The sequence below is a fragment of the Pygocentrus nattereri genome, chromosome 16 (assembly GCF_015220715.1).
Source record: "Pygocentrus nattereri isolate fPygNat1 chromosome 16, fPygNat1.pri, whole genome shotgun sequence".
Taxonomy (NCBI): domain Eukaryota; kingdom Metazoa; phylum Chordata; class Actinopteri; order Characiformes; family Serrasalmidae; genus Pygocentrus; species Pygocentrus nattereri.
In genome coordinates, this window is record NC_051226.1 from 28,433,004 (window position 1) to 28,553,917 (window position 120,914).

Below are 120,914 nucleotides of genomic sequence, written 5' to 3' on the forward strand. Positions count from 1 at the left end.
GTGAAGCGAATACTTAACCAACATTTCCTCCTCTTCTAGCGGTTGGGGTTTTCTCAACAGAGTCGGTTGATACCGCGTCGCCTTCTCACCGAGCGATCTCATTAAAGATGGAACATAAAAACGTTGTTATTGGAGCGCAGCGTTTCGCTCAGGCTTCGCACAAACACCACTGATTTCAAAAGCGTGTTGTTGAATGACGTGAGTCTCGGCTCTTCGGCTCTCACTGGGCTCAGAGCGCCTTGTGCAATTTTTACTATCGCGAGAGGATCGCAGGGGACTTTCCCGTATGTAGGGCTGCAGAGTGTGTGTGTGTGTGTGTGGTGTGTGTGTGTGTGTGTGTGATGGAAAAAAGGCCCTATGCAAATGAGAGAAGGGCCCTGCTATATAGGCTAGGCTAGGCCATGTGAGAGGGCCACGGTGCTGCTGAGGACAGTAGGCGGCAGGACAGCTTATCAAGGCCGTGTGTCTCAGTTATGATTCAGCATCCTCACGGAATGAGTCACCCCTCACCGACTGGAAACCGAAGGTAAGCGTAATTGGGGAGAGCCAAAGAGCTAAATGACACTCTTTTGGACTATCTTTGATCACACTTTGTAGTCTCCAGGAATATCCTTGCAGATAGACTCGGCACATACGAGAGCAAAGAGAAACCTCTCAGTACCGAGACTTGTGTCTTAAGGTTCCAGCATGGCCTTAGCACGTACTAAACAGTAGAGTTAGACCTGTTAATGCTGTTTACTTAATGAATCATGAGGATACTTGGTAGTTTTTCTCTGTGCTCTTTTGCTCTGTTTGTTTTGAATGTAGCTTTACAGTATGAAGGAACTTGAATTTTAACTGGAACTATTTTTTTGACCTGTTTTCTTACATAAATTTAATTTGGGCAATTTCTTCTACACAGAGAGAGAGAGAGAGAGAGAGAGAGAGAGGGGGGTGGCAAATAGTGTGTTTCACTTGTACCTTGTACAAGCCCCTAAGACTCACCACAGTATAGCCTTACTTTATACAGTACTGTAGTTGTTTTTCTTCTAAATCTTTTTGCTGTAATTCTTAATACTGTGTTGTCGCCCCCCCTTGTTCTTTTGCTCTGCGATAGGAAGAGACCTTTAACCTTTATTTAAGTGGAAGTCATTTTTTTTGCTCTTACGCAAATACAGTTTAGGCTATTTTTCTAACTTTTCCAGGCCTAGCATAGAAGGTGGGGTAGTCTAAAGTGTTTGTTTTATATATTCTGAAGTACTGTAAAGCATTTCTTACTAAAATATTACATACAATGATAACTTGGCTCCCTTTTGGGCCAGCAGCCTTTTCTCACTCACACCAAAAAGTGCAGACGGTGTTCTTTGTTCTCATATAACATTTATGAACAACATCTATCAAAACGAAGCAGTTCTGACATTTTTCCCCTGGTAACCGTTTTCACACAGTTGTTACTCATTGTTGGAAATAAAACATTTAGACATGCAGGAAGTGGACGGTACATTTATGTGCAGTTATAAATGAGGAACAAGGAAATAAAGAGAAATTCCCAAAGTCACCAGACACAAATAGTGACCGTTTCATCACATGCCAGTAAGACGCAAATGAATAAACATGCGTTTTAATTTGACATTTATTTACACATGTTTTAACTCCAGCTTTCATTTCCCTTTTCTAGCTTTAGGACAAAGGTCCTGTTCTGTGCTGTATGTTTTAAACTGCTGTCTACTGAGGTCTTGGCTTTGAGAACTGAATTCCAAGGGTGTTCGGTTCACATTCAGCCCACGGAGTTCAGTTCTTAAGCTTGGATGCTCCAGACGTCTGCCACACTGATAGAAAATGGCTGCCAAGAAACTGTCAGGGTCATGCAACTGATAACTGAACAGCAGGTATTGATTTCATTGATTCTGTGCGATCCGTGGCTTTGTTTTGTGTCTGTATAAGAAACAAACGCGTATTAATTACTCTACGTACTGTAGATGTACAGTTGTATGCAAAGGTTTGATTACCCCTGGTCAAATGATAGGTTTTGTTGGTTTTGTTGGTTTTTTAAGTAAAAATAAGCTACATATCCTCCACAGAGAACAAACTTAAATATGCCGATTTTTATCAAATTTTGAAGTGCGACTTCTGTTTGCTGAATTTAGCATATTAGGAAAATAAAAATAAAACATATTAAATGTGCCTACACAACATAAAATGCCCAATCGTTTCCCTATGACTGTATACAATCTAATTAGTTTTTTTTTGTGTAAATGTGTTTTATGTGGCCAGTGCTGTAGGACTGTGCAGGACACACACGCTTTAGTAGTTTGTGAATTTATTCTATGCGCCCTTACAAATATGTTCTGAAGTAGTGAAAAACTCAACTGCTACATTTGCTTTCTCACTGTTAGTTAATCATTTAGGCAATGTACTTTGATGAACCACAGCTTATATTTATATTTAGGTTACATTTCAAGATGTTACATAAAAAAACAGAGGTAAAATAACACATTATTTATTTATTTTTTTATTTGCATTATTGCAGACCTGTTTTAATGCTGTTACCAAAAAAGGTCACATATCAATGATGTATTCCAAACAAAGCATTTAACAAGCTGTGTATGGAAATGGTGGCCCAAGCCCACTAAAGCCATGAGTAAGCCTTGATATAAACCCATCATAACTGGTATGCAAGTCATTTTTTTATTATTGAATGTGATATTTTTTTCCATTATACATATTTACTGTTGTACTACTTTTGATACATTTTATTTTGTTTTTTCAATTGTGCTAGCTGACTTCGCATATTTACTTGTGCTTTATTTCCATTACAATTATTCCCTTACCATACTGGATAATAATGTTGTCAAAAACTATTTTAAGCATGTTGTTTAGCGTATGGAGCACCAAATCTCGGAATTTGGCAAAACTTCAAAATCAGGTGTGATTGGCATTTAAAAAACAACAACAGCAAAAAAGTTTTATTTATTCATTTAAATTTTATTTCATTCATTATTTCACTCTATGACATGTTTGTCGAGATGTAGCAGCAGAATTTAAATACAGCATGACTGCACTTTTATAAAATAATTGGTATGGAGCAAAGATCTGCCATTTCCTTGAATCTTGGCCAATTCTGATCCTGCATCAACTGAAAATCAAATTTATTTTAAAGTTCATCAAAACAGGACACAGAGTTTTTCAAATTGTAGAAAAGGGGACTAAATGCTTGGATTAGCATTTCAAAGAAAAGAAAAGAAAATATAACATTTAGTTCTATAAGGTTACAAGTGCAGTAAAATAAATAAAATGCAGATATTTTAACACAACCCAGCATCACCTAAACTGTCTGCTCTTCTGGAGTAAAATATGACATCAAATATTAGTTTTAAATATCGGATAAACCTAAACATCTGTTCAGTTTTGAAATGCAATTATCTGCCAACATTGTTATGCTTTAGATAGCATCATTCTAGATCTTTAGTAACTCAAATTGTAAGGCAAACTAATTAGTTGCTCTGTTTGATTATCCTCAAAAGTGAATGCTTACATGTTAAGTCCTTTAGCATGATAAATGATAATAACATTATAATTATAACATCTTTCTATTGAACATGGTAATTTTCCATTATAAACATGTTTGCTGTTACTTCTAAGAAATTTTAGATGCTAACTAACTTCAGCATCTTTGCTGTTTTATTACCTTTTCTATCCCATTACTGTTATAAAATACTAACAATAAAACTGCATATACTAAATATTTCTAGTTCATACAGTCCTAACTATTTAGTGAATCTGACATAAAAACAAAGAACAATCTGTAAAAGCAATTATGAAAACACAATCAATTACGTTGTATATCCAGCCACACTAACCTAAAATACGCGCATAAAACTAGGTTAAAATAGCGTAGCGCAATGTACCAAGTGCAATATCTTGCTTTATCAGAAAGAGGTGTAAAAAAGGAGGGGGAGTCAGGTGTTGAGAGTAGTTTGGTGGAGTGATTTTCTAATATATATGGCCATCCAAACTCATTAGTATTCTTTCTTATTCTATCGGGTATACAGTGGTATGCAAAAATTTTAACACTCCTGGTCAAATGACATGTTTTGTTGATTTTCTAAGTGTAAAAAAGTTAACACATGCTCTACTGGGAACAAACTTAAATATGACATTTTTCTGCCAATTTTAGTGCACAGGTTGTATTTTTTTGGTGAATTTAGCACAACATAAAGCCTTTTGCACCGGCCAGATTTTATGTTTTATTTTTCCCCAATATGTTAAATTCAGCAAATAAACAGTAATCATGCATTAAAATGCACAGAAATGTTTTCTGTAGAGAATGTGTTTTTTTCACTTAGAAAATCTACCAACATGTCATTTGACCAGTGGTCAATCTTTTACATAAGACTGTATACAATGTAATTTGTGTTTTGTGTTGCCGGTGCTGTAGAACTCTGGTGGACAAGCCAAGTTTTAATAGCTTGTGAATGTGTTTTGTTATTTATTATTTTTAGAATTATTGCTATTGTTATTAAAAAAATCAACAAAAGTATATGATATATGAACATTTGGTATATGACTGTATATGGTTTGGAATAATAAACACAAGTTGTGTATTATCTCATAATTTATTACTGTAACTGTACATTTTTTACTGAGAATGTGGCACTGAACTACAGAAATATTCAAACACAAGCAGTGAAATATTGTATTCTGTCTTCATTACAATATAGCATATAACATATTTTGGAAATTGACAGCATGGGACACAATATATTTAGAAGTTGGATGGGGGGTGGGGGGTGGGGGGGTGGCACCCAAGTAGAGCATGTGTGAGTTTAAGTTTGTTTAAAGTGGTTTTATTTATACATTTTGTGTGTACACAAGAGCTATTGAATACGTTTTGGACAATATTTTTTTGAGGTGGGGGTAGGGGTACAACTTTTAATTGAATACATTTTGTTAAGGTCATGGAGGAAGTATTGTGACACACACATTCTCGCAAATAGATTTACATACGATACTGCTACTTATTTACACTACAGCTGAGTATGTGAATAAAAAATTCCATCTATGATACATATGTGTCTGAATATGTAGAGCAGGTAAGGTAAATGGAGTGGGCTCCAACGACACTGTAAGCACAATGTCTGCCCCCAGATTGGTAAACTGTGACCTAGACACAATCACCCACACACACCCACATGCCACAAACCATTGAATCAATCAGGCTGTAATCACAACACTGTTACTAATATGCTGTGTTTCTGTGCCCCCCCCATAAGAAATAATGTGAAAATTATGTAATAAATGCAACTGTGCTGTTCCTCCTATGCATTTTGTTGGGTGGACTGTAACTAGTGGTATAAATATGCATGTGTGAGTGATTTATATGCATCATTTCATTTACGGCATTTGGCTGACACTCTTATCCAGAGCGACTTACAATTTGATCATTTTTACACAATCGGCCTGACCGCCGATTGGACTGTGGGAGGAAACCGGAGAACCCTGAGGAAACCCAAGCAGACACGGGGAGAACATGCAAACTCCACACAGAGAGGACCCCGGTCGCCCGGCTGGGGAATCGAACCCAGGCCCTCCTTGCTGTGAGGCGACAGCGCTACCCACCACGCCACCGTGCCGCCATTTCTATGTCTTAAAGGAACTGTGTGGCTATAAATCCAATTTACACATTTACAATTATGCTTCTTTAGTTTAGAATTGTAGCTACAAGCTATATTGTAGCTACTGTTGCTACCGAACACTAAAACTCAGTATTCACCAAAATACCTCAAAAATACATCATCAAAGTCTCTCTCAAGCTGCTCAAACCGCATCCAGGTCTTAAATGGTCGCACAGACTTCTCAGATTGGTTTAGGACGCATTATGAATTACTGTGAACTATAAAAATGAACAGAACATTGTTATGTAGTTGAAACAGCCACTTTTCAACAAGGTGTGTGTTCAAAACCACCTCAGGAGCAGGAGTGCTGATCTACAAACCGTTTTTGTGACAGTGTGACAAGATCAGTCCTGTCATTTGTGACTGTCTTGTGAGTATAAGCCCCGGCACTGTCTGGAATAGCTATGACAATTTTATAGTTCATAAGAAGTCATACTCTGTCCTAAACACATCAACTAGCCTGTATGACCTTAATTAAGCTTAAGCGGGTTGAGAGAGATTTAGATGTATTTTTATGAAAACAATATAGGCCATTTGGCTGAGTTCTAGTGTTTGTTAGCATCCCAGCACCACTTATCCACTAAAAAAGCAAACTCCATGTCTGGACTCCAAACATTTCTTGGTTGACTGACTACATATAGGGTAAGTGGAAAATTGTGCACATTTGTTTTTTTTTTTACCAAACTATTCCTTTAAGAATAACTGTCACCACACACATTCACACCAGGCACTCTTCATGCGCGCCCCACATGAAAATTAACGTGTGTGTTCAGCTCATTACGTTATGGTGGCATAGAAGAAGAGGATGTCAGGCCATTATGCTGATCTACACCAGAGAGGCACAGATGGCCCCCTTTACTAACCCACCCCCCCAGGCACCTGCTATTGATTCTGCAGTGGCCGTCAAAAACATAATTACATAAGGGACTTATTACAACAAAAAGAATCCAGACATGAGGATTCAGTAGCAGCTGCAGCATATCCTGCAGAACCTCCTGTTTAGCTACATTAGTCCAAGTGCAAATTGACCGTTAATCTGTACAAGAGCTGCGAATCGTATTTTATGCATGATTGCTGCAGTCCCTGCAGACTAGATCTCCCACTTTATTCTCTGTCTTTAAGTGGAAATAAGACCAGCGTGAAACGCTGCCCCTCAGAAATGACCTCATCAAAACGATGCTGACATCATTCTCGTCTGCGAGACAGATAGGTTGAGTGGTTTTGAATGGCAGGCGGTGGAATTGGAAGGCATGTTGATCAACATGTACAGAGCAGTCCATAAGTAATTAAACAGCCAGAAAATTTCTGTTGTGGCTCTGTACTCCAGTACATTGGACATACAATGAAACATAGACAACAGGGTTAATATTGCCCACTTCTCAAGGGCCACAATTGATGTAATCTTAAATAAAAGCTTAATGTTTCGTACTTAGCTGCTAAAAAGGGTGTAACCTTGCCAATACGGCATCAAAAAATCTAAAAATATGTAAATGTAAAACTATATTGCTGTTACACCCATCACCCCTTGTAAAGTAGGTAGGGAGAGGGAGGAGCTTATGCACCTACACAACCACAATCAAATGTTTTTTTCCTTTTTTGCTTATAAATCATAGCAGGGGTTCCCACCTTTTTCAAGTTGTGGCCCACACAACCGACCACAAAAGCTTTTGTGATCTACGAGGAGATTTGTCCAACTCAGTCTCTAAAATTCAAGGAACTAACACAGTAATCAATATCAAACATCACTTGACTGTATAATCACGCAACATAATAAACATAAAAACCCCCAAAACTTTTCAAGTAGCGATGCTTTATAACTAATATAACTATACTTAGCCATCTATGTTAGCTACATCTATATGTATTTTTTATTAGTGGCTTGGTTAAATGTCTAAAAATGATGTGTACTGTATGTCTATGTATGTCCATCGTAATGAAGTTTTGCAGTTTAAAGAAAACAACGATCCTCTCCACCATGGCCCACAGGCTGTAAAGCACATAATTAATGGGTTGTGATTTTGGAGGCTAATTTTGTTCGAATGCTAACAAAAGAACATTGTAGAAACAACACACAAAATTCTGAATATTCTCATTTCTTTACAGCCAAAATGGATGATGGCTATTCTGTGAGCTGGTTTTTAATAGCCTTTAAAGAAAGAAACTAATCTACTTGCCACAGTTGTAACACAAAAAGGGACAATATGAATTTGTGAACCAAACATCAGTTGGCTGCATGAATCAAATAAAATGCCGCATTGAAGGTAAAAGGCAGCTCTCTATTCAGCACAATGAGTCATGCATAATTACACTATGACATGTTTGTGTCGAGGTGTAGCAGCAGAATTTAAACACAGCGTGAGTGCACTGACCTGCCTCGTTGTTCTTTTTCTTTTTTTTTTTTACATAAAATGAACAACACAGGGGCGGCACGGTGGCACCCCCCCCGCGACCCTGAGGGAGAAGCGGCTTAGAAAATGGATGGATGGAGGGATGAACAACACAGATCTGCCAAAATAAATGTCAATGTCAATGTCAATTTTATTTCTAGAGCACATTTAAAAACAACAAAGTGCTTTACAAGTTTAAAATTAAGCAATAAATCCAAAGGTCAATAAAATAACAAGAATAAAACATAATATAAAGCAACAAATACAATAAATAGAATACACTAAAATGAGATCAGAGACAGAAACAAAGAACCTGAAAGCTCAGACTAAACTTGAATTAAAAGCTACGGTAAACAGATTTTGTTTTTAAGGAGGATTTAAAAGACTGTGTAGACTCTGAAGTACTGGAAAGAATAATTTTAATAAAATAATTGGTATGGAGCAAAGCTCTGCCATTTCCTTGAATCTTGGCCAATTCTGATCCTGCATCAACTAAAAAAATCTTTCCCTCAGAACTGAAAATTGTATCAAACCTGAAAACTTGCAGTTGATGTCAGATTCCATGACATCACATTTCACGATACTCTTGTTTTTGCTTTCAGTCCTGTTTTTAATCAATAAAATGCAGTTTCTTAGGTATTTGGTTGGCTCTCAGAAACGAAGAAGCTTCTGTACTGTTCAGGATTTATTTTATCCTGCTACTGCTGTTGGCTGCTCCATCACTGATACAGACAAGTGAGTCACTTCCACTGGAAGCCATAAGCTGTTTCAGGTGCACGATGACCAGTTCCTTCTGATATTTTATATTGCATCTGGTACAGCTTAGACTTCATCCCATTTGTCCACAAGGCAGTGCACACGCTTGCTTATGCAATGTTTACGTTTTTCTAAGGTTTCCAACGGGTTTGTGGTAAGGTCATGTTGTGTATTCATCTCTTTGCTACCATGCATACAGATACATCCACTACAGTGTTCTTAATCCTTTTAACAGTTTTTCTTCATGGCTGAAATTATTATATCATCACCCACTACTGTGGTATTTCATGGGCTGCCAGGTGGTGCTCAAAATGCTCAAAAATGTAGCAACAGTAAATTGTGACACATCAAATGCTTTGGCTATGTCTCGGTTTGATTTATTCTTGTTTTTAACTCATGATGGCTTGCTTTACTGCCAATGCATTGCCTTAAGTATTCAAACACAGATACTACAGAGTGAGCTCCACATGCAGTTTTTACATCTAGGTTCAATTCTGGAGCTTTAGCTCTCCCATGTACATGTAGTCATATACAGCTGCACAAGAATCCACTGAGCAGGCAGTTGTGTAACCACATCTGGCCACCAAAAATGAAAGCACTGTGGACAAAACATTCTTACATGATACACTTTGTGGTCTTTGTTTCATTTTATTTCAAATGTAATAAAGAGCCATGGCAACGTGTGCACCATATAGCTGTGAGCTTAGTAGGAAATGTCCTTACGAGCTGTACAACATAATAAAAATGCTCACATTTTTAGCCTATTTGAAACTGGCAAATTAAAAAAGGCAAATTCTTAGCAAGGTGCTTCTCTGAGACTTGTTTGAAACCTCGTTTTAAATACACATAAAACAGAAACCCTGCTGTGCTATGCCCCAGTTACCCACAGGCCTGGTTTGGATAGGCCTAAACGAAATTTATTTTAAATTATTCAGACTGTAGAGGTCTCCGTGCCCTCATAACCTACATATCAGCTGTATGTAATTTTAATGTGTCAGCAGGGCTTCACTTGGTCTTCACTTAGTTGGTGTACAGTTGTCAGTGACCTCAAACCTCTCACACAACACCTGAAGCTGCTAATTCGATGTAGCAGCAGTTAAGAGTCCCCTTGAAATGGCTCCATTCGCACTTCCCACCATTGCCACCTCCCTCGTGCCCCCACTGGTGATGATTTTAGGCCAATTTGTTGGCTGAAGACTTGATAAACGCCTGTCAAATACGAATAATGTACTTTAACAATGTAACATCGACAGATTACAATCATTTTCGCGATGAAATATCGCACTCTACCATTAGGAACATCTTCGAATGAACATACATTTTCTCGCAACTCGACTGTAGCAAGTTCTGTTGTCACACTTTGTGCTTTCTGAGTGTCCGTTAATCAGTATCAGGCTCACTCGCTGAACCGAACCGAATGGGGATAAAGTTGATAAATCAGTACATTATTTAATCAGACGTAAGGTAAATCGAATCGGACTATTGGAAAGAACCGGTTCAGTAAACAGAACCAAACTTCCTATATCTAAAAGAAAGGAGTTCGAAGGTATCGGTTCGCAAGCTGATTCAAACCTCCCATCATTGAATGGAAGGAGAACGAAAGTGTCGGTTCACAAACTGAATGAAACTTCCCATCACTAAAAGGAACAAGTTCGAAAGAATCGGTTCGGGAGGCTGAATCAATCTCCTCATCACTAAATGAGCGAGGTTGAACGAGTCGGTTCAGTAAACTGAATCAAACTTTCCATCGCTGACTGGAACGAGTTCGCAAGAATCGGTTCATCAAACTGAATATAACTTCTCATCACTGTTTCCCGCCCTTTCCCCCCTCGCGGGTCCCGCCCTTCCCCCCCTCGACCCTAAGCCCCTCCCACCAGACTTCTGCAACACGACCACATCTTCGTCCTGCTGCTGGCGGCGGCGGAGGGGAGACAGCATGGTGAGCCACACAGACGTGACGCGACCGTTGCCCGTGTCCCCTGGTCGAGAAAGCCCCGAGCGGAGGGTGCGCGTTTCTGGCGTCAGCCGAGCCTGAGAGGGGATGCTGCCGTGCTAGCGGACCGCTAGACCCCGCCGCCGCTCACTTCTGCTTACACACGGCTCCGTCCGGAGAGTGCTACCGCGGACCTCAGAGTGATGCGCAGACGGTGAAGAAAGATGAAATGCTTCTCCCGGTACCTGCCTTACCTCTTCAGACCTCCGAGTACCATCCTCTCCTCGAGTTGTCACACGGAAGGTAAGCACTTGTCGACTTGGCAGCTCCGTGTTTATGTGCACAGCTAGGTGTGTTTCTGTGGGAGAAGTAGCGGACTGCTGACAGAAAAACAACACACTTCGGTGTGACAGTGACACCACAGCGTTTCCCCTAAAGACTAACTGAGCCCCGTCTGGTCTGGCTCTAAAATCGCCACTCTGACATTTGAAACTCCAGCATCATATCGGGGCCACAGACGTTTTCTCGCCTTCTCATTACATTATTAAAGGGCCCATATTGGACATGTTTGTGTCATTTTTTACGTTTATTTTTGTGGTTTTATCTTCCAAAAACAACCATAAGTCGTTTTGCACAACCATTTTCCGCCACTCTTCATCCTTTAGAATAAAACTGGCTTGTTTTTGTCACCGTGCTTTCAAGAGCGACATGTGTAAATGACCTCTGATCTGATTGGCTGCTCTGTACTGCTTCATTCAAACAGCGCTCAGAGGTGAAACACTCTTTATAACTTCAGCGTGAATGGGCGGGGCTAAACTGCCGTAGGCGGAATAGAAGCATATATGTCGGATATTGGGATCATGTTGGTTTTGTAAGGTGTTTGTTCATAAAAATGTCAGCAGCAAAAAGAGATTTAGATTTGGTGTTTCAAGGCGATATTCGATGGCATACTCTGGAAGGGCAGGGTGTTTACTAGACGCTGGGCAGCTGTGCTAAAATATTATTTAATGACTCGTACTGCATTTGTATGTAGAGACGATTGTTATATTTCTCTGTAATGCTAAACTAGGTCCCAGTTTTACATTTTATAACTGTGCATCAGGATCAGCAGGTTATGGATATGAAAAATAATCACTCTCAAAATTCTCCTGCAATTCAGATAGTGGTGCAGGCATGTGTGAGACATTACAAGAACAATGAATTCAAGTGGATTTAAAATGGACTGGTTTTGCTGCTTTGATTCTCTATATGGGACTGTATGGTTGACTACTATATCAGATTCTCATTTTACAAAAGCAAAATCGTGGTACAGGCCCTTTAATATTCCATCATCTGGTGCTGAACAGCATAAGACGCCCTGCTCCTGTATAGTGACTGCTGTTTTATGCCAAAAGCACAAGTTTGTAAGCTATTCACATGGTCTGCATTTTATATTTTAGTTCTAAAAGGCTTGAAACATTATGAAACTTGATTACACCCAGTCTAACAGCCACAGACATTTGAACTGCTCACATGTAGTTTTTTCTGCTGTGGAAAATAAACTGTTGTCACTCACCCTTCATAGTGGAAAACTGAAGCGGAATCAGTTTTAATTCCCTGCATGTTGCTCCAAGGCAGAAGGGTTGCTGAACTGGGTTGAAAGACAGGGCAGGGCCTGTGCCATAAATTTCAGGGACACCTAGGGAACTGTTTAATGTCTAGGCCTACATTAGGTGCCTCTAGAACAAACATGATCCCTGGCTTAACTTAAAACCTTTAAACCAAGTCTTACCATATGTATGAATTATGCAGTTGGCAGGATTGTGTGCATTATGGATGGAGAACTGGGAACTGTATGTGCGATTGATTTATGGTTACATAACTTAGACAGACAAAAAAAGAGCAACACAGTGTTGTGAAAAAAGCTGTTGTGTTAAGTGTCTACTAGTGACAAACTGACAGTAGCAAGGACTTGACAGATTGGCAAGGACTTAGATTGAGATTTGATTGACGTGTTCCCTCACGCATTCTCTTGCTTTATTCCCCCCTCTCTGTCTCTCAGCTTGGATGCACCTGTAAAGCCAAATGTACTGCAAACATGTCATTGTGGTGTATTCAAAGCAATGTTGACAAGCTCAGTGATTTTATATAAGCTCATGTACAAGGGAAGTCCTCAGCCGTCCCACATGCCTGCTATTAGTAATTGTAATGTTTTGAGGGTGTCGATCTATTCGGTTTAAATGAACTTGAATAAATTACATTGTTAAATACTTTTGCAGCAGGCCTTTGATTAACATACTGATTTACATATTTTAATGAAATTCCAAGAGCTGTAATTTACTGTAATTACTCTGTAATTGCATCCGAAAGGTTTTGGTTGGCGGATGCATCAGTTGTGAATCCATGGCTTGTCCTTGTCTACCATGATGACCTGTGTGTGTCTAAGCTCAGATGTTGGCCAGAAAACACTGCAAATGTCAATGGCAAAAGGATTTGTTGTGCTCCCCCTAGTGTATCGGGGAGTGAGTAAATGCTATTACAGTAAAAGGCTAGAGGACGGGCCACTTTACCCAGAGTAGAATGCAGCTATGTCTCTCATGGGCATGGTTGGTATGATTTTTTATGTTCTGCTCTTGGGTCACTAGTTTGTAAATGCAGCTGTGCAGTCACTTTGCATGCTGAATGCACAGTGTGTGTGCGTCTGCATGTGGTGGGGGTTTGCAGCACTGATGGGGAGGGTTTTTTGAAGACTGAAATGTTTCCAGTTGTTTTCAATGGGACAGATGTGTTTTGTGTTCTGGGCGCCTCCCCTGTCATGTGCCCTGTATGGCCGTGTTTTGTGGAGTGGATTGCTCCAATTGCCCAGCACTGGTGTTGCACAAAAATATAGCGGCATGCCAAAGAATACACCTGAAAATACGTTTAAATGATTGAATAGCTGAGGCTGCTTCTTCAGACAAGCTAACAGAACTAACAGAGCTAACAAGTTTCATATAACGTTGGATGCTGATGAGGACTGTGTGTCTTCTATACAATGTATTTTCTTCTCAGGGGACCATGTGCCAACTTGTTATTTGTATAAATATATTTTGATTGTTTCTGGATCTAGCTAACATCAGCCAAAGTAGTTAACCTAGGTAGCGATAAAGCTGCGCTACATTTAGCTTATCATCCTTGTCCTTGGCAACACACAGCCACTTGCCTTTTGATGTAGCAAAGCATATCATACATACTACATACAAATCGTGATTTCAGTATTCGAATACTGGCATCTCAAACACTTAAAGTGCCCGTGCACATCCTTACTTGCTGGCACAGCTGGCATCTTATCAGTACAGCAGTTAAGACTTCAGGTAAAATTTTTTTTTTTTTTTTTTTTTTTTTTTTTTTTTTTTTTTTTTTTTTTTTTTATCTGTCGTTACCATGCTAATACTTTGGCTAATTTTAAATGGCCAGTTAGTTATTGCCAGCTGTTGCAACAGGGAGACGTGCAGCCCAACACAGTAGCGTCAACCCCCATGAAAATAAAAACAGTGCAGTGCACCTCGCTTTTTTCCGCATCCAGAAAAAACACACTATGCCTTTATTGCTGCCTGTGAAGGACAGTATGTAGTTCTCTCACCACTCCTGGCTGTGATTTTAACCCATGTTTTTCTTTCAAATGTGCTTGTACATAACTTGCTATCTTTTCTTTCTCTTTAGCTTAAAAATCCTGTGCTATGATTGCAAAATGTTTAATAAAGCATTATAATGCATTGAACACCACATTGCTCAAATAGGCTCTGCATGAGAGCCAGTCAACATCTGGCTGCAGAAGCTATGTTTAAAAAGGCCAAATGTAAACCTGCTGTGTCTTGATTGGACGATGATCCGTTCACCATAACCGAATCACAGTGTTCAGTTGTTAACGCCAAGCGTAAACAAAACCTAATATCCTTTGCCAATTATACTTGTGCACAAGGAAACCACCTTAAAACAAACTGCACACAATAATGAAAAATGGCTAGTATTCTGAGCTGTTTAGTCTAATATTTCTGTTGAAATGAGTTTGCGACAAATGTGTAGGTGGTCTTGATTGCAAAATTTATTTTAAGGTGATCATGTAGAATAAAAAGCATTTTTTGATACACAGGCCTATGAAAACCTACTAACAAAGATAACACTATGAGTACACTAACGGATTAGTTTAATGTCTAAAATGATCAGGAGCCACCAGTGAGTCCAGGCTTCCTTTCCTCACTCCTATAGCTTAAGAATAACTCAGCCAGTTTACATTGTTATCCATTACTGAATAATGATCCTTGGGGTGTAATAAGGGTATAACAGTGGAGTCATGGATATCATAACACTCCTCCATAAAAAAGGGGCATATTGCATCTATTCCACGATTCTTCATGCACGGTTGGCAGACTGTTATTTTCTGACTTTAATCAAATGTTAACTACACACTGATTTTAGAGTAGCAAACTATTGTCATTTGAATGGGGAGCCTGGGGAATGTCTTTGTATGTTTGACAGATCTAGAGAAATAGCTGCCAGTAAATTGTACAAACATAGAAATGGTTTGTTTACACTGCTGTTTTTGATAGTGAAGAGGATAAGATACTCTGTGCAAACTAGAAGCAATTGTCATTTAGTAAACTTCAATTTAATGTTGATGTATGGCTGGGCAATATGACAGTATGTATCATTATCATGATAAATTAGGTCACACTACAATACAATATGCTTTTCTGATCATATCGTACATATCATCAGTAGTAGTCGAACACTGACCAACTGCGTGTTTCATTATAAAGAGAGCAAAATTAGTCCCGTTTAACCAGGTTTCATGTCAAATATTGAAAAAAATTTGTTGTGTTCAAAATTTTTGATAGGATTTTTTAAAAATTTAGCACTACTTGTTCTTTTTTCTTTGTTCCAACTGATCAGATGTCTGAAAAAGTAAAGATTGTACCCTATTGTGTATCAGGAAAATGTCTTGAAGACATCGCCCACCTCTGCATTGATGTAAAGACAGTTTACAGTTGGCCTTTAAAAGGGAAACATTAATATGGTCGAATGATTGTAAAATCAAGTGCCAAGTTGTATTAAAAGTTTCAATCCCTAAAGGCAGGGCTGGGGTGAGTTTGCCAGGCACAGCTTTCACTTGTTATAAATTCTATACTTTTGTCACAACATAGCTACCCCTGCATTTTTTCCCATCCAATCCAGTCAAGTGCTAAGGATATTGATGGGCTCAGATACTCCTGTAGGTCCTCACATTCAATAAGATCTGCGTCTTTGCCGAGAGAAGGAAAAGGCCTCTGCTGGCCAGCCAGCTCCAGTATCCCCCCCACCCCCACCTCCCACTCTCACGTGGCCAACGTATTAAAGTAGTAATGCAATTAAACACTCCCAGCTAAATGTTTTGCCTTGCTCTCTTCCTCACTCTGTAATTCTCGGCTCCATCTGATCTTTTTTTTTTCTTTTTTCAAAAGAGGCAGAAATAGCCAAGCACTTCTTCCATGGTCTGAATCCCCCCCCCCGGCATTATGAACAATTCAGGGGTTGTTCCTTGGTGCTGACTATTTTGGATGCTTGTTTTTCTGAGCACCAAAGGAGCTCAGCCTCCGTCTGCTCTGTCTGCTGCTCAGGCATGATCGATCGGCTCTTAAAAGGTTTGGGTTACTCTCCTTGCCTTACCTCTGTTTTGACGCCAGCTTGGTGTCTGGGAGCTTGCCTTCATGAGCAGCTGAGCCTGGGGAGAGCAGGGTGTGCCGGCTTTCCCCAAGCGCAGAGAGAACACAGGAGTGGCTGCAGGAACATAATAGAGATATGAAAGCAGCGCAATCAGACTTGTGTCAGGCATTGATCTATCTGCCAGAAGGATATTATGGGGGAAGAGAGAGAGAGAGAGAGAGAGAGAGAGAGAGAGCAAGAAAGAAGGACAGAGAGAAGGACAGGGGAGTAGAACAGTCCTTGCTTTTTGATGGGTTCAGGTGGATAAGATTGTATAGGGCAGCATGATAAAAGAAGCAAGCTGTCCATCATAGAATCCCATGAGTACAGACAGGGAGACAGAGAGCGAGTGAGAGAGAGAGAGAGAGAAATAAAATGAAAAAGAAGGTCAGGGTTATGAATGATATTGATACACTGCATTTTCAAAAACGTCCAGAAACTGAAAATAATACTAAATAAACTAAAACATTCACTGTTATAAATACTTAAGATTATCCTGAACAGGGGCGTAGATACTTTTCACAGATACATAAACACAATGAAATAATATTTACAAGACTCTACATAGCGAGTCAAATATGTGTGAGCAGGAGTGTGTGTGATTACTGATATATTCAGATGACCAAACTAATCTTAAAATAAAGTACATTTATTGTGTAGTATCTTACCATTTAAACATATGTTTACTGAGTATATCAGAAAATGTCAGAGCATGAGCAAATTATATTGCATCTCATGTTTAATGAAAAATTACAAATGACTGATTTGTAAGGTGTAACGCTAAGGCCTTTCACAGTTATTACATAATCACCTGATCACAATTATTTGAGCTGACCACAATTATCCCCCACAGTTTTTAGTTTTCCCAATAATACGCGAACAAGCAGAATGTGATTAATTAGGTGCGTTTTCATCTGTCAAGTTGACGCAAATGCGTGTAAATAATGGACAGCATGACAAATGACAAAATAAATCATTGGTCTGACAGAAACAACAGAAGATCTGGCTTCTAATCGGCACCTTTAGAGGGTAGTGGTTATCTTTGTTTATTTGAAATGGAGGCGTTTCTGTTGTCAGATTTTTTCTTGTAAGCCTTCATGCCAATTCATCTGCTTGTGACATGGTAAAAGTGTGCATTCGCAGTAAGCTAGTGCTTGTTTGGCTGCTGCATTGTGCATACAACTCTTTACATGTGAATAAAATTGTTATTTGGTTAAATGTGTCCTTTATTTTAAAAGTGGATGTAAGCTAAGGCAATTCATCATGACTGTTGCAACAAAAATGCTAAAAATGACGTAGAAGCAGTTTGATAAAAGGTCTAACACAGAAGCATATAGACTTACAATTATCCAAGTATTCCTCCGTATTAGCTGTGCCATACCAAAACGGCTTATGATAAACAAAACAGTCAATAGTTTAAAAAGATTAAATGCTATAAATGGGCCCCACTAAAATGCAACTTAGTTCAAACTGACTTTTCCTTCTTGAGGGTACAAAATTTCCCAGTTCCTGCTTGGTCTTAAACACAGAATATGTTATGCAACTCCAGGTTATTCATTCAGCTAAGGGTGTTAAATTGCATATACCTAAAACATAATCAATCATAGTCAATCAGTGGTCAAGTGACCAGGTACAGATCACCTCTTATGCTAGCTGCACGCTAAAACAAACAAAAAAAATACTTAAACCATCCATATCTGTGTTTTTTTAGGCATAATAACTGTTGAGGTATTCAAATTTCAAATACAATTAATTCAAAAATGTGAATATTTAAATACCAAAAAGGGTTAAAAATAATGCCGATCTCTTGTAGAGAGGTTACTATAGAACTCTGCAGTTGAATACATGCAAAATCCAACTGATCTAACGATGTCAATGTGGTCTCTGATTACTGCCATGGGTTAGAGAACTACACAAGCAGTGGGCTGTTATATGAGGCTTAACTCTTTCATGGTCGGTCTTGAAGGTCATGTTAGTGCGTGTAGCGTGTTAATGGGATGGGAGTGCAGCGAGGTAAGGGGGATTGGGTTAATGAAAAAGGATAGGGCAGGTCATTCTGCCCACCGGATGCACTCGAGCTGTGTCAGCACCTGTGAGAACTTGGGACTAAGAATGGATCAAGCAGCCAAAAGGTTAGAGAGAGAGCAATGCAAAGAGATGAGAGATAAGATGGCAAGATAAAAAAAACAAACATGGAGGGAGGGATCAGTAGTACAGTGTAGTCTCCACTAATCAAGTACATGCTGAAAAGTAATGGTTCTTCAAGGGTTCTTTAACAAAGAAAAGTGTTCTATATAGAACCATGAACACACAAAGAACCTTTTGTATGATTAAAGGGGTCTTTGCATTGTGAAAGGGTTCATCGCCTTTTTGAAAAGGGTTCCATTTTTCCATCTTCTGACAATGTAACAATAGAAGAACCTCTGGTTCTCTGGTCTGCTCACCATTCCCTCCTCTAAACTCCACAGCTTTGGTGATCGTGCCTCTGGAACTCTCTCCCTTCTCATATTTAGCAGTATAATTCTCTGTCCTCATTTAAATCCACCCTTAAAACACAATTGTTCTGTCTTGCATGCAATCTTGCCCTATCCTAAACTATTATAGCCCATGTTAGTTCGTCATCTGTGCTGTGAACATGTATTTCTGCTGGGTCATCTGTTTGTATGTTGTTATGTATTTGTTTCTTGTGCCACTAATTGTAATCTGTAAGCGTCCTTGGGTCCTAGAAAAGTGCTATACAAATGTCATGTATTATTATCATTATTATTATTATTATTATTATTAGACAACTGTGTCCATTCTATTAGAGTCTAGTCAAGGTTTATATATATTGTGCATTTTACGACAGGCATTGTCACAAAAATCTGGGTTTAAGCCCCAATGAATCTCCCCTTTATATCGAAGATCTTGAAAAAGTGGTAGCAAAACAATTAAGCTCCTATTTGTATAGGAATCATATACAAAATTTCAGTCTGGTTTTAGGCCACATCACAGTACAGAAACAGCACTGGTAAAAATTGTAAATGATCATTTATTATTCTCTGACAAAGGAAATGTGTCTTTGCTAGTCCTCCTTGGTATTAGTGCAGCATTTGACACAATAGATCATGCTATCTTACTAGATAGACTAGGAAACCTTGTAAGCGTAACAGGAATAGCTGTTCAGGTCCTACCTCACTGATCGCTATCAGTTTGTTAATGTAAACGGTGAATCATCTGTCCTTGCAAAAGTGAAGTATGGTGTTCCACAAGGCTCTGTTTTAGGACCTATATTATTCACAATATACACTCACCGGCCATTTTATTAGGTCCACCTTGCTAGTAAAAGGTTTTGCCTTCAGAACTGCCTTAATTCTTTGTGCCATACTTTCAATAAGGTGTTGGAAACATTCCTCAGAGATTTTGGTTGGTTATTTGAGTTACTGTTGCCTTTCTATCATCTCGAACCAATTTGCCCATTCTCCTCTGACCTCTCACATCAACAAGGCTTTTTTGTCCACACAACTGCCGCTCACTGCATATTTTCTTTTTTCGGACCATTCTCTGTAAACCCTAGAGATGGGTGTGTGAAAATCCCAGTAGATCAGCAGTTTCTGAAATACTCAGACCAGCCCGTCTGGCACCAACAACCACGCCACGTTCAAAGTCACTTAAATCCCCTTTCTTCCCCATTCTGATGCTCGGTCTGCACTTCAGCAAGTTGTCTTGACCACCTCTACATGGCTAAATGCATCGAGTTGCGGCCATGTCATTGATTGATTAGCTATTTGTGTTAACAAGCAACTGAAGCAATTGTACCTAATAAAGTGGCTGGTGAGTGTATATGCTACCACTGAGTACCATTATCAGTAAACATGGCATAAATTACCACTGCTATGCCGATGACACTCAGTTATTATATATCAAGCGAACTGGATGATAAAATTAAACTTGGCAAGATTGAGGACTGTATAAAAGACATAAAAGACTGGATGTCGAGTAACTTTCTCCTACTTAACTCAGATAAAACAGAGGTCCTGCTTCTTGGTCCAAAAGCAGCTAGAAACAAACTGTCTAATTTAACACTTAAACTTAACAATTTCTCAGTTGCATCAAGCTCATCTGTAAAAAATCTTGGTGTCGTGATAGACGCTGATCTGTCCTTTGACGCACATATAACTAATATTACTAGAACAGCCTTCCTGCATCTCCGCAATATTGCTAAATTAAGAAATACATTATCTCTACAGGACGCAGCAAAGTTAGTTCATGCATTTATTACTTCAAGGCTAGATTACTGTAATGCCCTGCTGTCTGGATGTCCCAGCAAATGTATTAACAAACTTCAGCTAGTCCAGAACACTGCAGCCAGAGTCCTCACAAGAACCAGAAAGTTTGACCATGTCAGCCCAGTTTTATCAGCCCTGCACTGGTTACCAGTTAAATTTCACACTGATTATAAAATTCTATTACTGACTTATAAAGCTCTAAACGGACTCGCCCCTCAGTACTTGAGTGAACTTCTCTTCTACTATGAACCATCACGGCTACTTAGATCACAAGGTGCTGGCCTACTACTGGTACCTAGAATTAATAAAGCTACATCAGGGGGGAGAGCCTTCTCATACAAAGCCCCCAAGCTTTGGAATAATCTTCCTGTTAATGTTCAGGACTCAGACACAGCCTCAGTTTTTAAGTCTAGGCTGAAAACTTGTATAGTCAAGCCTTTGGTGATTAGTATTCCATGTCAGATCTAGACGTGCCGGAGTCTCTGCTGCTCTGTTAACACTGTAATCTGTGATCAGTCACTCATTAATGAACACTTTGTGTTTTTCTTTCCTTTCTTTGCCAAGTTGAATAGCTGCCCATCCTGTGCCTCTGATGCTGTTGCCTCTTCTGCTTTGATCGGGTGCCCACTGCTAGCCAGCCTTCTGGACTGGCTTGACCACCATTGAGCTTCTTGCTGTACAACGCTGTGCAGTCCTCACCCTCAGATGCTGCTGCTGCCACTGCATAATTATAAACTAATCAGATTAACCACCTGTTTTCCTGCTTTGTACTATAATATTTTATACTAACAATGTTTGCTATCCGGTGTCAACCAGAGGAGGATGGGTTCCCCTTCTGAGGCTTGGTTCCTCTCAAGGTTTCTTCCTCTTGCTCTTAGGGAGTTTTTCCTTGCCACTGTCGCCACAGGCTTGCTCATGGGGGCTTGGACCCAGATTTTCTCTTTTCTTTTTCTTTCTGTAATACTGATTGTTCTGTAAAGCTGCATTGTGACAGCACCTGTTGTAAAAAGCGCTATACAAATAAACTTTGCTTGCTTGCATGATGACAGTGGCATGGAAAAGCTCCATAAGAGGCAATAGGAAGAAACCTTGAGAGGAACCAAGACTCAAAAGGGAAACCTGTGCTGTTCTGGTCAACACCAGATATTATAATACAGAAAAGAAAAAGCAGGTGAAACAATGGCTATGATTAAATAGCCATAGTGTTCAAACTGGACCAGGAGACAAGTGAGCAGTGTGCACCTGATCAAGGCAGATGAAGCAACAGCATCAGACCACACAGGATAGGCCGTTGTTCAGCTTGGCAAAGAAAACACACAGAGAGTTAGTTTTGTTTAGACACTCTTATCTTTTTGGCCCACTCTGTAGATGTGAAGTCAGAGACTCATCTGTTACTGCACAGTTTGTGTTAGTCATTGTCTAGTGTTTCTTCAGTGGTCACAGGATACTGTATGCTGAATCCACTTCTACCAGTGTACACAAACTCGGCATAGCAGGCTGCTATGCCAAAGGCTAAAACAAACCTAAAGGCTGTCTTTACCCCAGCAGACCATCCATGTCTCTCTCATGTTCGCTCCTTCAGTAACTACCCGGACTAACATTCTGAAAACTTAGACTATAACTTACCACACTGTGGGAGATGAGTGATTACTGAAAGAAGGCTGACTCATTGGTAAGGGGCTGCTCTTGTCCACTGTTTGAACAATGTTCACTGGCTTATTTTTGGTGAAGTGGTGAAACAAATACCTTGAAAAGAATTCCAGCCTTCCCATAAAATACTGTTGTTACCATGTTGCCATGAGCATTTTTTTACTTCCTCTTGTCAACCTACACCGCCACTGTATTGTTAAGTTGTGGTGTGCATGCACACATCACCCAACAGCGCATGTGCATGTCGGAAATAGCTTCACTGTATCAGTCATAGGTAGCGGTATTCCTATCGCCAATACCAGTACTAGGTGTCAGTTTTGGCACCGATACATTATCGTTATCATTCCGACACTAAATCAAACACAACAAACATTTCTTCTTGACATCTCATTTCATTTCTTCTCCATACATCTTCCATTGCCTCGAGTGCTCAAATTATTTTTGCAGAATGTTTTGAAGCATTAGAGGCAATAAAACACAGATGCTCTCCCTGCGAGTGAGATTTCTTGGTCTTCGTCATGTGTATGTTTGTTGATCAGAGAACCTCTCTGGCTGAGCTAATATTTGACAGCCTCTCCTCAGCTCGCTGTGCCGAGGCGGAGAAGTCTCGACTGGGGAACTTTAGCAGACGTGGAAGTGCTGCTGGAGATGGCTTACGACACACACTTGTTGTCAGTCAAATCCCTCAGCTCTTGTTATTAACTCACAGTTCTAAAAAGAAAGCTTTGTGAGCTGCTTTGTGTTATACAAGACCCTTACCACCCAATTCCTTAAAATCAAATCAAATCAAATTTATTTGTATAGTGCTTTTTACAACTGATGATTGTCAGAAAGCAGCTTCACAGAATTCTAGTAAAGACAAAGTTTTAACATGAAATGTAAAAACCCTCAGGTGAGCAAACCAGGGGTGACAGTGGCAAGGAAAAACTCCGTCAGAGCTGAGGAAGAAAACTTGGGAGGAACCAAGGCTCACAAGGGGGGACTCATCCTCCTCTGGTCAAACTACCTACAAATTATTGACAAAAAAAAAAATGGACACTATACATCACATAGGTCTGCTGTTATGCTCATGTGTACTGATATACTCATAGTATGTATATAATGTAAGCAATGAGGATGATGTTATTATTATTATTATTATTATTATTATTATTATTATTATTAATAGTAGTAGTAGTAGTAATAGTTAGGAGTCCATGAAAACGTCAGTGTAGGGTGGGCAGCTAGTCCAAGGCAAGTGGGGGTAGCTGGAGCGTGGGCAGCTGGTCTGAAGCGGGTAGCAGGAGAAACCATCCTAAGACCCAGTACTGCCTTGTTCGATGATATAAAATAGCCTAATCACATCAATTGATCAATGTAATGACCTCACATTACATTCTGTTGACATGACCATGGGCTTTGATCAGATGAAGGTCAATAGTGATTTGAATGTATCATGGTTCGCAAACAACAGATGAAACCATAGTTTCATATTAAACAACCCCATTTGGTGCAATGATTGCATGTTCTCAGGGCCACTGTTGAGGTCAGTCACTTCAGACTGTTGAGATCAGTACCACAGGATCATAGTCAGATGCTAATGTTTTCACTGAAAGATTGACTAGTTTTGGTGTTGACTGTTATGTATGTTATAATCACAACTGATTATATGCTGATTATAGTCTGAGTTCATTAAAAATAGAACCATTATACAGATGTAAAGATGACTCAACAAACCTAAAGCCCAGAATGCCACAACAAGCTTTTGCCTAGAAAGCACAGTATTATCATAATCGTCTCACGTTTTAATCACAGTATGGTCCAGTTTGTTTGATTAGGCCTGTGGTCATTTTGTACATTTGTCTGTCTTGTCTGAAGGATGGTCTTGGTCATTAGAGAATACTTGCCTTGGACAGAAATAGACTGGTTGTATATGTAAGGTCTCAGGGGACCAGTTCTAGGAAATAGCTAGTGCCGGCATCTGCGGACCACAGTCCTCTGGGACTACTGGCTGGCCAGTCTGGGACCTCTGTCTTTTCTATACACTCCTCCCCTTCAGCTGAGCCCACCGCCTCTGAACCCATATTGCTTCTGATGTGATTAAGCTCACATGGGCCCATATACATGCAGTTATATAAATTAATTGGGGTTGCACCATTGCTGGTGTATAGAAAGAACACAAGGGACCCTGGTGTGAAATCCCTGTTGGTTCACTGGGCTTCTTTGTGTCTGAGAAATTAATAAATTCTGTAAATGACCTGCTGGCAAGACAGATTAACGTGTTGTAAACCTAGTTTGTTTGCTAAAGTCAAATTGTCAGTTTGATTTGCTTTGGTTCATTACGCACTTTAATAGCCAAATCACACCAAATTACAATCAAAAGTTCATAGATTTTTCATAGATGGTTAGAAATTTGACAGGTTTATGTGCACTCAGTTACTTTCATATTTGCCTTCATTAGAGCTAAAATGAATTGGATTTAACCAATCAGGCTGCCAATGCCTAGTGCTGCCAAGCAGAAATACATTTAGCAGTCTTTGCATCACAGTGTATTCTCAAATACATTGCTTTACCATTCTTGTATTGGTTGTCTATCATTATTAGTAGCAGCTTGTGCTGGAAGAATGAAATGAGTGTCTGTCAAGAGTCAAGTGTCAAAATAGGCTGCTGTTAAGCGACTGCTAGTATATGAAAGCATGTTGTATTCCCTCGTTTGGTGTGGGTGTATCATAAGAACATGTTTATTTGGTTCAGTTGTCTAATGCACATTGGAGTACGGCTGAGTGTTCACATCAAAACAAACTGAACTAAAGAAAAAGGTTGATTGGTCTACGCCAAACATTAGCCTAAAAAAATGAAAGGCCTTAATCACACCAGGCCTGTAATATCAAGATTGATATTACAGAATACACAGTGAAGCACATATTTCAATGTGCCTGTATGATCACAACAAACAATGGCTGTGCTTTAGTGTGAAAACCTTTGATCTAAATACAAACCAAGTGCTTAGTGATCAGATGACATATGAACTGCAATTACCGGGTCTCCAGAAAGTCCTCATTGTTACTGAAGGTCTATGGTAAGCACAACCTTAGACTCCAGCAGAAAAGGGCTAGCGAAGCTGTTTAATAAAGAATGACATTTCCCTCAGGTGATGGAGCAGACACATTTAGGTTCCCCATGCATGGCTCCCCTTTATTTTTTCATAAAGCTGCTTGTGTCTATTGTGACTTTGATAGAATGGAAAACAGAGGCACAGTTATTTGTGCTTTGTACTCAGCCAGCAATGTGATGCAATTATTCATGGGGCCTGGGGGGAGCGACTTAAAAATATGATTTATAAGTAAAAGATATGTATGTTTATTTTTGTTCTCCTTGTTGCTGCAAGATGTAATGGCAACAAACAAAGGGGTGACAGGGAGAGGGAGAAAAAGAGAGAGAGAGTGAGTAAGTTTGCTGGTTTATGACTCATTGCTGTACCAGTATTTGTTTGGCAGCTGGAGATTACAGGCATCCTAGTGATTAGCAGGAAGCTCTAATTTTCTTTCTTGGTGGGAGTTCTTTACCCAAGAACTGTCTCAGAGAATAGACCCATCAAAGCGATCATAAACTAGACAATTACCAACGCTTGCAGAATGAAAACGACCAATGTGAAAGCTAGCCACTGTTAGCTTTCAGTTTGTGTGGCCTTGTGGTGATAAAGCATTGGTTCCTAAGAAAGGTTCACCATGTCTTCAAGGTTAAATATATGAAAAAAAAAGTCGTTTGATAAAAAGTTTCAAAACCGCCAAGCTAAAGTATGAAGTGTATGGATGCTTGATAGATTGCCCTGTCAGCAGGTGCATGATTGGGCATAGGCTGGAGGTGGGATATGTGAATCTTTTTTATTTTGTTGTAAAAAAAATGGAGGTGAGAAGCCAAGAAGAGGAAGCTTCTCCCCAAAATCTCCCCATCTATCTTACTTTGGCTTGGCCACTTCATCATTATTGATAGAGGTGCCCTCTCTGGCTAGCCTTTTAATAAGTTAGTCTTGTCCTAACTTTACATATATGCTGATAAAGAAAAAGGGTCTAAGGGCTTAACACATGAGTTTTAGTTTTGGGTGTTTGTTTTCTCCGCAAGTACATCATAGGCGAATGTCTCTGCAAGTATGCTGAGGCCTTAAACCTGATTTATACTCCACGCGTCAAAGGGTTGGCGCGACTGAAATGATGCATGCCCCTGCACGAAAGGTCTGCATGTCTGTTACTCTCTGCGTCATTTGCACAAAAACCTTTCTAACTTTTCGGTGCTCTTGACGTGGACACCAAACAGAAATGGGGAGACTTTTGAAGAGGGACACCTAGGGGATAGGAGATTATCATTGCACCTCTGATACATGATGCTCTCATTGATTTGATGTTATGCAGTCTTTGTTGTGCCAAAAGTCAAAAATCACTGACATTGCGGATTTAGACGAGACTAAAAATCACTGAGAAACTGCGGTAGCGTATCATCAGATCTGCAGAGAGGACAATTCAGGTTAAGTTGCCTATACTGCTGGAACTGCATGCCTCCAGAACCAGAAAGTGTGCAGAGAAGTCTCCACAGACCCCTCTCATCCTGGACACCACCTGTTCCAGATGAGGATCAGGACATCCAGGCTACAAAGGAGCTTCTTCCCACAAGCCATCACTCTTTTGAACAGTTAAAATATTACACAAAAACAATATTCCAGCCTCAAACTGCACTTCTACATATACTGGTATATAGTATGAAGTTCAGCTCCGTATTACCCCACTTACCTGCCATATTACCCCACTTTATCTGATTGTTACCTCATTGATCCCTTTCTTTGCCACTATACACCCTTTGACTGCTGCTGCACTCAGCACTTTAACTTTAACCTCATATTTTGCACATTGTAAGGTTTACAGGTATGACTGTGTTTGTGTGTGTGTGTGTGTGTGTGTGTGTGTGCTATATTTTATATATATTTTATCTTATTCTCTACATGTGAATGTCTGTCTGATACTGTGCACTGTGAGCTCCTGTAACCAAAACCAAATTCCTTGTTAGTGCAGCGGCAGCGTACCAAATCTTGATTCTGATTCTGATTCTCAAAATACATCACTTTCCCTGCACCATGTAAAATCAAATCCCTCTCAAACTGGACATTAGTTAGATAACTGTATATGTCTAAATAAATATGTCTTTGTTATTGTCAAATCACTTGATTTGGAGCTAAACTTGTGGAGATTTAAATGTTACATTAATATTTAGAAGATGTAGGGTCTTTTTTCCTCCCAGAATCCTGTCTATATGTTAGTGTTGGGAGGTTACTGATAAAATTCAGTATCATGGTATTTTCAAATATATCACAGCTTACAAGGTGATATTAAAGTTTAACATTAATAGAGCTAATGAATTAGTGCTTCCTGAGTTTCCTTATTTTTACAGATTTTAAGCAAATGGGTTAAATATAAATCATCAAGGATTCCATACCATGTGTAAAGTGCACAAAATTAAATGGCCTTTATCTGTCAATTATGTCACTAAAAATATCAACAAAGCAGGAAATGGTATGTCAATATCACAGTATACCACTGTAGATTACATATTGCACATCACTCTGCTAAATGTTTGGCATGGAAATTTTATTTGATGTCGTGGAAAAGTGGTGGACAGTCATGGAATCCCACTTTTTAAAAAGTGTACAAACCCTGAACACTGTAAAGATATTTATGCAAAAATTGGCCAAGTAAAATCCTCAGTTGCAGTCAATCTTGCCTTGTTCAATAATTTACGAGTTTTCAGCCAAGTACACACTTGGAAAAAAAATGGTTTTCAAGGATTCTGTAGTAAACGGAGTGGTTATGTTTAGAGCCGTGAGTTCTGTATAGAATCATTTCATGCTTAAATGGCTTGCATAGAGAAAATGTTCTTATTGAGAATGTGTTGTATATGTGTTCAGTATAAAACCTTTTTGAAAAAGGCTCTATATAGCATACAAGCTTGACATTGTAGCAATAGAAGGAACCGTTTTTGTTGCTATATAGAATTGTTTTCAAAAAGATTCTCTATAGAACCATAAGGCAAGTCAAAGGCGGGCTATCAAACCATCATTCTCAGCTAGGCTAATGTGCCGAAGGCCTTCCTGCACCCCAGGCCCTATTTAAGTTTCGGCTCCAGCTGTGGGCTTGATGTATTGTGTAATCGGCCCAGCAGTCCGGTCTGAGATGCCCTGTGAGTCCGTCAGCAGCCGAGGACAGAGCATCCTTCCCCCACCAGCCATGCATAGAGAGTCTATTTATTTCTGTGTGGGAGAGCAAAGTAAAGCGGCAGGAGAGGAGAATGAGAAAGAGTAGATAGCAGAAAGTGTAAAAAATGCCAAAACAGGTGCTGATACATGGTTTCTCCATGTATCCAGGGTTTCTACTGCTAATTGTCAGCTAAAATTTATATGCTTGTCCACTGATATGCCTGTTGGAGTGGTTGTTTCAGAGCTTACTGTCCAAAGTAGCTGCTTTGATAGCAACGAAAGAATCCATAGGGCAATTAAGACTTATAATGGAGAAAATAACACTTATATCTTTGTATCTGGATAGTCTCCTGTCATTGTACTGTACAGCAAGGTAGGATATCAGAGTGGCCTTGTATAATGAAAGAAGGGAAAAGTGAAATAAGTGAAAAGAGTTTTCAAAGCTTGAGTTAAAATTATTAAATTTACAGTCTGATTAAAACTTGGGTGAAGTAAATCCTTAAGCACGAATAATAACTGTGTGGCACTTTTCAACATGGTTAAGTTTCTTCTCTACATAGTCCTGTTTTTATGCTTCTGCTGTATGGTGTGTTTGTCTGTCTCAGGCTCTTCAGGCTTTCTCTGTGCCAGCAACCCTTTCAATGTCCTGATCTTACTGCTTGTTATACAAGCCTGTTAAGCAGTGAGTCATAGCCAAGAGTGAGAAGGGAAGTGCCCAGGCTGTCCATGCATACAATCACACACACACACACACACACACACACACACACACACACACACACACACACAAACACAAACACAGCATGCACACCCAGATCGACATCGATCACATATATTGCTCAAACACATTGCTACTTAGCAGCACAAACATCATCTCATCATTAGCAACTCAGTGATCTGGAACCCTTTGAAAACTAATAATTAAATACCCAAGGGTAATTGTTTAAACAAACGTCCGTCATTTATCAGTGATAAATCAGCGCTCTTACCCAGTGAAGAGAGTGTAAGACAGGTTAAAAACGGATGAACCACGGATTATTTTTATGTAGCCATTAAAAACCAGACATTTTTTTCTGTTTTTGTGAGTATTTTGCATTTTTAGCACTTTACATAGAGAGATTCTCTAGAGCCTAAGAATCTTTTTTAGTTACTCTTTTTGGTAAATCAGTAGAGTACTTAACTAGAGGGAGATACATTTTTAAAAAATTTATTAGCAAATACAATATTAGATGCTGACATATCATCCCCATTTATTTTGCTAGAGTTTCTCCCTGTTCCCTGGTCATTGAAAGCATTGTACAGTAGGACCGATTTTTCCACAATTTGTGCTAACAAGCATTGTTTAAAGGAAAATCCACTCAATCTCATCATTCATTGGCTCACAAATTTGATACTTATATCCTATAACCTTTTCCCTTGTTACGGTAACCTTTATTACTGTTACCACAGTTAATCTGTAGTAACTAAAAGCTTCCATTTTGCATGGTGGTCTTCACTGTAATTCTTCCTCTCTTCTTTTCTATGCATTTCTTTCTTCCTCTATTAGGATTAAGGATGGATGGATTAGTCTTGCATGGCTGGGCGTGAGTCTCAGGAGTCAGGCGTCTGTGAGCATGTAGGGCAAACTGGCCCAGCCCACCATTGCATTGCGGTTTCTGTAAAGATTAGGTTTTGAATAGAAGCAGTGTTACTTAAAATAATTAGAAGACTCAGGAACTCAAAACGTTGGATAAGACCATGTCATCACAGTGGTGGGAATAGGTACAGGTATATAGACTATTGCTTTTGTTTGTTTACTGCCTGTTTATTTATACATAGGTGTACTGTGAGCACCATCCAGCAGAAGGCATTGCTTTAAATGTCATTTAGAAGTTGCATTGAACGAGAGGGCTACAATCTTGGATCAGATCCTATTATATCAACATACTGCACTACTGTGGATGGTTCTATGAAGTCAAACTTATAAAATCCATTAACAGTGTCTCTCATGCCTGTTTCTAAAATGTCTTGTGATTTTTGGTTATGGCAGCATTGTGCATTATTTGCATTATTTACCTCTACATCCCATCACCTCTACCTGTCCTCAAGAATAAAATCCTAACGAACTCATAGCCCTTCCCTGATAACTTGTTTCGCTGAGAAATGCTTCATGGCACGGAAGAAAGATGTGTTTTGATTTCTGATTCACATTGAATTTGATGTGTTAACTTTGAGAGCCCTTGTTGTTGCATATAAATAATATATTACATTTCAAATCATCACAGTACTTGTATTTCATTATAGTCAGTTTAATGAAATGTCTATGTTGTATTTATGAGTTTTTGAAGGATTTATTGGTGTATCTGCAGACAGCAGAGGCCACACGCTATGCAGAAACAGACAATGTTGACAAACTCATTGTTTCTTGCTTAGTTTAGAGCTGTCTGTCCTCTGACTTATGGCTCATTGGAGAGCGGCTCTCGTTTCTGTTTCCTTTTTTGATACCGAGACCTTCAGCACATCCTATGGACCTGGACTGCATCCAGGTATGCCAGAAGCAGCTGTGTTGGCAGAATGGGGTTGTTCAGGTATCAAGTGGCTTGGCTCTGCCTGGAAAAGATATTCTCTGTGAGACTCAGGATCCTTTACTTAAACTTGTGGGTTTTGTTGCGACAATGAAAGGTAGGACAGTCTAGACAGCCTCTTGGGCCCTGAATTCCACAGCTTATGCCAAGCTGATGCTTCATAATTTTCAGAGTGGCTTGCCTGGTTCAAGCTCTGCCTCAATTCAGACTCCATGTCCTTTTCCTAAAAAAGACACCTTTAGGGAGATGTTTAAGAACAAAAGAATCTGCTTCTGCTCACAGCCCTTGGACAGCAGTGAGGTTAGGCCTGGGCGATAGGGGGGTGTAACTGGATTTCAAGCTAGTGACAATGCTTCAAAAGACGATAACCACTGTGTGGAGACAGAGCACTAACAGAAAACTAGAGAGAATTAATTTAATTTGAACTTTCATAATAACTGTTGAAGTAGTTTGCATACAAACCTATTTTTAAAACGTTTGGGACAGTATATGAACACTATAAACACTACAACACACTACAAAAACAAGATGTGTAATGTTTTGCTTTATCAACTTCATCTTTTTTTTCCTTTGTACATTTTTGTAGATTCAGAAACTAATGGCTATTACTTTTAGTCTAAAAATGGTACTCATATATCTATTCAAAATGATAAGCCAAGAACTACTTTAAAATCCTATGATAATAGTGCTCTGGAAGTTCTAGAAATAGATAATTATATGAAAATAGAATCACGGTTGTCAACAGCAGCACCCACTATCTAGTTCTCTGTATTCTTACTGATACAGGCTAGCATGTACCATGCTTGGAAAAACTAGACTGTAACTTTTCACATTTCACTATATACTTTCAGACATATGTTTATACATACACATACATGTAATTTGACTTTTATACAGGTAACATTTTAAAGTTCACTTTTATGTGACACTTTATAGTTTGGGAACTACATCTTCTATTAATTCAAAGTCCTTGTGATGATTTATGCTCTGAGCTTTGTAAGTTATGATATTACTCAGTATTACTGCCTTGATGGACAGTTGAGCACTGTGTCAACAATTAAGTAATTCCCTTATCCATCACATTGTAGCTCTGAGGCTTTAGATGTGCCTGAGTCATATTTGCACATCAGCCAAACAGCAATCACAGCACCCACGGCTGACCTGCTTCTCCTGTCTCTTCTGTGCCATCTCATCAATTCCGGCCCATTTCCAGAACACTCAGCAGCATGTTCAGTACCCGCTGGCTCTACCGTGGATGCTTTATATAAGGGCCTTGTATATCATCAATGGGGAAGAACTAATTCTGGATGAAGAAGTGAGATTACAGAAGAGGAGAAATTGTGAGGCAGGAGTAGTGGAATGGGAATCGTTAGATTTGAGGTGCATGCAAATGTACATCTGGATCCTGTTGAGTACCCTTTGGGAAATATTGATGAGCTGAAAGAAGTGCTAAAAAGATGGCATGGTTTTATTAAAGCTCTTGGTGAATCCGGTCTTTTGATGTGGAAGATGGGGGGCTCACCATTTGGTGGACTGTTATAGCAGCCCAATGAAAGGTCCTGGTGCCAAAGTGAGCAGTTTTGTCACACACAGGGCTTTTCAGCAAGGCCTGGAAAGCGTTCAGAATTTTCTTTCAGAGTGCACTAAACAGTGTTTGCAAGCTAGTTAGAGCCTCTTGAAATTCACGTGCAGTGTTGAGGTGTTACGGCTAATGATGTGCTGAACATGAGTGCACCACAGTGTGAAATAGTGTTCATTTCAACATCATACATTTATTCCAACAGCTAGCAGCTTCCCTCTGCTTGAGAAAAACAGTTTGAGAAAAACAGCAAATGTTGTTTTCTGTCTGAATTTCTGAAGTAAGTTGTCCCGTATGTGCATCTGAAAAACTTGCACATCTACAAGCATCAAACATGGCTGGACATTAGTAAATATTGTGGTCATTCACGGGGTCCATGCCAGCTTTTTCTCTCTGTGTTTTCTCTCGATAACAATGTAGACTAACATGACTTCAGTCTGTAACTGACTGCACAGCAGTGAATGGGGGATTGCTGAAAGATCAGTCATTCAGGCTGGTTATCATGTGCATGTTTTTCACTGTTTTTACATGACCTTATCTGTGTTTGTTTGTGGCTAATAATTTGGGTAGAATTTCAATCCGTATATTGCCCACTACTAGTGCCTGTCCTCGAAATACTGCTATTATAGAATTTGCATTGAACATTTTTTACATAGAATTTGCATTGAACATTTTTGCTCTAATTCAACACTGCTGAAGTGTTATTTGCTTCAGTCAAGCTCCATTCACTGGGACATAAGTACCCATCACTTAATAGCATGCATGTAATTGCTTCATGATTTCAGTATTTTCTTTTGCTGGGTGCTGCATTTGAGGGTCAGTATTGCAGCAATGCGGATGTGGTATTGGTGCAACACTATCGTCCACCACTACTAATACAGTGCTAGGCTTGAATTGTGAGAGGTTACAATGTAGAAACCAAGATTACTGTAAAACACAGCATAATCTTTCTGTCCATGTTTCTTAAACAACAAATAAGAGCCAGTGCAAATAATAAAACATTATTTTGTATTGCTGTGGATTGAGTTGACTTGTGCCATCTGTGCCCTCCAAAACTGGACTCAAATGAAAAGAGCGGTCTTCCTTTAATGGTGTAACCATATATTCTGTCTTTAGTATCGCCAGTATCACATTGCCGAGAACGCCAATACCAGAGCCTGGCAGTCCCTCATACTCCACAGGAAGCCATGGTCAATGTGTCTAAGTATAGAACCACTGTGCAATTTCTCATGATTAATATCTATCTCTGTGTCCCCAGGACCTATGGTGGGCAGCTGGAATCCAGTGCTCATCACTGTTTAATGCCCAGTTACAGTGTACACTGTTATGGAAAACCTTCTTGCCTACTGATTCAGGAACATTTTCTTCTCCAAGCTGTTATCTTTGGATTACCTTTAGTTAAGCAGTAAAGCTGCTACTAGATCAGGCAGCATCTTTCCATAAACCAACTGTATGTAGCCTCACAAGGCACATTTTATGTGCTCTTTTCAGGCCCAGCATGATGGCTACTAGTATGCATTAGCAAATTATGTTAATAGTATCTGTAGCACATTAACTGTAAATGTATTTTTACGATTGTTTGAGCTTGCAGATGAAAGATGGGTCCTTAATGTTATAGAAAATAAACAGGCACTTCCAGTGGCTGTTGCATGATATTTGTACTGATTCTGTTTGTTGTTGTGTTATGTCTAGGAAACTGAACCTTAATTTTGTGTGGAAAGAATCATCTGTACCAAACAAAAAGTCCAACCTTGGCATAAAAATATCTTTTTAATTAATGTTATTTGATGAAACCACTGCTGCCAGCAGTGTTTATTCTCGTTCCCCTTCACCTCACCATAAAAGCTAAAGTACTGTTTGCAATGAATACAGCCAGTGCCCACAGAAAATAAAACACACATCTCAAATTTAGTGAGGCCATAAAGCACAGCATGGATAATGCATAAAACACATGCCACTATCACCAAGCTTTACAACTAAGGTTCAAAGAAATACTACACTGTTCTCTGTGGCTTGACATCTAATCCCCAAAGCAAAACTAGACATTTATTTATGAAATAAATATTACGCACCTTTTGTGTATCAGGAGTGCTGTTTTCACCTCCTCAAATGTGTCCTGCTAACACTAAATAGAAATCATGGGTGAATGTTTTAATGTCTTAAGTTAACCAGCAGGGGGCACTGCCTGGTAAGAGTTGGAATAGTAGAAGTACACACTGAGAGCTAAGGCCAGTGCTAAGCTGAAGTGACAGACAGCTGCAGATGAAGCCAGGTGGTCTTATTTCCACCTCACTGCCTCTGCTTCGCTTGGCCATTACTCTGGGCTTGAACTGAGCTGGAGACTGCCAGATCTGTGCTATTATGTATGTGTGTAGCTGTTGTCTGTTTGTGTGTGAACTTTGAAGGGACTCCATCTTCTATATCTCAGAGTCTAGCTATTGTTGTTCACAAAGCTGCCAAAGGATGAAAAAAAAATAGAGAAAGACCAAGTCACAAAACTGAGTGAGATACATCACTATCTGTTGAAATGAAAACAATACTGTAATTTGAACTGCTATCAATGTGCAATACAGACCGTTTCAATTTGTTTGGAGAGACTGAATGAATGGGTTTGTCTCACTCATGGAAGGGTTGCTTGGGTTTTGATCTCATCCAAACCTGGCCGAGAAGTAAGCCTATATGATTTGGACAGAAATAGTTTGTGGTAAGACTTGTAAAGACAACTTATCAAACCTCAGTAAAACTAAATATTATGGTCTTGGTTGATGGTAACATCATCAAGCAAAAACTCATGCAACATTTTTCTAAGGGCAATATTGAAAAAGCCTATATCATGATAGCTGTTTTCAAACAATATATTGTGCATCCCTACTCTGAAAGTTCTTCTAGTGTTGGCTCTGTTTGTAAAGATGTTTCAATACTATGACCAATAAATAACTTTTTAAATTAGGTTATACTCTGAAATATGGGAACACCTCCAGTTTCCACAATCATAACCAAGCAAATGTTGGTCTCTATGATTAGAATGGTGCACACTGAAGATGTTCAACAGCACTCGATTTTGAAACTGAGCAAGATGTGTGTCACCATCACCGTGGCAACTGTGGCTCACACTCAGCAGGACTGGCGGGGTACGGAAGCTCCTGCTACGAGCCGTCTGCCTGATCCCCGGAAAGCCCCCCTCAGAGGCTTGCCAGGAAACGTTGCGCCATTTTCTCCCCTCCCCTTGTCGCTAATATTAGGTGGAACAACAGGTCACCATTTAGGAGCAATGGGTCTGCTGAGAGATTGGCCATAAGGTACTGATGGTTGAGCAGGCCGTCTAATGGAGGTAGGCCTAGTGGTGGTGGAACAGAAAATTACTGTTTCTCATTCATAACACTGTGACCTGATTGTGATGTACACTAAAAGGTAGACAGAGCACCCCGGAAGAATAAACACACACACACTTTATGTTGTTTCATGCATCTCATATCTGGATAGCATAAATATGTCTCTGTTAGACAGATAGAAATCCGATTTGCATCTTTTCCTATATTACATGTAAATCCGAAGGGGGGTCTTTTGGGATCCCCTGATATGATGCTATACTGGAAACTTACTTCTATACAAGTATACAGAGCTAAATGGAGAGATCTGCTCCAGTTTTTTATGATGCTTACATTGTAAAAGGCATCAGGGCTATGGTGTCCAGCTTTTGTTTTGTCATTCATGATTAATTTTACTTGACAAAAGACCCTACATACTATTGGCATAATTCTGCTTGGAAGTATTAAATAGGGACACGTGATGATGTTGCTATCATATTGGTATCAGCAGAAAATGGCCTAAAAAAGCATTCACATCAGACAGGTATGTAGATTTGACCAATATTATAAGTTGATATTAGATAACAGATTTATTGTATTTTAGAGCAGTAGAACATTTAGGCAATGCTGAGCAACTGTGCTAAAATATCTAGATTGTATTCATTTTACTGCATGTTTAAGATGCCAGAATAGTACATTTAGTCCCAATTTTATAAATGTACATTTCATAAATCTGTGTGCATCAGCATCGACAGATGTGCACATGAAAAACATCAGATATCGACACGCAATTCCCACATCCCTAATTTTGAAGATTTTGTATTGTGCCAAACTATCTTCTGAACTGTCTGTTTGCATAGCAGCCCATCTCCAGTCTTGGTTGCATTTAGGCTTGGTTTTTTTACGATTGGATCAGCCCCGGACACCTAAAGCAGCTAAGAGTAAATTAGACATGCTTACTGTTATGATATTATTGATTGTTGTCTGATATGTCTGCCAAACACATCAACCTCTCTCTACATGACAGTGTTATTATACCTGATCCTGACTCCATTGCAGAACACATGACAGCTTGAAATGTCAAGACTGTGCAACTTCACTCAAAACGCGGCCTGATGATGCAGACAGAAGAGTGGGACAGTTCTGGCTGCTCTTAGCTGTCAGAGTGTCAGGTTCTGTTTTGAAGATTTGTCTTGTCTGAGTATTTGAAGAGCATATCCTTCATCTTTCTGTTGACAGGGATCATGGTTGCTGGCATTGTTTTAGATGAATCAAATTCACAGTAAAACTTTATGTTGGTGCTGTCATACATATGTTTATTTTATGGCAGTAAAAGTGATTCTTAGCAAAGAATATTAGGCAGTCAAAATCGTAGGAAACTGAAGCCTAACATGAATTGGAAATCATGAGGTATTTCATGATGAATTGGAAATCATGAGGTAATCATGAGGCATCTCTTAGCTAGTTAAGCATTTTCACTTGATGATAGGTGAGGGTTGTGGGAGACGGAAGTAAGGCATGATATTATTGGTTAATACTATTATTTCAAACCCACTGGAGCTCAGTGGTATAACCAAAAGTCCGAAGACGTTTAACAGGTGGAGAAATGTCACTGTGTTATGATTACGGATGTGCTGGGGTACTTGGGTACTCAAAAATGTGAGTGCCTGTATTGTTAAAGACATGACAGAAACGGCAGAGATAGTGTGGTTTTTATTGCTAATAAGGGGCTCATGTTAGATCCAGAAATGGTTCAAATATATTCCCTTGATAAACTAACATGTTTACACATTGTTCACTACAGAGGAAAAAACACCTGTAGAAGACGATAAAGTTTGCATCAGAATGCAGTGTTTTAATGTACCTACAGTAGAACCATGTTGTATATTGTACATATTGCATGTCGTAAATACGTTATTAGCATACTAACATGTCATGATAGGCGTCTAACACCATTGTGTCATTGGTATATATGGATGCCTGTGGTATACTTCTAACAGTAGTCATAAGTTTTCATAGATTTATTCTCATTATTACTGGGACATGCTTCTTACAGTAGTAATTCATTATCATTGGTTAATCCAAATATTTCAGCCCAATGACAGGCTCATTTTTGTTTTCTATATTCACAAATATAAATAATAGTCAAATCTTATTCTTTATTCATATTCCTCTTGTTGTATTATTGTTTTGCCATCTGGTGTCGACCAGTGAAGAATGGGTTCTCCTTTTGAGTCTTGGTTCTGCTAAAGGTTTTTTCCTTGCCAACGTCATCCTTGGCTTGCTGGGCTTGGATTTTCTGTAAAGCTGCTTTGAGACATTTGTGTCTCTTACAAAAAGTGCTAAATAAATAAATCTTGAATTGAACTGAATATTCTTTAGCTATGGGTTTAGCTCTTCTGAAGCAGTCTCTGTCATGTTATTCATCCAATACCAACAATCTCTCTCAGCTAGTTTTGAAAAATTAAGGTGACAGGATATAGGAATTTTGTCTTTTAAATTAAGTGTTATAATGAGTTCTGCTTAATATGCCAGGGAACTAAATTAACAAGGTAAAAAAAGGTTAATTTTGCTTTGAGGTTGGCATATAATTATGCTTGCGGCATTATTTCTCAGGTGACTCTGTCCATGGTGCTGAAACACGGAACACTTGTTTTGTATTTCCATCCAACTTCCAACCCTTTTCGCATTAGATTTCAGCTCTGCTAGCTATACTCATTTTGATGTAAATAACTTAATATTATATGTTATAATGTCATTAGAATTTCAGTATTGATTAGGAGTGCATTGATAACTGTAACCACTCTAATTTACTCATACTCTACCCAATAAAAATGCAACTAGCCGATGCCAGCTAGTACCATGTGATGTAAGCCGAATGTATGCTGCCATGCTAGTGAAAAAACAGCTTAAGCTGGCAGTAAATGAGGGTCTGCTCTCACAGAGAAGTGTTGCTGAACCATGGCAGTTGGACACAAAGGTCATTTTAAACAATTTGCCTTGGCATATTTTCACCAGACATACACTGTGCAATTTTAGCCCATTTTTAAACACAAACAAACAGGAGGGCAAAAAGTTGACATGTGTTACTGAAGTCTGTACATGCCAACTTTACTTTGTTTGACTCAAAATAATTACAAGGTATAAAAATTAATACACGGATATTTTTAAATTGTCTTCGTAAAATAGGCTGTATAGAGACCATATTGTCCTACCATATAAATAATCACCTGCTTTTCGTTTCAGTGCGCTGTGTTAGCAAAGCTGCTGTTTCTCAGCTTTTTTGCTCAGTACTCAGATACACAGCATGTTATTTTGAATGAAACCGAAAAGCTTTCATAGATTGTTCATAGAGAGAGCTGTGTGTAGCGTATTGTGAGTATTTAAATCGCAGGCTTTGTCCGTACATAACGGTTTATTTAAACATACAGTGTGAGTCACCAAAGAACAAGAAAAATTTGTAAAATCATGCAGTGTATTCCTTGCTTTAGAGGATCTTCAGCTACAGCTCAACCAGCCCATTAAGACAATTCCACAAGTGAGCTCCTTAGATACATTAGCCTTGGATGTGATTCCTCTGTGCTAAGGAGACTGTTGTTGAAAGTGACAGATGAGGATAAAAACTAAGAAACATACTTTACTTACAACTGTACAGAAGTGCTTTTGTGATGTGGAATAGAACCCCCTCTTCTCTGCCGCAGCGCTACGCTATTCAGGGTAACTGGCGTCACATGGCTAGCTAATGTAAGCAATTTAAAAGCAGTTAGATTTTAATTATTTAATTTTAAGGTACATTGCGCTCACAGTAACAACTACTGAATTCTAAGTAGGTTATTAAGTATTGTATTGTAGTCGTTATTGGTGAGTACTTAAGAACACTCTGAAAAAAGTGCCATTGAGGCATCCCCCCCTGGTACTGATGTATTTCCAGAGTGCCATGTGCCATGTCCCATACTGTCACCTTGAAAATATTATGGAGACAGAATATATACAAAATACAGATTTTTTATTACATGTGTTTGTAAAGATAAGATAAATTCAGTTGAGTATATAAAATAACAATTAATAGATTTTTACTATGATCATATTAATATTCCCCATGTTTCCTTGACAGCTAAAGTCACTGTCATTACTGTTGATAGTAAAATAAAACTAATAAACATTTTTTTTACCCAAGGACATAGCAGGTATGAATATTATTATTATTTGGTTATTTGAAACTTGCTATTTACAGCGCTTTGCTAGCATGTGAGAGAAAATTGCAGTCGTCATCATGATTATAAAACGCCTTGTAGATTATGTGAAAGCAGGCTGCTTTTAATCCGCTGCCTCAAAGCTGTACATTTATCTTGTTAGCTCTCTCCCTCACACACCCACATGCACCTACCCAACTGCACACAGTCCTCATTCACACCATCAATCTTCCACATCCTTGGCTATTGTGCTTACACTTTTGATCTCCTTTTCCCTTTTTTCAACATTTCAGTTTCCTCACATGCCCAGTTTATTCTTGTCTGGTATGACTGCACAGCATTCATTATGTTCATTTACACCTTTGTGTGTCCCTAGTCTGCATCCTTTGTTTTTCATGGATGGCACTCTTTGCTCGTTTTCTAATCCCAACCACCCGCCCCCTCCTTCCTTCCTCCCTTCTCTAAAATAGATGAGTTGGCTCACTTCCTAATAAGACTTTGTGAAGCATGGAGAGGTGTCTGAGAAATGTGTGTGTGTGTGTGTGTGTGTTTTGAGGGGTCGTTGGTCAAGTTGTTATGGGCGGGCGGGGGGGGGTGCTCAGTTTATTATTATAAGCTAGAGATATATTTGACTTGTTTTCCTACACTTAAAATATTGCTCTGCCTTTGCCATTGTGTTCTATGTGCCATATTTATTATAATTTAATGTTATGTACTAGGGGTCTATACACAAATTCCTCTATATAATATGCAAGAAATATATTTTTCTTACTTTAGTGGTTTTAATAGAATATTGGATACAATTCCAAAGTATGCCAGTATGTCTGGCATGAGGATTTCGCTCCTGTTGGAACAAAACCTTGTATCTCCAAAATGGAAACTTTCCAGGAGAAGGAATAAACATATTTTAGTGTTAATGTAAGTCAATGGAACCAGACAGTTTACCAACTTATTCTGGGCTGTTTCTTTTGGTCCATTCATTCTTAAATTTACACACAATGTAAATGACAACTTGTTAGTATTTTCACACTATGTCAAAAACTCAAATACAACAGAAGTGGAGATGCCAGGTTTTGTTCCGACAGCAGTGATATGCATGTATACACATTTGCTCTGTTAAACATTCAAGCCAGTGTCCGAATAATGAACTATTTGGTACATTTCATTACGGGAAGCACCTTAATGTGAGCATGACGGCAAGGACACCTTGTTAAGGATGTGGCTGAGATGTAGTGTGGCTACCTCTGGAGCAGTTTTCACTATCTTGGCTAACAAATGTAGGTGATGTTAACTAGGTCCAGGCTCAGTAAAAAGGTATTTCTCTTACAAACTAATGTTGGTACTTCGTCTACTGAGAAAAAAAAACCTTGAAGACAAGCATTCCACTTCAGCACCTCATCACTCTTAAAAATGTTTCGTCAGTTAAAAAAAAATTACTTTGTGTAGTTACAACCAAATGAACTACTCTTATTCAGCTTCAATAGATACTTTTACTTTAGTACGTGCTTGATTCCACAGTAAGTGTTCTTTTATCGGAACTGGAAAGAAAACAGCGGATGTTGTACTAATGAGCTCAATGTTGACTTATTAGCTCACTTGATGAAGCAGCCTTTGTTACTCATCCAACACGAAAACTACTGAATTCGAGTAGCTATACGTTAATTACTAAACTGTTTTCAATTATGTTGCTATTTTTTTCTGTGCCAGTTTTTGTAGCCAATTTCACACAAATTTCTGTGTATGTATTTATTTATTCACTCATTCCATTCAGGCATTTGTGTTTTTCCTTTCCTGAAGTTAAATACTGTTCATAACTCATACAGACACTCAAACATCAACACTTCATAGCATAACATATAATTGTATTCACTATATTTGGTATATAAATGTTTAGTCTTGATTCATTTGCAAGGTTGCCGAATTTATGTGAAATAGGCAAGGGTTATTTTCCAGCCTTTTTTGTTGAGACATTATTGTTATTATTAAGAAGTAGTTCTTAGCACTTAGATCCATTGATCCATGAGAGACAGGGTGTGATTCCTTGTCAAGCATTCTAAAAAGGTCATGAAAAGGTGTCCTAAGGACACCAATGAGTCATAGTATGTTTATATATGCTATAAAATAAATTAAAAGCATGAATAAAAGTAAATTGAATTTTCTTTTCCTGTAAAGGAAAGATTTTAGAGATGCACGGCTTGTTACTACAGTGACTATATGCTTATGTTATATAAGATGCATTGGAAAGTGAAAGCACTTAGAGAGTGTTAGAAGACACAGATAAAGAAGTAAAGAAGCTGCAGTAATGTTTGTTCTCATATCTAGTAGCTCAGCATGATGACATTCTGCTGAAGCTCACTAGCTCCTGCTGTTTGAGGGCTTGACCCTGTCTGATTACCTGCTGCTTTACTGTCTTTTGCCCACCTGATGCCCATGAACCCACCTAACATTAAGCCAGTGCCCTACAAGCCTTTGTCACTGATGTTGAAGGATTTGTCTTGCACAGTTTGGGCTTCATATTTATTATTCCAGTAACCTTATAGGCTGTGTATCAAAAAGGCTGCTTAGAGCCTTTGCATACTTATCTCACATGATAAGCTGAAGACATAATTTGTGTGTTATCATTTACAGTCACAGGTAAATGTTTGAGCACCCCTGGTCAGATTATGTTTTTGTTGATGAAAATAAGTACATAGCCTCTATAAAGAGCACACTTCTGCATCTGTTAAAGCACAATTACTACTTATTTGCTGAATTTAACATATTGGAGAAAACAACAGAAAAAACACAGAAACAAGCAGGACCCTAAACAACTGCATTACATGCATGAGAGAGCTTCACCAGGGAAGATGCACATTGTCTAGTAATATCTATGGGTCACAGACTTCAGGCAGTTACTGACTGCAAAGGGTTTTCAACCCTGTACTAAACATTTCACGTTTATAGGAGGTTATATGAGTTTGTTCCGTTTCGGGTGGTCCCCTGACATGGGGGCAGTATATATAAAAAGGCTATGAATTCTATAAAGTTCACCCAGTGTGGGTGCAAAAAGTACTGAATTAAGCTGATATTTTGCACATTGAGCTCATAGTCATCATTGTATATCCAGAATTTTGGAGTGCATAGTCAAAACAATAGAAATTGGAAATGGATTGTTTTGGTCCTAAATTCTGAGCCACATTCAAAGCTGAAATCCACGATATATGCACCTCTATGACCGCCTCACAACAACTGATTTCTGTACTACTGTACCAAAAAACCCGTCCTTGACTCTCATGCTGCTCACACCAATTGCACTGACAAGGTAAGAACCTGTTTTTGTTTAAACTGAGGAGCTTTCAACTTATATTCTTAGCTAGAACCAGGCTTGTCAGCTAGCTAGCTAATAGGCTAAAAGATAGCCAACAGCCTAAACAACTCCATCATTAATATCACAGGTTAGAATTAAAGTATTTATGATTATGATTCACTGTAAAACGTAATTATAAAAGTATAAAGAATGTCACTTGAATGGCTTACACGCTTCAAATATCCGTGTTTCAGTCAGAAGTAGCGTCAACCCCAGGCTGAATACCAAACAGCTCTGAAAACAGTGTGCTAGCTTTGGAAATTTAGAAATTCTAGCCTTTGGAATGGATGTAAACGACATTTTTTTAGCATATTGTGTGCAGTTGGGGTTCCTACATAGTGCACTATTGCACTATGGGTTCTTTAATAATTTTATTCTTTATTGTATATAAAGCAGTTCCTTCTTTCCACTTGTTCTCTTTGGTCTTCTTAATACCACCTGGGTAAAAAGAAACACTTTATGACAATGACTGTTTTTAAAAATTGAATGTGAAGAATTTGAACTGGAGAAAGAGACTGTTGTCTTTGGACTTTGTGTGGATGGCATCTCATTTTCTCTCATTCGCTTACACACACACACCCACCTACACACACACATGCACGCGCACACACACGTACACACACACACACACACACACGCGCACGCGCACATACCCCCAACACACTCCCTGAGGCTGGCAGGTCTACTGCTGCTCTGGCTGTGTGTCCGGTGTGGAGGAGTGTTAATTAAAGCAGGCACACTATTGATCTCAGCCCAGGCCTCCTCGGAGCTCTCCCTGCTTGCTCCCATTACCCTGAAAATGCTCACTCTCTGGGGCACCAGCCTGCAGATCCGTGTGTGTGTATGTGTGTGTGTGTGTGTGTGTGTGTGTGTGTGTGTGAGGGAGGGAGAGGGAGAGGGAGAGAGAGAGAGAGAGAGAGAGAGAGAGAGAGAGAGAGAGAGAGAGAGAGAAAGAGAGACAGAAAGAAAGAGATGTGAGAGATAGAGAGAGTGAAAGGCAATTAAGTGTGCGGGGGTGTTTGTTAGCTCACTGGTTAACTGCTGGTCTCTGTAGACCAGAGTACCGTTTCTTTTACATGCAACACAAAATCTTAAGCCTTTAGCTCTTTGCGGTGTATTACACAGCACTAACTGAAAGATACAGTAATAGTATAGCACCTCAGTCCTTACTTATCATGATAACATTACATCACGCTGGATGTTGTTAGTACTTAAAGAATAATGGCTGAATAATGGCAATTTTTATAAACTTTTTTGATGAGAAGCTCCCAGGTGACTTAGCTATGACTATGACTGATAATTTTGCCTTTGACAAAATTAGTCCTGCTTAACTGGATGTAGCGAAGTGCAATATGTGAAATTAGGGGTGTGCGGTACTGCAAAAATATAACGTCACAATACTTTAACCCTCTGGGGTCGACAAACATGCCCACACATCAAATTTAATTTTTCGGTGTTTCTCTATCTTTGCAGTAATACAGCGGCAAAATGCAATTCATGCATTTCCTGAATCAGTAGACTCTGCCCTTTCAATTCCATCTTATCACAAGATCGTACATGACTCACATCCAGAGCTATGAGGCTCTGAAGAGGGGTTTAGATGGACGTCATCTGCCTCTCACAGTTTCTGATTGGTGAATTGTTTGTCCATCCACATTTTGTGTGAAACTGACCAATGAACACTCAGGTCAGTTTTGGAAACCCTTCATTATTCATTCAGTTAACATTGGAGACACATGAAATGATGTGCAGAGCTTACAGCTGAAGTAGCTGCAGCGGTTTTAAAACGTAGCGACGAAGATAACAGAGCATTTTATTGTGAAATATATGGATAACTTGTTGGATGCAAGTGCGTATAAAATATGAAGTTAAGAAGATATGCAATTTTAATAATTTTCTCTTTTTGTATAAAACATTACAATGCCTGGCTAAATACATGGCATTGTTTGTATGTGAGGTTTTGAGGTCCTCTGTATTACCTTGCACATTTACTTCAAATTCAGAACATTTTTCATAGGCTCTTGGCAGCTTTCTTCTGCTAGATGTTGTTTCAGACAGCAAAAAAGAAAATGAAAACAAACCACTACTGAGCATGCAGTAAAAAATGTATTGAAACTCAAAACAATGTTTTTGGCTTTGTAGAATCTTTTCTGTTTGAAGTATCCTAGCAGTTTTGTTTGAAGTATACTGTTACTGATGTAACTCCCCACTACTATAGAGAAAACAGAATTGTTCATTCATTTCAGTTTTGGTAATGATTTGGTTCTGAAGTGCTGATGATTTTGACATAAGAATTCATTATTCATATCATTATATCATGCATTTTTAAAATGTCCTCAAGGGTTGTGCTGTTTTTTTTTCCATATAGCTCATCAGTACTCCAGTCTCAAAAGAAAGAAGAAACTCACAATTAATGTGGAAAATATGGTGGGAAATCAGTACTTGTTTTTCTTAATCCTTTCCATCCCATTTAAATATGTAATACCAGGTTAAAACCTCCATTTAGTGTGCCAAAAGCGTCTTTTGTATTTCTATCGGAATCGGTATCAAGATTATTCGGGGAGGTTTGGCGGGGCGGACTATCTCCTAATTAAATGGATTTGAGCTAGAGAGGATTTCATTCTCCACAGAGCGAAGGCAATAGGATTTGGAGATGTGGGAAGCTGGTGCTGGACAAAGGTAGAGCAGGAACCATGCTCCCTGCTCCAGTGGCCTGCATTATGGTGGGCCAGAGATAATGCCTTTGATTCATTCCGTGTGCAGTTCGTGAGCAGTGTTGTGTTAAATGACCTGTGCACTGCAAGAACATTTCTACATGTGGAGACAAGTGGGGGGGGGGGGGGGGGGGGGGGGGTTGCATTAACGGTAGTTACAGTGAAGTGTCATAGTTGGAGATATTAAAGGAGACCTATTTAACTCTAACTATTTTCTGGGTGGTGGCTTTGTATGCTAATGTCCACTGCTCTCATTAGCTGTCTCATTGAAGGGGGCAGAGAGTGGGTGTGGCATATGACAAAAACTATGACGTTTGCCTTTTTTAAGCTTGTTTGCTCTGAGAGCCCATACAGCTTTGGTTTGCTTTATAAACGATTTGCTTTGTTTGCTCATCTTGCCACTGTTAAAATAATGCTAACTAGCTCTCTGTCGCTGTTTTTAATAATAGCACCAAGCTAACAGTTGTGTATATTTATACTTTGTTGCAGTTAAATCAAACATTCTATCACAAGTTCTCTCTGCGTGCACACTTTTTAAACATGAACCCCAGTTTCCCAACGTATTGAAACGATTTGAGAAAAATTGAGCATGCTTATTCTGGATGATCTGTTATTTTGATGCTTAGTTCAGGAAGAGAGCGTCAGTTTTATCATTGGCAGCCAAGCAAGTTAGAGTTAGTGAGGCTGAGAGCGAAGGAAGAACCGTTCTGTGTATGACGCAAGACTGGACCCAAATACAGCCTTAAATAAAGCTCAACAGTTTGTGTGGAAACTTAAGTGTCTTTTACAGTATGAAATACTACAATTCCAAGCTGTTTAACAGTAAATTAATCCTTCCTACTTTTCTCTCTGGTCTTTTCCCAAAACACTGTTTATCACCTTTTACACGTCGCCATCGGTTTACTTATCGGTCATTGTAGATAACCGATTATATAGCCCTATTGCCCAGGCCTAGTGAGGACAGTATATGGTCCAAATAGCTGACCAAAAGCCTGTTAGCATCACTGAAAAAGAGCCTGCCAAATCAGTGAATAACACATTGAATGTTTACTATATGAAATATTACATCACTGTTTTGCACTGTCTTGTCCATTTGAGATTTTCATATGTAAAGCAGCAGCTGCAACAGTGAAAGTATGAAGGCTGTGTGAGTGGGTGTGGTTATTGGATAGGGCAGATTTCTGCCCACCATCAAGCAGCAAGTCCTAACAGCTTGTTTAATCACATGCTTTCGGTAAAAGGGAAGTATGGCTGAGACCTCATATTTCTGGACAGTAATTTTGACATGTAATGTATATAGTACTGTGCCATATTACCACCCCACCCCCCAATTTGTCATTCACAATCAAAACAGCCATGAAGTAACTTTTAAGTATAAAGAAAGACAGAAAATACACATTTCTAATATTTTATTCATTGTTTAGCATGTCCATCTTTTACCTTTAAAACTGCTTTCAGTTGTTGAATATCTGCAGGTAATCCCAAACACAGTGATGTTGAGATCTGGACTTTGGGGTCCACAGTCCATTGTTCTGAGAACACCAGCACCTTCCTTGTTTAGTTGGCTAATTTTCTTCTTTTTTCTATTTCTTTTTCTCAGCAACTTAGCTGTTCTTGACTGCTACACATCTTTTCAGACCCACGGTGTTGCTTCTTCTCACCGTGCAAGGAAGGACAGAATCACCTATCAATTTTTTTCAGATCTGAAGCAAGAGTGAACTGTTTTTCAAAGATAAAAACTTTAAGCACCTTTTTACTGATAATCTGAAATGAATTTCTTCCACTGAGTTTCCTTTTACTTTCCCCACTGTTCCTTATGAAAGTGGATTAACTAATAGATGCTGTAATTTCCTCAGAAATATCTCCTGAAAATTAATATTTATACTTCATGCTGTTTTGACTGGAATTTAATAAATGAAGGGTGGTCTCTGACTTTTGCAGAGCACTGCATATGAACTTGTGAGGAATGTATGTGCACTTGTATGTGGGAATACTGAGGGAAGAGGAGTGGCCATGCTCAAACAAATATACACCCAGCTCCATTCAGAAGAACGCATACAGTTGCGCATCATCAAACAAGGAGTACTGAATGAGTCATTCTTTTATAGACTCTCTTGCTCTGACTCTCTCACTTGCTCCCTCGCTCTGTCTGCGTTTGTGTTTAACTGACACACAAAACCCAGCCGAATGGCCCAAACTCTTGTGCTGCCTACAGACATACTTTGTTTTTATGTGAGTTTGTAACTGACACACACCCACTAAATTAAACAGGCTGAACTCTGTTATTGCCTGCAGACACACTGTGTATGTGTGTCACATGAGCCCACACCCACATTAAATGGACTGAGCTCTCATAGTTGCCCACAGGCCCACCGTGCACATTTCACTCTCTCTCATCTCTCACACACCATTAAGACGGGCTCTGCTACAGTTGCAGTTGTATTAATAAAAAGGGCTCTGAACCCCCACACTTTGACGCAGACTCGTGTGGGCGGGGTCTGTGCGAGGGCAGAGCTTCTGTCGCAGTGACTTGATGAAAAGGGTGGGGTTTCAGCCGCATTGCCTCTGTGGGAGGGCACAGAGGCTCTATGACAGTAAGGCTGTGAGAGGGGCGGAGCCTCTAGCCAAGGCCATTTCTTGGGTTATTTGTTTTGTTGACACTACGGGGTCCTGCAATGATGTACTGAATGTGTTTTTTATGAATGTATTATTTATTTAATTCTCATCAGTACATTATATTTATTTTTAGTCCTTCGCTATTTATTGTTTGTTATCAATCAATCAACCTGTATATAAATTAACATTTATTAAACGTTTAATCCTGGAAGTATTCAGTCTTTTTCATATTTGCATAACAATAATAAGGAGAGTAGGTGTGAGATCCCCAAGTAGGGTGTTAATTAGTATCCCGAGCAGGGAGTCTGTGGGAGGAGGCGGAGCCTCTGGCTTTGGCTCTATAGGAGGGGCGGAGCCTCTAGCTCTGTGACTTTGAGGAGAGGGCGGAGCGTCTCGCAGTGATTCTGTCGGAGGGGGCGGGGCGTCTCGCAGTGATTCTGTCGGAGGGGGCGGAGCGTCTCGCAGTGATTCTGTCGGAGGGGGCGGAGCGTCTCTCGCAGCGAGACCGGGCGCTGCAGGCTGCGCCACTCCATCGCACGCAGAACGACAGCAAGAAAACCGAGCCACAGCTGCTGAGGCGAAACTCGCCGCTCAAAGTCTCTAAAGTCGGAGGACTGTCCGTGGCAGCTCTTTTCACGCCATGTTTTCCCCTCGTGCCGCTGCTCGCCTCATCGCTGTGTGTCCGTGTCCTCCGTGCATTAATCCGAGTGATTAGACCCGGTTCTGTATCGGCTCCGTGCCTCATTGACACGCCCAGGTTTTGGACACTACGGACCGCTGACCCCCCCCACCCCCGCTTCTCCTTCGCCGTGTACGTTTTGGCTCGGACTTGGTGCTCAAATTAGCAGCGGCTTCTCTCGTCTCTCACCTCCGTGTTGCGTCTTCTTCGCCGGTTCTGTGGGACGATGTCCGCGCGCATCTAAACGGACGGCGGCGGATCATGGATCCCGGTTCTTCCACTTTTCGCTCCCCAACGTAAAACCGCCTTCTCAATGGACGAGGACATAGACACCCGCAAGATCAACAACAGCTTCCTCCGCGACCACAACTATGCAACTGAAGGTACGTCTCGACGAACGCGATCATTTCCGAGCCCCTGCATGCCTCGCGCGTTGATATGCCCGTTTTCAGACGCCGTTGGACAGTCCGGTAAAACTGCGTGACAGAAGCGTAATGACTCGTCTCAGCTTTCAGTTGACCAGTGAGCTTTCTCGAGTTTCTCCATTTACTCTCAGGTGATCTGTCCGAAATGTCCAGAATTCTCGCACCAGGCCAAATATAAAGGCAGCCTGACTAACAGCTTAAGAAGCTTTATGAGCTGCTGGGCTTGTTTCATCACGCCTGTCGCATCTGCTTTTGTGGCGTACAAGAGGCTATAAATACAGTCCGGGACTGCGCGTTATGAATGTAAGTGTCATGGGTGTCAGACGAAACTAAAGGGTTCTCTTGGCCTTTGTGGCATCCTTTAAACTTTGGTATCTGAAAGCAGAGCATTGCTGTTTTTTTCCTTTTTGGTGAAATTGTATATGTTGGTGTGAAAGTTTGGGATTGGAATAGGAAGACACTGATCATGAGTGTTTTTGGCTGATTCCGATCTCTTCCTATTGTGTTTGGGGCAGAAATCTGCTGATTCTGGTGTTGGCTGATTCCAGTCATGCATTCCTTGTTTGGAACATTTTAGTGGGTAATTTCTTTAAGATGTTGTGTATATGTGTATTTCTCTGTTGTTGCCTAGTGTTGTTTTCCAAGACATCTGACATCAGAACTTATGTAAGCTCCGTACTGTATAGACTGTGGATAAGTTATTGTTCGGCAATGCCAATAGACACTGATGGGTGTCACAGAGCTTATGTAAATGATCTTCAGGAGTAGAGCCTAGCATCAATAACTGCATGCAGAGGGGATTGGCGCTAGTAAGAGCTGGGGAGAGAGCGTGAAATAAAAGAGATTATAGCTTGAGAGGAAGGCAGACAGATGTGATGGGATTATAGCTACTAAAATCCAGCACACTCCAGCTCCTAATGGCTCACGCCTGCCCTCTCCTAAAATCCATTTGCCTTGCTCCAAGCCACTCACAGCATATTTCTGCCATGCTTTCTGTAGCTGTTAATGGATCAAGTGCTGTTCAGTAACGCTATTTAACTTGGTCCATCTCAGAACACTGTTGTGTCAGTGGAACATTGTCAGACTGATACACAAACTAATTGAGAGGGGTAGAAAATGGCTTTTTCTTATATCTTGGGTCATAAGTATTTGCTTTGAGCTTAGGGGGGCTGCACTGGTGTGCTAAGAACCTAAACAGAGAAAATGTAGATATTTATGTTTTGGTATTAGATACTCAATACACTTGTTGTTGACATTTTATTAAATAACCTTAACAATGTTGTATTTGCCAAAATTGCAAATAGAGACTCCAGAGTGACTGAGTTCACAGATTTAAAAAGACTGAGACAGTGCATAATCGAACATATACTTAATGTGTTGTCATTTATTTGTAAGTTAATTTTATGCATTTTTTAGATTTTAGAAGGTATTAGAAGACATAATTCTGCAGGATTGGACAATTTGATTGAATTGATGCTGCGTGGGTTCGTTTTTGATGTATTGAAAACTTTAGGAAACACCTTAAAAATAAAGCAGAAGTGTTACTTGTGTCATTGCACATGCAAGTTTCATAGCTGCCATCAGGTGACATGCCATCTACTGAACAAAGATGCTAGACTCTAGCTAGTCTGCTTAAGTGCTGTTCTCACAAAAGCACAAGCCCAGCCCCCACCCCCCGATACTGCACGTCCTAAACGCTCACGTAGTCAGCTCTCCAGGGGACTAAACTGTTAAAGGGTAAGTCAGAATTACACTGCATCCAGACACATCCTTCGCATAAGGTTAAAAATGTTCCTTGTCAATTGAACGACCCTGATTCACCCACTGACCCAGAGACAGGCCCAGCCCACCTGGGGATTAAAATCCCACTGTAGGCTAAGTCTTCTTCCAGGCTCCTATCCTCCCCCAAAGACCTGTTCACTGCTCCCTGCCGACCACACTTGGTGAATTATACAAGTGCTATCCTCCCTCGTCCATCACTGTTGAAGCTACCCCATGACTGCAAAACAGGCAAATTTTCACTTGGGTGAAACAGAGAGATAAGTTAAATGAAGCACCTTTTATAATATGGTATTACTATTGGGAACTGTGACAGAAGCTTTCAGATTGATTGTGTTATGAATATTTGAGAGAGAGAGAGAGCGCGAGAGAGAGAGAGAAAGGGAGAGAGAAAGGGGGCAAGCAGGTGGTAGTTGATTAACTAGTTGGTTTGTTGACTGCTTTCTTGGTAGTCTTTGATTTTGGTTCTTCAATGGTGGAAACGTGAAATCTTTAGAGGTCGAGCCCTGTAATTTTGACAGATCATAATACAATGGACCAAACAAACATTTCAGACACCTTTATTTTCCAGTTCCTTTTACATTTTTGAAGCAAAAGCTGCCCAGTAATAATGAAAATTACAAGTGATCGCAGCTGTGAGAAGGTTTAGCTTCAATAGTTAACCATTAACGCACTGATGCCACTGCATTTTTGACAATCAGATGAATAAATAATGACTTATGCATTTTTAAAGCAGTTTTAATGCGTCAGTGTTTTCCACTGGTACACTCTGGTCCAATAGTCACTGTCAGCATCTTTGTGGAAGGGAGACAGCAACGATCCAAATTTAAACCGTGAAATGAAAACCACAACACAAAGGCACAGATGAAACATAAGCATCTGTAGAAATGTTGACAAAGGCTCACTATTGAAAACCTTTGTGACCTCAGAGCTAGGAAAACCCTACATGCAAATCAAAGGTAATGATATTTAAATAATAGCTTAACAGACGTTGCAGTTTAGCAAAAGCAGAGTCTGAACACAAAGACAATTCTTGGCCATTTAAAATGTTTCTGTATTAACAAAAGATTTCAAAGAAATCTCAAGTAAACAAAAGGACAAGCTTTTACTTTTTGTTTGCATTCACTATTAATGTACTAGAATCTTCCTGCAGTTTGCATGAGTGGAGAAGCTCCATGTAAGAACCACATATAGATGGATGTTTGTGAGCCTTTTATTTTGGAGTTAGTCCTGGGCGAATGGAAGAGGCATGGTTACGCACTTGGAACGCTCTGTCTCTAAGCCGATCTGAGCTCCTTAACAGGCTCATCCCCTCTTCACCAGACGCTTCCTGAAAGTTCATGGGTAAATGGAGCAGGTTCACAGACTCTTGTAGAACATAGAGCAGGACAGACATGTAGCTCAGAAAATGGAAACAATACTTAAGTATTTGAATTCTACTGAGTGTAGGAGAAACCCCAAATCCCCAAATGGACTGAGGCAAATGTTATATGTATACAGTTGTTAAGATTTCAGTGTTTTTTTTTTTTAATCAGCTTTACACATAACATCAACGCACAAATTATTATGTATTTTTTGGTTTGGTAAGAAACATAATATTTAAAGGGAGATCCTATAAGCAAGAGGTCATTACAACATATACTACATCTAAATTTGGACTTCCTTTTACTGACAGATTTTTATTTATCCCTTAGGAGGATTGGTCAGAGATGCTCAAGTGACAATAAGAGTGCATCGAAAATGTTAAGAATCACAAATGAAACGTGCATCAGAAACAAAACTCAGTGCATAAAGGAAACTGGTCTCAGCTCTAGGCTTCTGGGACTTTGCATGTGAAATTTTACTCATCACTGAGCTCCACAAACAAACCACAACTTCCAGTATCTTTGTAAAATGATATGAAACGATGCACTAAAACTGCACGTCTACACTGAAGGCTGGGGTCGTGTAAGTACAGTATTGGGTATCTTGAGAGATGCTCCCCCCATCTCCAACTTCAGCAAAAGACAAAAATAAGACTGTCTTTTGGGACAGTGCAGAAGTTCAAAGGGAAAAGAAGGATGTTTGAAAAATAGACAGAGGGGGATGCTGGAGCGATAGATAAAGTATGCTGAAATATGTTATTAACCAGGGATCTGGCTGACCTAAAAACATTGTGTTTTTTTTTTGTGCAGGCACACATCTCAGAGAGAAACGCTCTTAAAATCCTTACTTTGTGAAGAAGCACGACTCTCAAAAAGAGCAAAAGCAGCTTACTACAAATAAAAGGGTGTACATGAGGGTGTGCCATGTGTTGGATCACCTAGGATTAAGTTAGCATATGTATGTTGGGTTTTGATTGGCATCGGCTCTTCATAATTGTGGGGTGAATATTTATGTGCTGTGCTCACACTGTACATGTTTACTTTCAGTCTGAGACATATGCTTTGGTGGGAATCCCTTTGTCTGTCTCTGCATGGGTTAAATCCCGGTAGAATTTGCCTGTGTTTACAAGAAGCAGCAGGCATTCATCTGCATAATTATTGCATTAATAAGGTCTGGCGGATGCGTGAAGGTGTGTGGATGTTTGCGTATGTATGCCTTTTTCACCAAGTACCATTGTCTTCCATGACTCTCTTCAAATGTCCCAACTATCTAATGGCACTCTCCAATAGCATGATGACTTCTTTTTTTTAGACTAATTGAGCTCATCCTGTAATCTTATTGGCTCCAGATGCTGTCCATTCTGCATTAGGCCCTTAGACCATCAGGTGGAACAGTTTTCTAAGGAATCTCAAAAGCTACAGCCTATTCAAACTGCAGGCTTGATGAACAGATTTTAATTTTGTGGTTCAGAATTGCTTCTTGTCATTTTTTTTTTTTTTCAGATTTAATCGTAGTTTTGTATTGCATTCTTTCCCTTTGAACCACAGTTTTTCTGACTGGTAGCCAATTCTCACACTTCATATCTGTTACATTGAAAGACATTGTTTTTCTGTATGACCATTATGTAAAGATCCACATCTGTTATAGTGGTGATTTAGAATAATAGTCTGAGGAAAAGTACTTGCTTTGTGAATGTTGCCTGTAAACAATAAGTAAATAGAAACCAGGATGAGAGTCACTGGCAAATAGCGGAAAAATTGCTCCTGGTTTCTGGAAGTGCTCTTTGGAAGGTCCCGGTACACCTTATGTGCCCTCCACCTCTTTTTGTCCCAAGGTGGGGGAGGTGATTAAAAAAGTGGTCATTGTTTTAGCATATGCACAAACTGAAAGAACATGCCATTGTTGTCCATTGACAAACAACACAGCATTGTTATATTTTGGCTTTAATTAGAGGTTTAAATTTTATCCTGGACATTTGCAAGCATCCAACAGCTTTTAGCAGCTCAATCATTCTGAAAGTGATAAGTCTACTGAATAATGCTATGCGCAGAAAAACATTCTCATGTGAGGTAACAGTATGATCTGCTTCAAATGGCAGGCTTGGGCTGGCTAGCCAACACTCCAAATCTGGACGCCTGCTCTTTTGCAGAATTAGGAGGCATAACATTGACTTAGAGTGTAGTTATGAATCCTGCCTATTTTCTTTGTTTATTTATTTACGTATTGATTTCTGATCCCATCTGACAGACCTTCTAGGCATTGAGTAGAGTTCACTATGTACTATCTATGGCTTGCTAGAAAACGTTCAGAAAATTTTGTTCATTTGCCACTGATATCAGGTAAAGATGAAATTGACTAAGATACTAGAAGATACTAAAGCTCCCAGTGCCCAGCATGGCCAGACAAATTAAAAATGGAAGTGTGGGCTGTCTTGCAGACTTAAGAGATTATTCATTACCCCAGCACTTGATTATAGATGCCAAGATACACCGTCTCTCCCCAGATACGTTGCCATCTTCGTGCTTGAAGCATGCCTAATGAGGCTGACTAAGCTTCTTCAGCATTTGGAAACCTTACACTTAATCACTAATAGAAGGAAGTTGAAGGTCCATGAGATCTTATTTATTTATTAAGAAACCTATAGTGCTACAGCTTTATCAACATAAAAACAAATGTTTTGAGGGTTACTAGTTGAAGGTGACCCAAAAGTAGTATCATAACCCTTTAGACCTAAAAAGCATCAACTCAAATTTTTAATTTATTTTTACTGATTTACTTGATTTTTTATTTTTTTGCCTTTTTAAACTCTAAGCACTCAATCAGCAGAATGATCATTAGATTACTTAATTACTGATATAATCTACAATTACAGCCACAGTGTCATTGTATGATACAACCAAAATCGTCATGCATGGCCAAGAAGTTCCCTCTTGTTTTGCTGTGTTCTACAGAAATGGGAAACCCTCACTGGTAATCTGATAGTGATACAGTGACCCTGTAGATAAGCACATCTCCTCTCTCAGTGGACCCTTTTGTAATGGCCATCCTCCCTTGATAAACTGGCGCAGATGAGAGGCACACCCTTCAGAACCCTTGACCCTGAGTTAGTGTTACAGTAGTGCGTCTTTGCTGGAGACTGGGTCTGAGGGGGAGGGACAGTGGGGAGGCTGTACTATAAGCAGATTGTGGCCCTCTCGTGCAGGCTCATTAAACCGGATTGCTGATGGCTCTTTCTGACTACCCTTTCTAACTCGCTTCCCCTATGCCCTTCGGCACTATATGACCATCTCTGAATTTTCTAATGGCTTTCAGTGTATATGTGCATGTAGGGGTGGGCGATATGGCAAAAATATATGCTTCAGGACATTTTCACAATACACAATATCCACTGCAGTATTTTGTTCTTCTGAGATTTAATAGTCTGAACAGACAAATTAGAACCTGTTGTGCCACATGTAAAACACACTGTAAGAATAATAAACCTACAACTACAGTGATTTTCTCTGTTTCATAAACGGTACTGAACTGAATTCAGTTAAACAGGCTTAAGTATACTCACTTTTTAGTAAAACATAGTCAATCCTTCTTTAAGTACTGACGATAACCACAATGCACTCAGAAAAGTGACACTACAAAAAAACATTATTATCATGATAAAACATTATTGCCTAGAACTGGGTGATTTGGGAAAAATAGAATAATGCCATGCTTCAAAAAATGTTGATGATACATGTTATATCAATTTTTTTTCAGACGTCTAATCAGTTGAAGCAAAGATAAAATAACCAGTAGTTCTACATTTTATAAAGTAATATTAGAAACACAATTTATTTTCATTGTTTGGCATACTGTGTTGCACCTAATCTAGTTAACCAGCAACCAGCTTTGCTCTCTTTGTAATGAAATGCGCAGTTCATCAGTGTTCCTTACCTATGATATGCATATCTTCAGAAAATCATATTGAAGTGTATTGTGACATAATTTATCATGATAACGATAGATATTGTCACATTGCCAGGCCCTATTTGTATGTATACACTGAATGCCCATCCCTATATGCATGGTATATGACAGCCAAGCTGTTCTTTCTTCATTTCATTTCATGCGACTATCATCCTGATGTTATTCTTCTATGCAGGAGTCTGTCTCACTTATCAGTTAATAAGCAACATTTCTAAAAGCTGCAAAAGTGACACTGTTTGGCTCCGATCATTAAATCAAGTACTGAAAATACTGTAACAAACTATGATTCACTAGTAATTTAAAGCTTGTAAATGAAGGGAATATAATTTTCATGTTTAGAGAGTATTAAAAGCTTGTTTGGAATTACGTGATTGCCACTGATGTGTAATATATTTTTCAGAAATCCCCTTATCTCAACGGATTTGTTAAAATCTCATAAAGATTTTATAAACAAACTGCAAGCTCATTATTGCGCAGTGTAGATGGAACATAGGGAGTGCCTTTCACCTTTTAACTTCAAAGACACAAATCAAGTTATAATTAAGTTATAATCAAGTTATTGAGCACATTAATATTGTTGTCCCGATCTTTGTTGGTGCAGTTCTTCCATACGCGACACTGCTCAGCTAGGGAACAATTTGCCTGTTATTCTTGAGGAGAGGCCTCTAGATGATACCCCCGACATAATGCGCCATTCGAGATGCTTTGCTTGCAAGGAAAGCCTCAACACACAACAAATATGGGACACGATTACTGCGGTTATATATAGCTAGCCTAATCCCTCTCTACATCTAACTCATCGGCTGAGAAGACACATTCAGTCTAACTCTTAACCCAAACCCACAGGGATTGCTCATAGAGCTAGGGCTTGCCCTATTTGTGTGCTAAGCTCCTTCAGCCTAGGGCTTACTTGTTCACTTCAAAGATCAAACATGTACAGTAAAATGTTCATTCTGTGTCAATCGTGCAGGCCTAGCTATAGCATCGCATGATGTAGTAACAAATGCTCATGGTGTTTTGGCCTCTTTTAGGAAATATTCTGAAAGACTGCATCTGACTCCAGGAGCCATGTGCTTTCGGTTGGAGCTCTTTACTCATCTGTTGTCTCTCTGGGTTGTTACAATGAGCTCATTAAAACAAGTACTTTTTATGCCTTGATGGAGAGTGGTGCTGAAGGAGCAGGCTCTGAACCATTAAAGCAAAAGAAATTTCTTTTAATGACTCCATTATCCCCTATATGTGCCCTCAAAAGACTCAGTTGACTTGTAAAGAGCTCACCGTTTATGATCTTAGCAGGGTGTTTAGGGCTTCACAGGACCTAAGGCAATATCTACAAAGAAATCTGCATGGTATATCACAATCATTGAAATAGGCATTTCCCTTTACTTCTGCTAATATGTTCAAAATCTAGTTCAGTTTATAATTAAGATGTACGAAGAAGCATTTTTTTAATTACATGATGACATTTCTTTTCTGCTGGCCACTGATGCAGCGCTTGCTCCCCATGCAGCCTGTGTTACCTTTTTCAATTTCCGATGCTAATGCAATGTCTGCAACCTCCACACTAGAGACTGAAAAATTGAAACAGGGAAGAACTCAGGCTAAATAGGGCCCTGCTGGTTTCAGTCTCTCCACTGCACATACCCACTCAAACTCATTATGCATTTGGCAGCTGCCATGAGAGTCTGGATTGCAGCGGTCAAAACCCATCCAAATGATGCAGGTTCCAACAGCGCAAACCAGGTAATAAGGAGGACCAGCCTAGCATCAGCTGTCCTGACCATAGCATTTGACTTAGTGGAGTCTGACACAACAGAGTCTGGGAAACACCTGTGTTTTGTGCATGCATGTCAGCCCAGCAGCAGACACCCTCTTTAACTCTAGCGTATGGATGCAATAAAGGCACATTAGAGACACAAGCAGCTGCAGATGTTGGCATAATTGAGAAGAACTGTGCCAGTGCACAGGCTGCTGTAGAGAGGACGTTGATGCTGGCTGGGTTATGGACAAGTCCTGGAGAGTTTACATCGAGAGTCATTAATGTGCCCCAGATGTCACATTTATTCTCTCTCTCTCTCTCTCTCTCGCTCTCTCTCACACACCATTTCAGCTTAATAATTACAACTGGCATGGAATATCATGCAGCGTAAACCAAAAGCATTAGCCTGATGTGTAATGTGTAGAAACATTAGATTCTTTTTAAGCATTACATTACATCTGTATAGCAACAGTCATTGCTATGCATAAGGACTGTATGACATGAAACAAAAAAATCATATTTCTATTATATTGCTATATATTCTGATCAAGTATACAGAATTTTGCCACATTGTTTTGACTGATAATCGATAACCATCATTAGTAGGTGATTACCATTAACTGATTACCATTAACTGATAAGACATTACAGAATCAAATCTTATCTTAATTTAGGCATTTTATCTCCAGTTAAGAAGTCTAAACCGACTCAGTCGAAGTCAACAATCAACTGTCATGTCTGTTACATAGCAACCAAACATATGCACAGCTGAAATTGATCAAATAATCAAGATATTTATCCAGATAGCTGCTAGCTACTGTTACAGATGTAGAAAAGGTCAAACAAAACAAAAGACAGATAAACCTGCAGTTAAGAATATTGTGAAAATGGCTCATGAGCGTTATCAGAGTGTTACCACTCTCCAGTTTCAGTTTTCCAAACAGCAGCATGTTCAGGTCTGTCTTCTCATTATTTACCACCATCCCTGAAATACTTTCTGATGAGTTATCATCAACATCAACACACGAAGGTAATAAAAGGGGATGGCGGAGATCATGTCTGCACTGTCTGGCATTTTTAAAATGCTAATACAAAAGAAAAAGACTTCATAAGTCAAAGCACCACTATCAGCGTAGATAAATGTAGCATGAGTATGCTAGCTGTAGTGAATTATGCTGTCTGTTTGATGGCACCTCTGGAGTTTTCTTTAAATTAGGACAGAATTTAGTCTAGTTAGGATATTTCTGTTATACAGTTTTTTTGAGTTAGGATAAGATTATGAACTTAACTGTTATTCTGTAGCAGCTTCGTTCCGTCTCGTGCAGGCTCATTAAATCGGATTGCTGATGGCTCTTTTTGACTACCCTTTCTAACTCCCTCCCCTATGCCCTCCGGCACTATAAGACCATCTCTGACTTTTCTCATAACTTTCAGTGTATATGTGCATGTAAGGGTGGGCAATATGGCAAAAATATAGCTTAGTGCTTCAGGACATTTTCACAATACACAATATCCACTGCAGTATTTAGTTTTTCTGAGACTTAATAGTCTGAACAGACAAATTAGGACAGAACTCTATGTCTCTGTAATACAGCCCCTGGTTTTGTTTAAACCAAGGTGTTGAGAACTCTAATGTATTCATGATTATATTACCAAAAATTAAAAAGCTAATAAAATGATTGCAATGATATGCTACTGAAAGGTCTGTTTTCCAGAGTTCTAAAGTTAGATTTTCCACTCATTACTAGGCCAAGATAAAATGAACAGAAATGCCACGGCCAGAGTTAGCTTTGGCTAAATGTACCTCAGTAGCTTTTTAAAAGCTGTTGTCATCTACATGTCCTTCTATAATTTGTCACACCCATATGTGATTTCCTTACACTGCTATGCAATACACTGTGTCTCCAAAAACATGGATTAAATCAGTTTTGCATCTTGTTTGCAGATGTATGTCTTTATAGCATTAGTACCTTCTTGAAAAGTAGTCAACACACCACTGTTTTTAACAGCACTCTTCATTGTTGTAGTTGACATCCAGCATAAGTAATTGCCAAGGTGCGTTCTTGTGCATAGAGCCCAGAAATGTTCTTCCATTTGAATCATAAACCTGCCTATTCCACTAACAACTGTTATGTAACTAACAATCAGTTATCTTTTTCATTTTAACACATTAAAAACTAGAGATGGCACTGCCCCAATACCAGGAATCAGCATTGCCGGATTGGATATCAGGAAAAAAAGAATGAATCTGATCCAGTAGCTTGACACACTACTTTTTTGATGCTCTTCTTAAATGAAATGCTTCAGTTAAATATGGCTAATTCTAAAGATAGATTTAAAGAAAAGTATTTGGTATGGGCTGATAATCATAGTTACAATTTTCATTGTCCAACCTTTATTTCAAACACTGCTTTTTAGCTTACCTACTAAACCTACTATACATAAAGATGCTATTTTAATATTTAATATATAAATGTCATAACATTTATGGTGTTGGTACTTGGTCCACATAATGTAGAGAGGGAGCATTGTTTACCAACAGCAGGCATTCAATCAATGCCGATCACTGCAAAACACAATTAAGTTAAGCGCTTTTCCAGTAATATAGTTCCCATAGTTTATGTATGCTTAGCGTAAGCCGTCTAGAAGTGAACTTTATATGCGTCTGGTTTGCACTGCACTGTTGTAAACCAGGATCGATTTGGCTGCTCTCTTCCTATCAATGTGGAAGGTTATTTATGTCAAGCGAATCTGACTGGGGCGAATCTCCACTGCTGCAGTGGAACGTGGAGTGCGGCTACAGTCCCTGAGCTCAGCAAAACCCCCCCTTTATATTCACTGCAATTCCCCCAGTCAGCATCCAGCCTCCCCCTTACCCCATACCCACCAGACTAAAGCTTCTGACAAGCCTCTGGCAGGGAACAATGAGGGGCCAGTGCCACAGAGTATGTGCCTGCAGTGAGGAAACTGAAATATGGGGAACCAGGGAATAGCAGTCAGAATGTGTTTAACCTGATGGCATGTTTTTGATATAGTGGTTCTCTGAGGGTCAATTTGCGGTTGGGAAAGCTGCAATGCAGTGCAAGTTTGTAAACATACAAGCAGTAGAGCTTGTCTACAGATAGAGCTTAGCCAACAGATTTGCCACGAATATGGAAAAAGAGAATGAAAATATGTGTACACTTGAATCAGTTACACTCAGATCAGAAAAATGGAGCTCAGCAAGAGGTCTCATGTTTCTGTTTGTGGCAGTGAAGCTAAGTACGTCGTCCTCCGCTCTGACTTGGGGAAGGAGACATCACCTGTTATACCAGCGAACATTTCAGATAGGATTTGGAGATCAGTTGAAGATTTATTAACTTGAGAACTCTCTCGTTCATGCGGCCTCATTATCATTTTTCTTTGATCAGTTCATTTTATCAAATCAAATTTATTTGTATAGTGCTTTTTACAATGGATGTTGTCACAAACAGTTTTACTCTATAGAAAAAGGAGGGGTTACTAAAAGATCAAATTTCAGCCTTGCTGTTTCATTCCAGCCTATCTGTATTGAATAGTTATTTAAATACAATCAGAAGATCTTGGCTCATGTTAGTTGCAGTATAAAATAATATCACCTACATACAATTGATGAACATTCATCATTTTAGGAGCCAAATGCACTTTTTAATTTAATAAAGTTGTATATGCATTTTGAGCCTTTCCACTCATACTGGCTCGGACCTCAGTCTAACTCATCTCTATTTTTGGTAGCTCAACTCAGACCTTGCAGTGCTTGCTTTAGGCTTGTGGCCTTTCTGACAGCAGACAGTGGGTGGGCAAAGAACTCTGACCAAACTGTCTGCTGCTCTAGCTCCCTCCTAGCAGACATGTAATCTCTCTGGATCATTAGACGGGGAAGACGGGCCTGGTTGTTATTGACTGGGCCTCGGTAAGCACTGCTGCCAAGGCAAACACCCCCCGGCCACTCCATCAGATTTATTCATGAAAAGAAATATTTTAGCTTCAGCCCCAGGAGGCACGTTCATTATTCCCAAAGAAAATCCTCCTCTGCATGATGCGCTCAGCACAGTGAGCGAGGGAGCGAGTAGTGTTCTTTGAAAGGGGGGGGGGGGTGTTCACCAAAACACAGTTATACCTTTAAATATTTGCTGCTTGCTATATTTTATTGTCTGCATTAACATTCAGCACAGCTTTGTTCAGACACAGCAGTATTCTAGGTTTTCACAAATTTAATGCCAGGGTTAGTTTTAGTAGCATGTTTTATAGAGAATTGCATTTCTCTGTGCGTTTATCTTCCTTCCTCGGAATGTTGGATATATAAAACGTGGATGTTGGATATAGTTTTGTTTAGGAATGCACTTCTGGGAATCAGTGCTATTTGTGTACATTTCTGTTGATGCTGATACATAAAACAAAATGTATAAATTGGCACTACATCCATCTGTATTTGCATTGGAGGGAGTTAGGGTTTTCTGTAGAGTTATAAGTGCAGTAAAATAAATTAAATACTGACATTTTAGCACGTAATCGCCTAAACATGAGTACAGTAAATACATCATCAAACTCAGCAATGCCGATATTCCTTTTTTAAAGTAATTACTGCCAGATACTAATGTGATTCCGATGTCATTGTGCATCCCTAGTTTTGGTGTGCTGTTGGGTTCAAGACATAAGCAGACAATGAAAATAGACCTCTCTTAGGATTTAATGTCCTGCATCATGTTCTGTATCACAGATGCGGAAAATCAGATTGCAAGATTGACCTTCACCTCAGGAGCTGAGATCCATATCCAAAACGCTGTATTATTCCTCTTTAACTAGAGGCATGTGTTTTACTGTTGTTTTCTCACTAAAAGAAACTGTGTATTCTAAATGATCCATTAGCAATGAAATGCTCGTTTTAAGTTAACAGCTAAAGTTAATGTGTCCAAAAAGGAATTACAGTTTAATGCTGTGCTATATGAGCTTCAACTGCTTTGAGTGAAACAATGAATTAGCGCATGTATTGATTGCCCTGTACTGATGTGCTATCTCGCCTTGACAATTGAATACCATTTTAAACCAAACAATGGATTTGTTTGAAGTTGTGCCTATGGTGGTGTGCTACATGGCTGCAGGCTAAAAGGGATTGGTTATTTATAACCACAGGAGGGAATTATGGGTGTTGTGTTATGTTGTCGGTCACCGAATGCAAGATTAGCAGGGCTGTCTAAGCCACTTAGTGCACCAGGTCAGTATGGCCCAGAACAGGAGGTAGCGGTGGGAAACCTCTGTGACACTGTACGCCTTGTGCTTTAGCCATTACTGGCATTGACCATCAGTGGATGGTATTAGCCTGAACCCATGGTGGTCCAGTAGGTTGGGTTCAGAAGCAGACATGTGCTGTTTATGTAATGATGACATTTTTGGTGGTCTTCCGGGTCTTGAATGTTTGTTAGAAGTCCCATTTCTCTATATATTCTCTGTATCTGTTTTTTTTTCTTTTGATTTTCCCCTCCCTTATGCAAGTGGATTATCTTAAATCCACTATTTGTAGAACCATCTCCTGAAAAATGAACGTCTTGTACTTTATGGCCATTTAGACTGAAAATAAAATGGCTTGGCAAAAAGTCTGGTTCCACTGATGTACATTAAAAATAAAAAGTATGTTTTTCTTGCTCCTGTAAAGTTAGCATTTGGGAGATTTAAAGGTTTTGTTCAGCAGAAATATGTAATCTCTTAGCAACATAATTCCAGTTATCAATAGGGCCTAAAGAGAGCATACCAAATATACATAATGTACATAATTCCATGAACCAACCAAGTCAGATTTTAGTTCTGTTTTGGAGGCATTTTTGTTGTGAAAGAAAAGATGGCTCAGTCTGAACTGAGTAGACAATGACATGGTTTAGAGTGTGTTTTTGTATCTGCCAAGCAGGGACAGGATGCGATTGGTGCGATTATCCTGGAGTCAATCCGTTTGACGCACGTAATTCAGCAACCTCACACAGTAATCTCTTAAACATGCAGGTGTTTAGCAATGCATGAAACCCTAGTTTCATGTCAATCTAATTTAGTGTTCTACCTGCTGTACTTGTGCAACAGTCAACAGCCACCCAACTACGGCATATTTTTGATATTTGATCCATTACATTAACCACAAGATTCTACAGCAGATGTTACCTAGAGTGTGGGCATGGTTTAATAGCTTTAGAAGAAGGTTTATAATGGTTAAGACTTGGGACCAATATACAACAGAGATCAAATAAGCCTACATTGAAGTGCTAATCAATATTTTAAAATGCTGTTTTTTTTTCTTCACTCTTTTGTGCTTGGATGATTTGTGCAGCAACAGATAAGCAGTAAAATTGTCAGTCATGTGGAACCATTTTAAAGTGCATTATACATTATACAAGATACATTACACAAGTGTTTTGAAGTCACTGTTCATGTTGAGTATCAAGAGAGGTACAACGTCCAAGGACTTCTCCACTGCATGCTTGATACCAATTGAGAACACAACATTACGCTTGATATGCAGAATATAGCAAACCTACCAGAAAGGAAGTGACTAGCATGGCACACCGTCTATAGAAGTGCAAGTGCAAAAAAAAAAAAACAAAAAAAAAAACCAAATAATGGAATTCATTGTCTAAAATGAACCAACTCTTCTCTTTCCGACAACGGATTGTTGGAAATGTGGCACATGCCATGATCTACATACTGTAATATTTATTTATTGATTGATTGATTGATTGATTGATATTCAGTCCAGCATGTTTTCAGTTCAGTGCATCACTAGGTGAGACATTCGCTCTCAGATTTTATTTATTTATTTATTTATTTATTTTGCTTTTTGTCGGCAAACCACTTTATTGTGGTCGGCAATGCACATCTGCCTTTTCAGTATAATGTCAAATTGCTACTCGCCCCACACCCCATCTCTTCTCTTGTGGTCAGCCAGTTGTGGCAGATAGCCTTTTTTCAGTTTCCTTGGATGTTTTTATGCATGCAGGATTATGTCAGGGAAAAAAAAAAATCAGAGCTGTTTCCCTGAATCCTTAAAACATTTTATTAAAAAATGAAATAATTTCCTGACAGATTCCTGTTGCCTTTCAAATGGGCAAAAATGAAATCAGGAAAACACATCATCTCTCATTTTAATAATGAAATGGCCTGCTTCTTTTATACTCATGCCCCTGCTACCCTCTCCACATCAATTTCAGGCCATCCTGGGATCCAGTGGTATCTGCATCCGTTCATTCTAATTTTAGACTTTCATCTCCTGCTGATTCTGTGTATACAGAAGACACAGAGGGATCCAATCTCCTCTGCAATCACCCAGGCGAACATGGCTGGCGGGGCACACTGGATCTGCAATCTCTCTTGCACGTTTGTAATAATACGAGAGCAAGCAGTGCTTGGGCTCTGTGATGAACTTGCTCCTTTTTTCGTAGCCCGTGTTATTATTTGAAATGGATTTCTGTTATTGGGGATGCTCCACTCATGCAGCATGGCGACCTCTAACCTCACAGAATTTGTGAGCTCTGCTGGCTTTGTGATTTATTGTCTCGCTCCAACTCAAGGTCTACTAGGCTGTCCATTCAAGTGTCAAAGGCAAGACAGTGTTGGTCAAAGCCTGGCAGGTTTATGGTCCCCTTTGAAAGCCAAATTGAAATCTTGCATGGCAACATGTGACAGAAGGACGAGAGAAAAGAGAAACTTACAAAAAAATGTATGCAAACAAAGACATATGATGAGAGATGACCATGCCATATAAAGTGAATGGAAAGAAACATTAGCTCCTCTATACTTTTTATAGATTCTTGGTGCACCCATTCAGTCTGGGGTTCAGTGTATGTCATTTTTAGCCAGTATTGAAGTTTTATCAAAGATTTATTTGTATTCATAAAAATCCTGGTAATAAAGTACAGATTTGACTTTAAAGTTGAAATCTGCACCTCTAATGTGATAAACCTTGCTCATTGTTATGCTCAGTGTGCTCGTTGAATACTCTTTCACACTTCCAAATCATCGGATTCATCTGCTCAGGGAAGAGTTCCGAAGCACAGCCAACATTGCAGAATGTTCTCTCTCATGTTGTATACAGTTACACATTTTCACCAGAGAGGTCTCCAAATCCCCAAAACTTACATTGTGTAACTTTAATAAAATACTACTTAACTGAAACAGTTAGAGTATGTTTAAGTTTTAAGCACATTATATTGGCTGGTATTATCAGTAGGCCTGTCACAATTCTTACATGATCACCTGATTGCAGTTATTTGAGGTGATTTATACAGTTTATGAATTAAGTATGCTGACCGCAGTCATGATTTTCATTTATTCATTGTGGCACAGTAATGTCAATTGAGTGTATTTTTAAGAGTTGGATTAAAACAAATAAATAAAAGAATAAAATAAAGCAGGAAATCAATTTATTGAACAAATCATAGGTGTTACATCAACAACTCTAATAAGGCTGGTGACAGAAGTTTCCATTTTCTACATTTATTTATTTATTTTATTTTTAGTCTTTATGAAAGATTCATACCTGACAGCAAAAAGTTTTCGTATATAGCACAACTCCAAATGGCTCCAACGCAGCATTTTGATAGAAAAGACAAAAAATAACATAGTATGCTTCAGGAGCAGGCAGGAATGAGCCTCTTTGTTTCCTACTCAGAGTGTGTGTGTCAGAGTGTGTGTATGTGTGTATATGTGTGAACGTGTGTGCCAGACTGGGCATGATCACAGGACAAAGCCTCGGTAGCACTTCACTCATCAGACAGGCTCCATTAATTAGCTTTTCCCTTTCATTTCCTCACATGCTTAATGTGTTAATAATGACAGGGGAATCCCACATCCTAATAACACTTTGGCTGCCGAGTATGTAAGCCTCCTTTTCATGGCAGATCGAAGCTTCACTCCATTAACCCTTTCACCGTTTTATATAGGCTACAAAAAAAAAGGCGCGATCAAAGTGGGGTATATGCGACAAGCCCGCACACAGCTCATAAAACGGCTTCACATGATTTTTTTCCTCACGATAACAAGGTATCCACCCTGAAGCATCTTCATATCGCCTTGAATGTTTAATTGTGTTCCGTTTTTTCATCCCCCCCCTCACCCTGCTCCCTGCTGATGATAACGATGAAAAATGCTCCAAAAAGAAGTTAGAAAATTGGATTCTCCTGGGGCCTAATTAGGTCAGCATGTTTCGCGTCTCTGAGAACTCATTTGGAATTCAGCTTCCGTGAGGAATCAGAATATGATTTAGATGTAATTATTTCTGCCCCCAGTCCACCTCGACTATGTGCTACACCCTATGATGCTTTGTATTCTGTAATATGGTTGTTTGACATGTCAATAGACCAGTACATCAGGTGAAGTGATCTTGACCTGTGATGCTTGTATGTGTGTCTACACATGTGTGCAAGGTACGAGGCATTCTGTGAACAATCCGCTGGGAGAACACATCTGTGGCAAAGTGGGTCATAGAAAGTCCTCTGTTCTACTCCAGCTCTGGAGAAAACTCCAGCTCTTTCTCAGGGTGTGATGCGTAATGCCTTTTCATGAGGAAAAAGAGCAAGTGCGAATATAAATGAGTGAAATAGCTTATCACTGCTGGGTTTGAGTGTTCATATGTGTGTGGAAGAAAGATAAAGAACAAGAAAAAGTAGACACATCAGGGTGTCCATTAGGAGAAAGTGAGTATCTGTACAAGAGCATCAAGAACTCTTACATAAAAGTTCTTTGACAGTCTGAAAGAACACTCTTTAACCCAGCACACAATAGCTCCCCTTTTGTTACCATGGACAAGCATTCACTAAGCTGTACCATTGTTAGTGTAACACCAGTATAAAATCTGCAGCTCAGACGAGTTGTCCTATTTTAGGAACACTGTGCAGCCATGACATTAAAAATTAATTATCACAGTTTTATTATTCACATTGATGTGTTAATATGTTGTTATATGGTCCAATACAAAGGTTTTCCGAATTGACCATTTTTAACATCTGCACGTATATTTGGATTTATATCTATGTGTATTTTATATCTTAATTACAATAACCACACATTTCATGGTTTTCCTGAGGTCATTCCACCTGACTTTGTAAATTAAAACATTCTAACCTCGACTCAGAAATGATAGTTTTAAAAAAAAGTTATGAAAGCTCCACTGACCTTCACATTGACCTATGAAGGTCACTTGGTTGTCTTCTTTATGTTGCAGTACCCTGGTCCGTCTTTCGTAAAAGCTCATAATAGGTTTTTTTTTTTTTTTTTCGTCTGTGCTGCTTGACAATTGGTGAAAGTAAGAACTGCCTTACTGTGTGTTGAGTATTTTTAAAAGTTGCTTTATTTTGCAACATGGTTTGTATTTTAAAGTAATTAAATATAAAATCATGAAAAATTATTTTATTTAAAATTTAATGTAAAATTTTAATTTAATGTAAAATTTACCTGTTTTGATAGTTTACTTAATCAACGTACATTTGGACAGTGGCACCACCTAACATTTGTAGATTTTGCAGTCTAAAAGAAACTAAAATGAATTTTATGTGGTTCCTGTGAAAATTGTTTTACATAAAAGAGATATTGTTTGAATAATTTGATACATAATGTATTTATTAAATAATTTTGGGGGGAAATAATAAAAAAATTACACGTCAGTGACCCATATACATTCGAACCATCAGATTGCCTAAATGCCGAGAAATTTCATCAGCCAGTATGTAATGATATGGAAATATCCAGCAGAGATAAAGGGAAATGTACCCAATATTGTCCTATAACAACCATTGTTTTGATGGTTGATGTTGACGTCAGTAACAGCAAAAAATTATTATAGTTGCAAGCGGCGATTTGCGGGATCCAAGTTTACTTTGCAAGTTCGTCCAACGATGCTCTTTTGGCCATGATCCTCCTTGGGTCCGTGTCAGTAAAGATTTGTGTGTGGGTGTGTGTGTATATATTATATATATATATATATATATATATATATATATATATATATATGAACTTACATTGTCGTTGAAAAATGTAAGGCTTAAATAACAAAGGGTAACGAGGGACAGGTGAACACAATCAGGGGCGGAGTAACCAAACAGGGGGCAGGACTTAAACCAAAACAAACGCACATGGACAAACCAAAACAAAAAGGCACATGGAGTGGGAGGAGCCAATCATGACAAAATGGTTTATAGTATGACAGACTTTATACCAAATTGTGTTTTTTTTTTTTTGGACTACTTATTGGAAATGATCATTTTATAATTTTTTTGACTTATGAGACAGACATCAGACAGGGTACAAATTAGCTGATTTCGCAGCTATAGCTGCCAATTACTTTAACACGCTGCTGTAGTTGGAGTTCATCTTTGAGATCCTCATAGTATTAAGGACATTATATTAGAGGTTGCTGTTTTGGTGATCTACTTATTGGTAATACTCATTTTATAAATTGTTCAAATAGACTTATGATTCAATTAAATGGTGTGCAAATGTACGCATGTATGTGTTTTATATGTTGCAGTAGAATGACGACTTCTTCGGTGTGTATGTATGACAGACACTGAAGCAACATCTGTTGTGTTTTTTGGAATACATGTTTGAAATTGTTGTTTTATAGTGTAATTAATTTGCATATAAGCTCAGCATATGGAATGATTGTTTTAGCACCTCCAATTGTCATATGCCCACTAATCTTTGTTTCAGTGTTAAGCATTGAGCAGGTGTACCAAGTTTGGTGTCAGTTGGACAGTGCCTTATTGTCATAGCGCTACTGTCATGAACATATATAGAAATCGCAGTGTTCGATTACCGGTACATTTTAGTCAAACAAGTCTTAAGGGCAAAGTGGTTTAGTCTGAAAACTTGAGTCTTTTGTCAACATTTGCTTTAGTTTTGGACCAATTTGAGATGATAAGGTGTAAACTGTAGGACTAGTTTTATGAGGACTAGAATATGACAAGTCATATTCAAACAATGTGCATTTGTAGAAAAATGGTAATAATTAGTAAATGACTTGCATTTGCCAAGTCATTGCACTTGACAAGTCATTGTCAAGTTCACTTTGGAGCATTATTTAAGATACATTGTATATTTATTTTCTGTATGGTATAAGAATTTTATTCATTTTACTGATTTAAAACATAAGCATTGCCCCCAATGGCCAATATCTGTCATACTTCAGTGAGTAGTAGAGAGTCCATACCTGGAGAAACCTAAGTTTCATGGTGATTGACCATGACTGTCATATATCTGCTGAAATCTGATTGACTGCTGACGGGCCATGTTTTTTTTTAAGACGATATCAGTCTCATAGATGCTAATCCAAGACATTGTAACACTGTGCCAATTTTCATGTTAATCGAACAACCTTTGGTTGCGTAACACTTTTTACTTGTTTTAGCACCACCTAGCGATGCAGCCCCATCAAACTCAGAAATTTGTCTACGACTGCCATAGCGTACACACCTATATAGTTTTGTAACAATAAGTCAATGCGTTTCTGAGTTACAGCTCTATATGCATGATTTTTTAAATTTGAGCTCCACCCACTTTTTCGTGTAGGGCCTGAAAAATACGCAGTGATGAAATTCCTACATTTTTGGATAATTACTAAAGTTCAGCTTCTTAGGATTCCATTGATAACAGATTTGTGCAGACTCAGGGACTAGTTCTCACTCAAAAATTTGTGAGATTTTGCTTAAAATGCAAACTACCTTAAAATCTACAGAGATTTTTAACATGGCCAAAATAGCTGTTTTGTGGGCGATGACATAACTAATGAGGAGAAGAAAACACTTTGTTTCTATGGAAAACGGTACAGAATCACTGGCCCTAAATGTACAGACCTTTGCTATAGTGCCACCATCAGGCCAGTTGGGCTGAGCTTGAGCGCCTGAGTATTGGGAGGGACTACTACCTATTGATCAAGTTTCATGTCTGTATGACTGGTTTGCACAATCAGCTTTAGTGTAGAAAAAGAAGAAGAAAATTTCTAACAATTACAATATGGTTCCAGCACTTTGTGCTTGGACCCTAATAAATAAATACGTTTTTACACATAAGTATTGTGATACTGTTCCTGTCACTTGTGGTAGTTATCTAGTGATCATGAAATAGAGCATTTAAAAAAAAGGCCAAACAGTAGAATGGACTTAGTCACTTCTTTGGTTGCAGTGCAGCTGGGAGACGGAGACAAATAGAGATAGCTGGCTTGATAATCAGTTTTGCTAATGCTTGTCACATCAAAGTTATTTAACTCATGATGGAACTTGAACCTTGAACCACTCAGTTAGCAATGAAATGTGAACTTTGCTATTGATATAAACAGTTAAACTATGAAAACACATATGTAAGGACATTAAGGACGTCTGTATCAGAAATGCAGTTACACTCTTTCCATGTTTGACACAACATTAACGCACATCTCTTTGGGTTATCCTTCATAAAAAAGGATGTATAAATGTGTAAAATTAGGTGGTACAAATAAAAAAAACAGTAATTTAATTAAGAAAATTTTGAAATGTAATGTAAAATGCTAATTTTGAAATGTAAATATTTTTCTTTTTAAAATGGTATTAAGAAGTATTGGGGTACTCTTTCAGAAACATTAAAGAGCATTCAAAGAAAAATGAGTTTTGGCTGTCCCTGGAGTAGTCGTGACAGCCATTGTTATTTGGCAAGCTGTTTAATTAGGCTACAACCTAGTTTTCTGAATTCTCTTTTCCAGCATGGATATTATCACCTGTCAAGAATTGGTGTTGGGTTACTGTCAGTCATTGCAGATATTTGATTACATCGCCCTGTGTCTGTGCTGAGATGGGGTACGGTGCAGGTCGGCTGCTAAGCACTTTGGCCACCTCTTGTGGCTAAGCCTGTTGGATCCAACACAGTTAATGAGAGCGCTTACATAAGGTTTGTGGACAAATTCAAAGGGTGTCGAAAGCATAGTCTGGGCAGTAGCTTCTTTTTTTCCAAGCTTCTGAATCGTAAAAGCGTAAGCACTTCTGCCACTGCTTGTGGAGTACAGTGCTAGATGTTGGCTCAGTAGTCTGCACCAGTCATGAAATTCTCCCATAATGGAGTTATGTGCCAACTGAGTTGGATGTTAATGCTCCAAATTCTCTTGGTGTTCTGCCAGCTCAAACCTCAAGAACAAAATCTGCGCATAAAGCTTGTTTTTTTTTTTTTTTTTTTTTTTTTTTCTTTAGTCCGGAAAGGGTTGTCATGGAAACCTGCACTTAAATTCTCCACAGAGACCATATAAAAGCCCATGGAAATGTGTCGGGGGTGAAAAACAGCAATCTAGCGCTTTCTCTCTCTCTGATTCTCTTTTGCTCTCTCTCTTCACACCCCCCTCCACACTCACTCTTCACTCTCTCTGTTTATGACGAGCTCCTGAAGGAACAAAGGGATTATTTAGAAGCCTCATCATGTTTGTTTGCCTCGGATTCATGTAAATGATGGCCGGCAGACTGCTTTTGGAAGCGTTGGGTGCGCTGTGAAATTGTGAGGAGAGAGCTGATCAAATGTGAGGTGATGCAGTACTATTACAAATATAGCTACCTGTGATAGCAAGACGGGAGAAGAGAGCGTGATAGATAGAGAGGGTGAGGGAGAGAGAGAGAATTGCAGCTAGCGCAGCAGACACAGTGCCTTTTCTCTCTCGGAAGGATTGCATAGCAACAGTGCATTCCAAAGCAAGGGAAACAGATGCATCTCCTTGAAGAGGACCAAGGAAGATGTGTCAAAGGTAGGAAACTGTAGCCTTCCACACAGTTCAGGGAGTTATAATCAAGGTTTTCTAGTGAAAAAAGCATTTATGGGTCTATAGAATAGTCATCCGTAGTTCTCTTTTGTTGCCCTTTTGTATCTGTGTGCGTGATTATATGATGTCTGTTACAGCTAAAAAGGAGTATGCTCATGTGCTAGCTAAGTCAGCTTTTTTTTAAATGGTGATGTAAATCAGGAACGTTCTGGGTTAGCTGAGGATACCGTGGGTAGGAGGCTTATCTTTACAAGATGAGTTTTTTTGTTTAATACATTTTTGTGAAGCTAATAATTATCTTTAGGGTATCAGTGGCCCATGTCTGGTTAACCAGCAAGAACATCGAGGAACCAAATGAGTAAATAAAGGCCTTCTGTTAGCATAATAAATCAGGAGAAAACATTGATCCGTGTACAGACATGGACACAGACGTATTTGGTGACAGTGCAACAGACAGGACCACAGACCACTGCAAGAAAGCTTCCTGAGCTGTGGTTCTTTGGGGTTCTTGGGTATTTGAGGGGCTGCCTTAATTAAACATCCCACTCTGGCCTACTTTTCCCCTCTGGTGGGCAAGAGATTAGACACAGTAACTTCTGACAATGGAATACATCTAGCAGTGAGGCTCTCTGAAGCAGCTTCGGCCATTTGTGGGCTTGGATGTGGGTCGCTGACATTGGTATTCGTGTTCGTTATTTAGAGCATGCTGTTCCCAGACACAGGTGAGGCAGCAACAGAAAAGGGGGCCAGTTGGGAGAAGGCTTGCAGCAAAAACTGCAACGGAAATATCTACGTGAGAAGAAGGCTTTTTGGAAAGTTGCAGTGCAAAGTGCAAAGTGCAAAGTGAATTATACCAAAATATGGTCATTCAGTATTTAGTCTGTGAATTAATGCCCAACATATATTATTTACTTTATGCGTGTGCCATGTTCACTGGGTTGTATTCATAGACAAGATATTTTGATGAGCATTTAGTCCAGCATGTGACAGCAGTGACTTTATAACCATTCTTCTTGCTTGTACATGTGGTTGTTTAATGGCTCTTCTTTAAAAAGATTTTGCCATGAGTGTTTACATTTTTGACATTTTTGGACTTTTGAGTATACAAAGGTTGCAAACGTGAAGGACACAGACATATCTGTACATCTGGTATCAGTTATCAGTATTTCCGGTACATCTGAATATATTTTGGCCGGATTCTATTTGCAATCTTCACTAAAATGAGTCCCCAGTGTGACCAGATGAGATGCAATTTCAATTTCCCTTTTGAAAAGACATATATCCGTCTTGCTTGGAATTGCTTTTTACCCATTACGATGCAGCTATATACGATGCAGTACATTTTGCATGCTTTCTTTGGTCTGGCGTGTAACAAGGCACTTCTTTTTTGGGTAGATGTTTTAGAATAGGTTCTATTTCAGTATAACTCTAGCCTTTTGTATTCTCTTGCGTTTCTTTGTTAATCCTTTACCTGCTAGTACTTAGTACTCAGCAGACCATTATGACATATGTAATTGTATGTGGATATAGGAAACACATTCCTTTTATGCTTCTGTTGAGCGTCATCAAGATTCGTCTCTGTCCACTTCAGGATGTTTGAGTGTTCTGATTGTAATCCACTCACATTAGGTGTTTACATCTGGCTTTTCCTGGAGTCAAATGAAATCCAGACATGATCCGCTTTAGGGTTGGACGGTATGACAGTAAACACAGTAGACTACAGTATTAAAAATGAAGGCGGCATTTAAAAATGATGACTATATTTCACAGTTATGTAGCAGAGCCCTGCTGTAGAGTGCATGCAGTAAAAGCGCTAAACATCAAGTTCATGTTAATTTGTAGAATAAAATTTTACTAAATTTATGAAACATTCACCATCATTAACCACGCTTGGCATCAGTTTATTATCATACAAACACCTTTTAATGTTAGTTGAGATCTGTTTATCTATAAGACTGACTACCTTTCATTGTGTTCATTATAAGCTGAGGAACTGAACAGAGCTCATAGTCGCTGAGCACCACTGCTTGTGTGCGCACCTTAAAAACAATTAAAAACAATCCAGGCAACTGACTGAACACTACAACATATCCTCTAAACAAGTGTCATTTTAGCATCAGTTGGCTGGAACCAAGCCTGTGTTGTGTGGCACATTTGGTCTGCTAACTAAAATATTATGGTCCCAAACACCACAGAACAGGCTTTCTGTCACTCATTCAACGTTTGCTCTGTGAGACTTTAGTTTTTATCATCTAAAATTGTGTCGGCAGAGCACCAGTCAGTCAGAATCAAACCGGTACTGTAATACATGTGACACTGTTTAGCTCTGTAACCTGCTCGCAAAGCTAACATTAAGATAGCCAATCAAGCTACAGATCAAACACCAAAAACAGGTTTAATTTCACCTTGCTGTCCCTTTAAAACCAGCTGCTCGACTTCATTCCCTCAGAATGAAGTCAGGTAGTATTGTTAGAAGAGCTGTTATCATGTTAGCTAAGCTGATTATTAGTGCTAACCAGCACCACTGTCTGTAGCTGTTTAGCATTTAGAAATTGTTAGATAAATGGTTCGATATTATTGAATGGTGTATTTAAAACCATACACTGTGTTCGCCTATTTGGTGATAATGTAAGCAAACTAAAGCCTCCCCCACATCTCGGATGGGATACGATTTAGGTCCGAAAAAGAGCACATGTCCATCATGTAAGAGCCCCAGATTGTCACATGTTCTCAGTACCAGCACATCTAGAATGGAGCATGACTTTTTTGTCCCTGATATGTATTGTTTTCGTTTACGGTTGCACATAGCCTTCCTGTATTCGAGACAAAGCACTGTTTAATACTGTATGTCAGACCTCTGCATACTTAACGCTGTTATAGACTTTGTTTTGTCATCTTTCCTATTGTGTGAACAGAAAATGTTTGAAAAACAGTGTAAAAATGCTAATGCTCCAACTTTGTGATGCTGTTTTCTCATATGAATCCACACCACTTGGGGCAAGGCATTAGTGTTTTCCCTGCCTTTAACAGTTCTGATGCACATAGGCATCTAATTAACAAGCTCTTCTTGAGTTAAGAGTGGGTTTATTAGAGAAGGGAAAAGACCAAAATTTACAGGATCCTTTGTCATATACCATCTGTACATTGTTAAATAAAAATACCCTGGGTGCATCTGTTTTTCGACCAGAGCTATCTGTAGTACATGTCAGTCTTGTGCCTACTGAGATGACCCTTGTCTCGACATTATCCAGACTGGAATTATTCTACTAGGTCTTATTTGGAGAAATGATATGCATATCAATAGAACAGTGACGCGGTAGCGAAGAGGTTTTTGGAGGGGGTAGGTTGAAGAGAGAACTGATCGGTCTCGACATCGTCTTGAAGGTGCCTTTCATCATGTGTGACATGAGATGGCTGCCTAGGCCACCCCAGTGAATTCATAAGCTGAGGCTGGATAATCAGGTGGTGTAAGTTCCTCTGACATACTGTCAATGCATGTGGCACAAAACTGTTTGAAATGCAGGCAGCTCAGACAGGCAGAGACACCTTTCAGGATATTTTGACTGTATACTGTGTGGAACTCATTCATAACATTAGTGTTTTGTCTTTTATGCTCTTTCCCCAGCTGACATCATATCCACGGTCGAGTTCAACTCCACCGGAGAGCTCCTGGCCACAGGGGACAAAGGAGGTCGAGTGGTGGTGTTCCAGAGAGAGCAGGAAGTAAGTACATATTCTGTGCTCTAATCGGAGCGGACCCCCATTAAACTCACTGTCACCATGGACAACACATTTTTATATATCTGTTTAAGTTCTACCTGTCATTCATGCCAGACCTACAAGACTTACCATAGCGAGTAATGCATTTTTCAGTTTTGAAATATTTAACTTCAAGGAAATATTTATATTTTACTTTTCTTACTTAATAATTTTAATTATTTAAATTTTCTAAACAAAACAGATTTTAGCATCTCAATCACACCCTTAATTTTCATATGTATTCAATGCATTTATGAAATGTTTTAATGTAGAAAAATGCTGACTTTTTAAAAACATAGCTGACATATTACATTGATTAGGTTTCAAATACATCTTAGTAGCAACATGACTAGTCTTTATGTATGTGTTATTCGTAGATTGTCTTTCTTTCTGCACAGTGCCTGAAACAAAAGATCATTAGATCAAGAGCATTAACTGCAAAATCACTTATATGAACTTCATTATCGTTAACCAGCAATGACCACATAAGTTTCAAAATTGCTTCTTACATCTGAATAATACAGCATGCTAACTGGGTGTTTTGCACATAGCTGTCTAGGTGGCTTTTCCATTCATGTGCAAATGTATAATGAGTGGAATATATTTAGATGTATTCTACCTCAGTACTGCCCCTGCTTCAACATTTTGTAAAAAAAACCTCTGCCTTTTGACTGATAGTATTCTAACAATTGTCAACCATCAGAATTAGAAAGCTAATTTTGAATGAGACCTTGTTAATACAGTCTGCTAATTCTCTCTCCATATCACACTGTTCTACCCTGACCTTGGCTGCTCCTACGTTTTACCTTACTGAAGTTTCTTACATTTCAAAATCTGTGGGTACATATGAGATGATGTAGATGTGAGATGGTGGTGGAGTAAAAAAAGAAAAATGGGTGGAGGAAAAATTTAGTGTCCATTGGTTTACTGTATATAACTTTACTAAATATAGACAATTCTACTGATTTAGTTCGAACTGCAGTGCCAGGAAAGAGAAATGTTTGCAATTTTTGTTTTTTGAGCAAAATTAGCTACAATTGTAAATAAAGAAACGATCACTACTGAAATATTTGATAAAGTTTATGATTTCTTTGTTAGTGACAAAATGGAATGGTCAGTCATATATTTTAATAAATAAACATAATTAAGGTATTGTGTCACTCAAAGCAAAGGGATTTTAGCCTGAAGTCCAAGTCAGTTAAAAGTCTGATATATTACACCTGAATACAGTCTGAGCCCAACCAGACCCATCAACAGTGGGCTTCATTCATCAACTGTTCTTAAGAAATTTCTTCTTCTTAGGAAGATACAGGTGAATGAGGCCCATTGGGTCAAACCCAAACCCGACTCAAACCACATCATCAAGCTTTGAGTGCAAAATAATTTGTTCAAAACTGACTCAGACTGGTCTGTCATTACTCAACCAACTGATTAAAACCTGACAGCTCTAGTTTTTATTATGAAGTTCATGAAAGCAGTACCATCGGTATCTGGTTCATACACTTTGCCTTTTTTTTGCTTTTTTTTTCAGCACATGATAGTGGTCATTTGAATACACAATTAATTTTATGCTCTTAATAAACATTATTTCTAAGTCATTCAGTAATACTTTTGGATATTTGTATTTTGTTTCATTTAATAATAAAAAAAAAAACACATGAATGCTTGTATTTGCAAGCAAGTATTTTGTGTTATACTTTCCTACTCTGAAGCACTGCCTGTGATCGTGTTTCTTAAGACGTCTTCAGGGATATGAGTGAGAGGCCATAGATAGCGTGACTTATCATTAAATAGGTTAGGCTCAGGTTAATGTTAGCTGTAGTTTTAGCTCAGTGGCTTATCTGAGGCAGTCTCTTATGTTGAAATAGAGTTGAAAACCGTTCGGTTTTATATTCCTTTGTGTCAAGCAAAAATACATTTTTAGGTAACACCCATGCTGTTACCTAAAAATGTAAGCATTACTACATTAATTTCAGCCCAAATCTGTTCTTGCAAATTTACAGAACTCTTTATAAGTGTATTATCTAAAATACTGTGCCTGGTGTGTCAAAGATGCATATGGTTCACTGTGGCCCTTTTCTCTTATCCTGCTGTTGCCTTGATCATTATCTTCTTTAAAGCTGTTTCACGGTATCTGTTAATCTCCCACAGCAGAGAGGCATCTCCTGCTCACCCCACCACACACACACACCCCTTTTAACCCCCACCCCCCACTGAGGTTAAATCTGTTCCCATTAAGGTGTCCAACATCTTTCAGTTCGTCTGATTTTGGCCAATTGATTCGGATGCTTCATGAGGAGAAAGCTGACCCTTAGGGCTTCCACAGACTGATCGCTATTGAGATATTCCACCGCCGTGGACTGTTTTTGTGGCTAAAGATCATGCTCTGTTTCTCTTGCCTGCAGAAAATGTCAGGAGAAACAATGTACACTTAAAAGCAGTGATGTGCCACTGCATTGCAGTACAACTGCCAGAGGTCCTGGGCTTTCAGCCACAAATGACCAAGAACTACAAAATTAACTGCACAAAAACAAAAAACTGAATATGATGTAGTTATTCTTTTCAGCTCTATAATTCAGTCTGTCTATAGGCTATATGCGTAGTGAAGTTATAAAGTTATATTATTTTATTCATCACATCACAAACAGCTGCCTGTCATTGATTTGCTTACTTGATCATAGACATAAACTAAACTGACCGTTTATCACACCCGTTTTCTGTTTGCAGAGTAAAAATCAGCCACACCGGCGGGGGGAGTACAACGTTTACAGCACCTTTCAGAGCCATGAGCCTGAGTTTGACTACCTGAAAAGCCTGGAAATCGAGGAGAAGATCAACAAGATCCGCTGGCTGCCTCAACAAAATGCTGCCTACTTCCTCCTCTCCACCAATGGCAAGTCAGATCAGTTTTATTCTCACCTGGATATAAATTTGATCAAGACTTTAAATTGTAAAAATTCAGCAAAATATGTTAAATGTTAAGATAGAAATAATTGCTTAAGGCATTTCACAAATACAGTGCTGGCCAAAAGTATTGACACCCCTGCAATTCTGTCAGATAATACTCAATTTCTTCCAGAAAATTATTGCAATCACAAATGCTTTGGTATTAATATCTTCATTTATTTTGCTTGCAATGAAAAAACACAAAAGAGAATGAAAAAAAAGTCAAATCAATTATTATTTTACACAAAACTCCAAAAATGGGCCGGACAAAAGTATTGGCACCCTCAGCCTAATACTTGGTAGCACAACCTTTAGACAAAATAACTGCGAACAACCGCTTCCGGTAACCATCAGTGAGTTTCTTACAATGCCCTGCTGGAATTTTAGACCATTCTTCTTTGGCAAACTGCTCCAGGTCCCTGAGATTTGAAGGGTGCCTTCTCCAAACTGCCATTTTGAGATCTCTCCACAGGTGTTCTATGGGATTCAGGTCTGGACTCATTGCTGGCCACTTTAGAAGTCTCCAGTGCTTTCTCTCAAACCATTTTCTAGTGCTTTTTGAAGTGTGTTTTGGGTCATTGTCCTGCTGGAAGACCCATGACCTCTGAGGGAGACCCAGCTTTCTCACACTGGGCCCTACATTATGCTGCAAAATTTGTTGGTAGTCTTCAGACTTCATAATGCCATGCACACGGTCAAGCAGTCCAGTGCCAGATGCAGCAAAGCCACCCCAAAACATCAGGGAACCTCCACCGTGTTTGACTGTAGGGACCGTGTTCATTTCTTTGAAGGCCTCGTTTTTTTTCCTGTAGACTCTATGTTGATGCCTTTTCCTAAAAAGCTCTACTTTTGTCTCATCTGACCAGAGAACATTCTTCCAAAACGTTTTTGGCTTTCTCAGGTAAGTTTTGGCAAACTCCAGCCTGGCTTTTTTATGTCTCTGGGTCAGAAGTGGGGTCTTCCTGGGTATCCTACCATAGAGTCCCTTTTCATTCAGACACTGACGGATAGTACGGGTTGACACTGTTGTACCCTCGGACTGCAAGGCAGCTTGAACTTGTTTGGATGTTAGTCGAGGTTCTTTATCCACCATCCGCACAATATTTCGTTGAAATCTCTCGTCAATTTTTCTTTCCCGTCCACATCTAGGGAGGTTAGCCACAGTGCCATGGGCTTTAAACTTCTTGATGACACTGCGCACGGTAGACACAGGAACATTCAGGTCTTTGGAGATGGACTTGAGATTGCCCAGGCTTCCTCACAATTTTGCTTCTCAAGTCCTCAGACAGTTCTTTGGTCTTCTTTCTTTTCTCCATGCTCAATGTGGTACACACAAGGACACAGGACAGAGGTTGAGTCAGCTTTAATCCATTTTAACTGGCTGCAAGTGTGATTTAGTTATTGCCACCACCTGTTATGTGCCACAGGTAAGTAACAGGTGCAGTTAATTACACAAATTAGAGAAGCATCACATGATTTTCCAAAGGGTGCCAATACTTTTGTCCACCCCCTTTTTTATGTTTGGTGTGGAATTATATCCAATTTGGCTTTTTGACAATTCTTTTTGTGGTTTTCCATTGAAGACAAATTAAATGAACATTTTAATATCAAAGCATTTGTGATTGCAATCATTTTCTGGGAGAAATTGAGCATTATCTGACAGAATTGCAGGGGTGTCAATACTTTTGGCCAGCACTGTATATACAAATATTAATATAATAATTACAGTCCTAGGGACTATGCTCTATGTTTATTTGTGTTTGGCTTCTTGTAACGCATCTGATTCAACTCATCAACTGATTATTAAGCCCTTTATGCACCCAGTCAATTGTGCTAGAACAGCAAAAATGCAAAATTGCACAAGGCATATGATCTTCTGGACTGCGATTGAAAAGCAGTGGTACAGTTTCAGATTTAAAGGTAAGGTGAAAAATAGCAATAATACCCCAAGGTCCCCAAGGACCTGAATTGCACACCATTGCAGCTGCAGCCACCCGGCATCCATCATGTAGCCCATTGAGCAGCTGTTATTGAGCCTCAGAAAAATGCTGAGTCATTCAGCAGTGGGCTAAAGTGGCATCAGGGAATTAAGTGTTGCTAGCCTTGTGTTGCCAAATCTCATATTCATCAGTTCGCTGACCTCTGCTAAGCTGCAGTAGGTGTTCACTTTCTTTGTGGATTAATTAGTTTCAGAAAGGGTGCCAAAAGGCAAGCACGAAAGCGCTGTCCTATGTTTGGACACATCACTGTACTAAGAGATGCAGGCAACAGAAGGGTTTAATCAGGTTAATTGAGAGATATTGATCTTAGCTGATGTATCTTTTATCTATGTGTCATGCCAGCTTCGTTCACTTTCTTTACTGGTTCTCCTTCAGCGAATCAGCAGATTGTTCTCTTTTCTCTTAGCCTAGTCAGTCTGGTGTCTCACACTTGCCCTTTTGACCACCTTAGGCTATAATTTACGTGGTCCCTCCCATCACTCTCTCTTCAACATGCTGTATATGGGCATGCTTTTTTGAACATACGGATAGCCAAAATCTTAGTATTCATGTATTTATTCATGTATTTGAGAAAGACGTGTAGTTTGGAATACAAAAATTAAATAAATGTATGACTGATATTGTGTCCTATATTTAGCATAATAGAGACAGTACTGGCAGACATCAGAGATCACCCTTTATTTATCTCATTTCCAGCCAAACAATCATTAAGTACTTTAAGTAAAAAGTATAAATCACGTTTCCATCCTTTTTTCAACGTTTCAGTGTTTAGTGTGTTCACTCTTTATTACAGCTTTCATTTTTTATGAGAGACCACATCTCCAGGTCTAACAAGTTGGTTGAATTCTCTGCTTCTCATGATCCAAGTAATCCCAGACACATTCAGTGATGTAAAGTCTGTGGTCAGTCCATTGCTCTGAGAACATCTGCAGCTTCTTTGTTTAATTTGCAGATTTTTTTGTCCGTTTTTCTCAGTTACATCTTTTTAACAGCTACACAACCTTTCAGACTCTAGCATTGAGTTGTCTTCTCACAGTGGTGTAATGGACAAAAACACCTGTGGATATTTTCAGATCTAAAGCAAGAGTATACTAGCTATATAAAAAAAAAAAAAAATCTCTAAAATATGAATGCTTTAAAGCACTTTTTATCTGACGATAGTAATTTTGGTGATCTACGAGGTTTTTGATTGTTTTCTCTATATCTAGTTTTTAAGTGTCCAGTTTTCCCTTCAGTATGCCTTTATATATATAACCTCGTCAAAAATAACTTGTGAAATGAATAACCGGTACTTAAATGCTTGTAATTTAAATAAATAAAGGGTTTTACACAGTACTGTAAGTTCTGTAAGTTTTAGGTTATATGGAAATATTTCAAGTACATTTATGACAAAATCGTAAATTTGGGCAACTCCAAGTATAGTAATATGTGTCATATATGCATAAAACCACAAAAATAAATCACTAAATCATCCAAACTGCCTCTATACAGATAAATTGTGTCTTTTCATTTGGATCGAATACTCTTTGTTTATGAATGCTGAAATTTGAATTGCAAAAATGGTTAGAAAGTCCATCCCGACTACTTGCAGATAAAACCGTGAAGCTGTGGAAGATCAGCGAGAGAGACAAGCGGCCAGAAGGTTATAACCTGAAGGACGAGGATGGCAGAATCCGAGACCCCACCACCATCACGGCCCTGAGAGTAAGCTACAATGTTCTCCTTCCTCGTATGTTGTGTTGGCACAGTGCCAGGCGTACAGAGAGACTGATTGTCAAGGCTTAATATTTTGGCTTTAATTTATGAAAGATGAGGGCTGCTCTCTGTTGTTACTTGGCAAGCATGGAATGCACAAAATAGCAAAGCTGGTTCTTGGACCTTCCCAGGGTGATGGGGAGGATTATGGAAACAGTGGTTTCATAGCTTGCCAGGAGCAGCTGCTAGGGCTGAGGGTTTGATATTGTGGGGGTGAGAGAAGATGCTCTCAGAGGGGCTTTGGAGGAAAAAGCTGAAAATCCTCAGTGATGTTTCAGGTTTACCGAAGACTAGAGCAGAAGCAGTCCATCTGTCAGTGCGGACCCAGAGGAGGAGGGTCAAAGAAGGGTCGGGTCTTAATGCCAGAATCTAACCCCCTTCTCTAACAAATACATAAAACCGTACTGGGAAAGTGTAATGTGTCCAGACATGACCTGATGTTACTTCTCAGAGTAGCTGATAAATGTCATATGTTAATGTGGTTGACAGTTTTTGGTAATGCCAGGTTAATACAAATTAAAACCGATTAACCCTCTCTCACCTAATATATGGCTGTAAAAAAGTAAAAACCCTCCCCAGGATTTTGTTCCAACTGAACACCTTTGCTGCTGGTTTGAGCAAATTAGAGAAGTCAAGCAGTTAGAACAAAATCCTGGGGAGGGTTTTTACTTTTTGGACCTGTATTACCTACCACTAGATTGAAATGGTAGCACACTGAAAGTTCCAGTTTCACATGCTGATACATTTTATTTATATCTCAACTCCAGTAAAGGCAGATTTAAACAAGTTAAAGTGGACATTACCAGTTCCTCTGAATTTATTTGCTGGTGAGATACACTGTTTGATGAGGTTGAAGGAGAAGAGTAGATTAAAAGGCAGAAAGAGCCATTTTTGTGCCTCAGGACTAAACAGTTAATATTTCAACCATTTCTGAAATCTTGGCAGATCACTTGCTTCTCAAATTGCTTAGGATTCTCTGTGAGTATCATATTGATCTACGCTAGGAGAGTGTGATGCAGAAAGTATCAATATTTTGACCTGAGGCTAGCACCAATCGTCTCAAACTCTTCTCAGCCTCATTTTGCACAGCGCGCCTTGATTGACCTTTACGTAATGCGCAGCTTTGAATCGATGGGAATTGCATTGTGGCGAGAGTTGGAATTCTGGAACATCACCACAACTGAATGGGCCATCGCGGGCAGCCTTCTCATCAGCTGCTGCTGCTCTGACAGAATCTGGCAGACAATGAGGGAAACCGTACGCTACTGAGCTGCTTCTCGTCTGTCTCACTGTCACTGGTGGCCTGACAGGGGTCCATGACCAGGCTGCAGCTTGGTCTTTCAAAGAGACACAGTAAAAGGCAGTCAAAAGACAAATTCAGTGCCTGCCTGGGAAATGGGGTGAAGAGTAGTGTAGATGTGTGGAGAGCTGAAGACTTTTTTTTTTTACCTAGTCTCCACATTTTTAAGGAATACCTCACCTCACCACACTTTTTAAATGAAACATATGGTTCTTTTAAAGATTTTCTGAGTGTGCATACAGAGATGTTCTCTAGAGTGGAGTTACAAAGGCCAGCAGACACAAATATGTCCAGAGCACCTCAAAGATGATAAACACTGATATAAGCCTATGTTTGAACTCACTGTACATTGTACTTCTGATTCTAGCAAGGATGTTGAAGCATAGATTATAAATTTCATGCTATGGCTTAAAGGATAAACCCTGGATTTTCTAAATAAATCTCTATGTGTCGAATCAATGGTATTCTGACGCTCATCCCCATTTTTTTTATATCTGAGGCTTGTGGCTTTTTTGAGGAACTAAGCCATCAGCTGTGTTTCTTATTGTGATCCAGTGATAGAACTGAAAAATTATAATTTAAAAAAGGAAACTTTCTCAGAAAAGAGACAGAATGCCAGTATTCTGCTAATGTGAACATTCAACCTGATTAAGAATAAAAACTTGAATCTATCCTTGACCAAACTTAAGTTAAAGGGATGTCCTGATCCAGTTTTTTGGCCCTCAGTGTAATTACTTTAATGTAGATCTTATCAGATCATTGTGTTTACATAGGCAAGATATACTAAGCAGCCAGTTACTACTAGGCAGATTCCTCATGATTCAAATACAAACACTCTAAATGCAGTCTAATGTTACAATCTGGATTGAGACCCTTTTTTGGTTTGTTTTTTACTTTTGATTAGCATTTTAATAATTTTTATATTAGAAATGATAAATCTTAAGTTCTAAAACCTATTACAAAACTTGATTGACTTAATATTTCTCACTGAAATAACTAGTTTTTGTGGACTACTTTGTTTAATAGTCATTTAATATTGTGTATACACCATGATTTGATATTGTTCTAGGGCACGTTCTCAAAAAATGTTGCAAATTGTGAGGGTAAACCATGGCGACAGTATATTTTATGCTTCTGGTTGCGTGCCAGATATTAGACTTAGGCTTGAAAGCCACACACTCAATTGCGACAGCCTGGTTCTTGTGTCCACCACTCTTAATGGAGCATGTCACATCAAACCAAAAGACTTGCATCCTAACAATATAAATGGCGATGTTTTGAAAAATCATTGGAATTCCCCTTTAAGTTATCAGTGTATTAAATTCTTGTACTGCAGAATGAGTTGGTGTATTACTGTGTTGCACCATACTCCTAACAAAGCACTTTAGCATTAGACAGGACACCATATGACACTATCCGTCTAGAAGGCACAGATTTGTGCTTTTTCCATTGCGCTCAACCTTACAGTCACAGTCATCTACTAGCCTCCTTTTCCTCTGTCTCAGTGTCTGTATATCACAGCAGTCTCCATTTCTACAGACAGCTACTATAATATGTTTGGGGCAGAGGTCCTCTCGTCCATCACTTCTTCCTTAACTAACACTGCAGCCCACTGGAGACTACACATATTATAGCTGGAGGAGCTGAAAGCCTCAAGCATGAGGTGTATGTGTGTGTTACAAGCAAGAGTATTTATCTCATATAACAGGAAATTCCTGGTGAGAGACTACATGCTTCATCTGCTCCCGTAACTTGCTGGACATTACCGCATGGAGCAAGCTAGTGTTTACTAGCTTTCCTCCTGATATTGCTCACCAAACATAAGGGGATTCATTGAGGAGAATTGGTTTTGTAGGGGGAGGGAATATTCTCTCTGAACAGATCCCAGGCATCTTTAGTAAGGTAAACAAATGTGGGTTTGCTTAGAAACAGCAGACAATGGCAGGGTTTGCACACAATAAAGAACAAAAGATTTAGAGCAGAACAGAGCATTGAGGAGGGAAGGCATTTTGTCAGTTGGATGTGAACCTATACTTGCACACACACTTGTTTTTGCAGATTCCTGCTGTGACTGGTGAATATGAATAATACCCCTATATTTTATCACAATTCAGACAATTTTATAAGCTCTACCACCCCAATATTTAACGCTAATAGCACATATATTAATAATACATATTATGTCCTGTATGTACATTACTAGCCCTCATCATTAGTGGCTGTCCTAACACTTGAACTTAATTAAAGCTCGATTCAGAGAAGATTGCTGAGGCTACAGTGCTTTTCAGCTAGATTTGTGTGCTAACTTGTTACAGACAAGTCTAGTTAAATGAGAATGCATTTTCAAATTTTATGCTTTATGTAATGGTTAAGGGTGTAGATATGTAAACAAAATAATTCAGAATACTTTAATGTAAAATGTGAATTTTTTTTTGGACCAGACATCCAAAGCATTCAGAGCCTCTTAAAAGCTATATAAATGAAAACTATAAATTGGACATTTTTATCATTGTTTCAGATAAACTTTAAGCCTTTTATAAGGCACATGCAGGTCATTATAAGTAGGGCTACAACAATTACTCGATATAATTGACAGTGTGGATCATAAAATTTGTTGACTTGCACACAACGCACAATCGGAAGTGCTGGGGTGCTATCGCTTTGATTGGCATGACTGCATTCTGTAGTAATGAAGAACATACTGAATGATGGCGCGGCGGAGAGACTGTGATGAAGGCCAGGCAGAAAGCAAGACCGAAACTTTCAAAAGTATGGGAGCATTTCAGCAAAAAAAAAAAACCAAAAAAAAAAAAAAAACATTGAAACCAGTCAAATGCAGACACTAAAGCAGAGTTGTCATTTCATGGCAGTACTACAGTGATGCATGAGCATCTGAAACGCAAGCACCCAGGAGCCATAATGTCTTAAGTCAAATGCTCAAACACTGTATGTAAAGCGCTGCCGCATCACTCATGCCACGCAGAGGTAGCATGTGTGAATCAGGCCTAAAGCTACCCCGAAAGGGTCAAGGTGTTTTCTAGATCTTCGTTCTTTAGCCAACTAATGTTACTATCGAAATGTTTGTTTACCAGTCGGAAAACAGGGCTCATGGATTGTGCTTGTTAGGAAAACGGTATTTCAGTTATCTTAGCTAGTGCGTGTAAACATCACCTCAAAGAGAGCCAGCCTCACACCAAAGCATGTCAGTATGCTCACGTTCCTTCACTGCAATGTAAAGCTTTTGTAAACTACAACTAAAAAATAGCTTAAAGTTATTTTTGGAATGGAAGAAGTTCTTTTTTATTTGAACTTCTAGACCCAGCAATTTTTTACTTTTGGGTACTTGAATGTTACTTTAAGGAAACTTATTATATAGTTTGATTTTGACTTGCAGAGTTACAGCTCTTGCAACTTAACAGCCTCTCATGCTGGAGCAGAGCCTTTTTTTTGCACATTATTTTTATTTGAAAGCCTTCTTGCACTTTCATTTGTATTACTAAATTCAATCATTTACTTTTATTATGAATACATGTATTAATGTTACAAATGCATTTAATTCAGCTATTAAGCAGGTGAGGTAAAACAGGAACAGAAGCCATGCCCACAGGAAGCAGAGATGGAGGGCATGGCAGAAATAATTGTTGACTAATTGATTAATCGAAAAAATAAAGACAGATTAGTCGACTACTAAAATAATCGTTAGTTGCAGCCCTAATTAGGTCCCCAAAGAAACCCTCTTTACCACTATTTCACTATCATCAGCATTACACATAAAACCTCATTAGATGTGTAGGTTCAGTGGTTATTTTGGATTGTAAATAAAATGTCTGTTGTAGACGTTATGACCTGTGGTTCCTATGACTACCATTGTAAAGAAGTCAATAGGGTTCTCTTACAATACACCCTTTCACATCAGACGCTAAATAGCTGTTTATATCTCAGTGACTGAATTATGCATAAATGTGAAAAAATGAATGGAACAGTAGAATATTCCCTGGTAAGGAGGACATGGCCAAATTATCAATAATCTGTGCTGTGCATCAATACACATAAATTGCAGTTGGCAGTAAATAAATCACTTTAGGTTTTATATCTTGTTTATTTGACATAGCTTCTGGCTTGATTGATCACATTACATTTTATTTCCATTAACAGCTCATTAAGGCTTAACTAAGTGGGGGAGCATGATTGCATATTTAATCTTGTATTGAGTATTTCACAAAGCATGATAAACACAGGGCATTTTAATTCCACATAAACTGGAGAGATTCTTGATCCTCCCCCTCCAATCCCCTCTAAAAAGGTCCCCATGTGTGCAGTGATAATGACCTGCCTCAGCAGCACCCACCCCTACCCCCCCCCCCCATCACTCTAAAGAGCACGGCACATCCACGGTGCCAGGGCCATCATTACAGCGGGACTTTTCCCATAAAGTGATGGGTAAGGGGGGTATAGACATGGCCCAACCACACTGTAGGGAAGCTTGACTGCAATGGAGCACTCCTGCAGCTTGGCACATGTAGGAGCTGCTCGTTTTAGATTAGTCATCATTAAAGGTCTGGCTCTCCCACAAAAGAATGATTCCTATTATAATACACACAATGGTGTATGGTCAGACCACAGGGGAATTGAGTTTTTTGCAGTGCCATTTGCACCTTGGATGGATAGAGTACAAATAATTGTGACAGAAAATACTTCAAAAACAATTTATGAAACAAATCAAGTTCAATATTAAATCAGGGGCAATACACAGAGCTGGGTGAAAAATAAATAGGAAAATAGCAAAAGTAAGAGGAAGAATGAAACTACATTAATTAGTGGTGCAGCATCATCCAGACAACAGATGAGTAAGACCAGGAGATCTTCTGGAATGTCCTTCAGGATAGGGTTGGGAATAAACGTAAAATTTGAATAATGCCGACGTTTTAGAAGCTGGGATTTTTTGGTTCTGAATGTAGGAAAAAAGCTAACAAGCTAATTGTGAGAAAAACATTACCAGTTATTGTTCTGCATTTGTTTGTTCTAAGATTGTTTTTAATCCACTTAAAAAAACACTTTATGCTAATATATTCATTATTGATATCTGTGAGAATTGTTATACCCATGCAAACCTAAGGCCTTTACCTTTAGCACAGAATTGAGCCACTGAATGAATAAGAATACAACTTAATTCTTATTAATTTTATTTCCTTTACTTAAATCCCTCTTCTATTTACTCTGCCAGGTGCCCGTGTTGAGGCCCATGGACTTGATGGTGGAGGCTACACCTCGCCGAGTGTTCTCCAATGCACACACTTATCACATCAACTCCATCTCAGTCAACAGCGACTATGAGACATACATGTCCACAGACGACCTGAGAATCAACCTATGGCACCTGGAGATTACCAACAGAAGCTTCAGTATCCTTCTACCAGGCTTGACCTACACTTTGCTTTTTTCATAAATAAAAAAACAAAAACAGATAAGCCTCCGAAAAAGTAGATGTAAGGAAATTTTGTACTTTGAATTTATTCTCTTTCCTTCAGAGTGCAGAAAAAGGAGTTGAATTTCAAATTGGTGTTCGAAGATGTATCTGGATACTTTATTTCACTGAATTATTAAACTTCACTTGATATGTAATTTGAAATCAGAATTATGAAATCAAAACGTACTTAAGTCAGCAAGCACCTCCAGCAAACAGTTCATGTGGTCTATTTAAGGTCAGTGCCTAGCCTTGACAACTAACCCAATACTGATACTTATAGAGGCCATTACCCTTTATCAAGCATCCACCACTGATCTGGATCATTCCCAGCGGTCAGCTGGGGTCAGTCATAAATAGGCATGTGTCCCCATTGATCACTATTGATCAACAGTCTAAAAGCCTAGAGAAGATAAAGATCTGCCTTGGACACTGAATAGATGGCTGTTGGGGTGGGACGCTTTACAGGTGAAGAGACCACCATTAGCTTCTTATTTACCATGGCTTCTCTAACAATATCAGGCAGAAAGCAGGCAGTAATCTTTTGATCCCATATCACACCATGATGGATGACCTGTCACTGCTAAACATAGGCCTCTGCCCCTTCCCCACTAAACATATAGGCTCCACCCTGGGAGTATGTTTATTTCAGTATATTTTATATTTATGTTTTAAAACAGAACAAACAACATGGCTCTGTTTCATAGTGGTTAATGAGAGCAAGAAAGCACTCCTCAGCACACTTGCAATTCATTCAGTGTGAAAGGCCATCATCCCGGTATTAAACGCTGCGATTGCTGGGTATCCTTTGTAATTTAAAGCATGTAGTTCAGGTTAGTGAAGGATTATTTACCCATCTTTATTTTCAGGTAGGAAATGGAAGGGTAATTAATGAGCATCTCCACTTAACAAAATGCTAAAATGATAATTTCCTAACAAGATAGTAAAAAAGGATGAACAGGATGTAGACCACTAATGGAACAACAACAACAACAACAACAACAACAACAACAAGTAGTACAATGAGCTGTTCCATTAGAGGTCTACATCCAGCAATCACAGGCTTTAATACTGGGATGATGCCCTTTCACTCTGAATGAATTGCAAGTGTGCTGAGGAGTGCTTTGTTGTTCTTGCTAACTATTGATGACTTTGAAATCCATTGATTATTACATTTCAGCAAGGGAATTTTTCTTTGACCTTGCAGAAGGGCATCACCCTTTGCTTGGCAGACAAATGTAACTTTCTGTAATACAGTCACTGACAGATGTGTAACACCCACACTGGTTGCTGCTATGAATGCATTTTTATGAATTCAACATTAGAACATGCTTTCTTCTATCAGTGCTGTAGTGTGTGTGTGTAACCTGCTTGTTTAAACATTTGACTCGATAGACAAAATCTTTGTGGCAGCACAAGCCTCTGCTAAGGATGGCAGCAGGCAGTGAAATGCATTCGATTTTGCCACAACGATCACAACCTTTTCTGAGCAAGGATTAGCAACCTTGGCTGGGTTTCATTAAAGCAAAGATGGTTTTTAAAAGATAGAGAATCACATTACATTTTCTCTACTGTTTTACGCTGATTAAGCCAAGAAAACTGGGCCCTGAGTGGCTAAATTCAGATTTACAAACCATTCAACAATGAAGACCCAGCAATAGAGTAAGGTTTCTAATTATTGCTTTGATTGTGACTCATGTCTCATTTTGTATAATGAGTTGAATGCATTATTTCAGTAATGTGAGTGATCTGGCCTTCAATAAAGTAACAGGCTAGCAAAAGCAGAATTGGTTTAGACTTTAGAAAATAAGCAGGTTTTGAAAATTTTGCCCGATTTAATTCACTATACAGGGATGTTCATTTTGTGGTTCCTTCACCCTAACATTTTAGACATTGTTGACATTAAACCAGCCAACATGGAAGAGCTGACAGAAGTAATCACTGCAGCAGAGTTTCACCCCAACCAGTGTAACACATTTGTCTACAGCAGTAGCAAGGGCTCCATTCGGTTGTGCGACATGCGAGCAGCTGCACTCTGTGACAACCACTCCAAATGTAAGTTTTCAACATTTGGCAGATTGTTAGAGCTTGAAAGCCTCAATAATTCTACAATTACTGCAGGTTACCATAAATGCAGATTAGTCGTTTCCATTCTCATGTAATGTTACTAATTGTTTGTTCCCACATTCAGTCTTTGAGGAGCCAGAAGACCCCAGTAATCGCTCCTTCTTCTCCGAGATCATCTCCTCCATTTCAGATGTAAAGTTCAGCCACAGTGGTCGTTATCTGATGACCCGTGACTACCTCACTGTTAAGGTGTGGGACCTCAACATGGAGAGCAAACCTCTGGAGACCTATCAGGTAATTTGTTTAACACAAGTCTCCAACAAGTCAGCTAGGTTAAGTGACTGGCTAAATGACAACTCGCTGCAAATAAATTCTTACAGTATTCTTTAAGCAGCTGTAGCCAAAGATGTTCCAAGACATTGCATGTTTGCTGTAGAGCAATATGACATCAAAAGCTCAGGGTTACTCTTTATTAGCCAGTAACATGGAAATGTTCACAACAAAGGGTACAAGGCACAGCTCGCTATTCCACACAAGTTTACACCTCTCAGCATCCTCATGTAGCCTCTCTCTCCCCATTCATGACCCCAGCTGAGAAAATTATAAAAAAAATAAATAAATTGCATTAAACCTCTCATTCATTTCAACTGAAGTACTTGAAACCACAACCTGTTCTTTATGATCCAGTAGTCAACACCATTCTCTGATCCATAACCAACAAGCAGCACAGCATGGTTCACTTGAGAAGCATCACATAGGGGGTCATCATAAATGCCTAAGGAATTAAAGAAATGTTCATTTACATTTTATATTACCTTAAACTCTAGGATAAAGGTACTGGACACAAAGGCCAGTGCCTACAGGCATTTGCACCAACCACATATCCAAACAGTTTGACTGGTTACTATCTATTAAGGAGGACAGGTTATGGCCACTGGCTCAAAACTACCCTTATGGCAAGTATGTTGAAACATGGCTACACAGTCCAAAAAAAACAAAACAAAACACCTTCCAGTTACATCAGTTATCAAAGAACAAAGATGTACAAAAGTTGTCTTTTGGAAACAAGACAGCATGTGTAGTGGGGTTGGGCATTTTGACTAATATGGTATACCACTGTATTCTGCCATTTCCATTCTACATCTAAATTAATACACAAACATTGCACTTATTCAGATTTTAGAGGTCTCAGCGATTGGTGGTGTGCAAGCTCACCAATAGGTGGTCACACACACACACACACACACACACACACACACACACACACGACAGCTCTTGGCAGTGGCTGAACTGCTACACAAAACATTAGAACTGCACATTCTCTGCGCACACACACACACACACACACACACACACACACACACCAATTTACTTTCACTCATATCTCACAAAGATGATCTAAATTTGCAACAGAGCCCCAGCTGTCAGAATGAAACCTGTACTGTGATGTGCGGCACTCTTTGGGTCTGTAGCCTGCTTGCTAATCTAACATTGAGATCCAAACACCCCAGAACAGATGTCACTTTTGTCCCTCGAAGGGTTGCGCTACTTCACCCTCAGATTTTAATCATTTTTAAATCATCTAAACTCGTCATTGCTGCAATTGAACAGTTCTGTGATGGGCAGAGCTGTGATCATGGTAGCAAAGCTAATGCTAACCAGCTCTGCCAATTATTAGCACTGTTTTACATTTCAGATGTTAAAGATTGACAGTCATTGAATGATGGCTTGACAAATTCACTGTGTTCATTTATTTGGTAACCATATAAAGAATACTTGTAATTTTGATGTAACTAGCACTAGTGCTCAACTTCCACACTGGTGACCTCATTTACTGACAATTCCAGAATTTACCATGCATGATGGCTAATGCATTTTGTCAGTTTAGGTCATTTTTGCTCCATCATCTCCTAGTTAATCAACTAGTTAAGTGTGACTTCTTCCAACTACAAAAGCCACACGATTTTATTCAACTGCTAGTCTGCCACCACCACCTGCCTTCCTGTCCAGCCTACTGATGTGTTGGCAACTGCCGCTGACCCTGTCCTCAGGTCCTTCAGTAAGATATGCTCAATCTATGAAAGAAAGGTACTTGTTGCCCATGTATTCAGATTTATGTGGACCATAAGTACTTAAACCCAGATGGGTCAACTGCATTAGATACACAGCATTGTATCCTAGATGGCATCATACATGCTAAAATTGCTTCACCAGCAGCCAAGCCTTCAAACAAAAATACCGTATACCCCAGTTAAATGTCAATAGTATATAAAAAAAATTGACCATACATCACCCACACAGTGAATACTTCCAGTCATTCAATAAAATGTCATCGTTTGAAAAAATACCTTCCATCCAAGATAGCATCTTCAGTGGGAGCAAAAGACAGGCCTGTTAATGTTAGACCTACTAGCTATAGATGAACAAAGAAGACCCTGTACTATGTCCAGTAGGGCAGATAATTTCTAATACAGCAAGACATTTCTATCTTGGTTGTTCAGAATCATTCAGGTTTTTTTTTTTTGGTTTTTTTTAGGGTTACTGCTTTAAGCTAAATTGAATACAGCACTGTTAGCCAAGTCAAGAGGTGTAATCATAGTCAAGAATTACCCATTTTGTAGAACATGAAGCTCCAGTTGCTGGCATCCACAGCCACAGTGATTGGCCCAATGACAGCCAAAACCATCTTCAGTGTGTCTTCATCTGCAGGAGGTAGTGTAATATGGCCTTGAATCGTTATTGTGTTCTTTCCTGAATCATGTAAACAGGGCTGATCATCCTTGGAAAGTAAGGAAGAAGGTATTGTTATTATGAATTACTTAGAAATTGTAGGGGATGTTAAATCATCAACAGCAATGAAAAGTGACTAGTAAAAAGAAAACAGCAGCTTTTAAACAGAAAATCATTCAAGTCAACACAAATCAATATGGCCACTTCAAATAATTATGCTACTAGCTTAAACTAAAAGTTCAGAAAACGGCAGACTCACCTTTGCCAAGTACGGATAGTCAGCCTCTTCGTTTATTCCGTGTGTCTGGATGTACTCATAAGCGTTGCCCATCCATCCACCATGACATCCATAAGTTACATTGACCTTCGAGCAGTCTACCAGGTTCTGTTCACTCAGGGAAACCAGCTCACCTGTGGTTTTGGCCACTTGAGCCTCAATGGCTCCAGTAACACCAAATGCCCAACTTGAGCCACAAACACCCTGAGAAAAGAAAACTTTCTTTAAATCATGAAAGAAAATACAGCCAGGCTCCAAGCTTCATCACCAAACATTGGCTTCCTAGTATGCTCAGCTTAGCATTACCTGGTCCTTCACAGGTGTGACAAGGCCCATAGTTCTGTAGTCCAGGCTACTTGGAGTAGTAGGGACTTGAAATACTTGAGAAAATCTCAGACCTGGTCGCACTCTCACACCCAGCATAGCAGAGTGCTCCAAGTCAGACTAAGAGGAAAAGAGAACTCCACGATTAGAGAATACCAGAAACTTACAAGCACACAAGTAAAATTTCAGGCAGGAAAGAACCCAAAACGCACCATAGCCCCAAATTTATTCATTTCCATCGTGAACCTGCTGCGTCCTGCGAGGAAGTCCTTGTTATGATTTGCAATCAGTTGAAAGTTGTAGGTCCAAATGGCTCTTCTGCTGTCATCACATAACTGCCAGGGAAATAGGGTTCACTTGTGACACACCTCCCAGTTTTAGGAACCACAAGTTAAAGTCATTCGCAAGCCACTCACACTGAAATCCTGCGTGTACTGCTGCTTCCACTGCTCCCACCTTTTCAGAGTAGCCCATTGAAAAGAGCATAGCACTGAGCTACACCAAGAAAACCCGAGAAACAAAACCAGCAGGGCCTTCATAACGCGGCACACTGTAAAACAATTTAGGCGATAAAAGCCTCACAGCCTGAGTTTTTAAATTGGCACTGTTAGAAGAAAAATGGAGTGAAGCCCCCCTTAACGCAGAACACGTGTTGTTGCTGATGACAGGTGTTTGTCATCTCAGGCTGCTTGAGGAGTCGCGGCTGCGTTCAGCCCCAACGAAACGTGGCAACACGTTGAATCTGAAACTGCGCTGCGTTCAACGCTGTTGTGCGATGCGAGCGCTGAGAAGTCGATTCTCGACGTCTTTTTCGAAGAAATTTCGGAGTCTGTTGAAAGGGATTTACATACGACACGTGTTTTCTGGCGTTGTGTTTACTGAGCTGCAGCGGCCGCGTTTGGAGGAGACTTCATTAGACTCCGTTGTGCGCACTGCCGTTTTAACACGGCGGGGTTTATACAGGCCTACACGTCGTCGCTGACTGGTTAAATCCTCTGACGCTCCCGCCAAACGTAAGAAAATGAGCACTTCGTATTTTCCCGATAGATCAAAAACATGACTGCAAAACGCCAGAGGGCGCCCGCGAGCGAGTCATCAATTAATGGGGCTAAAAAAAGTAAGCGAATTTAATTTTAGAAAGTAGAATATGTTTCACAAATGGGCAAAGAAATCATTGTTTCCTGTTTTCTACAGCAAACACGTTTCGACCAGCAGGACGCTGGCAGGGCTGTTACTCTTACTCAGTGGTCACTGGTTGGCTGTTGGCGCTCACTGACGTCATGGCCGTACCTGGGGTGCCTGTAACTGGAGTTCAGAAGCTTTTACAAATATAACAGCGGTGTTTACATGTTTTACTCTTCTTTGTTCAGGAAATAAAGTCTATGTAGTCACCAAACTGAGGTTTTACTGGTCATGTAGCGATCATTAAATGTAAATATTACAGATCTTTGTAGTTGATAAGACAAAAGCTACAGTGCACATTTGAACTTTTTCTGTTCATATTAGTACACATTTCATTATTGTGGTAAAAGTCACATGACATTCTCATTATTATTTATATATATATATATATATATATATATATATATATATATACACACACACACACACACATCTAAACACATGAGAATAAAAGGAAGGAATAATGAGCACACAAGTTGTGATAGACATTGTGTTGGACATGCACATTTACTATGGGCTCTGCTTTAAGTAACTGCCCTGTTCTGAGGCTGTAAACATTGCTAATTTGGCTCTCTTTGTAATGAAACAAGCAGTTGTGGTCAGTGTCCTTTAAGCGCTGTCAATGTCCATGATACACTAAGAAAAGTGTATTTATTATATATTTATTGTATTTTATATATATATATATATATATATATGTGTGTGTGTGTGTGTGTGTGTGTGTGTGTGTGTGACCAACAAATCAAAACTCTGTAACAAACATCCGTCACTCATGGTTGGAAAAACGTTATTTTTATTGGTCGTGACCAAGAAGAATTTCAGTTTTGTCCGATATTTAGTAAGTGCATTTTCATTTGTATCTTTGTTATTGGCATTTTGTAGTAGTACTTTGGATATGCCATTTTGGGCGGGTCAGTGAAAACCCATATGGAAAAGAAATGCATGTAAAATGTATTTATAAAATGTATTTTGAAAATGTATGAGAATGGCCAAAATATTTTTTGTTGTTGTTTTGCTTTATGTCCTATAGGCTGTGGAATAATTTAGGAATGAAACAATGTATTTGAAACATCTCACATATAAAAAAAATTCCATTTCTTTCACATATAGGGAAAAAAGTGAGTGTGCACAATCATAGTGCTCCCTCTGGTGGCACAACGGTTTCTTTTTGGTCTGGCCCTGTTTCGTCAAACCTTGGAAAACTGAAATATTGCATCATGTACATCATGTGTCACAGAAAATGGATTGTGATGTTGCACTTCATCATCCACCCCAGTTCACACTGACACACTAAGAATTCTTCATGTCTACCTCTTACAGGTCCACGACTACCTGAGAAGTAAGCTGTGCTCCCTCTACGAGAATGACTGTATCTTTGACAAGTTTGAATGTGTCTGGAATGGAACAGACAGGTATTGCAATCAATGTCATGATAATGAATGATGAATGAACTACACTTTATATTGTGTGACATTCTTATAGACACATATACAGAGTATGAATATGCTCCATATTGGCTACAAAGTGCACAATTCAGTTTCATATCAGGATTTTGCTGAGTGCTTACGTGTTTCGGCCTGGCTGTTTTCAGATGATTAAAAAAATGCCATTCATTGTGGATTACATGCAAGCATTCTGAAATCTGATACAATCCAGTGCCTTTTTTATTGCAGCCTGGCTAATTTAAGCATCTTCATATCATAAAAGACACATTTGCACAGGTCTCTGTACTGAATGCCTCCTTCTCTTTTCCATCCAGTGTCCTCATGACGGGCTCTTACAACAACTTCTTCCGCATGTTCGATCGTAACACCAAACGCGACGTAACATTGGAGGCCTCACGGGAAAACAGCAAACCTCGGGCCATCCTCAAGCCACGCAAGGTGTGCGTGGGTGGCAAGCGGCGTAAAGACGAGATCAGTGTGGACAGCTTAGACTTCAGTAAGAAGATTCTACACACGGCCTGGCATCCTTCTGAGAATATCATCGCAGTGGCTGCCACAAACAACCTCTACATATTCCAGGACAAAGTCAACTAGCATGTAGCTCTAAAGTCCTTTGTCATCACAGAGAGAGACACAGGTGTTAATCCTCAAGGGGAATTGGCAGATCTGAAAAGGTTGGACTTACTGGCAGAATTTTCAAGAAACACCTGGTTGAACATTTTGGCCTCCAAAGCAGACTGTAACCACTGCACTGAAATCCTATGTACTGCGAATTTCAGGTCGCCAGAAACCGTGAAGAATGCGACAATGGCTGCTGCCTACGACTTTTGATTTTTTTGGATGTTCTCCCTTGCTGTAGTTTTTGTTTGGTATGCACAGCAATAGAATGAAGATTGAAGATACATTTTGCTGCAAGGTGAGGATTGGGGGAGGGGGGGGTGTTTTTTTTTTTTTTTTAAATCAGAACTGATCATTAACAGCCCAAGTCCTGTGACCAGTTCATGTTGATTGGACTGAGGATGCTGATGATGGAATGCATTGATGTTGCCAGGCTGCTGTGGCCTTGAGGTGTCCATCAGCTGTACCCTCGTGTTCAACTCAACTTTTATTTATTTATTCCCCTTTTACTTCATGAAGGTGCATGCATCATTTCAACACCTCATTGGGTTGGAAGGTGCACTGTGGAATTGGTTTAAGTTGCAGGAAAAACAATGTAGCAACGTATTGCTTTTGTTCTAATTTTCTAAGGAAATTCTAAAAAGTGTAATTAAAAAAAAAAAACAAACAAAAAGGAACCAAGTTCTCTTTTCTGGTGTCAGTTTTTCTCATGTGCTTGATTACTGCTCATGCATTAAAAAAAGAGCCCATACAAGGCAACTTCAAAAAAGAGCAAAGCCTGAGGTTGCATTTATTTCCAGTCATTGTATACAGAAAGAGCAACACTTCAAAAGCAAACCACTTTAAGAAACATTAAACATCCATGCCCTGTTCCGCTGAGTGGTACAGGAGTACTTGAATAATTGCCACACTGGCCTGCACAGTCCCTGCTGTCATAGCAGCAGCCTACTTAAAAAAAGAAAAAGGAAAAAAAAACATTCTGGGTAAACAGGCGGCCAGCAGTACCAGTCATGACATATCTACAGATTCATTCACTTGAATTCATTTGACCCTACGTTATAGCCAAAGATCACAGACCAGCATTAACATATGGCCTTGCTCTAGCCAATAACCTCTTGACTAGCAGGCAATAGGTTTACATGGTTTGAATAAATACACAGATGTTCCAGGTAACCAAGGGTCATTAACACTATACTCTGCTAAATGCAGGGCAGACTCATGCTCAGTCCACAGGATGTCTGACAAAGCTCACTTTGTGGAGCGTCGGGTAGGTTCTGACGCTGTCGGGGGAGGTGGGGGTCCTCGACGGTCAAGATCCTCAATGTAGAACATGGTGAGTTTTCTGCGTTCTTCAGGGACGCATTCAAGGACCAGGTATCGTTTATCATTCTGTAAGATCTTCTCAATGTCCTTCAAGTGCTGGTCTGACTCCTGAATCAGCTTTCGGGATCTAAGTCAGAACATACATGGTGAAAATCTTGAATATTGTACTTCCTCACGGTGTTCTCTATTCAAAGTCCTTATACATGATGTTTCTATTGCCACCCTGGGATGTCATTTAGTATTAAAAGACCTGATTATTTCATCATAGATGTATTACACAGACAGGCAAGAAAAAATGTATCATCTTTTGTGTATATATTTAAAAAACAAGTTTCTAAAATTATACATTCCCTTACCTGTATGTGATGAACTTTGTCTCTTTTAGAAGAGTTCTGAAATCGGCTTTGGCAGTGATGTATTTGTCCTTTATGTAGTCCTCAAATTCCCGCTGTCTTTTCTATGAAAAGAAAGGCTCAGGAGATTAACATGACCCTGTAACAGGAAGACGCCATTCACACTATGGATATTAGCCAAGCTCTTACCCGATCGCTGCTGGAGAACTTGATGCAGCGAGGATCATCTTTAATGATCTTCTTCACCTCCTTCCATGTGGTGGTCAGTGTGATCTGGAAGAGATGATTATGGGCTCATGAGTAACAGAAGACAACACTTTCATTTACCAATATGTACTTGAGCACCACCTTGAGGTCAAAAGGTAGATAGGTGCAGAGTACACAGAGAGGAAAAAGTGCCCAAAGCAGGCAAGAAATACTTTTAAATCAATGAATATGATATGTTAAAAATATGCATATACAGCTCTAGCCAGTGGCAGTATCTCTCACCATGGTGGTCTCATCCAGCAACTGCCTGAACTGCTCTTTTTTCCTTTTAGTGAGCGCTTCAACATGCTCCTCGAACAATTTCTCTTTCTCATGTCGTTCCAACAGGGAAGCTGACTCCCAGCGATGATCTTTCCGTAGATTGCGCCTCGTATCTGACCAGGAGGCATCAGTCGATCTCACCTGTTCACAAGTATACATACACAAACAGTATTTGGATGAAAGATCAGCAAAGTACAGTGTGGTCACAGAGAATGCAAGGATAACACCACAAAAACATGTAGAGGGATTTACCTGGATTTCTGCATAAATGGCTCCAAAAGCACAAACTGTTCATCTAAGTCATAATTAGGGAGGCACCTACAGAGGTACTGTGGGCTGATGCTGACATACGATACTTTGTGTATTATAATGTTGAAATTGAGAATAAATCTACCTGGGTTGGCATTACAGAGACATGACAGTTTTAGAGAGCAGGAATGCAGTGTAAATGCAGTTAAATGAATAAAGTAGACATTTCAGCATATGAACCCAGCATCACCTAAACACTGCTGTTCTTTAGCACAGTAAGTAATATTTGAACATCTGAATCTGAATATCTTAAGTACAGCATGGAATATCTGAAATGTTAGTCAAATACCTGTCCAATGCTGATATTTGCTAAACATCTGCAGATAACAATATGATGCAGCTGTCAACATGCATTATGACACTTCCACTTCACTTATGTAACAAATTTTGCATTGCAATATCTGTACTGAACTCTCCAATCATGGACACTGATGAAAAAGTGTTAGAACCCTGATTCAGTAACTGGTTCAACCTTTAATACAATAAAGTCAACCACATTTATTTTGATTAGTATTAATAGGCAGCAAAGTTTTTGTTGCTCACACAAACACTATTTGTTCCCCACATTTGTCAACTTGTACACATCAATCATAAATACAAGTGATGCCTGCCTTCCATCAATGGCCTTGCTTGCTTCAAACATTCTCTTAGTAAAAACACTACAGTGCAAGATGTGCAATGTTGTGCAACTCTGCCTTTACTCGTTATAACTTTAGCTTGGGATCAGTTCATCTTTTGGGAGCCATTAGAGCAGAAATAATGAAAAATTACAAAAACCTTCACAAACTCCTTCGCAAAAGTGTGTTTACTGAAGAAAAGCTCAAGAAGATTAGCTTAAACTATTAACCACTGCCATGAATGAATCAATTTCACTGACCATATCAGACATAAGAGCTTTGAAGTTCTGGATGGCCTCTTCACGCTTGTGCTGCTCTCTCTCTCGGTCGATCTCCTTCGTCTGCTCAGATCGTGCTCTCTGCACCTCGCGCTCTCTCTCCCGCAGACTGGCCTCAATACGAGCCTGGCGCTCCAGCTCCTTCTCCTTCTCCGCATCGACATTCTGCAGAAGTCGAGGGAGAGCCAGATACAGCAAAAACATTTAGTCACATAAGACTTAAGAACAACCTGGATTCTATGAGGATAGTCAAATATTCTAATATCCATTAGCATAACTTAATTACTATACAAGACTCCATCTAACGAGAGGCCTTCGGATTAACCGGACAGCATATTTAGTAGGATTGTGTTGCTCTTACTTTAGCCTGCTTTTCCACATACTGTCTGTAGAGCTCCTCTCTAGCTGCAGAGCTCTCCACAGCTTTGTAGCGCTGATCTGTCTCCAACTTGTCTTTCACTTTGCTCCAGCGCTGCTGTATGTCCACATGGTGGTCCGATAACAAATCGAAGAAATCCTGCTTCACCTATGCATGGCCAGAGAGCATGGTCAGAAGTGTTGTTCTGCATTCTAGTCTTAAGAGAAACTGTAAAGCTCTCAATCCTGCTGATAACAGCGCTACAGTAATTACGATTAGGAATAAATGCTAATGTGGACATTTTTCACCACAGTGGAATTAAGCATGTGGACTTGCAATTTTTTAATATGCTTGTTCTGTATTAGAGTGAGACAAGTTTTCAGCTGGCACACTCGTTTTTAAATGCTTTAAAATTATGGCAGAAAAGTGTACTACACACTTAAGTTAGTGGTGAGAGGAAGATGTGTTCTGAGACACATGGATGTATTCTATTCCGATTGAGCCATTTACTCAAATTATTAAGAGATAGATTATTATGCTGCAAGTCAATGTGGCTTGTGACAGTCTTGCAAACTTGAACTGTAGGAACTAAATATCTGAGCATCCCTAGCTTCGATTCTTCATCTTGAAAGGATAGTTAGCATTCACCTTTTCTCCTTTGGTTTTTGAATCTTCTTTGTCTTTCTTCCGGAGGGCAGTCATGAACTCCGTGAACATAGCCTCTCTGTCTTTCATTTTGTCAATGGCCTTGAAACGAGGGTCCCTTGCATGCTTTGAGGCAAACTCACTGAATGTGGTCCTAGAAAACAAGATGGAGTTTAGAGCATCTAAACATGAAGACGGACAACATATTTATCACTGTCAAACAGAAGCATGTGTGCAGGAACACACAAAGCTAATCCAGTATCTACCATTTGCAGATATTTATCCTTTAAAAAGTTTCACATGCATTCAAGTCCATGCAAGAATGTGCAAGTCTGTTATAACTGGGTTGATTCCAACAACTGAAAAATACTAAGAACAACTTCAAACAATCTGACGATGTAAATTTGAATCCATATCAATTTACAGTCAGGTCTATGACTTTGCTAATTTGCAAAGGGAGTGTAAATGATAGTAAATTCCAGTGGTCAGTAGTAAACCATAAAACATTCAATCTTGAGCACAATGACCAAAAAACAATTTGAAATTCAGAGAATCTCAGTAGTTTTAGAACACTACTTGATAAAAATAGCAATTTTGTGCAAAGCATTAAGAAAGTATGTCTTTACTGGAATTCTGTGAAGTGGCTTTGTGATATCAGTTGCAAAAAACGCTATACAAATAAATCTGATTTGATTACCGTGTAGTCTAACACAAACAAATATCTCAAAGCATGAGCCAACAGCGGCACATACAGCAAACACCAGTGACAAACCTAAGGTTAAGTTTGGCATCTTCCATCATTCTCCTAAAGTCATCTTTAGCCTGCATGAGTTTGTTCTTCTTCTCTTTCCTTTCCTCTTCAGCACGCGTCTTCACATACTGATCAAAAACCTGCATAGGCAGATGGAAACTCACTTTTCAGACAACCCAGAACTAAAGATTCCAGTTTAGCTCTATGATTAACACTATTTCAACAAGTCTGCCTTTAATTGTTTGTGAAAAGTCTCTGCTACCTGCTTCCTCTCTTTGGGGTTGAGCAGTAGATATCTTGGATCAAATACGATCTTGTGCAACTCTTTGTCCCACGTGGAAAAGGCTGAAACCTGCCGGTAGACGGTGTGATCAAAGGTTAAGAATGGACCGCTACTTACATGGGGAAAAAAATAAAAATAAAAAAAATAAATTCTAACACCAAGGGAAAAATGGCACTACTGGAAAAAAACTGTTAGGCCACTTGTTATTGTATTGTAATGTTTCATGATATCAATAGAGAATTCATTACTTTTTTAGCTCTACTGAACTAAAGATTTTAAACTTTCAGACCAACTTCAAGAAAACAACCACAAAGTAAATTCCAGTGGTCAGTAGTAAACCATAAAAACATTCAATCTTGAGCACAATGATCAAAAAATGTAAGAGAATTTTACATTCAGAGAATCTCAGTAGTTTTAGAACACTACTTGATAAAAATAGCAATTTTGTGCAAAGCATTAAGAAAGTATTTCAAAAAGGTATTAAATACAATTCTTAGTAGTTTATCTTAGGGACACACAAAAACACTGGAACCATATTCATATGAAATCGCACTCAGTTCAGGCAATTTGTAGTGGCCATTCATCTTAAAATCTTTTAAATCTGGACAACTTTATCATTTCATAAAACGTAACAAAGGTAAAATACTTCTATCTACACGAGAACCGACTGATACACACAGCGGGTGGCAATATGACAAAGATATAATCACAATACTTCGAAGACATTTTCAGGATAAACAATGTGCATGGTATTTAGTATTTCTCATGCAAAGTTTAAAAAATTTTTTTTTTTAACTGGCCCGTAAAAGACGAGTACGCTGATGTTTACTGAATGTTTCACATACTGTGCTGAAGTCTAAATAAATATGCCTAATTATGCTCTTTTTAAAATAAAGTAATTGGTCATTATAGCACTATCCATAATATTACGAGGAAAGCATACTGTGACTAAATGTGGCAATTTATCACAATAACATCACATATGATCATATTGCACACCCCAACATATAAAGCTTCTGGTCCAGAATTTTAAGATCACAGCATCCCTAGTTAATTTCAAAACATTATTGTTTAAGGTATTACTGGGGGAAAGAAGAGCTGAGAAAAGAGACCGTCTTCAGGAGTTCATCAAAAAAATTCACTCAATTAAGACAATCAGAGTAAATAACACAGAGAGCACCAACAAGAGATATACAGGAGAGAGGACAGTAAGGAGAACAAACTGAAGATTGTACCTTGGTGGGCTTCCATTCAGATTTATGTGTCTAACATTACAGAGCTGGTTAGAGTATTGCGTTGGATTGAAGTGTTTTACCCCTCTCTCCAGCAGCATGTCCTTGAACTGATTGAGGCGGGCCTCCAGCGGTACCACCGCCCGATCCCGAGCCGCCTTCAGCTCGGCCTCCACGGCGGCCTCTTTTTCAGCATCAGCTTCCTTGACCTCCTCCTTTCTGTGAGGGGACAAACAAGTGTTGTGAGGTTCATAACCAAATAACAAAAAGGGAAATGTCTGGCCATTTTTTTGGTATTGTTTAGAGTAAATGTTTGGAAGGACTTGATTCTTTTGAGTTACTCTATTTTCGTTTTTAAAAAAAAGACTACCAAACAGAATGACCATTAGTAGCTGATGATAAATGTGTAGCATTTCAGAGCTTGCAAAGACCAGCACCACCCATCAACCCCTCCCCCACCCACTATCCTCACTACGGAATTGCAAATATTCAGAGCAAACAAGTAGAAAATGAGGTCTCAAGTGAGAATGTTTCGATTGTTTCACTGGGGTTTTCCTAATGCAGGCTAGAGAGAGTCAAACAAGGTGTATTACCTTGGAGGCCCATGTTGGCATCGCCAGAGCTTAGAAGCGTTCCCTGAAAAATAGTCCCCAGTGCAACACGACCACTGTTTGGGGTCAGGGAGAAGCAGGCTTGAAGGGCACTGATGGGAAACAGTGACTGATTTGACTTGGTAAACCTGGACAATATGGAGTCACCACTCATAACAGACCGAACTAAAGATCACCAAAGCTAAGACAGATGAGCATTGGGTGCATTCCGAAAAAAGAAACGTATGCCTCCGATTTCACGACATTATCAATTAAAGTCTATAGTTTATTATGGATATTCTTTGTACGTTTAAGAATTTATCCTCTTTTTATGAACTTAATGTATGATTTTCTTGTTCATGCTCTTAGTCTTTTCAACATACAGCAGAAGCTATGTGTTCTGCAGGGGTAGGAAACTGGCCCCCTGCTGTCACTGTTGACAAAAGCATTGGTACTTACTTCCTCTTCTTAGCCTTAGAAGGCTCATCCTCTGGTACTTCTTCTGTGGCTGCTTCAAGCTCCTCTTTGCCAATGCCTATGACTAAAACAGAATAGTTGTATCACTAAAAAATACAAACTTTTCAAACTTGTAACCTCTCTGTAAGATCTTCCTGTTTTATTTATCTCTGCAATCAATAAACACTAAACAAAACTGCATTTTTCATTTATTCACAATTTGTCAGACTTCCTCTGACAACTGAACAAACACCCAAAAAGTTACAAGTACTTGTTTGAAATATCTTGTTTACAAACCTGAAAAATGGTAAATTAAGATGATAAAAACCTGTTTTCTTGGTGTCATCTAGACCCCTCTTGTGTGGAGGTTCTTGGATGTATTTATCCACGTCCGCCCGGCCGACCAACTCATCTGGTCGATCCCACATGGACTGTCGTGTTGTGGGATTGTAGAAGAACACACGGTCATCCCCAGTCCATACCACACACCTTTATACATATACACACACACATAAAAAAACAAAACAAGAAAAAACATCTCAAATGAGTTGAAATTCTATCCATCTATCCATCTATCTATCTATAGCATCCCAATAGCATTCTAAGAAAAGTTTTTTTTAAAAAGGTTCACCAGGGGGTCCCAGGAATGGGGTTGGTAGCCACTGGTTTTGCCTTCTGGGCTGCTTTTTCCTCTTCAGTCATTTCTTCCTCCTTTGGTGCCTGAAAAGACAGAATAAGAAGGCCATGAATAGACCATGAGCTACAAATCTAAAACTGTGCCAAAATTTTCAAATGTATAGCCTACATTTACCTCTTTGGCCAGAATGGATGCTTCAACTTTCAGATCTACATCACCGATTTCCATAGCCTCACAGTCACTAGCAGACTGGGCATCTTTTCCCTTGTCCCCATTCTTATCTGCGTGGCCAAAATAAAAGGTATTAAATTAGAAAAATAAATCCTAAATGACCTTGTCAAGTGAATGTTGTTTTTGTCCTAAATGTTTTAGTTTTTCGTTTTTTGTTCTTTTCACAACAAATAACAAGCATACTAATGTACCTTTCTCCTTTAGCTCAGCAGGTTTGTCCCAGGTGGATTCTTGAGTGCGAATATTATAATAGTAGGTCTTGCCATCCACAGTTTTATACTCTGACCACTCCGGGAGCGGGAGGCCGCCAGCCAGAGCGGCCGGGGCAGCCGTGATGGCCAGTTGTGGGTGCATCATGGGTACTAAAGGAGGGGCCATGCCTGGCAACATGCCTTGAAAATCACATTCCATGTGTTACATCACATATGAATCACAAGTCATCTACGCTAGTGATGCCAACAGATTCAACATAATAAGCAGCTGATGTCCATGGGATCTTACGATCCATCAAAGACCATACGGATTTCACGGTTCTAAAAGCCAAAATAATCTGGGCAATGCTGCCATCTACTGATCATTAGACAGCATTTAAAATAAATAAATAAATAAATAAATAAACTAACTGTGAGAAATGTGTCAGAAGCATGTTAAGAATTGAAGTATTTTACAATTACAGTTCTATACAGCACTATTTCAGAGTGATCTGAAAGACATGAAACAACTGTTTGTAATAAAGTCCTGTTTAATGTACCTGGCAAGGGGATGTGCATGCCAGGTAGAGGCGCTCTGAATGGAGGCACCATGACTGGTGGAAAGGCTGGGATTGCAGCAGGCGGCTGGGCCACAGCATGAGGCAGGCCTGGTGGAAGGCTCTGGGGAAGTAATGGCACTGTATGCACAGCTGTAACTGTAGCTGTGACTGTCGGAACACTGACAACGGCAACAGGAGCTACACCCACGCTTGCAGGAGGAGTGGATGCCACTGGGGGCATCTCTGATACTACTGGAGCTGGAGAGAAGAAATGAAGAAGTCAATTAACTATTTCAGATAAAAGGTCCACATGTTACATACCACTGTGCTTATGTTTCTCTTTCAGGTTAACTTATGACATATGTACAAAAAAAAAAGAGCAATAACTAATTTTTATGAGAATTACCTCTGTTCTGGGCCTCAATCAAAAACCAGCCCAAACTTAAAACATCCCTAAACATGTTACATTTTACATCATTAATATTACATCAAACTTATTTAAAAGTGACTAAATAATTAATATTTTTCCAAGATACAGTTTCTCCTCTTGGAAATCCACTGTGAAACAAGACAACTGTAGTTGCATGTTAGGTTTTGAGAAGCTTCATTAGCCAGGCTCCAGCTGTTTAAGCAATTCTATAAAGAACCTCAGTACTCACAGGCCACAGGCTGGGACACAGTAGGGACAGGACTAGTGCTGGGTTTGGGGCTGGCACTGAGGGTGTGAGTGGGGGAGTCAGACTGGGTGGAGGCCAGGGAAGGTGCCACTGTGGCTGTCGTATTGGCTGCACTTGAGGCTGTGCTGTTGGTGGAGGTGGCTGCAGCGGCTGCTACAGTGCCTGCCTGAGTAGTCATCATAGGGTTGAGCTCAGACTGCTGGATAATCTTCACTCCTTCTGGTTTGGTCCAGGCTGATTCACGAGTTCTGGCGTTATAGTAGTAGACCTACGAAAAAGTACAGACTAAGGTGTGGGTAACTGGTTTTACAATGGTTTTACAATCTGGCCTGCAGATACAATTGTAACATATAATCATATTTTTGTTAAAAAAGGGGAAGGGAAACCCCCGCCTTAAAAGGAAAAAAATGTACATGTTTCATTTAATTGTATTACATGTTACAACACCCCTCAAATAGTGTTTTAGATGAACAAAACACAAAGGCAAAATCCAGTGCTCTTCAGTACCTTTCCCTCAGGGGTGGTGTTCTCCACCCATATCTCCTCAGTACTCAGGCTTCCAGGAGCCCCTGCTGCTGGCACAGGGGGCATTCCAGGTGGAAAGAGCATGCCAGGGGGGGGAGGCATGTTGGCTATGGGAGGTGGCATGAAGGGTGGCCTCTGAAGATGCAAAAGAAAACATGAGTCATGAATGAAACTAAAAATAATGAGTCAAAAGGATTCAAGAGTTTTGTCATCGTATGCACAGCAGAAACAGGCAGTTACACTGTACAATGAAATTCATACTTTGTGCACATTAGCACAAGCACCTTATCAATATTTTAAAATAAAACCTGATTTTTGCACAAAAGTAAGTCTTTAGGAGTTGTGCCCAACAATACCTGCAAATGTGGAGATCCAATTGGTGGGGGCATGGCACCAGGTGGTGGGATAGGTGGAATACTAGGATCAAAAGGTGGACGTCCAAAAGGAGGTCTTGGAGGTGGTGGCGGTCCCCTCATCATAGCGAATGGAGGTGGTGGGGGCCGTAGGAGTGGTGGAGGACCTCGCATCACTGTGGTGGGCGGAGGAGCTGGGCTACGAAAACGTAAGGCTTGCTGCAGCGCCATTCTGAAGCAAAAACGACACAGTCAATGACATGTTTAATACAAAGGCGTAAGTCTAGCCTGGACACTTCCTCATCGGTAATTACCTTCATGTTAATTTTTTCATGCACATGAAGTTCAAAACTGCATAGGAAAGACGATTACAACGCTTCATTGCACAGAATGTCGATTCAAAAGAAGGTGGTCTATAGTGTGTCTTTGTGAGGCGTAAAAAATGGCATTTGAGTGATTGAAAAGTGACTGTATAGTGATAATTTCTTGCTTGTGTGATATTTGCAGACTAAGTGCAGACTCTTTGCTTTAACAGCAGCAGGATCATAAAGCACCCTGACAAGACTGCAGCTGAACCCTCTCACCCTGGCACTCACTTTTCTTTGTTTGAAGATTCAGGACAGACAGCATAACCGAGCATGTTAACACAAACCAGTATTAAGCTTGAAAAACAAGCATAGGCCTGTGTATTGACAGACAAGAAAAAGATTAAACTGGACCACAGTGACGGAAAGCGTAGTGGAAAAAAAGGAACTGCCCTTTCTTTCCCTTTGGGATCAATCAAGTTCTCTCTCTCTTTATCCAAAGCATACCAATTCCTCTGTGAGACATGGTGGCACAGGTATGTGTGACTGCCAGTGGAATAATTTGGCTTAACGGATGACATGATTACCAACAGCAGTAGCAGGATGGATTCAGAAGTGGACGAACTGGAAGCAAATGTTCAACTACATACTTCCAAATTCAAAGGGACTACGCATGAAACGGTTGCGACTGTAACCTGGTTCACCCAGTACAGATGTAAACACTACTGAAATTAAGCTGATGTTTTCTACATTTCAGCCTTACAGTCATTAATGCATCGCTATCCGTTTAATTACAGACAGTATTGTATACAGCCACTGTTGAATTTTAAAACCCGGTTCTTCTTGTTGACTAAATAATGTTTGGACGTTTAACCAAGGGTTAAACATTAAGTTTTTCTTTGTTTTTACATCCGGTTTGTGAAACTGTTGAAAGTGATAACTACTTAACACTTCACATGATGGTATTTACCAGTTCACTGCCATACAGCAAATGAATGTGTTGACATGCGCTTGGTCACTTCATCACGCGGCTAAAGTAAATTACCACTCATTACAAGGCAGCTACAAGCTGTTTTTTATTACGTGCCTGGGTGGAACATGTTGGTGCAAACAATGCATATCAAGTTTTACATTAGTCTTGTTGAGGTCACTGAACAACTAGGCCTACCTCAAAAGTTAGTTAGTCTGTTACTCCATTTTGCTAACCACAAAGCTAACGTTAGCTAACACCGTTGAGAGAGCTACTAGCTGTAAAATGGAGAGTTAACTACGTTAGTTAGCTAGTTTAGATAACCTAGATAGCTAGCCAACTTTCAACTATATGAACCCAAAAAATAATCGCATAGCGCCCGGAAACCCTGAACACATTCCTAGATAATGTAGTTAGCTAGTTTAACACTTAAGCTCACCCAACGCCGACGTGAATTCACAGTATGAGCAGCTAACCCGCCACTAACTTAACCTATAGATCTGCAACAATTTAACTTATTACTTGTGTTCAAAAGCTCATAGTAGCTTCGCCATCTTCAACGTTAGGTCATCACAATATTTTCTGAAGAAAACGATCTAGGTAAAAACAGGTTTTAGAGTGAGACAGTGGGGCAGTGTTTGGCTAACGTTAGCTTGGTCGCTAGCCAACAGTAACCCCCTAGCTAGCATTAGCGTTCGTGGCGTTACGTAGCTTAGACAGGAAGCTGGTGAAAGGGGAAATGGTCCCGACGGGCTAGGTATTAAAAAGCCACTAACCGCGTGTCTACTGTACTTTTACGTGGATGTTTAAGTTAATTATATGGACTAACCTGTTGTCGCTAGATGCGGTGCTTTCTCCATCTACGTGCTCCGCCATTACTCCGAAAGTAAAAAGTCTAGCCGAATCGCCCTCTGCAGAGCCGCTGTGACAGTTTCCTCTCGCGTGATTGGCTAAATTGAACGTCCATCGGCTCCGTTTGGTAAGCTGATTGGACCAGCTATCCGCCAATCACGTAGAGCGTTCTTAGGGACTGAATCCTGAACCGAGTTGAGACCCCCACGGTGCTTCAGACAGAGGATTCAAGAGATTCGGAAGAGACTCGTGCATGTTGTCAGTGACTGTAAATTCAATACATTAAATCACAACTTAGGCCATTGTTAACATAAAAAATATTTATTCCAACAGAAACGCTTCAACAGGAACTAGTGTGACTGAGAACATGTGAACTGAACTGGCAGCATGGCATGGCAGCAGGTACACTAAAGCACTCTCAGGGTTCGAATTTCACCACCTTCGTCAACTTCAGAAATATTGTTCTTCTGCCTACCAAGAGAAATCTCTGGAGAAGGATGGTTGAATATGCTCTCCAAGGCACGTTTGTCCAGAGCTGGGACAGAATTTGGGAATTCTGCACTGGTGGAGGGACCTTGGCTGTGACTTTGCCTCCCAGAGTCAGCATGGATGGCATATTCGTGGTTTAAGGTAGAAAATAAGGCCTCATGCTTCCGCAAAAGGTTATCATAGTCTGTTATGCGACTACTGTATTCTGCATAAGGGAGGTTCCTATAGGGGAATTGAAACAGAATCCATTACTAGCATAACAAGCCTGGAAACTAATGAGCACTATTCTTTGGACAGACTGAATTACTTCATGAACAAAATATTAATTTACCCTGTTGGGAAGAACTGTGGCCCAGGCATGAACAAAGTTGGGGGGAAAGCACAAGGTGAGGCAAAAATGGTGTTACTGGAATGCAGCAGGGCTGGTGAGTACAGGTGGCCTATACCAGGCATCTGGTGGCCCCCAGAGCTCGATATCAGTACTCCTGGTCTTGGCATGTCCAAGGTTGAACTGTGATTTGGTTGTAGGTCAGGTCTCCTATGTGAGGTTACAGCCAACAGCTTACCTAAAATATGACATACGTCATATAAAGATATTAGAAGAAAGATTTTAATAAATACAAGTATGGGTTTTGTTTATTGATCAACAGGACAGACACATGCAGTTCAATTTAAAAACCTATGCAACTGAATATTGCCAAGTAATTAACAATCCATGTCTATAGTTGAAACAAGCATTTCCAAATATATTTGCAGAGAATAACAAGCAGCTTAATGAAGATCAGAATCTGGGCTACATTTTGGTGTGAACAGGATGTAGAGTAAGACAGGGCTGTACAGAAAGAGTTTAAGGATAAAAGTGACTTGGACACAATAACAAGCTTATTCACATGGTTTTAAGTGTGAAGATAAAGTAGCAGCTGGTCAGTGAATCACTGTCATATTCTGGCTATGTTGGGAGGAGCCACTTAACTAAATGACATCAATACCATTTAAATCATTTTCAATCACGTTAACTCAATATAGTTTGTGGCTATGGCTAAATCAGAACAGAAAGGTATGATTCTTTTTGTGACTGAGGCCTTAAATTTAGCACAAGTGGTATCATTCTTCTTATTTCAATTCTTTGACGTCTTCCAAAAAAATCTTCAGGTAATATCACTGTCAGTTGTGGTTACAGCTCACGTGCTTACCGTGAGAGAATGACTCGGAGGGAGAGGCCTGCAGGAATACTGGAGCTGCATTGGTAGCCTGGGACATACTAGGGGCTGTAATTCTAGTCATCATGGAGACTGGTGGATTTTGTCCTGCAAGATATTGTGTATAAGTGGGGGAAAAATCAAAAACTAAATGACGCTATTTAAATAGTTGAATGTAGACAACAGAATGTTTTACAAATGTAGTCAGTGCACAAACAGTAGTGCCAATCGTACCTCATTCATTTTGGCAGATGAATTAAATACTACATTTGGAAAACAACCTGCTCAACAAACGCGACCCTCCTAATAATAATATTACTTTAGCTTAACATGAACCTCAACCCCAAAAACGTAAATAATCTCCCGTAAACGTGTAGATGTCAAATCCTAGGTTCCTGGTGTCTAACATTAGACAGTGGCCTGATGTCTAAAGCTCTTCATTTTAGACTGAAGGCCACTGTAAGATCTTCATATACTTTATTCTGTCTACAGGTAAACTTTGTGTTGCTGTGTTCCCTTGTCTCACATACAACTGAGCATCTCAAAATAAAGTCCTTTAAAAATAATGTTACATTAATAAGGAATAGATTTCTTTAAGTTACAAATCCATGCAAGTAGCTTGAGCAGAAATGTAAAACCTCTTTAGAGAACGAGACATCAAAAACAAACAGTAGCTGCATTTTATTGTTGCGTCTTGCATTCAGGCTGTAAACAATAATGTAGCAGCTTCAGTGCCAATCTCAAGAGCTGTACAGTTTTGTATTTCATTTTTATGCCCTCTCTTTGCACTGCACATATAACTAATCTTAGGACAAAGTTAGGGCCAACTACAAAATGACAGACTATTACTGCCAGACTGAATCCATGGAGGAAAAAAAATGATGAGGATCGTGATTGATTTTACTGAACTACAGTGTAATATGTGGTCTGTACCTGGGAGCATTAGGCTGGTCTGCAGTTCTGAGCTCTTGCTGCTGGTGGACACGACAGTGGTAGGATTAGGGGCAGGACTCTGGGTCTGTGCTGGAACTGGGAGTGACCAGGACTGGGTGGTCACCACTGAAGTTCCCACTCCTGGGGTAAAACACTTCTTCCCTGTCCGTGGCTGATAAATCCAATCTACATGGATAACAAAAATACATCATCTAGGAATGAGAGTTACTGATTTCTGACATGATGATTGATGATTATAGAATTTCAGTTCTTAGTCAGATAATAACTTTGATATTATAAAGCACATAAAGCTTACTATTACAGAATAATACAGTACAATGGCTGTTTACCTAAAATAACTATAAAAGGCCCATTTTTCTTCTATTTTACATTTCCTTATTGTCTACATATGGGCCTTAGAATTAAACAGGTGTTTTTTTCTGGTCCTTTAAGACTAATATATGTAAATTACCAGTTTTTTGCTCATCATCTGTCATGCCTTATTCAAAAACATTTTTGCAGCCTTATTTCAGTATTTGGCATGTCCATTTTTGTTTTCCCATGATAAAGACCCTTTAACAATAGTGCTGGTAATAGATTTATGTATTTAAATTAAAATTGATAGTGGTATAAACTTCAATTACATGTGGTAAAATGATTTCAATATATATTCCTTTTAAATTAGTTCAATATATTGTAGCAAAAATACCAAACACTGATATTTTAACTGATATTTACATTTACATCCAGAACGACTTACAAGAAGTGCTTTGTCTATCTAGTATAGAAAGTATATTTGCTAGTTATCAATAGGTTAGAGAGAAAGCTAGTCCTGAGCTCAGATACTGCTAGAAACAAAAAGTCACTGTTGATACAGAGAGAAAAGGAACAGAGTTGAACACAGAACAGTGAAATATAATACAATACAATACAATACACTACAATACATAAGTGCAGTACAATACACTGCAATCAGTACTTAATTCAATGCTCATTTAAGTGTTGTATAAAGCGATGTGTCTTCAGTCTGCGTTTGAAGACAGCGAGAGACTCTGCTGTACGGACAGCCAGTGGGAGTTCGTTCCACCACTTGGGTGCCAGTACAGAGAACAGTCTTAATGCTTGTCTTCCATGCGCCTTAAAGGATGGCGGGTCAAGCCGAGCTGTACTCGAAGCTCGAAGGGCTCATGGTACAGTTCGATATTTCATCATTGCCATCAAGTAGGTCGTAGCTGGTTCAATTTTGGCTTTGTAGGTAAATCTGATTAGTGGAACTACAGGAGGCCAGTGAAGGGAGCACAGCAGTGGGGTGACGTGGCTGAACTTGGGGAGACTGAAGATGAGCCATGCTGCTGCATTCTGGATGAGTTTTTGTGACACGACATGTTCATACAATACTATACCATCCTACCCTAACTGCAAGACTGAACAAAAACCTTCAAAGACCTATTGGTTAAGGTATCCGAGTAATTTAAATTAATTTATCAATATAATTTGACAACACCAATCCTCCTTACCAGGAAACTCCTGCATGTGTCTGATTTTAAGTCGCTGGGCCTCCTCATAGTAGGGCATCTTCTGTTTATCAGTCAGCTTGCTCCACTCCAGCCCGAGCTGGACACTGATGTCTGCATTGCTGGCTTTGGGGTTGGCGATGGACAAGGCAGGGCGGTGTATCATTGCCCACAACATGAATGCATTCATGGGTCTCTTAACACAGCCTTTCTTGTCTTTGAACTGCTTTACGCTTCTATCACCTTGGGAGACAAATTGAATAGAAATAAGAAATTGAACATCAGCTTTTTTATAAAGCCAGATTTTCAGACCAGAGGAGGCCCGAAAATGTTATTTAGTTGGACTACAAACTAACTAAATTTTGTGGAACATGGTTGCATTTTACCCGACCCAGAAGGAGAAGCGGCTTAGAAAATGGTTGGATGGATGGATGGGTTGCACTTTACCCCACGACCCAGAAGGAGAGGCGGCTTAGAAAATGGTTGGATGGATGGATGGGTTGCATTTTACCCCACGACCCAGAAGGAGAAGCGGCTTAGAAAATGTGTGTGCGTGTGTTTGTGGTTGCATTTTAAATAAATGATCATTTTGACAAGAAAAAAAACCTATAACTAGGCCTACCATGACCTTGGCTTCCTTACCAACTCCTAACGGGGACTGAGTGAGGTTCACTCCTTCAGTGTTGACTTTGACCTTGCTAAGTAGTTGCGCTGGGGGGCGCTTAAACGGCAGTATAACATCGGATTGGACTGCATTAGAGAGGTCATCAATGTCATGACGCTGACGGTGCTGCATATCTTCCTGCGCTTTCAGTGAGAAAACACCGGTGATTTTTAGCGTGGAGTCGTCCTCTTCTTTAAATAACAGTACTGGGAGCGAAGCAGCAGGCGTAAGCGTAGGCTCTACCGACTGAATACCGTCGTTTTCAGGTGATGACTCGTTGGCCAATTTGTCGTTTTCACTATGTTCGGCCCTTTTTGCTGACGTTACGGCTGTGTTGGACCTTCCTGCGGTGCCGTTAACTCTGCTTAGCAACGGCTGTTTTTGTCCATCGTCGACTTTAGCAATGCGCGACCTCCCAAGCCAATCGGATTTCAAAATATCGATATCTTTCGTGGTGATTTTCGGCACAAATTCCCCGGCCTTTGTTCGTTCACCTCTCCCGAAAGTCAGCTGAGCCCTCCGTTTAGGATGTCTGTCCATTGTAGCGACAGAAAACCGTTTGTGATCTCAAACCAGGCCGTTATTTTTTTGACGATAAACAGTCGTGGAATTTTCAAGTTGCGCGCGCAGCTCTTGAGATTTCCAACCGTCGCGAGAAACCTAGTAATAAACCGAAAATACTTAAAACAGAACTGACCTTAAAACTAGTGTAAATTTAATTCCGAAAGATGTATTTATCGTTTTTTATATCGATATTGCAATATAAGGAGATTGTGATTTTCAAATCGCAATAGCTGCATTTTTAAAATAACGTTACAGCCTACATTTTCCGTTGAGAGGAAAATAAACTTAACTCAAAAAATATTTAAACCGCAGCTGCAAAAGTGCAATATTGCAAAAATGCATTATTTCCCCCAAGTCATTAAGCCCTATGTGAATGTGACTTGTAATATGCCAGTTTATTAAATACACGCGAATAGCAGGCCTCCCCTATGTGTAAAATGCTAAAACAGTTAAAAAGCTTTTTATTGCTCAGTTTGGAACAACAGTCTGACTGCTATTTAGCTTAATTGTTATTCATAATCTACTGGGATAGCCCCCCCGACCCTGAGGGAGAAGCGGCTCAGAAAATGGAAAGGGTGTGTGTGTGTGTGTGTGTGTGTTCGTTCGTTCGTTCGTTCGTTCATACTCGTATGGTTGGAGGTCTGGTTGGTGCTGACTTATACCTTTTATCTAAAAAAAATCATGGGGGCAGTTGCAGTGATTGGTTGAGCTGTGGATTAGATTTTTAACCTGAGTTTAAACCCGAGTCACGTAGGTTTTTAAACTGTGTCCTAGGAAACTGCAGTTTAGACCCAATTACAAATCATACATCTGACGCTAGATGTCGCTGTGTCTCAGGTTTAACGGATATTTGTCTAAATCTACCACAGACGTGCTTTTACCGAAGATTTTTGTATTTAGAGCTAGAGGCCCATATACCTTCCGTCATAATGTTTTGCGGATTTTAAGGTTTGTGTTAATAAAATGCTAAATTGCTTAAACACGCACTGAGGTACCTTACCTACTAGAGGAAGCATTAATCCAGCATCATTCCAGAGGGAAGCTGTAGCAGACAGGTATCTCATCACAGCAAACATCTAATTCTTCATATTTGTAATCCCAGTACTGAGACAGCACTTCATGTTAGGCCAGAAATGAAACGGGCTATCATTGTGTGCTGTAATAATAAATAAACTCTAGGAAGGCCATTTTAATGGTTCCATCTTTGTAAAAAAATATTTTTTTATATACATTTAAATATACAAGATGAAAATTCATAATGTTTGGGTGGCATTACAACCATTGAAATATATTGACTGACAAGCATTTATATAGCAAAATATCTCATTTTAATGCAGTGTTTTGTTTTAGTTTGGCTGGTCATGACTTGGTTGTGCAGCAGCAGATGAACTGTCGTTTCTGACTTCACATCTACAAGGTGGACTGACAAGGTAGGAATATCTAATAGAGTGGACAGTGAGTGGACACTCAACAGCACTGCTGTGTTTGATCCACCCCCACGTCAGTGCTACTGCAGTGCTGATAATGATCCACCACCCAAATAGCACCTGCTCTGTGAGGGCCTATGGGGGTCCTGACCCCTGAAGAACAGGGTAAAAGGGGGCTAACAATGTATGCAGAGAAACAGATGGACTACAGTCTGTAATTGTAGAACTACAAAGTGCCTCTATATAGTAAGTGGAGCTGATAACATGAACAATGAGCGTAGAAACAAGGTCATAATGTTATAAACCTAAATATGCCTAAAAACAGAAGAGCAAATGGCATAGAATAAAGTATAAATATATATATATACACACACATTATATATATATATACACATACATACACACACACACACACATTATATATATATATATACATACATACACATACATACATACATACATACATACACACACTATATATATACATACATACACACACACTTATATACACACATACACACACACACACAGCTCAAAAAAATAAAGGGAACACTCAAATAACACATCCTAGATCTGAATGAATGAAATATTCTCATTGAATACTTTGTTCTGTACAAAGTTGAATGTGCTGACAACAAAATCACACAAAAATCATCAATGGAAATCAAATTTATTAACCAATGGAGGCCTGGATTTGGAGTCACACACAAAATTAAAATGGAAAAACACATGACAGGCTGATCCAACTTTGATGTGATGTCCTTAAAACAAGTCAAAATGAGGCTCAGTATTGTGTGTGGCCTCCATGTGCCTGTATGACCTCACTACAATGTTTGGGCATGCTCCTGATGAGGTGGCGGATGGTCTCCTGAGGGATCTTCTCCCAGACCTGGACTAAAGCATCCGCCAACTCCTGGACAGTCTGTGGTGCAACGTGGCATTGGTTGATGGAGCGAGACATGATGTCCCAGATGTGCTCAATCGGATTCAGGTCTGGGGAATGGGCGGGCCAGTCCAAAGCTTCAATGCCTTCATCTTGCAGGAACTGCTGACACACTCCAGCCACATGAGGTCTAGCATTGTCCTGCATTAGGAGGAACCCAGGGCCAACCGCACCAGCATATGGTCTCACAAGGGGTCTGAGGATCTCATCTCGGTACCTAGTGGTACCTAATGGCAGTCAGGCTACCTCTGGTGAGGACATGGAGGGCTGTGTGGCCCTCCAAAGAAATGCCACCCCACACCATTACTGATCCACTGCCAAACCGGTCATGCTGAAGGATGTTGCAGGCAGCAGATCGCTCTCCATGGCGTCTCCAGACTCGGTCACGTCTGTCACGTGCTCAGTGTGAACCTGCTTTCATCTCTGAAGAGCACAGGGCGCCAGTGGCGAATTTGCCAATCCTGGTGTTCTTGCCAATCTGGTGTTCACGCTCGTGCCAAGCGTCCTGCACGGTGTTGGGCTGTGAGCACAACCCCCATCTGTGGATGTCGGGCCCTCATACCATCCTCATGGAGTCGGTTTCTAACCGTTTGTGCAGACACGTGCACATTTGTGGCCTGCTGGAGGTCATTTTGCAGGGCTCTGGCAGTGCTCCTCCTGTTCCTCCT

The 120,914-nt window shown here is 39.5% G+C and overlaps 4 protein-coding genes across 6 annotated transcripts; 1 reads left to right on the forward strand and 3 right to left on the reverse strand.

Moving 5' to 3' along the window:
* Positions 1-10,660: 10,660 nt before the first annotated feature.
* Positions 10,661-100,170, forward strand: ppp2r2bb (protein phosphatase 2, regulatory subunit B, beta b). 3 transcript variants are annotated; one of them, XM_017721250.2, is made up of 9 exons: positions 10,661-11,033; positions 77,248-77,345; positions 80,109-80,274; positions 83,919-84,031; positions 90,607-90,784; positions 92,737-92,901; positions 93,038-93,207; positions 98,747-98,838; positions 99,186-100,170. In XM_017721250.2, the coding sequence occupies exons 1-9, from the start codon at positions 10,955-10,957 to the stop codon at positions 99,463-99,465; spliced, it is 1,341 nt and encodes a 446-aa protein (XP_017576739.1). In that variant the 5' UTR covers positions 10,661-10,954; the 3' UTR covers positions 99,466-100,170. The 3 variants fall into 3 exon arrangements, with proteins under 3 accessions (XP_017576739.1, XP_017576740.1, XP_017576741.1); XM_017721251.2 differs by lacking the exon at positions 10,661-11,033 and adding an exon at positions 49,390-49,950; XM_017721252.2 differs by lacking the exon at positions 10,661-11,033 and adding an exon at positions 73,411-73,607.
* Positions 93,370-96,816, reverse strand: LOC119265371 (procathepsin L-like). The gene is made up of 7 exons (XM_037545722.1): positions 96,661-96,816; positions 96,457-96,579; positions 96,227-96,364; positions 95,903-96,124; positions 95,524-95,692; positions 93,583-93,688; positions 93,370-93,504 (listed from the first exon to the last, which is right to left on the reverse strand). The coding sequence occupies exons 1-7, from the start codon at positions 96,781-96,783 to the stop codon at positions 93,408-93,410; spliced, it is 978 nt and encodes a 325-aa protein (XP_037401619.1). The 5' UTR covers positions 96,784-96,816; the 3' UTR covers positions 93,370-93,407.
* A 79-nt stretch (positions 100,171-100,249) lies between the features above and the next one.
* tcerg1b (transcription elongation regulator 1b (CA150)) lies at positions 100,250-112,537 on the reverse strand. Its single transcript, XM_017721249.2, has 20 exons — positions 112,491-112,537; positions 110,390-110,618; positions 110,016-110,168; positions 109,491-109,776; positions 108,832-109,089; positions 108,272-108,472; positions 108,024-108,130; positions 107,844-107,932; positions 107,541-107,701; positions 107,216-107,297; positions 106,250-106,385; positions 104,914-105,003; positions 104,673-104,791; positions 103,904-104,054; positions 103,259-103,423; positions 102,880-103,062; positions 101,655-101,834; positions 101,355-101,438; positions 101,169-101,269; positions 100,250-100,939 (listed from the first exon to the last, which is right to left on the reverse strand). Exons 1-20 carry the CDS (start codon positions 112,535-112,537, stop codon positions 100,738-100,740), a joined length of 3,024 nt encoding a protein of 1,007 aa, XP_017576738.1. The 3' UTR covers positions 100,250-100,737.
* A 294-nt stretch (positions 112,538-112,831) lies between these two features.
* On the reverse strand, positions 112,832-117,906 carry LOC108441633 (transcription factor SOX-30-like). The gene is made up of 6 exons (XM_017721259.2): positions 117,291-117,906; positions 116,652-116,891; positions 115,135-115,320; positions 114,196-114,309; positions 113,334-113,568; positions 112,832-113,224 (listed from the first exon to the last, which is right to left on the reverse strand). Exons 1-6 carry the CDS (start codon positions 117,850-117,852, stop codon positions 112,921-112,923), a joined length of 1,641 nt encoding a protein of 546 aa, XP_017576748.1. The 5' UTR covers positions 117,853-117,906; the 3' UTR covers positions 112,832-112,920.
* Positions 117,907-120,914: the final 3,008 nt, after the last annotated feature.

Bases quoted from the DNA above. Each gene is read 5' to 3' on its own strand.
- ppp2r2bb (XM_017721250.2), top strand. From the start codon at position 10,955: ATGAAATGCTTCTCCCGGTACCTGCCTTACCTCTTCAGACCTCCGAGT. The intron at 11,034-77,247 runs GTAAGCACTTGT...CTCTTTCCCCAG, and splicing joins CTCGAGTTGTCACACGGAAG to CTGACATCATATCCACGGTC. The intron at 77,346-80,108 runs GTAAGTACATAT...TTCTGTTTGCAG, and splicing joins TGTTCCAGAGAGAGCAGGAA to AGTAAAAATCAGCCACACCG.
- LOC119265371 (XM_037545722.1), bottom strand. From the start codon at position 96,783: ATGAAGGCCCTGCTGGTTTTGTTTCTCGGGTTTTCTTGGTGTAGCTCA. The intron at 96,580-96,660 runs GTGAGTGGCTTG...TTTCCCTGGCAG, and splicing joins AGTACACGCAGGATTTCAGT to TTATGTGATGACAGCAGAAG. The intron at 95,693-95,902 runs GTGAGTCTGCCG...TTACTTTCCAAG, and splicing joins ACTATCCGTACTTGGCAAAG to GATGATCAGCCCTGTTTACA.
- tcerg1b (XM_017721249.2), bottom strand. From the start codon at position 112,537: ATGGCGGAGCACGTAGATGGAGAAAGCACCGCATCTAGCGACAACAG. The intron at 110,169-110,389 runs GTATTGTTGGGC...TTGCATCTTCAG, and splicing joins TTGGATCTCCACATTTGCAG to AGGCCACCCTTCATGCCACC. The intron at 108,473-108,831 runs GTACATTAAACA...GTGATTTTCAAG, and splicing joins CATGCACATCCCCTTGCCAG to GCATGTTGCCAGGCATGGCC.
- LOC108441633 (XM_017721259.2), bottom strand. From the start codon at position 117,852: ATGGACAGACATCCTAAACGGAGGGCTCAGCTGACTTTCGGGAGAGGT. The intron at 116,892-117,290 runs GTAAGGAAGCCA...TTGTCTCCCAAG, and splicing joins TCAGTCCCCGTTAGGAGTTG to GTGATAGAAGCGTAAAGCAG. The intron at 115,321-116,651 runs GTAAGGAGGATT...TTATCCATGTAG, and splicing joins ACACATGCAGGAGTTTCCTG to ATTGGATTTATCAGCCACGG.